The 144,179-nt window shown below is 44.2% G+C and overlaps 2 protein-coding genes across 10 annotated transcripts in view; both read right to left on the minus strand.

Annotated features, from left to right (window-relative positions):
* Positions 1-1,037: 1,037 nt before the first annotated feature.
* Positions 1,038-70,656, minus strand: ZBTB8A (zinc finger and BTB domain containing 8A). Of its 7 annotated transcripts, XM_016958403.4 has the most exons (7): positions 70,600-70,656; positions 70,240-70,340; positions 56,054-56,137; positions 49,251-49,332; positions 14,983-15,806; positions 11,718-11,887; positions 1,038-6,899 (listed from the first exon to the last, which is right to left on the minus strand). In XM_016958403.4, the coding sequence occupies exons 4-7, from the start codon at positions 49,268-49,270 to the stop codon at positions 6,567-6,569; spliced, it is 1,347 nt and encodes a 448-aa protein (XP_016813892.1). In that variant the 5' UTR covers positions 49,271-49,332; positions 56,054-56,137; positions 70,240-70,340; positions 70,600-70,656; the 3' UTR covers positions 1,038-6,566. The 7 variants fall into 7 exon arrangements, with proteins under 7 accessions (XP_016813892.1, XP_016813918.1, XP_016813883.1 ...); XM_016958429.4 differs by lacking the exon at positions 70,600-70,656 and having other exon boundaries at positions 1,038-6,718; positions 70,240-70,592; XM_016958394.3 differs by lacking the exon at positions 70,600-70,656 and having other exon boundaries at positions 70,240-70,592.
* A 53,652-nt stretch (positions 70,657-124,308) lies between these two features.
* ZBTB8B (zinc finger and BTB domain containing 8B) overlaps positions 124,309-144,179 on the minus strand; it is a 20,431-nt gene continuing 560 nt past the window's right edge. Inside the window, exons 2-5 of one of the 3 annotated variants that reach the window (XM_063783389.1) lie at positions 142,523-142,763; positions 138,074-139,105; positions 128,684-128,862; positions 124,309-124,662 (exon numbers count right to left, since the gene is read on the minus strand). In XM_063783389.1, coding sequence (XP_063639459.1) covers positions 124,345-124,662; positions 128,684-128,862; positions 138,074-139,064 — 1,488 coding nt within the window. In that variant the 5' untranslated portion in view covers positions 139,065-139,105; positions 142,523-142,763 and the 3' untranslated portion in view covers positions 124,309-124,344. The remainder of the gene's footprint in view (positions 124,663-128,683; positions 128,863-138,073; positions 139,106-142,522; positions 142,764-144,179) is intronic. The other 2 variants (XM_054665286.2, XM_524650.8) reach the window with 2 other exon arrangements.

A 144,179-nucleotide genomic window follows, 5' to 3' on the forward strand; every position in this document is an offset into this window, starting at 1 on the left:
CCCAGTGAAATCCCCCTTCAAGCCAGGGAATGCCTGAAGCCTGGGGGTTGGTCTGGCAGTTCCTGGTGGAGTCCAGGGCTAGAGTAAGAACTTGTGGTGTTTTCTGGGCTGCCCATGGACACCCACAGACCAAGCAGCATGCACTTCCTCCCTTCTGAGCCCATAAAAACCCCTGGTCTCAGCAGACTCAGCCGCCTGTCAGGACTACCAGCTGCGGGAAGGAGCTACCCGCTTTGAGTCTCCTTAAAAGGACCTGCCTGCAGGTCTCCTCTTGGGTGAGAGCTGGTCATCTGGACACTCATCAGGTCGACCTGCCTGTGGAAAGGAGCTACCCACTTCGGGTCTCCTGAGAGCTGTTCTGTTGCTCAGTGAAGCTCCTTTCGGCCTTGCTCACCCTCCAGTTGTCTGCGTACCTCATTCTTCTCGGATGCAGGAAAAGAACTCGGGATCCACCAAATGGTGGACTGAAAGAGCTGTAACACAAGCAGGGCTGAAACACGCTCCCTGCTCACCACGTTGTGGGCAACGAGGAGAGAAGAGCTGCAGCCCTTCTGGCAGCCCAGACCTCGGGGCTCCCTGAGCTATGGTGTGACATGCTGTAACACCCTCTTTGGGGCTCTGCAGTTCCTGGCATCTCTGAGCTTTCAGGCACCACTGCGTTCCACTTGTCCAAATGCTGATGCCCGCAGCGGAAGCCGCTTTCAGTACGTCTGGTCCTGCTGCAGCCTGGCATGGAGCTGGTGCCTGTGCCAGCGCCTAGAGCTGTCCATCCCGCTGCAGCCAGTGTGCCTGGTTGTGTGCAGTGGCCGGACCCCACGCTAGCTCACTCACACACCCGTCACTCCGTGCCTGGCTCACCCTCGGCAGGCATGAGATCCAGGCTGGTACCACCAGTGGACCACAGCCTGCCAGTCCACATGAGTGGAATGAGCCCAGCAGGCACAAGCAAAACCCAAGCAGAGAAGCCACCGGCCAAGAGGTTTCTGGCTGGTGGCAAAGCAACACCCTAAGGATCCTGTGACATAACTAAAGTCACATCCTTTACATAACATTTATTCCATATAGAATGTATCCACATACAATGACGTCAGCTTTAAAACAATCCACTGTTAACTTATATAAAATCATCTATAAAATAGAGTGATACACAACACACCTCAGTGAATTAGGCTGATGGTCTAGGATTCAGAAAATGTGATCATTCTATTTCCTATTTTTTGCTACCATTTCACTGGGTTGTCTTAGGTTCTTTTTTTTTTTTTTTTTTTTTTGAGATGGAGTCTCGCCCTGTCACCCAGCCTGGAGTGCAGTAGCGTGATCTTGGCTCACTGCAACCTCCGCCTCCTGAGTTCAAGCAATTCTCCTGTCTCAGCCCCCAGAGTAGCTGGGATTACAGGTGCCCACCACCATGCCTGGCTAATTTTTGTATTTTTAGTAGAGAAGGGGTTTCACTATATTGCCCAGGCTGGTCTCCAACTCTTGACCTAAAGTGATCCACCCGCCTTGGCCTCCCAAAGTGCTGGGATTACAGGTGTGAGCCACCACGCCTGACCCTGAGGCTTTTTTTACTGTTCTGTGCCTCAATTTATTTACCTTTCATGTGGGATAACTGTCCTATTTCATATATATGTAAAGAATAACAAAAATTATTAAACACTTTGCAAATATAAAATGCTATATAAATGATAAATAGTAATACTGATACACTCATATAAAATAACATAAAACTTTCTGGTTTATAATCTAAAGTTTGGTCCTCCTGTACCTATTATTCTATTATTATCACCCTTCCCAGTTAAACACATCTTTTTTTTTTTTTTTTTTTTTTTTGATGGAGTCTCGCTCTGTCACCCAGGCTGGAGTGCAGTGGTGCAATCTCAGCCACTGCAACCTCCACCTCCCGGGTTCAAGCGATTCTCCTGCCTCAGCCTCCCGAGTACCTGGGATTACAGGCACCCACCATCATGCCCAGCTATTTTTTGTATTTTTACTAGAGACGGGGTTTCACCATGTTGGCCAGGATGGTCTCGAACTCCTGGCCTTAAGTGATCCGCCCGCCTCGGCCTCCCAAAGTGCTAGGATTACAGGCATGAGCCACCGTGCCCGGCCAGTTAAACACACCTTATCCTACACTGCTTTTAGTGATTTTCCATACTTATTAATTTTAGGACTAAAAAAAATTTTAAAAACCAATGAGTGGAAATTTCAATATATCTTGGCATGACTTGGCAAAATGACTTTAATGAATTGAGTTCTGAGCTCATAAATAATTGAAGCACCAAACTTCTTTCATCCATTAGGCAGTACTTAGCCATACAGAAAACAGTAACTATGCTTATTTTGATTGCATTACTGAAAATATAATATTGAAACATTTGTTCCTAAATTTTAAAAAGTCTTAAGATCTGATACCCATAGAAGGAACATCATGTGCTAAGGATGTGATTTGCTTCACTAAGAGACCACATGGTTATCTGCTTATAAGCACAGTGAGTAACAGGAGTAACGAAATGAGGCTGCAAGGCTCAAAGGAAATTCAGGAAGTTGTCTAATTCCATGGTTTTCAACGTTGTGCACCTGAGTTCTGCAGAGGTGTCTGGGGAAAGGTTTGTGGGGGACTTTAACCACAGCAGCTCTGATTTTAGAGTTTATCCCTTAAATTTGAGCATCTTTAGGAAACAATTCATTTGAAGAGTTTCTCGGGTTAAATTATTTTAAACTGCAGGTCTAGTCCATTTTGTTTCTCCCAGACACTAGGCATGACTGCAGTGGTGCTTTCTTTTTGTAATGCTTCATCCTATACCCAGACACTCTTGAGGGTAATGGAGTTAGAAGGGCATTCAGAAGCTGATAAATGGCATTCCTGCAAGAGCAAACTTTGGTCTAACCAAGTCTTGATATTAAAAAAAAATCCTTGGCATAAATAAAGCTTATTTAAACAGATTATACCCCTATGTAACATTTGCCCACATGTAAAAACCAAAGAATTCAATTTTCTCAAATCATCAATAGACAGTTTCACTCTAGAAAATAACTGGTCTCTAACGTCTTAGATATATATGCTATAACTGGAGTCATTATTTACAACTTACAAACATGTCTTAAATGTTCTTCTATGATGTTAAAATGATACAACAGATTCTTTGTCTAGTTTGGTGAACTTGATCGTTGTTTTGTGGGGATAGTTTGATGCTTGTTATAAACAATTATGAGAAAGCATTATTTCTGAAAAGGCAATTACAAGTGCTGGTGGCACTGTGTTCAGTGAATGTTGGATATTCATGCTGATGTATGTAAAGTTTGCATGCAGAAGATAATAGCATAAAAGGACATTTAGATCATAGACTAAAGTGCATTAGAGTACACACATGCAAGCACTACTTCATTTATATGAAAAAGGTTCAAATCAGCCATTTTTCCTACTGGCTCCAACAACTAAAAAATCAGGTTTTAATTTCAAAAGGTGTCAGTATTAATAGGGTAAGACTAGAGAATGACAAGCATTTCCTTCCTCATTCAGATACACTTTAATTGTTAAGAATCCTGATTTAGGCCAGGCGTGGTGGCTCACGCCTGTAATCCCAGCACTTTGGGAGGCTGAGGCAGGCAGATCACGAGGTCAGGAGTTCGAGACCAGCCTGGCCAACATAGCAAAACCCTGTCTCTACTAAAAATACAAAAATTAGCCAGGCATGGTGGCACATGCCTGTAGTCCTGGCTACTCAGGAGGCTGAGGCAGGAGAATCGCTTGAACCCAGGAGGCAGAGGTTGTGGTGAGCGAGATCACGCCACTGCACTCCAGCTTGGGCAACAGAGCGAGAGTCCGTCTCAAAAAAACCAGAATCCTGATTTAGGAACAGCCATGTTGGGAGAACAGAGAACTCAATGCACATCATCCAGTCTTGAAGCAACTGCAAATGTGCCATCAGGGGAATCTTGAAAAAGTCTCAATTAAGTACCATGAAACAAATGGTTATTCATCTATTTTTAAATTTTTTAAAAGAAAGTAACCAATTTAGCCTAGAAATTGGTATCAAGGACAATAATTAATGAAAGAACAAGAGAAAATAGTAACATAAAAAGGATAATTTTGAGGTATGTCATGGCATTTAAAAATACAGTAAAATTGGCCGGGCGCGGTGGCTCACACCTGTAATCCCAGCACTTTGGGAAGCCGAGGTGGGCGGATCATGAGGTCAGGAGATCGAGACCATCCTGGCTAACATGGTGAAATCCCATCTCTATTAAAAATACAAAAAATTAGCTGGGAGTGGTGGTGGGCGCCTGTAGTCCCAGCTACTCGGGAGGCTGAGGCAGGAGAATGGCGTGAACCTGGGAGGCGGAGCTTGCAGTGAGCCGAGACTGCACCACTGCACTCCAGCCTGGGCGACAGAGCGAGACTCCATCTCAAAAAAAAAAAAAAAAACAAAAAACAAAAAACAGTAAAATAGATGGAGCCTCTCCATATACAGTGAAATTCTATCAAGCTTCACTGTGATAACTTGCAGAAGAGATCTTTATGAAGCTCAGTTCTCTACTTCAGATATTTAGATTTTACCTTTAGAACTAAAACAATGCTTCTCTAATTTAGCTGTAATTTTGGAATGTTTCATAATTTATGCAGGGGAGAAGTTTTTTTTGTTGTTGTTTTTGTTTTTGAGACAGAGTTTCGCTCTTGTTGCCCAGGTTGGAGTGCAATGGCGCAACCTCAGCCCACCGCAGCCTCTGCCTCCTGGGTTCAAGCTATTCTCCTGCCTCAGCCTTCTGAGTAGCTGGGATTACAGGCATGCACCACCACGCCTGGCTAATTTTGTATTTTTAGTAGAGACGGGGTTTCTCCATGTTGGTCAGGCTGGTCTCAAACTCCCGACCTCGGTGATCCACCTGCCTCAGCCTCCCAAAGTGCTGGGATTACAGGCGTGAGCCACTGGGCCCAGCCCAAAGGGGAGAAGTTTAAACTTTGTATACTAGGAGAAAAGTTTGTTTTGAAAATATTATATAAACAAGAGAAGCAAAAATGTTCAACATATTTAAGTGAATAATTTGTTCAAATAGTTTTATACTTTAAATTTACATATAAATAACTTGACATAAAAACATACCAATAGGTACTGTAGGGACATTACTTAGCATTATTTGAAAATCTCTAGATCAAGATATTGTATGTTGTTGAAAATGATTCAATTCCTCCTTTCATACTTTCTAATTCTGATTGGCTTATTTTTATAATTACTGCCAACTGGTGAGGTTTGACTTCTATTCTTTGCCATTTCAGGAGACATACAGGGAGAGAAGGTTGAAAGAGGATTGTTTAAAATCAGACCCTGTCCAATCATCAGTTTTATCTCTCAGACTTTCTGACCTTAATTTCCTCATTTGTAAATCTGAGATAGTATCCACCTCACTGAGAAAATACATGAGAGAGTACTTTATAAATAATATAGCACTACATAAACGTTAGAAATCACTCATATATGGTAAGAACCTCCTAGTTTGTTTTCCTTTTTTTTTTGAGACGGAGTTTCGCTCTTGTTGCCCAGGCTGGAGTGCAACGGTGTGATCTCGGCTCACTGCAACTTCTGCCTTCCAGGTTCAATCGATTCTCCTGCCTCAGCCTCCCGAGTAGCTGGGATTATAGGCACCCGCCACCATGCCCGGCTAATTTTGTATTTTTTAGTAGAGACGAGGTTTCACCATGTTGGCCAGGCTGGTTTCAAACTCCTGACCTTGTGATCCGCCTGCCTTGGCCTCCCAAAGTATTGGGATTATAGGCATGAGCCACAGCGCCCAGCCTGTTTTTCTTTAGAGAGATGGACAACCATATTGACAGATTGTCTTCACAAACTACCTTGACTTTTAGGCAACATTAGTTTCCTGCTTTAAGAAAATATCTGTATATAATCTTTGGTCAGCCTCTACTTTTTTTTTTTTAACAATACTGAGAGTAATTTTTAAGCTAATGATAAAAATTTCAAATATGAATGATTTCAAACATTTTAGTCTTCTTCCATAATCCTTAAACGTTCAGGATATCAGAGTAATGACAGGTTGTTTCAGATCTCAAATTAATAGAAAGACTAATTTGTTTAGTAAGGTGGGTTGCCAGATCCTTAAATGTGCTCTTAACTGGTTCCCTGTGAAATTAAACATTGGTAGTTATGTGTTTTTGAAACACCTTGAAATTGTCTTACATAAAGTTTGGTTGTGGTGAATTTATTTAAAGTATTTTCTTTGAAAAAAGTTTGCTAAGTAGATCCTCCAATATTAAAAGAAAAAGGGTATCTCTGTAATAAAGTAAGAGGATTGTAATGAAAGTAAGAGGATAATTGTTCATCCATCAAGCCAACTCAAGCTAGTTCTTTCTTTCCAGTGCAGCAACACATTTCAGGGCAACAAAGTTCAGAATGGATACAATGGCCTGTTCAGAAAGCATGCAAGTTATATCAGATCATTTCTTTAAAGTCAGTGTGATAAATTTGTTAACTAGACTCCGACCATAGAAAGAGAGAGATACAGGAAGTCAATGTAAATTGCAGACATGCCAGCTCTGTTGGTTCACATTACAGCTACCTAATGTTGGGCTTAATTTCTTTTTCTTCTTCTTCTTCACTATCATCAACCTGTTGGATGACCAGATCAGCAGACCCATCTTCTACAATCTCCACATAGGATCTATTCTCATCTTCACTCAAGTGCCATCTGGAATCCTTATCTCCATCTGATGGGGACATAAGATGTTGTTCAGCTTCCAAGTCAATGGGGAGGCTGTCTATGCCAAATTCTGCAAGACACTCATTACACAGTCTGTAGCGCCTGGTTCCCTCCTGTACCACTTGCCCTGTTAGATCTGTCACATGACGTTTACATTTTCTGCAGATGAGTTTACATGCCTGGTGAATCTGTGTAGAGATTTAAATAGTGATAAAAGTGATTTTTCAAAAGCAGGACAGTTTGATATTTTAGGTACCAGTTCATAAACTTAAGATGTTCAAAGCCATGCATTAAACTCAAATTAACATCTATTATTAGAAAAAGATCAAGGGTTTTAGTGGTGAATTGATGTCACAGAAATATTAAACATCAGCTTTCTCTAAATAGTGGCTATCATGTTTTTTATTATTAATATGACATAATAATTTCACCTATCCCTTAATCCAATAGCATTTGGTATCTGAGGTAACTTCCTATGATAATAATAATTGCAAACACTATGTGCCATGTACTTATTTACTTATTTTTATTATTTATTTATTTATTTATTTATTTATTTTTGAGACAGAGTCTCACTCTGTTGCCCAGGCTGGAGTGCAATGGTGCGATCTCGGCTCACTGCAACCTCCGCCTCCCGGGTTCATGCAATTCTCCTGCCTCAGCCTCCTGAGTAGCTGGTATTACAGGCATGTGCCACCACGCCCAGCTAATTTTTGTATTTTTAGTAGAGACGGGGTTTCACCATGTTGGTCAGGCTGGTCTCAAACTCCTGACCTCGTCATCTGTCTGCCTCAGCCGCCCAAAGTGCTGGGATTATAGGTGTGAGGCACCGCGCCCAGCATACTTTTTATTTTTAAAATAGGGTCTCGCTCTGTCACCCAGCCTACGGTGTAGTGGTGACCATGGCTCACTGCAGCCTCAGCCTCCCAGGCTCAAGCAATCCTCCCATTCCAACCTACCGAGGAGCTGGGACTACAGGTGCATGCCACCACACCTGGCTAATTAAAAAAATTTTTTTTATAGAGAAAGGGTCTCACTGTTTTCCAGGCTGAACATATCTTAATTTGAGGTGGGGGCGGGGGGTGGAATCTCTCTTGTTCTGTGTATTAATTTTTTGTTATTTTACTAGAGAAAGAAAAATATTGCATAAATTTACATTTATTAATATTTTAGATAGAAGGAGAACTTGCCATTTTTATTAATAAAAGATCTGGTGGAAAGAGGACCACAGGGATTGGAAGGGTTGGGGTTCTAGTTATTTACTATCTTCGTCACTTACTAACCATGTATCTTGGAGCAAGTAATTTAAAACATTATATAAACCTGCTTTAGGGTGACAGTTAAAATATTTAACTGGTAAGATATGGGCACCACCCAGACAGATGAGAAGCCTGACTAATTCTACTGGACACTCATCATAAACAACTACTATGGTGCTGCTTCTACATATCAGCCTAGTATTATCTTTGCTTGCTTCCTTTGGCTAATGGAAATATCACTCACAGGGTTAACGTGAGGACCAAATTAGTTAACATGTGTGAAATGCTTTGGTAAACAGTTGTAGTGAGGAATAATTACGTATTATAATTAGTAATAAACAATTTTGTTCAATAGCTGTCAGAACAGTAGATTATGGGTTCTAATCTAAAAATTATAAAAATTAATTGTATAATGTTGAATCAATGTTTATGGAATATTCATTTAAATAAAGTCAGGACAGTGCAGAAGTAGGGCACCAAACACAGTAAAAAAATCCAAGAAGCTGGGCACTGTGGCTCACACCTGTAATCCCAGCACTTTGGAAGGCTGAGGTGAGTGGATCACTTGAGGTCAGCAGTTTGAGATCAGCCTGGCCAACATGGTAAAACTCCATCTTTACTAAAAAAAAAATACAAAACTTAGCTGGGCATGGTGGCACACGCCTGTAATTCCAGCTACACGGGAGGCTGAGGCAGGAGAATCACTTGAGCCCAGGAGGCGGAGGTTTCAGTGAGCTGAGATTGTGCCACTGCACTCCAGCTTAGATGACACAGTGAGACTCCATCTCAAAAAAAAAAAAAAAAAAAAAAAAAAAATCCAAGAAAGCTAATACAGTCTGGTAAAATATGTAGGAAAATGTATGGAATTACCACTAGTACAGTTATTATCCTGTGTGTAACTGTTGACATATTAATCAGTAAACATTAAAAGTACATGATTTGAATGAATTCTGATTTCTCCTGAGATAGTAATATTATGCGTATTAGGCTGGGCGTAGTACCTCACATCTGTAATCCCAGCACTTTGGGAAGTGGAGGTGGGTGGATCACTTGAGGCCAGGAGTTCAAGACCAGCCTGGCCAACATGGTGAAACCGCATCTCTATTAAAAATACAAAAAAAAAAAAAAAAAAAAAATTAGCCGGATATGTGCTTGTAATCCCAGCTACTCAGGAGGCCAAGGCAGGAGAATCACTTGAACCCAGCAGGTGGAGGTTGTGGTAAGCTGAGATCGTGCCACTGCACTCCAGCCTGGATGACAGAGCAAGACTCTGTCTCAAAAAACAAACAAACAAACAAACAAACAAAACTATGGGTATCAAATGTGGTATTGTTTTTGTTACAAGCTCTGATACAGATTCATGTCCATCCCTCCAAAATATGTATCTTCTAACTCTATCCACTGAAATAGTGTAAAAGAAATGACACCTCCATAACAATGACTGCCCAGACTTTGGGCTCTAATTTCACTTTCCACTAAAGGAAATGGATTGAGAAATGGCTGATTCCAGCTCTGTGGTAGGGAAAGTACAAAGTGAGTCTAGGCCTCTTTTGGAGCCAGAGAACAAGGACACTTTCAAAATTTAATGGAGTTGTGACAAAAGGAGACAAGAGCCAGCATCAAGGTAGAGACTGTTCACTGGATAAAACTAAAAATTTGAGTGTCAAAAGGAATAATAATTGTGGATCCAAACATAATAAACCAATACAATTCCTCAAATTCCTGAGACCATATGATATCTAAAAATATAAGACCAGCAGACGTGGTGGCTCACACCTGTAATCCCAGTACTTTGGGAGGCCGAGGTAGATGGATCACTTGAGGTCAGGAATTCAAGACCAGCCTGGCCAACATGGTGAAACCCCATCTCTACCAAAAATACAAAAACTAGGTGGGCACCTATAGTCCCAGCTACTCGGGAGGCTGAGACAGGAGAATTGTTTGAACCTGGGAGGCAGAGGTTGCAGTGGGGCAAGATCATGCCATTACACTCCAGCCTAGGCAACAGAGTGAGACTCTGTCTCAAAAAAAAAAAAAGAAAAAAGAAAGTAGGTGTAGTGGAGACCTCCTTTGGTTGGACAGCCGCAACTAGACTGAGATCCTACCAGACAAGGATTCAGTAATCACTGGTAGATGCTGAGTATCTACAGTAGTGATTCTGACCTAGACACTTAAAGCATTTATACAGTTTATATTATCTTTGGCTCTGAACAGACCAGTATATAAAAACATATTAGACTAAGTGAATTAAAATGGAAATATAAAACTATTTACCATCAAAAGAATATACCCCACTTCAAGGTCTCGAAGGAGATAAAAATCAATATACATAATTACACTTTACGTGCAAAGTAAAAACACTAAGTTGGAAGAATTTTAAATATGGTAGAGTTGTGTGAAAATATTTCCCTCAGCAAATGAGATGATCCTAAAGCCCATAAATGTACATTTTTTTTTGTTTGTTTGTTTGAGACAGGGTCTCACTCTGTTATTCAGGCTGGAGTGCAGTGGCGCGATCTCAGCTCACTGTAACCTCCACTTCCTGGGTTCGGGCAATTCTCGTGCCTCAGCCTCCTGAGTAGCTGGGATTATAGGTGTGCACTACCATGCCAGCTAATTTTTGTATTTTTGGTGGATGGGGTTTCACCATGTTAGCCAGGCTGGTCTTTTTTTTTTTTTTTTTGAGATGGAGTCTCGCTCAGTTGCCCAGGCTGGAGTGCAGTGGCGCAATCTCGGCTCACTGCAAGCTCCACCTCCCAGGTTCACGCCATTCTCCTGCCTCAGCCTCCTGAGTAGCTGGGATTGCAGGCGCCCGCCACCACGCCTGGCTAATTTTTTTGTATTTTTAGTAGAGACGGGGTTTCATCATGTTAGCCAGGATGGTCTCGATCTCCTGACCTCATGATCCGCCCGCCTCGGCCTCCCAAAGTGCTGGGATTACAGGCGTGAGCCACCGCGCCCAGTCAACCAGGCTGGTCTTGAACTGAACTGGCCTCAAGTAATCTGCCCGCCTTGGCCTCCCAAAGTGCTGGGATTAAGTGTGTGAGCCACTGTGCCTGGCCAACTGTACATATTTCTTAAGAAGTAAAATGATGGGCCAGGTACTGTGGCTCACGCCTGTAACCCCAGCATTTTGGGAGGCTGAGGCAGGTGGATCACTTGACCCCAGGAGTTCAAGACCAGCCTGGGCAACATGATGAAACCCCATCTCTACAAAAAATATAAAAATACAAAAATTAGCCTGGCATGTTGGTGCAGGCCTGTAGTCCCAGCCACTCAGGAGGCTGAGGCGGGAGGATAATTTGAGCCTGAGAAGTCACGGCTGCAGTGAGCTGAGATGGCGCCACTGCACTCCAGCTTGGGCAATAGAGAGAGGCCCTGTCTCAAAAAAAAACAAAACAAGGCCGGGCGTGGTGGCTCATGCCTGTAATCCCAGCACTTTTGAGAGGCTGAGGCAGGTGAATCACCTGAGGTTGGGTGTTCGAGACCAGCCAGGCCAATGTGGTAAAACCCCATCTCTACTAAAAATACAAAAATTAGCCAGGCGTGGTGGCACACACCTGTATCCCAACTACTTGGGAGGCTGAGGCAGGAGAATTGCTTGAACCTGGGAGGCAGAGGTTGCAGCGAGCTGAGGTTACACCATTGTACTCCAGCCTGGGCAACAAGAGTGAAACTCCATCTCAAAAAAACAAAAACAAAAACCAAAAAAGAATTAGTAAAACGATGAAAAAAAATCATACATACTGTTCGAAAATGGCTACTTAGATGGTCTAGCCTGCTAAATCTTTTTCCACAAGCTTGACATGGATAGGGCCTTTCTCCTGTATGACAACGAAGGTGGCGCTTTAGGTCTGCCTTCCGCTTCACCACATGTGTGCAGTACGGGCACTTGAATCGCATCCGAGGCAGATCATCTGTCAAGAGACGCTTTGATTAAATCACTGGAAAGTTCATAACAATTCTAGTAACAGAAAGAATCCAATCCAAGCCCAATGGAAACAAGGAAAGAAAAAAATAAACTTAAAATAAAAAAGAATTCACAAGGAGTTGGTTAGCCCAAAAAGTAAGAGATGAAAGAAATTTTATTAAGACTAGATTGTCAATGTAATCCTAAGCATAGAACTTTAAGTTCAGTATTTGATATATTTAGAAAGTTGGGTAAATTCAGACTGCTATGCTTTCTTTTTTTTGAGATAGAGTTTCGCTCTGTTGCCCAGGCTGGAGTGCAATGGCGCAATCTCCACACACTGCAACCTCTGCCTCCTGGGTTCTCCTGAAGTGATTCTCCTGCCTCAGGCTCCTGAGTAGCTGGGATTACAGACACGCGCCAGCACTCCCAGCTAATTTTTGTATTTTTCATAGAGACATGGTTTCACCATGTTGGTCAGGTTGGTCTTGAACTCCTGACCTCGTGATCTGCCCGCCTCAGCTTCCCAAAGTGCTGGGATTACAGGCGTGAGCCACTGTGCCCAGCCCGTCATGTTTTTTTTTTTAATTTAATGCAGTAGGGTCATTAGATTTTAAATGTAAAATAGTACTATATTTTTTAACTGTACACAATTTCAAAGTAAAAGTATTTAATATTTAAGCTTTTTTCTTGGAGGAAAATCACTTGAGGTAAGGGGCTTGAGACCAGCTTGGCCAACATGGTAAAACCCCATCTCTACCAAAAATTAAAAAATTAGCCAGGTGTGGTGGTGCACGCCTGTAGTCCCAGCTATTTGGGAGGCTGAAGTGGGAGAATCGCTTGAACCCGGGAGGTGAAAGTTGCAGTGAGCCAAGATTGCACGACTGCATTCCAGTCTGGGCAACAGTGTGAAACCCTGACTCAAAAAAAAAAAAAAAAATTATTGTTCAATTTAGGTATGATAATAGTATTATATTTTTTCTATAATATTTTAAGGACACATTCTGAACTATTTACAGGTGAAAACATATGATGTCTGAGATTGGTTTAAAAATAATAAAGGGAGTGGGTTAGGGGTAAGGATACAGACATGAGACAGGCCATGAGTTGGAGGTTGTGGGACTAGGTCATGGGTGCATGGAGGTTAATTATACCATTCTCTTTACTTTTGTATATGTTTGAAATTTTTCTAAAATAAAAATCAGGCTGGGCATGGTGGCTCATTCCTGTAATGCCAGCACTTTGGGAGGCTGAGGTGGGAGGATCATTTCAGGCCAGGAGTTCAAGACCAGCCTGGGAAACATAGTGAGAACCCCATCTCTACAAAATAGCAAAATAAAATAAAATAAATATATAATCTATACCTTACAACCTTCAGGAGTTTCATTTTAATATAATTTTCCTTTAAATTTACATGGAAACTATTAAGCAAATTTGTTAACTGATTAATTGGGGGGAAAATTGTGATATGCATTTCTTATCCCTATTCTCTACTTCCAGTGAGGGAGGATTATTCTGAAACTGTCAACTTACATGGTCTTTCTGCATTTTACTATTATCATGAAAATGAGATGTCTCATGTTGCATATTGGTCCATGGTAGATTTACAGTATCAGTGTTATGGGTTGTATGTGAGGTGTTTGTTCTTTTTTGGGTGGGAGATGGGGTCTCACTCTGTTGTCTATGCTGGTCTTTTAACTCCTGGGCTCAAGTGATGCTCTGCCTTAGCCTCCCCAGTAGCTAGGACTACAGGCAATCCTTAAAAAAAAAAAAAAAAAAAAAATTATGTGCTGGGCGTGGTGGCTCACGCCTGTAATCCCAGCACTTTGACAGGCTGAGGCGGCTGGATCACCTGAGGTCAGGAGTTGAAGACCAGCCTGGGAAACATGGATAAACCCCTTCTCTACTAAAAATACAAAAAATTAGCTGGGCGTGGTGGTGGATGCCTATAATCCCAGCTTACTTGGGAGGCTAAGGCAGGAGAATTGCTTGAACCCGGGAGGCGGAGGTTGCAGTGAGCCAAGATTGAGCATTGCACTCCAGCCTGGGCAACAAGAGCAAAACTCTGTCTCAAAAAAAAAATACTTTTTTTTTTTTTTGAGACGGAATCTCCCTCTGTCACCCAGACTGGAGTGTAGTGGTGTGATCTCAGCTCACCACAACCTCAGCCTCCTGGGTTCAAGCAATTTTCCTGCCTCAGCCTCCCGAGTAGCTGGGATTACAGGCGTGTGCCACCACGCCCGGCTAATTTATTTTGTATTTTTAGTAGAGATGGGGTTTCACCATATTGGCCAGGCTGGTCACGAACTCCTGACCTTGTGATCCGCTTGCTTCAGCCTCCCAAAGTGCTGGGATTACAGGCGTGAGCCACTGTGCCCGGCCTGTATTTGTATCTTAATAAGCTAAATACTCCTCTGAGTAAATACACAGGAAAAAAAAAAAACTACTTAAAGTGAAAATATGTGTCTCAGGGATTGAACTATTTAGAAAAGAGCTTTAAACATTTAAGAGTAATCGAACCACCCACAGATACAGGTTTGGAAAATCATGGGTTTTGACCCTTAGTATTCTTATTATTTTGATTGTCATTATATTTATTCAATATTATTTTGAATTAAAAAATTTAAATCCACGTTTTATGAAATGAATTTCTTCTTTTTTTTGAGACAGAGTCTCACTCTATCGCCCAGGATGGAGTGCAGTGGCGTAATCTCAGCTCCCTGCAACCTCCACCTCCCGGGTTCAAGTGATTCTCCTGCCTCAGCCTCCTGAATAGCTGGAATTACAGGCACACATCACAATGCTCGGCTAATTTTTTTGTACTTTTAGTGGAGACGGGGTTTTGCCATGTTGGCCAGGCTGGTCTTGAACTCCTGACCTCAGGTGATCTGCCCGCCTCAGCCTCCCAAACTGCTGGAATCACAGGCGTGAGCCACAACGCCTATCCTTACTAAATAAATTTCATTACAAAAATAGAACTTTTGAAAAAAATCACTTGCTTCAACTGCTTAGAGCACCTGAAACTAAGGGTGTTTTGACAGTAGACTGATTAATATAGCAGTTTGGAACCTGGATGAGGGGACTTATGCTCTTTTTGGGTACCTGGGAAGCTTTTGGATGTGACATCAGATCCTTGACCGTACTGATAGCCAACAGGAGTAGAGTTCATTTCAGCATCAATCTGTGCTTGTTCTTCAGACTGGGAAACATGGCTGGAAGAATCAGATGTTCGTACTTCTCGTTTGCCTGACTTATAATGAGTAACTTCAGAAGGCTGTGACAATCTCAAATGTTTGGTCTTTTTAATGGACTCTTTCCTTGGTTCATGCTTGGCCAAGGGTTGTTGAGTATTCTTCTGGGAGGCTGGATGATAATTATACTTATTCCAAGATTTTCCACTTATTATACCTGTTCCTTGCTCTGGGCTTAGGTGAGAACGTGGAGAACTGCTTCCTTCTTGCCAGCCACCACTATAAAAAGAGGAACGTTCTACACCATTAGAATTGGCATCTTTATCTGAGAGACTGAAATAGCGATCTTTTTCTTTCTCACTAATGTCTAAGGAAGATTTAATAAAAGTCTTACATACACTTATGACATCAGTCATCTGAAGGAAGCTAGCAGCCGACATCACTTCTATGACATTCTGACCAGTAAGAGACAGTTTGCCAGAATACACGAAGTCCAAGATAACTGTAAAAGTGTCAGGGGAGAAAGCCTGAAATGTAGCTGTGGTTGGCTGACTTGTCTCCTTTGAATTCTGAGAAAGAAGCATTTTAAAGTAGCCGCTACTAGCGAATAATACATTTCGATGTGCTTTGAAGACCTTCCCTTCAACTAGAATACTGCAGTCACAAAATACATCTTGCCTGCGCTGCTCGTTCAGTTGCTGCAGGAGGTGAGACTGATGAGAGGAGATCTCCATTCTGAAGAGGAAAAGACACATGTGGTTACCAAAACCTACATTACAATTATTTTATTTTGTTTTGAGACAGGATCTTGCTCTGTTGCCCAGGCTGCAGTGCAGTGGTGTGATCAAAGCTCACTGTGGCTGGGCACAGTGGCTCACTCCTGTAATCCCAGCACTTTGGGAGGCCAATGCGGGGGAGATCACCTGAGGTCAGGAATTCGAGGCCAGCATGGACAACATGGCGAAACCCTGTCTCTACCAAAAATACAAAAATTAGCTGGGCGTGGTGGCGGGTGCCTGTAATCCCAGCTACTCAGGAGGCTGAGGCAGACAAATCGCTTGAACCTGGGAGGTGGAGGTTGCAGTGAGCGAAGATCACACCACTGCACTCCAGCCTGGGCCACAGAGCAAGACTCTATCTCAAAAAACAAACAAACACCCCAAAAACAAACAAACAAAAAAAGCTCACTGCAACCTTGAACTCCTGGTTTCAAGTGATCCTCCTACCTCAGCCTCCCAAGTAGCTGGGACTACAGGTGTGCACCACCATGCCTGTTTTTTTTGTTTTTTTGTTTTTAGTAGAGATAAGGTCTCACCACGTACCCCAGCTGGTCTCTAACTCCTGGGCTCAAGCAATCCTCCTGCCTCAGCCTCCCAAAATGAACAATCCTTTTCTAAGGTGAGTCAACTAAAATAATAATCAGAAGCCCCTTTTATTCCATTAAGAACACTTTCTTGTTGGAGAATATAATCGCCAAGACACAGAAGATAATAGGTTTCAACATATCACTTAATACTAGACTGTTATTGGCCAGGCGTGGTGGCTCACACCTATAATCCCAGCACTTTGGGAGGCCAAGGCGGGCAGACCACAAGGTCAAGAGATGGAGACCATCCTGGCCAACATGGTGAAACCCCGTCTCTACTAAAAATACAAAAATTAGCTGGGCGTGGTGGTGCGTGCCTGTAGTCCCAGCTGCTCGGGAGGCTGAGGCAGGAGAATCGCTTGAACCTGGGAGGTGGAGGCTGCAGTGAGCCGAGGTTGCGCCACTGCACTCCAGCCTGGCGACAGAGCGAGACCCTGTCTGAAAAAACAAACAAACAAACAAACAAAAAACAAAAAAACAACTAGACCGTTATTAGATTTTAGAAAATTACTTGTTTTATTAGCAAAATTTATTGAGCATCTTCTTTCATTTTTTAAATATAGAGATGAGGTCTATGTTGCCCAGGCTGGTCTTGAACTCCTAGGCTCAAGCGATCCTCTGGCCTCAGCCTCCCAAAATGCTAGGATTACAGGCATGAGCCACTGCGTCCAGCCAAGCATCTTCAATAAATCAGGCCTTCTGCTCTATGCTGAACCAACACATTTGATTTTTGCCTTCATGTTGTTTTCAGTCTAAAAGTGTTATCAGACATTAAACAAAGACTCCAGCCCAGGGTGGTAGCTCACGCCTATAATCCCAGCACTTTGGGAGTCAGAGGCAGGAGGACAGCTTGAGCCCAGGAGTGTGAGACCAGCCTGTTGAACACAGCAAGACCCTGTCTCTACAAAAAAAAAATATATATTTTTTTAATTAGCCAGGTGTGATGGAGAACACCTGTAGTCCTAGCTACTTGGGAGGCTGAAGCAGGAGGATCACTTGAGCCCAGCGGGTGAAAGCTGCAGTGAGCCATGATCATGCCACTCACTGTACTCCAGTCTGGGCCACAGAGAGAGACTCTGTCTCTAAAAAAGTTAAATTAGGCCGGGAGTGGTGGCTCACACCTGTAATCCCAGCACTTTGGGAGGCTGAGGCAGGCAGATCACTTGAGGTCAGGAGTTCAAGACCAGCCTGGCCAACATGGCGAAACCCTGTTTCTACTAAAAATACAAAAAAAAAAAAAAAAGTTTAGCTGGGCATCATGGCGCACACCTGTAATCCCAGTTATTTGGGAGGCTGAGGCAGGAGAATTGCTTGAACCCAGGAAGTGGAGGTTGCAGCGAGTTGAGATTGCACCACTGCACTCCAGCCTGGGTGACAAAGTGAGACTCCGTATTAAAAAAAAAAGTTAAATTAAATTCAACAAAGACTTGTATGAAGTTACAATAAGTGCTAAGAAAAAAGAAGGTGCTATGAGTAGCATAAAGGGGCTATGAGTAGTATCCTAGTTTAGACTGAGATGGACAAAGTTAGGGATACCTCTTTAGAAGTAACATTTAAACTGAGACCTCAAAGGTGAGCAGGAATTAGCCAGGTAGAGTGAGGAGAAAAATTTCTGGTTCCAGCAAGATAGGTGAAAACTTTCCTGCCACGAATTCCTAGAGACGCTGGATAAAATACAGCTGAAGTTTTTTAAATGTGTGGCTGGACTTGCAAGAAAGATGTAGAAATCCCTAGATGCCAGCTAAGCGGAGGCAGCACAGCCCAAGCTCTGTGGGCCAGTAATGGCTAACGGACTAGGTCCTTACCAGTACCAAACTCTGATCTATTAGAACTGACAGCTGGGAAGTTAGAAACCTCTGAGGACCACAACCTTAGTGAAAAGGGACTAAAAATTCTGACCGTATGTCCAAGGAGAAGGTAAAAAAGTTTGTCTTTGCAGGGCCCTGGGTAGGGGAAAAAAGGCCTTAGGTGAGATACTGAAGCCCAGTGGTTTGCCTTGTGAGATTCTGGAGACCAGATTTACTTTACCTGCTTGGTGTGGGAAATCTCAACCTGAAAAATTAACATGGGCCGGGCGCAGTGGCTCATGCCTGTAATCCCAGCACTTTGGGAGGCTGAGGTGGGCAGATCGCTTGAGCCCAGGAGTTCGAGACCAGCCTGGGCAACACGGTAAGATCCCCATCTCTATAAAAATAAATAAATAATAAATAAAGTTAAAAAAAAAGAAAAATTAACGTGAAAATTGGTCCTGGGCTGGTGGTGCCTTCAGGGCACCTTGCAGAAGCAAATGCAACATTGCTCAGGAAGGGTGGGTCTCTGAATCCAAGCCAGGCAGAAATAAACTATGCTTAAGCTGAACTCAAAATCATTCCCCTCTGTACATAAAGTGGATAATTACCAATATTGTATAAACATGATATCAAATATCTCCTATCTTAAAAATGAACAGAGGCTGGGCGTGGTGACTCATGCCTGTAATCCCAGCACTTTGAGAGGCCGAGGCTGACGGATCACCTGAGGTCAGGAGTTCAAGACCAGCCTGGCCAGCATGGTGAAACCCCGTCTCTACTAAAAATACCAAAAAATCAGCCAGGCATGGTGGTGCCTACCTGTAATCCCAGCTACTCGGGAGGCTGAGGTAGGAGAATTGCTTGACCCCCGGAGGTGGAGGTTGTAGTGAGCAGAGATTGCGCCACTGCACTGCACTAGAGCCTGGGCAACAGACTGAGACTGCACCTCAAACAAACAAACAAACAGGCTGGGCGCGGTGGCTCACACCTGTAATCCCAGCACTTTGGGAGGCTGGGGCAGGCGGATCACCTGAGGTCAGGAGTTCTAGACCAGCCTGAGCAACATGGCGAACCCCTATCTCTACTAAAAATACAAATATTAGCTTGGTGTGGTGGCAGGTGCCTGTAATCCGAGCTACTCAGGAGGCTGAGGCAGGAGAATCGCTTGAACCTGGGAGGCAGAAGTTGCAGTGAGCCGAGATTGCGCCACTGCACTCCAGCCTAGGCGACAGAGCAAGACTCCAACTCAAAAACAAACAAACACATGTGCCAACAAAAACTTCCCCTTCAGCCTGGGTGACACAACAAGACTCTGTCTCAAAAACAAAAAACAAAAAAATCCTCCCCTTGATTTCACATCTACTTTTGGCCTCTATTCCATTTTTCTTTTCAACTCCCTTTACACAAAATTCATTGGAACAGTTTTGCTTTGTTTTGTTTGTATTTGCTGTCTCCATGTCTCCTCCTGTCTCTCTTGACCAACCCATTCCAATCAGGTTTTCATCACCATCCATCAAAACCACTTTTTTTTTTGAAATAGAGTCTCACTCTGTCACCCAGGCTGGAGTGCAGTGGTGCGATCTTGGCTTACTGCAACCTCTGCCTCCCGGGTTCAAGAGATTCTCCTGCTTCAGCCTCCTGAGTAGCTAGGATTACAGGCGCATGCTACCATACCCAGCTAATTTTTGTATTTTTGGTAGAGAGGGGGTTTCACCACGTTGGCCAGGCTGGTCTCGAACTCTCAACTTCAGGTGATCTGCCTGCCTCAGCCTCCCAAAGTGCTGGGATTATAGGTGTGAGCCATCGGGCCTGGCCAAAACCATTTTTATGGTTATTAGTAACTCACATGTTGTCAAATCCAATGATCATTTCTTTATCTTCATTTTGCCTACACAGTTGATCATTGTCTTCATCCTAAAACACTTTCTTCATTTGACCACCAGGACACTACTCCTTCATGGCTCTCCTACCTCACCGGCTACTCCTTCTCAGTCTCCTTTGCTGGTTCTTCTCCATTTTCCTAATCTCCAAATTTTGGAATGTATTGGGTCTCAGGCCTCAAACATCTTCTCTACCTATATCATTCCCTAGGGAGTATTTAGATCCCATCCAGGCTCATAGTTTCAAGCACCAAGCAAGCAATCAGCTCTGCACCGACACCAGCGAGTTGTCCTGTAACTCAATTCAATTCCAATACTATGTACCTGGAGAGAACATCAGATCCCACAGGTTGAAGGCTCGGTCCCATAAGGCATCCCCCAACTTCTGATGCAGGCCCCAGCTTGTTTTATGTGTGCTTCTGACTAACCAGCTATAAACTGGGGTTTCCATAACGCCCTCCTTAAGTTTGATTAATTTGCTAGAGTAGCTCACAGAACTTAGGAAAACACTTAAGTTTCTTGGTTTGTTATAAAGGATATTACAAAGGATACAGATGAAGAGATGCATAGGGCAAGGCACGTGGGAAGCGCTTGGAGCTTCCACGCCCTCCCCAAGTGCACCACCCTCCAGGAACCTCCACATGTTCAGCTATCTGGAAGCACTCCAAATCCAGTCCTTTTGGGTTTTATGGAAACTTCGTTATGTAGGCATAACTGATTACAGCATTTGCCATTGGTGATCAAATTAACTTTTAGCCTCTCTCTCTTCCCCAGAGGCTGGGGGGTGGGCTGAAAGTCCTACCTCTCTACTCCTGCTTGATCTTTCTGGTGACCAGCCCCAAACCTGAAGCTACCTAGAGGCTGCCAGCCAGCCAGCAGTCAATTCATGAGCATACAAAAAGATATCACTTTGGAGATTCTAAGGATTTTAGTTGTATCCCAGGAAAGAGGGATGAGGACCAAACACATATTTCATAATATCATAGCATCTTTTTAAAAAAATTATTTATTTTAAATAAATAGAGACACAGTCTCACTATGTTGCCCAGCCTGGTCTCAAACTGCTGGGCTCAAACGATCCTCCTGCCTTGGCCTCCCTAAATGCTGGGATTACAGGCATGAGCCACCACGCCCAGCCAATCACAGCATCTTAACATGTGCAAAACCATACTTTTTGTTCACCTCCATCCTAAATCTACCTTTCCTACAGTCTTATCCATCTTAGGAAATGTAATCTCCATTCTACCAGCTGTTTAGATCAAAGACATTGAGTCGTCTTTGACTCCATGTTGTTGGTTTTACCTTCAGAATAGCAAAATCCCACCACTTCTCTCCAAGACTGCTGCTGCCACCTTGATCCAAGTCACCATCACTTATCATCTAGAGGCTATTTATCTGAGATGGAGTTTCGCTCTTGTTGCCCAGGTTGGAGTGCAGTGGTGTGATCTCGGCTCACTGAAACCTCCGCCTCCAGAGTTCAAGCGATTCTCCTACCTCAGCCTCCCGAGTGGCTGGGATTACAGGCGCCTGCCACCACGCCCAGCTAATTTTTGTATTTTTAGTAGAGACGGATTTTGCCATGTTGGCCAGGCTGGTCTCGAACTCCTGACCTCAACCGCCCGCCTTGGCCTCCCAAAGTGCTGGGATTACAGGCGTGAGCCACCGCACCTGACCCTAAATGCTATTTTAATAGCTTCCTTGCAACTTCAGCCTAGTCTGAATACAGCAGCCACAGTGATCCTTCTAAAACGTAAGTGAAATCACATTACTCCTCTGCACAAAACCTTCCAATGGTTTATCATCCAACTCCAAAGTTCTTCTCATAACCTAAAAGGCCCTATATGATCTGCATGCTCCCCATCCCAGTACTTCTCCCACCTCATCTCCACCGCTCTGCTCCTCACTCACTGCATTCTAGCTACCAGGACCTCTGCTTGTTTCTGAACATTCAAGGTATGTTCCTGCCACACAGCCTTTGTACTTGCCAGTCTCTCTACTTGGAACATTCTTCCCCCAGATAAACACAGAGCTCACATTTTCACTTCCTATAGGTTTCAGTTCCAACGTCACCTTATCAGACAGGCTTTCCGTTAACAACCTATAAGCACTCCTTCTCACTCTCTGTACTTTTATGTATTTGTTTATTATCTGTCTTCTCCTACTAAAATGTAAAGTCCCAGAGAGAAGAGACTTTGCCTATTTTGCTTACTTATGTATTCCAGCTCCTTGAACAGCTCTTAGACAACAGATAGTCAATTAATGTTGTTGAATGAATGATTCAAAAATGTTAAAACACATAAGGAAATCATTCTTTTTTTTGAGACGGAGTCTCGCTCTTGCTACCCAGGCTGGAATGCAATGGCGAGATCTCGGTTCACCACAGCCTCTCCCTCCCGGGTTCAAGCAATTCTCCTGCCTCAGCATCCTGAGTAGCTGGGATTACAGGCATGCACCACCACCCCGGTTAATTTTGTATTTTTTTAAGTACAGACGGGGTTTCTCCCTGTTGGTCAGGGTGGTCTCAAACTCCCAAACTCAGGTGATCCACCCACCTCGGCCTCCCAAAGTGCTGACATTACAGGCATGAGCCACCGTGCCCGGCCAGAAATCGTTCTCTTTTTTTGTTTTTGTTTTTGAGATGGAGTTTCACTCCTGTTGCCCAGGCTGGAGTGCAATGGCGCGATCTTGGCTCACCGCAACCTCCACCTCCTGGGTTCAAGCAATTCTCCTGCCTCAGCCTCCTGAGTAGCTGGGACTATAGGAGCCCGCCACCACGCCCGGCTGATTTTTGTATTTTTAGCAGAGACGGGGTTTCACCATGTTTGCCAGTCTGGTCTCGAACTCCTGACTTCAGGTGATCCACCCACCTTGGCCTCCCAAAGTGCTGGGATTACAGGTGTTGAGCCACCAGGCCTGGCTTCAAGTAACATTTTTTTCAAAAATGCTGTCGACCCTTCTACCTCATAAACATTAGCATCAGTTTGACAAGCTTCATTATTGTATTGAACTTATAGATTAATTTAGGGGAGAATTCACATCTTTATAATGTTGAGTCTCACCATCTGTGAACATGGTATAATTCATTTATTCAGGTCTTTCCTACTCTTCAATGTTATTTGATCTGTTAAGATCTTACATATTTTTGTTAGATTTATTCCTACTGCTCATAGATTTTATTGCTATAGTGAATGGGCATTTTTTTTCCTACTGCATTATTACTGGTTTATAGGCATACTATTCATACTTGTATATTAATCAGGTATGTAGCAACCTCTCTTATTAGCTAAAGTCTCTTATTCTAATGGTTTATCCAGAGATTTTCTGAGTCCAGGTGCTATAGCTCACACCTATAATCCCAGCACTTTGGGAGGCCAAGTTGGGAGAATCGCTTGAGCCCAGGAGTTCAAGAGCAGCCTGGGCAACATAGGGAGACTGTCTCTACAAAAATAAGAAAATGGCACATATCTGTGGTCTTGGCTACTTGGGAGGCCGAGGTAGGAGGATTGCTTGAGCCCAGGAGGTTGAGGCTGCAGTAAGTCATGATGGTGCTACTGCACTCCGGCCTGAGCCTCAGAGCAAGACCCTTCTCAAAAAAAAAAAAAAAAAAAGAAATCTGAAACATTCTTCGTAGATAATTATATGTCTGCAAATAAGGAGTTTTATTTCATGTAGTCCCATTTTTCTGTCTCATTTCTTATGTTTGTCCTATTGCATGTGCTAGGATCTCCCATAAAGTGTGGAAAAGAGGCCATGACAGCAGGCATCATTTGCTGAATGGAAACACTGCTAAAATTTAACTATTAATAATGATGTTTAGGCTGGGCATGGTGGCTTACACCTCTAATCACGGCACTTTGGGAGGCCAAGGCGGGAGGATCACTTGAGCCCAGGAGTTTGAGACCAGCCTAGGCAACAAAGTGAGATCCTGTCTCTACAAACAAAACAAAACAAAAAAAATTAGCTGGGCATGGTGGCATGCACCTGTGGTTCCAGCTACATGGGATGCTGAGGTGGCAGGATCCCTCGAGCCCAGGAGCTCAAGGCTGCAGTGATCCTTGTTTGTGCCACTGCACTCCAGCCTGGGCAATAGTGACAGACTCTATCTCAAAAAAAAAAAAAAAAAGAAAGAAAGAAAGAAAGAAAAAAAGAATGATGACGTTTAGTATAGGAGTTTGATTGGTGCCCTTTTGTTTTCAATTTGCTAAAACTTAAAAAATCGTAAATTAGTGCTAAATTATATTAAGTGTTTATTCTGCATTTATACGTTTTCCCGTCTTTGTATATTAGTTTCCTAGGGCTGCCATAACAAAGTACCACAAACTAGGTAACTTAAAAAAATATAATTTTATTGTCTTGCAATCTGGAGGCTAGAAATCCAAAATTAAATTGCAAACAGGACCATGGTTTTTCTGAAACCTGTAAGGGAGGAATCCTTCTTTATTTCATTCTATCTTCTGGTGGCCCTAGGTGTTCCTTGGTTTGAAGCAGCTTATCCCCAATCTCTGCCTCTGTCTTCATATGGCCATCTTCTCCCTGCGTGTGTGTCTCTGTATCTTTACAAAGTATTCTCTCCTCCTTGGTCAGGTGTGGTGGCTTACACCTGTAATCCCAGCACTTTGGGAGGCCGGAGGCAGGTGGATCACTTAAGGTCAAGAGTTCGAGACCAACATGGTCACCACGGTAAGATCAACATGGTAAAACCCTGTCTTTACTAAAAATACGAAAATTAGCCAGGCATGGTGGCGGGCCTCTGTAATTCCAGCTACTCGGGAGGTTGAGGGAGGAGAATCGCTTGAACCTGGGTGGCGGAGGTTGCAGTGAGCTGAGATCCCGCCACTGCACTCTAGCCTGGGTGACAGAGTGAGACTCCATTTCAAAAACAAAAAACCCAAAGTATTCTCTCCTCACATCTTCACACTGTCTTCTCATAAGGACACCAGTGATACTGGATTAAGGGCCCACCCTACCCTAGTGACCATATCTTAATTTAATTACATCTTCAATGGCCTTATTTCCAAATAAAAGACTGCAGATTAGGGCTTAATCATATCATTTTGGGGGAACAAATTTAACCCATAACAATCTATTAAAATGGTATATTACATTAATGGATTTCTTGGATGTTGAATGACTTTTGTATTACTGGAATAATCTAATCCAGTCTTAACCTATGAGTGAGACTATATTAATGCCTCACCATCTGAACTCCCACCCTAGATTCAGTCACTTAACCTGACTTTTTTTTTTTTTTTTTTTGAGACAGGGTCTCACTCTGTCACCCAGGCTGGAGTGCCAGTGGCACAATCTTGGCTCACTATAACCTCTGCTTCCCAGGTTCAAGCAATCCTCCTACCTCAGCCTCTAGAGTAGCTAGGACTACAGGCTTGCACCCCCATGCCTGGCTAATTTTCTGTATTTTTAGTAGAGATGGGGTTTCACTGTTTCCCAGGCTGGTCCCAAACTCCTGGGCTCAAGCAATCCACCTGCCTCGGTCTCCCAAAGTGTTGGGATTACAGGTGTGAGCCACTGCACCTGGCCTAAGCAGTTATTTAAAAAATACATTAACTTCTACTCAGTACTCTATGAAAGTTATAAATATGAACATATATAGAGATGAAGACTCTATAATGAATTAGTTCTCAAGGAGTTTTATCTATAATGACGTTTCTTCCATGTTTAATAAATATATAGGCCAGGTTCTACTGGTAATGGGCTTCGAAATCCCAAATCTCCCAGAAATTATTAAACAAAAAAGACTGAGTCACTTAGCTAGGGATTGGACATTCTCATTATGTGCCCAAAGACCCAGCTTTTGCTGAGTCCTTATATGACCTTGTTTCTGGAGTACAGACAAACCCGGGATACTGTGCTAACAGAGACATAATATATGCATGGTTATGTCAGACAAGTGCGGAACAAGACATCTGGGAATATTGCTATAGAAGCATTAAATCAATGCCTAATCTTTTACAGGTTGAGTGTCCTTTTTTTTTTTTGAGAGAGTTTCACTCCTGTTGCCCAGGCTGGAGTGCAATGGCACGATCTCACTGCAACCTCCGCCTCCCGGGTTCAAGCGATTCTCCTGTCTCAGCCTCCCAAGTAGCTGGGATTACAGGTATGTGCCACCATGTCCAGCTAATTTTTGTATTTTTAGTAGAGACAGGGTTTCTTCATGTTTGTCAGGCTGGTCTCAAACTCCTGACCTCAGGTGATCCGCCCGCCTCGGCCTCCCAAAGTGCTGGGATTACATGGGTAAGCCACTGCACCCAGCCAGGTTGAGTATCCTTTATCCAAAATGCTTGGGACCAGAAGCATTTTGAATTTCATTTTTTTTTTTGGATTTTGGGATATTTCCATTATACTTAGGTTCAGCATCCCTAATTGGAAAATCCAAAATCCAAAATGCTCCAGTGAGCATTTCCTTTGAGCATCAAGTTAGTACTCAAAGTTTTAGATTTTGGAGCATTTCAGATTTTGAATTTTTGGGTTAGGGATACTCAACCTGTACTAGCATATCCTCTCAGTTAAAATATAATAATTCCTCTGTTCTCTTTGAAACAAGGTAGTTGGGTCATGACTACATTTTTTTGATATGATAAATAATGCTTAATATGGTTTGGCTGTGTCCCCACCCAAAATCTCATCTTGAATTGTAATCCTCATGGGTAGGACCAGGTGGAGGTAACTGAATCATAAGAGCAGCTCCCCCCATGCTATTCTCATTACAGTGAGTGAGTCTCACGAGATCTGATGGTGTTGTAAGCATCTGGCATTTCCTCTGCTGGCACTCACTCCATCCTGCCGCCCTGTAAAGAAGATGCCTGCTTCTCCTTCACCTTCTGCCATGATTCTAAGTTTCCTGAGGCCTCCCCAGCAATGCAGAACTGAGTCAATTAAACCTCTTTCTTTTATGAATTACCCAGTCTCAGGTATTTCTTCGTATCAGTGTGAGAACAAACTAATACAATGCTGCAACAAATACTTTTGCAGGCTGGGCACAGTGGCTCACGCCTGTAATCCTAGCACTTTGGGAGGCCGAGGCGGGTGGATCACCTGAGGTCAGGAGTTTGAGACCAGCCTGGCCAACGTGGCGAAACCCCATCTCTACTAAAAATACAAAAATTAGCCAGACATGTTGGCGTGTGCCTGTAATCCCAGCTACTTGGGAGGCTGAGGCAGGAGAATCGCTTGAACCTGGGGGATGGAGGTTGCAGTGAGCCAAGGTCTTGCCATTGCACTTCAGCCTGGGCAACAAGAGGGAAACTCTATCTCAAAAAATATATATATATAATACATATTTTTATATATTATATATATTTATGTATTATATATTATATAATATATAAATATATATTAATATTGTATTATTATATTAATATATATCTATATATTACAATTATATTATTTATAATATTTATAATATATAATATAACATATTATATTATTTATAATATATAATATAACATTATATTTATAATATATTATATTATTTATAATATAATATATTATATTATTTATAATATAATATATTATATTATTTATAATATAATATATTATATTATTTATAATATAATATATTATATTATTTATAATATAATATATTATATTATTTATAATATAATATATTATATTATTTATAATATATAATATAATATATTATATTATTTATAATATATAATATAATATATTATATTATTTATAATATATAATATAATATATTATATTATTTATAATATATAATATAATATATTATATTATTTATAATATATAATATTATTTATAATATAATATATGATATATTTTATATAATTATATATTATATATAATTATATAATACATAATATATATTATATATTATATAATATATATTATATAAATATATATGATATATAATTATATATATTACATATAATATATAAAAATATATTATAGTATACTATATAATATATAAAAATATATATTATATATTACACTATATAATATATACAATATATCATATATTATATATAATATATAATATATATTATATATAATATATAATATATATTATATATAATACATACTATATAACATATATTATATAACATATATTATATTATATAAATTATATAATATACAATATATAATATATATTATATAAATTATATAATATACAATATATAATATATATTATATAATTTATATATTTAATATATTTATAATATATATTTATATATTATAACTATATTATAATATATATTTATATATTATAACTATATTATAATATATATTTATATATTATAACTATATTATAATATATATTTATATATTATAACTATATTATAATATATATTTATATATTATAACTATATTATAATATATATTTATATATTATAACTATATTATAATATATATTTATATATTATAACTATATTATAATATATTTATAATATATTTAATATATATAAATATATATTTATATATATTATATATTATATGTATTTATATATTATCTATATATAATCCTTGAGCATTGCTATGGTTTTAATGTCCCTACAAACTCATGTAACAGTATTAAGAGGTAACAGTATTAAGAGGTAGATTAAAGAAGTTATTAGGTCGTGTGGACACCTCATTCATGCATGGATTAATGCCGTTATCTTGGCAGTGGGTTAGTTAGCATGGGAGTGGGCTCCTGCTAAGAGTTTGGCCCCCTTGTTGTCTCTCTGTGTTGCTCCTGTGCTTCCTTGCCATGGGATGCCTTCCACCATCCGATGATCCTTGCCAGATGCTGGCATGAGATCTGTGAGCCAAATAAACTTCTGTTCTTTATAAATTACCCAGTCTGTGGTATTCTGTTATAGCAACAGAAACGGACTAAGACAAGCATTTAGGACATAATTTGATTCCTAGAAGTCCAGTTGTTAAGTGGGTACTGACAAACGGCCTTCCGAAAACACTATATCAATTTGTATCTCCATCAACACCATAGGACAGTGCCCTTTTCCCCAGTATTGTCATTAACCCTGAAAATTCTCTCTCTTTTTTTTTTTCAGACAGAATCTTACTCTGTTGCCCAGCCTGGAGTACAGTTGTGCGATCTTGGTTCACTGCAACCTCTGCCTCCCAGGTTCAAGCAATTCTCGTGCCTCAAGCTTCCCTAATAGCTGGGACTATAGGCATGTGCCACCAGGCCTGGCTAATTTTTAGTAGAGACAGAGTTTCACCATGTTGGCCAGGCTTGTCTCGAACTCCTGAACTCAAGTGATCTGCCTGCCTCAGCCTCCCAAAGTGCTGGGATTATATACAGGCATGAGCCACTGTGCCCAGTCAATGCTCTCTTTAAAAAAATTTTTTTTGTTTTTGTTTTTTTGAGATGGAGTCTCACTTTGTAGCCCAAGCTAGAATGCAGTGGTGCGATCTTGGCTCACTGCAACGTCCACCACCCAGGCTCAAGTGATTCTTCAATCCACCTGCCTGAGCTTCCCCAAGTTCTGGGATTATAGGTGTGAGCCACCATGCCCTGCCTCCCTTTAAAATGTTGTCCCATCTACCCTTACAGAAAAATACCAGGAAAATATCAATACTATTATTTAACATTGTCCTGGAAGTACTAGCCAATGAATTAGACAAGATAACTAACTACAACGTGTGAATATTAGAAATAATAAGTTATTATTACTGCAGGTGATACTGTATATCTATAAAGTAAAAAATGTAAAATCAGAAAACTATAAAAGTAAAATTCTTTTCACATGTTGGAGTAACTGGTACTAGACTTGGCCTTCTGCTATAAACAATTAGAAAAACTGAACAAAATACATGAAAAAAATTGTTTTCAGACAATGAAATCAGTGAGTATGCGACTGTGATCCCTGAGAGAATGGAACCAAGTGAGGTATGTCCTACTATCACTTTGGCTTTCTGGACTGGAATACAGGAAGAGAAAATCACACTGAATGGAGCAGAGATCAGTGTTCAGGAACATGAGGTGCCTGGAAGTTTGAGGCAAAGTACCAGAGAAGAAGCAACTATGCAAAGAGATCAATAACTCTTCACAGGAGTCCTGAGTTTCTATGAGCAGAAAAATTCCCAGAGCTCACACACACAGAGTTGGAAGATATTTAAGTTGTTTTTTTTTCTTTTCTTTTCTTTTTTTTTTTTTGAGATGGAATCTTGCTCTGTTGCCCAGGCTGGAGTGCAATGGCGTGATCTCAGCTCACTGCAACCTCCGCCTCCCGGGTTGAAGTGATTCTCCTGCTTCAGCCTCCTGAGTAGCTGAGATTACAGGCATCTGCCACCATGCCCCGGCTAATTTTTGTATTTTTTAGCAGAGACGGGGTTTCACCATGTTGGTCAGGCTGGTCTTGAACTCCTGACCTTAGGTGATCCATCCGCCTCAGCCTCCCAAAGTGCTGGTATTTTAGGTGTGAGCCAGTGCGCCTGGCTGATATTTAAGTTTTGACCAGCCAGAGTAAACATTCTTTGCTGAAGCTGAACATCCAGGGCATAAAGTAGAGACCCTGGAAGAGTAATATCTTAGTAGTACGACTAACCTAACACAACAGTAAAGATAACTCTAGAACTGCCCCAAAGCTTAAAAACAAGCCTCCAAATCAAGCTGATCCATTAACAAATTAACAAGTAAACCAAAATTCAATTAAAGACAGACAACAAAATTCAGACACTCAAAAATATATATTTATAGTGTCCACCATTCCATAAAAAAAAGATTAGTGCTGGGCACAATGGCATGAGGCTGTAGTCCCGCCTACTTGAAAAGCTGAGGCAGCAGGATCGCTTGAGTACAGGAGTTAGAGGCTGTAGCGTGCTATGATCACACCTGTAAATAGCCACTGCACTCCAGCCTGGATAACACAGTGAGAGCCTGTCTCCATAAATAAATAAATAATAAATAAATAAATAATTTTTTTAAATCAGAAGGAAAAATTCGTCAATAGAAACAGATCTAGAAATGAAAGAGATGCTAGAGTTAGCAAAGAAGGATGTAAAAGCATTAACTATACATATACTCAAAGATTTTTTAAAAAATGAACATATTGAAAGATATAAAAATAGTCAAATAAAATTTCTAGAAATTAGGGCCGGGCCTGGTGGCTCACGTCTGTAATCTCAGCACTTTGGGAGGCCGAGGCGGGCGGATCACTTGAGGTCAGGAGATGGAGACCAGACTAGCTAACATGGTGAAACCGCGTCTCTACTAAAAATACAAAAATTAGGCTGGATGTGGTGGCTCAGGCCTGTAATCCCAGCACTTTGGGAGGCGGAGGCAGGCAGATCACCTGAGGTCAGGAGTTTGAGACCAGCCTGCCCAACATGGCAAAATCCCATCTCTACAAAAATACAAAAAAAAAAAAAAAATTAGCCAGGAGTGGTGGCATGCTCCTGTAATCCCAGCTACTTGGGAGGCTGAGGCAGAAAAATTGCTTGAACCCGGGAGGTAGAGGTTGCAGTAAGCTAGGGTTGTGCCAGCCTGGGCGACAGAGCAAGACTCCATCTCAAAAAACAAACAAACAAAAAAATTAGCTGGGGATGGTGGCATGCACCTGTAATCCCAGCTGCTGGGGAGGCTGAGGCAGGAGAATCACTTGAACCCAGGAGGTGGAGGTTGCAGTGAGCTGAGATCACACCACTGCATGCCAGACTGGGCAACAGAGCAACACTCCCTTTCAAAAAAAAAATTTATAGAAATTAAAAAATACAATATCTGGGCCAAGTGAAGTGGCTCACACCTGTAATCCCAGTATTTTGGGAGGCTGAAGCAGGCAGATTACTTGAGGCCAGGAGTTTGAGACCAGTCTGGTCAACTTGGTGAAACCCCCTCTCTACTAAAAGTACAAAAATATTAGCAGGGGTGGTGGCAAACACCTGTAATCCCAGCTACTCGGGAGGCTAGGGCATGAGAATCATTTGAACCTGGGAGGTGGAGGCTACAATGAGCTGAGATCATGCCAGCCTGGGTGACAGAGAAAGACTCTGTCTCAAAAAAAAAAAAAAAAAAAGAATACAATATCTGAAATTAAAAATGCGTTAGATGGGCTTAATAAGAGATTATAAACTGCAGAAGACTACTCCATGAATTTGAAGACATGAAGTGGAAATTATCTGAACTAAAGTTAAAAAAAAAAAAAGACTGACGGCAGGGCTCAGTGGCTCACGCCTGTAATCCCAGCACTTTGGAAGGCTGAGGCGGGTGGATTGCCTGAGCTCAGGAGCTCAACACCAGCCTGGGCAACAGAGTGAAACACACCTGTAATCCCAGCTACTGAGGAGGTTGAGGCATGAGAATCGCTTGAACCTGGGAGGTGAAGATTGCAGTGAGCTGAGATCGTGCCACTGCACTCCAGCCTGGGCAACAGAGCAAGACTCTGTCTCAAAAAGAAAACAAAAAAGGACTGACAAAAAATGAACAAAGGCCAGGCATGGTGGCTCACATCTGTAATCCCAGCACTTTGGGAGGCCAAGGCGGGCAGATCACCTGAGGTCCAGAGTCGAGACTAGCCTGGCCAACATGGTGAAACCCTGTCTTTACTAAAAAATACAAAAAATTAGCTTGGTGTCATGGTGCACACCTGTAATCCCAGCTACTAGGGAGGCTTAGCCAGGAGAATCACTTGGACCTGGAAGGAGGAGGTTGCAGTTAGCTGAGATCATGCCACTGCACTCCAGCCTGGATAACAGAGTGAGACTCCATCTCAAAAAAAAAAAAAAAAAAGGAGTCTGTGCATGGTGGCTCACGCCTGTAATCCCAGCACTTTGAGAGGCCAAGGTGGGCAGATCACTTGAGGTCAGGAGATGGAGATCAAACTGGCCAACATGGTGAAACCCTGTGTCTACCAAAAATACAAAAATTAGGCTGGGCATGGTGGCTCAGGCCTGTAATCCCAGCACTTTGGGAGGCTGAGGCAGGCAGATCACCTGAGGTCAGGAGTTTGAGACCACCCTGGCCAACACAGTGAGACCCCGTCTCTACTAAAAACACAAAAATTAGCCAGGCATGGTGGTGGGCACCTGTAGTTCCAGCTACTCAGGAGGCTGAGGCAGAAGAATCGCTTGAACCTGGGAGGTGGAGGTTACAGTGAGCCAACATTGCGCCATTGCACTGCAGCCTGGGCAACAAGAACGAAACTGTCTCAAAGAAAAAAAAATGAACGGAGCTTTAGTGAAATGTGGAACAATATCAAATAGTCTAATATATTTGTAACTGAGGTTCCAGAAACGGTGGGGACAGAAAAAACATTTGAAGAAAAAGGGAAAAACAGAAATATACTGTAAGGTTCTTATAATATACATGAGAAGTTGGCAAACTTTTACTTAAAAGGCCACACAGTAAATACTTTTGGCTTTGCAGGCTATGTAGCCTCCATTGCAACTACTCAACCCTGTCCTTATAGCACAAAATATGTCATATTTATGTAGACATTTTGGACTTGATGAAAAAATATGTAAATGAATGACCATGGCTATGTTCCCATAAAACCTTATTTACAAAAGCAGGTAGGCATTCAGGCTTGGCTTGAAGGCTGTAGTTTGTGAAATCTGCTATATATGAAGCTCTATAATATGTGATGAGTAATAAGTGAAATGCATATTGTGATGAGGGAAAATGCATATTGTAATCCTGAGAGCAACTACTAAAAATAAGACAGAGATTAAGTTAATAAGCCAATAGTGGAGATGAAACAGAATACTAAAAAAGTACTCAATATTCTTTTCGTTTGTTTGTTTCAGGGATAGGGTCTCGGTTTGTTGTCCAGGCTGGAGTTCAGTGGCATGATTATAGCTTTACCGTAACCTTGAACTCCTGGCCTCAAGTGATCCTCCCACCTCAGCCCCCCGAGTAGCTGGGACTACAGGAGACCACCATCATGCCTATTTTTTTTTTTTTAATTTTTTGCAGAGATGGGGTCCTGCTGTGTTGCTCAGGCTGGTCTTGAACTCCTGGCCCTAAGCGATCCTCCCACCATGGACCCTCAAAGTATTGGGATTATAGGCGTGAGCCACCTCAATATTCTTTAACTGAGGCAGGATAAAGAAAAGCAAAAGAACAAAAGATGGGCCGGGCGCGGTGGCTCACGCCTGTAATCTCAGCACTTTGGGAGGCTGAGGCAGGCAGATCATGAAGTCAGGAGTTCGAGACCAGCCTGACCAGCATGGTGAAACCCCATCTCTACTAAAAATACAAAAATTAGCCAGGTGTGGTGGCAAGCAGCTGTAATCCCAGCTACTCAGGAGGCTGGAGCAGGAGAATCGCTTGAAACCTGAAGGCAGAGGTTGCAGTGAGCTGACATTGTGCCACTGCACTCCAGCCTCGGGGAAAGAGCGAAACTGTCTCAAAAAAAAAAAAAAAAAAAAAGGAAAGAAAAGAAAACAAAAAGAACAAAAGACATTAAAAAAAAGTTGGCATAAATAGAAAACAAATAGCAAGACAGTACACTTAAATCCAACTATATTGATAATTACATTAAATGTTAATAGTCTGAACTCCATTTAAAAAGGACATTATCAGGCCAGGCATGGTGGCTCACGCCTGTAATCCCAGCACTTTGAGAGGCCAAAGTGGGCGAACTACTTGGGGGCAGCAGTTCAAGACCAGCCTGGGCAACACAGAGAGACACCCATCTCTACAAAATAAAAATTAGCTTGGCATGGCGGCATGCACCTGTGGTCCCAGCTACTGATGGGGCTGAGTTGTGAGAATCACTTGTGCTTAGGAGGTCAAGTCTGCAGTGAACCATGTCAGCACCACTGCAACTCTAGCCTGGGTGACAGAGTGAGATCCTGTCTCAAAATAATAAAATAAATAAAACACTTGAGCAATACTATCAACCAACTTGGACAAATTTACATTTACAGCACACTCTACACAACAAGAGCAAAATATACATTCTTTTTAAGTACACAGCAAACATTAATCAAGATAGACCATACCCTGAGCCATAAAACATGTTATAATTTTTAAAAAATTTTTTATTTTTTAATTTTAGAGACAGGGTCTTGCTCTGTCTTTCAGTCTGGAGTGCAGGGCTGCAATCATAGCTCACTATAACCTCAAACTTCTGGGCTCAGGCAATCCTCCAGCCTCATCTTCCCAAGTAACTAGGACCACAGGTGCATGCCACCACACCTGGCTAATTTTTAAGTTTTTTGTAGAGTCAGGGGTCTGCCTACATTGCCCAGGCTGGTCTCAAACTCCTGGCCTCAAATTATCCTTCTGCCTCAGCCTCAGGGATTACAGGCGTAAGCCACCGCACCTGGCCTAAGTTTTTAGTATATTTAAAGGATTAAAATCACACAGAGTATGTTCTTTGACCATATAGAATCAAACTAGAAGTCAATAGCACATGAAAATCCTGAAATACTTGGAAATTAAACATTAAACTTCTAAATAAATAGACATTTATAGAACACTCTACACAAATCAAAATGTGTTGTTTGCAGTTCAAGCAGTTTAGAGGAAAACGTATAGTTCATTTATTATTTTATTTATTATTTTTTATTTTTTGAGACAGAGTTTTCGCTCTTGTTGCCCAGGCTGGAATGCAATGGTGCGATCTCAGCTCACTGCAACCTCCTCCTCCCGGGTTCAAGCGATTCTCCTGCCTCAGCCTCCCAAATAGCTGGGATTACAGGCATGCGCTGCCACACCTGGCTAATTTTTTGGATTTTTAGTAGAGATGGGGTTTCACCATGTTGGTCAGGTTAGTCTCGAACTCCCGACCTCAGGTGATCCGCCTGTCTCGGCCTCCCAAAGTGCTGGGATTACAGGCATGAGCCACTGCGCCCGGCCAGGAAAATGTATAGTTTTAAATTCTTATATTTAAAAAAAAAAAAAAAAAAGTTTTAGCTGGGGTGGTGGCTTTTGCCTGTAATCCCAGCACTTTGGGAGGCTGAGATGGGCAGATCACTTGAGCCCAGGAGTTTGAGACCAGCCTGGGCAACATAGTGAAACCCTGTCTCTACAAAAAATACAAAAAATTAGCCAAATGTGGTGGCTTGCGCCTGTAGTCCCAGCTATTTGGGAATCTAAGGTGGGAGAATCACCTGAGCCCAGGAAGTCGAGGCTGCAGTGAGCCATGATCATGCCACCACACATCAGCCTGGGTGATGGGAGTGAGACCTTTCTCAATTAAAAAAAAAAAAAAAGAAGAAGAAAGTTCTGAAAAAATTAATGAGTTAAGTTTCAACTTAAGAATCTAGAGAAGGGCCAGGCGCGGTGGCTCACGCCTGTAATCACAGCACTTTGGGAGGCCGAGGCGGGCAGATCACGAGGTCAGGAGTTCGAGACCAGCCTGACCAACGTGCTGAAACCCCATCTCTACTAAAAAAAAAAAAAAAAATTAGCCGGGCGTGGTGGCACGCACCTGTAATCCCAGCTACTCAGGAGGCTGAGGCAGGAGAATCACTTGAACCCGGGAGGGGGAGGTTGCAGTTAGCTGAGATCATGCCACTGCACTCCAGCCTGGGTGACAGAGGGAGACCCAGTCTCAAAAAAAAAAAAAAAAAAAAAAAAAAAAAAGAATCTAGAGAACTAGAGAAAAGGAGATCAAATTAAACCCAATGTATGTAGAAGGAAGGAAATGAACAAAATAGAAACCAAAGAAATGATAGAGAAAAATCAATGAAACCAAAAGCTGGTTATCTGTATCAGTATCAATAAATTAATCATTATCAATAAAGATTGATTAACCTTTAGCTAGATCAACCAAGAAAAAAAAAAGAAGACATAAATTACCAGTATTAGGAATGAAAGAGGGAAGCATCACTACAGATTCTACAAACATTGAAAGAATAAAAAGAAACTATTATGAACTCTATGCTAATACATTCAACAAATTAAATGAAATAGATGAATTTCCTGAGTGATATAAGTGATCAAAATTAGTATAAGAGGCTGGGCATAGTGGTTCACGCCTGTAATCCCAGCACTTTGGGAGGCCAAGGTGGGTGGATTACCCAAGGTCAGGAGTTTTGAGACTAGCCTGGCCAACATGGCGAAACCCCATCTCTACTAAAAATACAAAAATTAGCCAGGTGTGGTGGTGTGTGCCTATATTCCTAGCTGCTCAGGAGGCTGAGACATGAGAATCACTTGAACCCAGGAGGCGGAGGTTGCAGTAAGGTGAGATCACGCCACTGTACTCCAGCCTGGGTAACAGAGTGAGACTCTGTCTCAAAAAAAGAAAAAAAAAAACTAATACAAGAAAAAAATTAAAAATCTGAATAGCCATATATCAAACTTAAAATTTAAATTATATTAAATCAATTTAAAATATAACTTAAAAACTGCCCACAAAGAAAACTCCAGACCCAAATGGCTTCAGTGTTGAATTCTATCAAACATTTAAGAAAGACATAATACTCATCTATACAAACACTTTCATAAAATAGACAAGGAGAAAAACTTTCAACTCATTTTATGAGGCCAGTATTACTCTGGTACCTAAACCAAAGACATTATAAGAAAATAAAACTACAGACCAATATCCCTTGTAAACATGGACACAAAAATCCTAAATTAGCTGGGCGTGGTGGTGTGCACCTGTAGTCCCAGCTACTCAGGAGGCTGAGACAGGAGAATCACTTGAACCTGGGAGGCAGAGGTTGTAGTGAGCCAAGATTGTTCCACTGCACTCTAGCCCAGGTGACAGAGTGAGATTCCGTCTCAAAAAAAACAAACAAAAAAAACCCCCAACTTAATATTATATTTGTGGCCGGGCGCAGTGGTTCACACCTGTAATTCCAGCACTTTGGGAGGCCGAGGCGGGTGGATCACCTGAAGTCAGGAGTTCGAGACCAACCTGGCCAACATAGCAAAACCCTATCTGTACTAAAAGTACAAAAAAATTAGCTGGGCATGGTGGCGGATGCCTGTAATACCAGCTATTTGGGACGCTGAGGCAGGAGAATTGCTTGAACCCAGGAGGCAGAGGTTGCAGTGAGCCAAGATCGCACCATTGCACTCCAGCCTGGGTGACAGAGCGAGACGTTGTCTCAAAAAAAAAAATTATATTTGTAAATCAAATATATATGAAAGGATAATACCACGTGAGGTTTATCGCTGGAATACAAGATGTTTAACAGTTGAAAATTAATCAGTACAATCCACTACATTAACAGAACAAAAAAAAAATAAGGCTATCTCAACAGACACAGAACAAACATTTGAAAAATCCAACACTTATTCATAATAAAAACTCCAGTGAAACAGAAATAGAAGGAAACTTCCTCAGCTGCTAAAGGCCATCTACAAAAAGCCAACTGCTAATATCTTACTTAACTGTGAAAGATCAAATGCTTTCCCCCTAAGGCAGGGAATAGGGCAAAGATTTGTGCTCTCAACTATTTCTATCCAACACTGTACTAGAGGTGTTGGTCAGTGCAGTAAGAGATGTTAAAGAAATAACAGGCATAGGCCGGGTGTGGTGGCTCACGCCTGTAATCCCAGCACTTTGGGAGACTGGGGTGGGCGGATCACCTGAGGTCAGGACTTTGAGACCAGCCTGACCAACATGGTGAAGCCCCATCTCTGCTAAAATTACACAAATAAGCCGGGCGTGGTGGTGGGCACCCATAATCCCAGCTACTCAGGAGACTGAGGCAGGAGAATTGCCTGAACTTGGGAGGTGGAGGTTGCAGTGAGCCAAGATTGCACCATTGCACTCCAGCCTGGGTGACAGAGCGAGACTCAGTCTTAAAAAAAAAAAAAGAAATAACAAGCATAAAGAGTAACAAGGAAAAAGAAAACTGTTATTGTTTATAGATGACACAATTATGTATACAGAAAATCCTATAAAGAATCTTCTTGAACAAATAACTGAATTTAACAAGGTCACAAGATACAGGATCAACATATGAAAATCAGTTTTATTTCTATATGTTAGCAATGAACAGCTGGAAAATAAAAATTTTAAACAATGCATTCGTAAGAGCACCAAAAATGCTTAGGGGTCAATATAACTAAATTATTTGCAAACTCTATGTATTCAAAACCACAAAATACTTGAGAGAAATATAAACAATCTAAATAAGTGGAAAGATAAGCCATGCAGATGAATTAGAAGAAACAGTTAATATGCCAATTCTATTCAAGTGGACGTACAGGATTAATGTAATCCCAACAAAATCCAAGCAAATTTATCTTTGTAGAAAGTATCAAGCTGCTTCTAAAATTTAAAGGGAATTCAGTGGACCTAAAATAGCCAAAACAATTTTGAAAAAGAAGAGGAAAAGGGAACTTACCCTACGTAATTACAAGACTTACTATAACTATGGTAACCAAGATAGTGTATTATTGGCAGTAAGACAGGCACATAGATCAATGGAATAGAGTCCAGAAATAGACACATGAATATATTATCAATTGATTTTTTAGTCAGGTTTACTTTATCAATTGGCTTTTGACAAAGATATCACAGTCACTGAATGGGGAAAGGTTCATGTTTTCAAACAAATGGTGCCAGAACAACTGGATATACATTAGAGAAGAAAAAACAATCTTGATTCTTACTTTACACAACATACAAATTTTCATTTGACAAGGATCATAGAAAAAGTTCATAGAAAAAGATCATGGTAAAAGCTAAATTTCAGAAGAAAACAAAGGAGAAAGTCTTTGGGACCTTGGGGTGGACAAAGATTTCTTAAGACACAAAAAGTGTGAAGTACACCAAGTGCAGTGGCTCACACCTATAATCCCAGCACTTTGGGAGGCTGACGTGGACAGATTGCTTGAGACCAGGAGTTCAAGAGTAGCCTGGGGAACATAGCAAAACCCTATCTCTATTTTTTACAGAAAAAAAAAAAAAAAAAAGAAATAGCATGAACTATAAGAAAAAGTTGACAAATGGCTTTATCAAAATTCTGCTCTTTTAAAGATACCATTAAGGAAAGGAAAAGCTGGCCGGGAGCGGTGGCTCATGCCTGTAATCCCAGCACTTTGGGAGGCTGAGGCGGGTGGATCACGAAGTCAGGAGATAAGAGACCATCCTGGTTAACACGGTGAAACCACATCTCTACTAAAAATACAAAAATTAGCTGGGTATGGTGACAGGCGCCTGTAGTTCTAGCTACTCGGGAGGCTGAGGCAGGAGAATGGCGTGAATCCGGGAGGCGGAGCTGGCAGTGAGCTGAGATCGCATCACTGCACTCCAGCCTGGGCAACAGAGCAAGACTCTGTCTCAAAAAAAAAAAAAAAAAAAAGGAAAGGAAAACCAGACCACAAACCAGGATAAAATGTTTGCAGTATATATATCTGACAAAAGAGTTGTACCCAGAATACATAAAGAACTCAACACTAGGACAAAAAACCCATGGGCAAATGATTTGAACAGACATTTCATAATAGAAAACAAACAAAATAAGCACATGAAAAGATGTCACTGGTCATCAGGGAAATGCCAATTAAAACCACGAGGAAATGTCATTACACACCCACCATCATGGCTAAAGACAAAATGACTGACAATACCAAATGTTGGCAAGGATGTGGAGAAGTTGGTTCTCTCATGTATTGCTGGTGGAAATGTAAAATGCTACAGTCACTTTGGAAAACTATTTAGCAGTTCTAATAAAGTTATACCTACTCTAAGACCCGGCAGTTCTACTCCTAGGTATTTATGCAAGAGAAATGAAAACACATGACTACAAAAAAATTTATACAAGAATTTTCATAGCAGCTTTGTTCATATTAGCCCCAAATTGGAAATAAAATGTGCATCCGCTGGTGAATAAATAAATTGTAGTATATCCATACCATGGAATACTACTGAACAACAGAGCCAACAAACCTCTGATACAAGCAGTGATGTGAATGACTCTCAAAATCATTAGGCTCAATGAAAGAAGCCAGACACCAAAGAATACCTACTGTGTGAGTCCAGTTATATGAAATCTTAAGAATAGGCAGGGCCGGGCGCAGTGGCTCACGCCTGTAATCCCAGCACTTTGGGAGGCCGAGGCAGGCGGATCACGAGGTTAGGAGATCGAGACCATCCTGGCTAACATGGTGAAACCCCATCTCTACTAAAAACACAAAAAATTAGCCGGGCGTAGTGGCGGGCGCCTGTAGTCCCAGCTACTCAGGAGGCTGAGGCAGGAGAATGGCGTGAACCCGGCAGGCGGAGCTTGCAGTGAGCAGAGATCACGCCACTGCATTCTAGCCTGGGCGACAGAGTGAGACTCCATCTCAATAAAAAAAAAAGAATAGGCAGAACTAATCTATAATCACGTAAGGGAGATTACAGTTGCCTGAAACTGGGAACGAAACAGGAGGCTCTACTACAAAATGGCATAAGAAAAAAAAGGCATGAGGGAAATTGTAGGTAATGAAAATGTTTCATGTATTATTTATGGTGATTATTACATATGAACATATGTCAAACATTAAATTGTACATTTACAATGGGGGCATTTTACTGTATGTAAATTATATCTTAATTTTTTCTCTAGACAGAGTCTTGCTCTGTCGCCCAGGCTGGAGTGCAGTGGCATGATCTCAGCTCACTACAACCTCTGCCTCCCAGCTCCCAGGTTCAATCAATTCTCCTGCCTCAGCCTCCCTAGTAGCTGGGATTACAAGTGTGTGCCACCACACTTGGCTAATTTTTTTGTATTTTTAGTAGAGACGGGGTTTCACCATGTTAGCCAGGCTGGTCTCAAACTCCTGACCTCATGATCTGCCTGCCTCGGCCTCCCAAAGTGCTGGGATTACAGGCGTGAGCCACTGTGCCCAGGCTAAATTATATCTTTTTTTTGTTTTGTTTTGTTTTGTTTTTGTTTGTTTGTTTTTTGAGACAGAGTCTTGCTCTATCGCCCAGGCTGGAGTGTAGTGGCGCAATCTCGGCTCACTGCAAGCTCCGCCTCCCGGGTTCACGCCATTCTCCTGCCTCAGCCTCCCGAGTAGCTGGGACTACAGGCGCCCACCATCACACCAGGATAATATTTCTATTTTAGTAGAGACCGGGTTTCATCGTGTTAGCCAGGATGGTCTCGATCTCCTGACCTTGTGATCTGCCTGCCTCGGCCTCCCAAAGTGCTGGGATTACAGGTGTGAGCCACCATGCCCAGCCTAAATTACATCTTAATAAAGCCAATTAAACCTAGAAACAAAAGAATTTGGTAAAAGAGCCAGTTTATGATAAAATTAATACACAAAAATAGCTAGGTGGCAGATACAAGAGAAGATCCCTGATATGGTTTGGATTTGTGTCCCCCGCCCAAATCTCATGTTGAATTGTAATCCCCAGTGTTAGAGAGAGGACCTGGTGGAAAGTGACTGGATCATGTGGGCGGATTTCCCTCTTGCTATTCTTGTGATAGTGAGTTCTCACGAGATCTGGTTGTTTAAAAGTGTGTAGCACCTCCTCCTTCACTCTCTTCCTCCTGCTCCAGACATGTAGGATGGGCCTGCTTCCCCTGTGCCTTTTGCCATCACTGTAAGTTTCCTGAGGCCTGCCCAGTCATGCTTCCTTTACAGCTTGTGGAACTGTGAGCCAATTAAACCTCTTTTCTGTATAAATTACCCAGTCTTAGGGAGTTCTTTACAGCAATGCGAGAATGGACTAATACAATCCCTTTCACAAAAATAAATGAGTTAAATACTTTGACCTCCAGTGGCTCCCATCTCACTAAGAAAGAAATCCAAAGTCTTTACCCTGGTCTAAAAGTGCTGCCAGATCTCTGAAAGATCTCCCCTACCTGCAGCTCTCATCTTACTGCTTTTGATGCCTCCCAAGGTGCCAAGCTCATTCCTGGCATCCCTTGTGTCTGAAACATTCCTCACCCAGGAGTGAAGGATCTTCACATAACTTGTTCCCCAACTCTACACAAGTCTTTGCTTAAATGTCACTTCATCAGAGGTTTCCTTGACAAGCCCATCTTTAGTATGGGGAGCTTTAGTTAATCACTATGGCTCAATAGCTATTGTCATAGAAACTACACCATATGAGGTATAGATTAAGAAACACGATAGTTGTCTTCCAATACTGAAAGGCAATTACGTGGAAGAACTAGAATTATTTTGTTTTTATTATTATGTATTTTTTATTATTATTTTTGAGACAGAGTCTTGCTCTGTCGCCCAAGCTGGAGTGCAGTGGCACTATCACGGCTCATTGCAGTCTTGACTTCCCAGGCTCAGGTGACCCTCCCACCTTAGCCTCCTGAGTAACTGGGACTAGAGGTATGCGCCACCATGCCCAGCTAATTTTTTCTTTCTTTTTCTTTTTTTTGTAGAGATAGGGTCTCACTATTTTGCCTATGCTGGTCTCAAACCTCTGGGCTCAAGTGATCCACCTACCTTGGCCTCCCAAAGTGCTGGGATTATTGGCATGAGCCACTGCGCCCAGCTGTAGAATTATTATTATTATTTTTTTTTTTTTTGAGATGGAATCTTGCTCTGTCGCCCAGGCTGGAGTGCAGTGGCACGATCTTGGCTCACTGCAAGCTCCACCTCCTGGGTTCACGCCATTCTCCTGCTTCAGCCTCCCAAGTAGCTGGGACTACAGGTGCCCGCCACCAAGCCTGGCTAATTTTTTTGTATTTTTAGTAGAGACTGGGTTTCACCATGTTAGCCAGGATGGTCTCGATCTCCTGACCTCGTGATCTGCCTGCCTCAGCCTCCCAAAGTGCTGAGATTACAGGCGTGAGCCACGGTGCCCGGCCAGAATTATTCTCTTAATAGGTCTAGCAGACTAGGCTTCTAGACTAAGCACTAGAATCTAAGCTCCAAAAGGTATGAGTCTCTGTTTTTTCCACCTCAGCATCCCTAGCACAGTGCATAATGTCCAGCATACAGATGCTCAGTCAGTATTTGTTGAATGAATAAATATTCACTAAAAAGCAAATGGACCAAAATATAGGACTAAAGGGAAATGAATTTGAGCTCATAAAGAACAGCTATTTATTTTTAATTAAAAAAAAATTTGTAAAGACGGTCTCAATCTGTCACCCAGGTTGGACTGCAGTAGGTGATCACAGCTTACTGCAGCCTCAGACTCCTGGGCTCAAGAGGTCCTTTCGCCTCAGCCTCCCGAGTAGCTGGGGTTACAGGGCATGCCACCATGCCCAGCTAATTTTTTAATTATTTTGTAGAGACACAGTCTTGCTATGTTGCTCAGGTTGATCTTTAACTCCCAGCCTCAAGCAATCCTCCAGCCTGGGCCTCCCAAAGTGCAGGGATTATGGGCAGGCATGACCCACTGTGCCCAGCCTTAAAACAGATTTCTTTTTTTCTTTTCTTTTTTTTGGGGGGAGGGGACAGGGTCTTGCCCTGTCGCCCAGCCTGGAGTGCAATGGCATGATCACGGCTCACTGCAGCCTCAATGTCCTGGGCTCAAGCAATCTTTCAACCTCAGTCTCCTGGCTGGGACTCCAGGCACATGCCACCATGCCTGGCTAATTTTTGTGTTTTTTTGTAAAGATGGGGTTTTGCCACCTTACCGAGGCAGTCTCAAACTCCTGAGCTCAAGCAATCAACTCACCTTGGCTTCCCAAAGTGTTGGGATTACAGGCATGAGCCACTGCACCCAGCCAAAATGTATTTCTTACTGTGGGTTTTGGTAAGAAAAATTTGAGAAACACTGGGCCAAACTGATTAACAACAGAATTAGTCACTTTGCAAAGTAACACTTCCTATGCTACCATTGTAGCAGAGGTGGAATGTCATTGATTTTGGGTGACTGCATTTGGTAGGAGGTGGGACTGTATGATCTCTGAGGATTGTTCCAACTTCAACACTTTTAAACTATTTTGCTGCAGTTAAATGATATACTACATATGTTCCTGTTTGTTACAATGAGATCCTGAAATAAATCAAGTTATACTATAAAATGCCAGCCTAAGTTGTTGGGTTTTTTTTTTTAGATACTCTAAAAATGAGAGAAACTATTGGTTCTACTTTGTGTATTAATTGTTTTAGGTATATTTTGCTATTGAACATGTGTGCTTAATTATTTGGTATTTTGGTGAAAGATTAGAGACAGAGAGATGAATCCTTTTTCCTGAAGAGGTTATAGGTCAAAGGCTGAGGGTAGAGAATTTATACCCCTAAATTCTAGAGAGGGAATTTCATTCTGCTTTTAAAGAATAATTCTGTTAAAAACAGGCTATTGGCTTCCATTACCCAGACATCTGTGTCACATTTCCACTTACCTAATAAAGCTCCAGACTTTTTTTCAATGTGAAATCATAAAAGCTCCAGACTTAAAGTGGCCCAAAAGTATTACGGTTTTATCACAGCTTATAACGTAAAAATTCTGATGTATCAATTACACTAGAGAAACACTGAAGCTTGGCACTGGGATGGAGTAAAAATGGTAAAATACCAATCATCTTGAGTTCTTAGGGATGAGTTATTCTGGTGCACTATTTTCTAAGGAATGAGAAATAAAGCAGTAATGTCCTTTGAGACCCTAGGGTAAAGAAGCCATAGAAATCTGGCGTGTCCCTTTCTGAGTGCTGTCACTTCTCACCATTCAAATACTGCAATGTCCTCAGGACCAGTGACAGCATGCAGTCTGCTCACCGTGCCCATGGTTTCAAATTAGCTGTTGCAAAACTGAGATAAAATGACCTTGCTGGCATCTCAGTATCAATTTTGCATAATGTCAAAATACAGCTCTGGTATCAATAACATTATTAAGAAGCAAGATGTACTCCCCATTCTCTTTAATGTTTTGTCTCAGAGGCCATTCCACCTAAGAGATGACCAGGTTCTATGATGGGGCTTCCTCAACCCCTCTGGCTTGAGAGTAAGGTGACTGGGGAAGAAGAGCCTGTCCAAAATAAATTATCCTTAGGAAGAAGGTGGCTGGGCGTGGTGGCTTATGCCTGTGATCCCAGAACTTTGGGAGGCTGAGGTGGGCAGATCACCCGAGGTCAGGAGTTCGAGACCAGCCTGGCCAGGATGATGAAACTCCATCTCTACTAAAAAGACACACACACACAAAAATTAGCTGGGTGTGGTGGCGGGCGCCTGTAATACCAGCTACTTGGGAGGTTGAGGCAAGAGAATTGCTTGAATCCAGGAGGCGGAGGCTGCACTGAGCTGAGATCACACCATTGCACTCCAGCCTGGGTGACAAAGTGAGACCTTGTTTCAAAAAAAAGAAAAAAAAAGAAAGAAAAAGAAAAAGAAGGCGTCAGCCCTAGGGGGGAAAAGGAGAGAAATCCTGTAGGGTGGGGAATCAGGTCTTACAACTTTTCCTCATTAACTCCTTTTCCTTGGCGTGATCATAGCTCACTGCAACCTCAAACTCCTGGGCCCACGGCATCCTCCCGCCTTGGCCTCCCAAACTGCTGGGATTACAGGGTGAGCCATCGTGCCTGGTCTTGCTTCTCTTAACGTCTTCCCACCCCCAACCTCATTCTTACGTGATTCTATCAGGAGCCTCTGGCAGTAGATGATTTGCCTCTGGGGGAAATGCAAACAACTAATAATCCCTGAAAAAGATAACTAATCTTATAAGAAACAGAAAATAAGAGTTAAAACAATAAAGTACCTTGTAAGGATGTGAAATAAAGAATGAGGTACTCAGTATATCTACTTTAAAAATGTACCCTTGTTTGAAATGAAACCTAAATCCCAAATGCAGTATATAACTCTGTGGACATGTCTTATAATATAAATGATTTACATTTTATAATACCAAAATAACAGTTTATACATAAAAACATTTCAGTACTTAAAAATAGCTCAAGGCTGGGAGTGGTGGCTCATGCCTGTAATGCTAGCACTTTGGGAAGCTGAGGTGGGTGGATCACTTGAGGTCAGGAGTCTGAAACCAGCCTGGCTAACATGGTGAAACCCCATCTCTACTAAAGCACAAAAAAATTAGCTGGGTGTGGTGGTGGGCGCCTATAATCTCAGCTACAGGGGAGGCTGAGGCAAGGCAGGAGAATCGCTTGAATCAGCAAGGTGGAGATTGCAGTGAGCTGAGATCACGCCACTGCACTCCAGCCTGGGTGACAGAGCGAAGACTCGTCTCACCAAAAAAAAAAAAAAAAAAAAAAAAAAGCCGGGCGCGGTGGCTCAGGCCTATAATCCCAGCACTTTGGGAGGCCGAGGCAGGCGGATCACCTGAGGTCAGGAGTTCGAGACCAGCCTGACCAACATGGAGAAACTCCATCTCTACTAAAAATACAAAATTAGCCAGGCGTGGTGGCGCATCCTTGTAATCCCAGCTACTCGGGAGGCTGAGGCAGGAGAATTGCTTGAACCCAGGAGGCGGAGGTTGTGGTGAGCTGAGATCGCACCATGGCACTCCAGCCTGGGCAAGGCAACAAGAGCGAAACTCCATCTCAAAAAATAATTAAAAAAAATAGCTCAGGGGCTGGGCAGGGTGGCTCATGCCTATACTCCCAACACTTTAGGAGACTGAGGTAGAAGGATTGTTTGAGCCCAGGAGTTCAAGACCAGCCTGAGCAACATAGTGAGACCCCGTTTTTACAAAAAAAACAAAAACAAAAATTAAAAAATTGGCTGGGTGTGGTGGCCTCCTATAGTTTGGAGGCTGAGGCAGGAGATTCGTGTGAGCCCAGGAGTTCGAGGCTGCAGTGAGCCATGATCACATCACTGCACTCTAGCCTGGATGGCAAACTGAGACTGTGTCTCAAATAAAAATGAATAAAAAATAAAAAAGTATGTACCACCTCCTTCCACTCTCTCTCTTGCTCCTGCTCCTGCATGTGAGACATGGGATTGAGTTGTGCCCCCCAAAATTATATGCTGAAGTCTTAAACCTGGTACCTACACTGGAGACCTTAATTTGCAAATAGGGTCTTTGCAGATATAATCAAGTTAAGATGAGGTCATCCTGGATTAGGGTGGTATCATTATAAGGAGAGATCTGGAGAAAGGAGGACACTGAGAAGACACATACAGCGGCTGGGTGAGGTGGCTCACACCTGTAATCCTAGCACTTTGGGAGGCCAAGGAAGGGCAGACTGCTTGAGGCCAGGAGTTCAAGACCAACCTAGGCAACAGGCTGGTCTCAAAAAAACAGAAACAAAAACAAAACCACAAACACAGAAGGAAGAGCACCACGTGAAGACAGAAGCAGAGGCTGGAATGATGGAGCTACAACAGAAGGAATGCCAAGGATTGCTGGCACCCACCAGAAGCTAGGAAGAGGCAAGGAAGGACTCTGCCCTACAACCTTCAGAGGCAGCATGGCCCTGTCAACATGTTGATTTCAGAGTTTAGCCTCCAGAACTGTGGGAGAAGAATCAACGTACGTTGCTTCGTAGGTGATGTGATGCTAGGGTAGGTGCTTGAAAGGCAAGTAGGTTTTCACTCAGAAAAAAAAAAGAGGAAAAGCATTCTAGGCAGAAGATATAGTTTGAGCCAAGGCACAGACTGGTATAATCACAAAATAGGAAGTAAGTTGTTCAATATGGCTGGAGCACAGGGTGCAAAAGAGATGGTGAGAAATGGGTGGAGCACCTTATTTGCTTCATTAAAGAGTTTGGATTAGACCCTGTAAGCACTGGGGTGGGGGTGGGGGGCATTAAGGGGTTCTATGCAAAGGAGAGAGGCGATTTAGTATTTGATCAAATCAGACAGCAGTAAGAACGTCATTGGCAGTGAGACCAGGCAGGAGGCAGTTGTAATCTAGACAAAATGATAGGGGTAGAAATGGAAGTGGTTGGGCTGGGCATGGTGGCTCATGCCTGTAATCCCTGCACTTTGGGAGGCCAAGGTGGGCAGATCACTTGAGGTCAGGAGTTTGAGACCAGCCTGGACAACATGGTGAAACCCCGTCTCTACTAAAAATAGAAAAATTAGCCAGGCATAGTGGCATGTGCCTCCTGTAATCTTAGCTACTCAGGAGGCTGAGGTGGGAGAATTGCTTGAACTTGGTAGGCAGAGGTTGCAATGAACTGAAGTTGCACCACTGAACTTCTCCCGCCTGGGTGACAGAGACTACATCTCAAAAAAAAAAAAAAAAGAAAGAAAAGAAAAGAAAAAGAATGGAAGTAGTTGTAGGTAGTGGTATGGTGGTATGAGTCTGTTTTCTGTTACTTATAACAACAACAACAAACGCTGAAACTGGGTAATTTATAAAGAAAAGGAAAAAAAGCAGAAAAAAATCAGGAAGAAGAGAAAGGAAAAGAAGACAAATACATGAAATTTATGTATTACAGTTCTGAAGGCTGAGACATCCCAGGTCAAGGGTCCACACTTGGCAAGGGCTTTCTTGCTGGTGGAGACTCTTTGCGGAGTCCTGGAACAGTGCAGAAGGATCGGTAGTGATATGGTTTGAATCTGTGTCCCTGGCCAAATCTCATGTCGAATTGTAATCCCCAGTGTTGGACGTGGGGCCTAATGTGAGGTGATTGGACCATTGGGGCAGAGTTCTCATGAATGGTTTAGCACCATCCCCCCTTGATACTGTATAGTGAGTGAGTTCTCATGAGATCTGGTTGTGTGAAAGTGTGTGGCACCTCTCTTCCGCCTACTCCAGCCATGTGAAGATGCCTGCTCCTCCTATGTCTTCCACCATAACTGGAAGCTGCCTGAGGCCTCCCCAGAAGCAGAAGCTACCATGCTTCCTGTACAGCCTGCAGAACTGTGAGCCAATTAAACCTCTATTCTTTATAAATTACCCAGTCTCAGATATTTCTTTATAGCAATGCAAGAACGGACTAGTACAGGTGGCAAGGGGGCTGAGCGTGCTCATATCTCCCTTCCTCTTCTTATAAAACCACTAGTTCCTCCCATGATAACCCATTAATCCTTCATAACCCAATCACCTCTTAATGGCCCCACCTCTCAGTACTGCCACATTGTGCCACGCATAGTGGCTCATGCTTGTAATCCCAGGACTTTGAGAGGCCAAGGCAGGCAAATCGCTTGAGCCCTGGAGTTGGAGACCAGCCTGGGCAACATGGCGAAACCCCATTACTACAAAAAATACAAAAATTACCCAGGCATGGTGGCATGTACCTGTAGTCCCAGGTACTCAGGAGGGTGAGGTAGGAGGATCACCTGAGCTTGGGGAGGTTGAGGCTGCAGTGAGCAGTGATCATGCCACTGCACTCCAGCCTGGGTGACACAGTAAGACTCTGTCTCAAAAAACAAAAAACAAAAAAAATACTGTCACCTTGAGGATTAAGTTTCAACATGAGTTTTGAAGGGGACCAACATTTAAACCACAGTAGTGGTGATGAAAATAAGCAGACAAGGCCAAGGCAGGTGGCTCACTGGAGGTCAGGAGTTTGAGACCAGCCTGGCCAACTTGGTGAAATCCCATCTCTACTAAAAATAGAAAAATTAGCCAGGTGTGGTGGCGGGTGCCTGTAATTCCAGCTACTAGGGAGGCTGAGGCACGAAAAAGGCTTGAACCCGGGAAGCAGAGGTTGCAGTGAGCTGAGATCACGCCATTGCACTCCAGCCTGGGTGGCAGAGCCAGACACCGTCTCAAAAAAAGAAAGAAGTAGACAGAGATAAGCCAGAGGTAAAATCAGCAGGACTTGGAAGCAGCATAAATAACAGTGGGTAAACACATGGGCTATGCCATCAAAGTGAATCTAAACCCCGGCTCTGCTGTGGTTTACACATCCATTTCCTAACCTATAAATGGGGGTTTATAAGAGTACAGTACCTACTTCACGGAATTGTAGATTCAACGCAACATTGTAAATGTCAAGAACTGTGCAGGCGCCTGGGACATTGTAGCTGCTCAATAATATATGAACCGCTGTTGTAATTCTTATCATCATTGTCATCAATCACCAGTTAGATACAGAAGATAACCTCAAACTTACTGAATTCCAAACTTCTTATTGCAGCCTTTTCTTAACCGCTGAAATGTACTCCTTCATCTGTGTCTCCTTTCTTGGGAATTTGTACCACTATTTTCCTCTAGTGCCTAATCCAGGACCCAGGAACCATCCCAGGCCAAACCTTTCCTTTCTCAGCCTCCATATCTATATCCTTCAGACTTGGAGACTAACAAACGAATAAGTAAATGAATGGCACATGTTGAAAGCTCCCTACATGATTTCTTTTCAATGTGGTCTACTCTCAGGATATCTTCCCACCTCCAGATGTTTGATGAATAATTTACTTCCATTTGTGTGTGTGTGTGTGTGTGTGTTTAATACTTAGCTCTTCTAGAAAGTATTTGGTGTACTGTGTGATGAGAAGATCTAAATTTTTCCCTAAGTAGCTAACTACTGTAGATAAGAAGGAGGGAGGGGTGAGAAAGGAAGAAAAAAAGAGAAAATGGCCAGGTGGCTAGATGCTAAGATAAATGATTGGTAGCATTTACATTGTTACCTCTTGTTTAAGGTTTGATTTTCAGAAACTGATCAGAAACGTAATTTTGTTCCACAAAAAGATGATCTGTTTCTTAGAGGCAAATGCCTTCCTACCTCCCTACTTCCCTCCTTTTCCCCCATCCTCTGTCTTTAATCAAGCTCACAGAGTTTATATATAGGTCTATATATGTTATATATGTGTATGTGATATGTCAGATATACCATATATACAAGAAAAACACAAGGCCATTTTACAAATTATGATGAAATATGTAAACATCAAAGGGACAGATATTTGTTTTCCACTGACCAACATATTCTCCTTTCCTTATGAGGAAGTGATATGGAAAGTCAGTCATCAAAATGTTGCTCACTGAGCATGAAGTCAGTATATTATGGATGTCTGGATATACGCTCAGGAAATCTAGGCTGGAGATAAAGATTTAGAAATCATCAACAGAGGGTGGCATTTGAAAGATTTTAATAACTGATGATAAGAGTTTGGTAAAATGGACCAGGCGCGGTGGCTTACACCTATAATCCCAGCACTTTGGGAGGCTGAAACAGGTAGATGTTTGAGCTCAGGAGTTTGAGACTAGCCTGGGCAACATGGTGAAACCTCATCTCTACAAAAAAAATATAAAAACTAGCTGGGTATGGTGGCACGGGCCTGTAGTCCCAGCTACTTGGGGGCTGAGGTGGGAGGATCACTTGAGCCCAGGAGTTGGAGGCTGCAGCGAGTTCGGATTATGCCACTGCCCTTTAGCCTCAGGGACAGACCAAGCAACATTTTATTTAAATTAAATGTTATTTAATGTTTATTTAAATTAAATGTTAATGAGATGGTTTCTATACATTTACATTTATTATTATTTGCCCTAGAATCCAAGGCAAAACAAAAACAAACAAAAACAAAATCCCAGAGAAACACAAATTATTTATATAGTTCTCACATTATCTTTTTGAGATGGAGTCTGGCTCTGTTGCCCAGGCTGGAGTGCAATGGCATGACCTTGGCTCACTGCAACCTCTGCTTCCCAGGTTCAAGTGATTCTCCTGCCTCAGCTTCCCAAGTAGCTGGGACTACAGGCGCACACCATCACGCCCGGTTATTTTTGTATTTTTAGTAGAGACGGGGTTTCACTATGTTGGCCAGGCTGTTCTCGAACTCCTGACCTCAAGTGATCCACCTGCCTTGGACTCCCAAAGTGATGGGATTACAGGTGTGAGCCACCGCAACTGGTCTTTTCCCCTTCCCTTTCATCCTTGAATGCGTATGATTCAAAAATAAGAAAACACTCTACTGACACGGAAAGTTAAGAAAGTTAAGTTCCCTTGTATTATATATATTGGTCTATACCTTGCTTTTTCTTTTTTGTTTTTTTTGTTGAGACGGAGTCTTGCTCTGTCCCCAGACTGAAGTGCAATGGCACAATCTCGGCTCACTGCAACCTCCACCTCCCAGGTTCAAATGATTCTTCTGCCTCAGCCTCCCGAGTAGCTGGGACTAGAGGTGCCCGCCACCACGCCCGGCTAATTTCTGTATTTTTAGTACAGACAGGGTTTCACTATGTTGGCTGGAACTGTCTTGATATCTTGACCTCATGATCTACCTTGCCTCGGCCTCCCAAAGTGCTGGGATTACAGGCGTGAGCCACTGTGCCTGGCCCTATACCTTGCTTTTTCTTAAATTAAGTTTGAGACCAGGATGGCAGAATAGATTTTTAAAAATTGGCTGGGCATGATGGTGCATGCCTGTGGTCCCAGCTACTTGGGAGGCACAGACAGTGGATTGCTTAGGCCCAGGAGTTGGAGGCTGCAGTGAGCTATGGTAATACCACTGCATGTCAGCCTGGGCAACAGAGCAAGACCCTGTCTCTAAAAAATAAAAAATTGTGGCCGGGCATGGTAGATCACACCTGTCATCCTAGCACTTTGGGAGGCCGAGGTGGGTGGATCACGAGGTCAGGAGTTCGAGACCAGCCTGGCCAACATGGTGAAACCCTGTCTCTACTAAAAATATAACAATTAGCCACAGTGGCGCATGCCTGTAATCCTAGCTACTCAGGAGGCTGAGGCAGGAGAATCGCTTGAACCCGGGAGGTGGAGGTTGCAGTGAGCTGAGACCACGTTACTGCACTCCAGCCTGGGGGACAGAGTGAGACTCTGTCTCAGAAAAAAATAAATAAATAAAAATAAAAAATTGCATGTGCCTGTAGTCCCAGCTACTTGGGAGGCTGAGGTGGGAGCGTCACTTGAGCCCAGGAGGTTGAGGCTGCAGTGAGCAGTGATTGCACCACTGCACTCCAGCCTGGGCACACATACAAGTGTCTCAAAAAATAATAATAAATTAAAATTAAAATTTTTTTTTAAATTTGAAACAAGAAATTGGGAAGTCCAGAGTCCAGAGAAATAACTGGTTTAGAAGAAAAGCAACGACTTTGGTTTTATGTATGTTGGATTTCAGAGGAATGGGAAATCAGGTAGATATGGCCAGGAGGCCACTAGAAATGCTGGTCTGAAGTTCACAGGGACACTCAGAGTTGAAGATAGAGGAGTAAGAGAATCTGCAAATAGCAATTAGGCTGTTAGCAGAAATGAAGGGGCTCAGAGGAAGCATGGGCTGAGAGGGGAATCTGGAGGATTGCCCATGATTGTGCGGCAGGATGGGGAAAAGATGCCAGTGTTACAGACAAGAAATTACAGGGAGAATGAAGAGAGCTTTGTGACACATTAGCCAAGGGTGGAGAATTTCAAGACAGATGCAGTGAAGGGGTTAAAGGACCAACAGGCAGTAATAAAGCAGCTACCTGCATTGTCTCATTTAATCCTCACATGCAACCTATTGGGGAGATGGTATTATTATTATTATTTTTGAGACGGATTGTCGCTCTGTCGCCCAGGCTGGAGTGCAGTGGCACCATCTCGGCTCACTGCAAGCTCCATCTCCTGGGTTCACGCCATTCTCCTGCCTCAGCCTCCCAAGTAGCTGGGACTACAGGCGCCTGCCACCACGCCCGGCTAATTTTTTCTATTTCTACTAGAGACAGGTTTTCACCGTGTTAGCCAGGATGGTCTTGATCTCCTGACCTCGTGATCCGCCCGCCTCGGCCTCCCAAAGTGCTGGGATTACAGGCGTGAGCCACTACACCTAGCTGGGAGATGGTATTATTATCCCCATTTTACAGAAACGGGCTTTAACCCAGACAGTGACGCCAAGGCTGCATGATGCAGCTGTGGGAGGTCAGAATTCTGACACTGGTTCTACCACTAAATTAGTATTATGTCCATGGGCAAGTAACTCATGTTTCTAGGCTTAACATCCTTCTCTGCAAATTAAAAGGACTGATCTAGATAATCTCCAGTTCTTAATAATACGAGTATGTGATTAAGTTAGAATGGGAGAAATACATACACAAGAGAGGCAGTGAATTAAAAAATGTAGTTCCATACAATTGCCTGGATCCCAGTTTAAAAAAAAGATAAAGCCGGGTGCGGTGGCTCAGGCCTGTAATCCCAGCGCTTTGGGAGGCCAAGGTGGGTGGATCACCTGAGGTCAGGAGTTCGAGACCAGCCTGACCAACATGGTGAAACCCAGTCTCTACTAAAAATACATAAATTAGCCAGGCTTGGTGGCAGGTGCCTGTAATCCCAGTTACTCTGGAGGCTGAGGCAGAACTGCTTGAACCTGGCAGGTGGAGGTTGCCTCTGCACTCCAGTCTGGCCGACAGAGCCAGACTACATCTCAAAAATAAATAAATAAATAAATAAATAAAAGATTGAAATGTAGTTCAAATATGTATGCTGGGTGTTAAAAAATTCGGCCCACATTCATAAGGATACACTACACCTCCTTAAGAGAGTATTCAAAATAAAGATGTCATTAAAAAAAATTAGCAATCAGTGAACAGGGAGACCAAAAAAATCAGAACGCTGAACATCTTAGACAGTGAATTTCCAAGAAATAAATCCATTCTCTGATATATAAAATCTGCAACTACAAAATTTTACCCTTTTTTTTTTTTTTTTTTTTTTGGAGACAGTCTTGCTCTGTTGCTCAGGCTGGAGTGCACTGGTGTGATCTTGGCTCACTGCAACGTCCGCTGCCCGGATTCAAGTGATTCTCCTGTCTCAGCCTCACAAGCACCTGGGATTATAGGCGCCCAGCACCACGCCCGGCTAATTTTTGTATTTTTAATAGAGACGGGGTTTTGCCATGTTGGCCAGATTGGTCTCAAACTCCCGACTTCAGGTGATCCTCCTGCCTTGGCCTCCGAAAGTGCTGGGATTACAGGCGTGAGCCACCGTACCCGGCCCAAAATTCTACCTTTTTTTTTTTTTTTTTTGAGACAGAGTTTCGCTCTTGTTGCCCAGGCTGGAGTGCAATGGTGCCATCTCGGTTCACCGCAACCTCCACCTCCCGGGTTCAAGCAATTCTCCTGCCTCAGCCTCCCAAGTAGCTCCCATGTGCCACCATGCCCGGCTAATTTTGTATTTTCAGTAGAGACAGGGTTTCTCCATGTTGGTCAGGTTGGTCTCGAACTCCCGACCTCAGGTGATCTGTCTGCCTCGACCTCCCAAAGTGCTGGGATTATAGGCGTGAGACACCGCGCCCAGCCCCAGAATTCTACTTTTTATCTATGCATTTAAGTGAGGTAGATGAAGAATTAAAATTTGTCATACCTGGAAATTTATGAATGCTGCTCTTGAATGGAGTAAAAAAAAGGGAAGATTCTAAGTCAAACAGTCTGTGTTTGGAGGATTGTCCTGTAGAGAGAGAAAACAGATATTTATAATGTACTTTTGTCATAAGAGGCAGAAAGATCTGCTAAGGTACATAATATTTATTTAAATAAACTATATAAGGGCCAGGCACAGTAGCTCACACCTGTAATCCCAACACTCTGGGAGGCCAAGGCGGGCAGATAACCTGAGGTCAGGAGTTTGAGACCAGCCTGGCCAATATGGTGAAACCCCATCTCTACTAAGTATACAAAAATTAGCTGGGCATGGTGGCAGGTGCCTGTAATCCCAGCTACTCAGGAGGCTGAGGAGGGAGAATTGCTTGAACTCGGGAGGCAGAGGCTGCAGTGAGCTGAGACTGTGCCACTGCATGCCAGCCTGGGTGACAGAGCAAGACTCCATCTCAAAAAAAAAAAAAATTATATAAGAGCCTCTGTCAGATACAATTTTTAACATGTAAAAATAGATGATCTGACACAAATTATTATTAATAATAGTTAATAGAAAATCATTAATAATTAATATTAATATATAATATAGAACAAATATGTAATATATAATGATTTAAAATATAATATACAATATAAATAAATCATTAATATTATTAATAATAGAATGATCATTTGGCTTCAAATTGGCTTGGAACTCTTTTTAAAGAAATATATACATTTTATATACATATTTTTATGTTTTTTATATATAACTTTTTAACCTCAATCTTAACATTAAAGTTTATAAGAGATTTCCAATATTAAAATATATTATGGCAAATCAAAAGCAATCCTTTTTTTCGTTTCGTTTTGGTGTTTTTGAGATGGAGTCTCACTCTGTCGCCCAGGCTGGAGTGAAATGGCGTGATCTCGGCTCACTGCAACCTCCGCCTCCCTGGTTTGAGCAATTCCCCTGCCTCAGCCTCCCGAGGAGCTGGGATTACCGGCACACACCATCACGCCTGGCTAATTTTTTTGTATTTTTAGTAGAGACGGAGTTTTTCCATGTTGGCCAGACTGGTCTCGAAATCCTGACCGACCTCAGGCAATCTTCCTGCCTGGGCCTCCCAAAGTGCTGAGATTACAGGCGTGAGCCACCACGCCTGGCCATTTGGTTTATTTTTTGAGACAGTCTCACTTTGTCACTCAGGCTAGAGTGCAGTGGCACAATCACGACTCACTGCAGCCTTGATCTCCCAGGCTTAAGTGATTCTCCCTCTTCAGTCTACCAAGTAGTTGGGACTACAAGTACCCACCACCAAGCTTGGCTAATTTTTGTATTTTTTAGAAAGATGAGGTTTCGTCATGTTGCCCAGGCTGGTCTCAAACTCCCGGGCTCAAGCGATCCCCCGACTTCGGCCTCCAAAAGTGCTGAAATTATAGGCATGAGCCACTGTCCCTGGCCCAAACATACTTTTTAACTTTGACAAGAAAATAAACTTAAGACAACACTATTCAAAGGCAGGCCAGCAGATGAAACCAAGATAGTAAGTCCTATTGCTCTTTTCCTCCAAATGTCATCAATGTGTTTTGGAAGAAAACTGAACAGAATAGCTTTAAAAATTCAACATATCTTGAAAAAAAAAGAAAGTACAGGTAAGTATAAAGAAGAGGAGCTGGGCCCAGTGGCCCATGCCTGTAATCCCAGCATTTCAGGAGGCAGAAGCAAGAAGGTCACTTGAAGCCAGGAATTCCAGACCAGCGTAGGGAACATAGTGAGACCTATCTCTAAATAAATAAATACGAAAACAAACTGAAATAACTTTTTATTTTTTTTGAGATGGAGTTTCGCTCTTGTTGCCCAGGCTGAAGTGCAATGGTGTGATCTTGGCTCACCACAAACTCTGCCTCCCGGGTTCAAGTGATTCTGCCTCAGCCTCCCGAGTAGCTGGGATTACAGGTATGCACCACCACACCGGGCTCATTTTGTATTTTTAGTAGAGATGGTATTTCTCCATGTTAGTCAGACTGGTCTCAAACTCCCAACCTCAGGTGATCTACCCACCTCAGCCTCCCAAATTGCTGGGATTACAGGCATGAGCCACCATGCCCAGCATTTTTTTTTTTTTTTTTTGAGAGAGTCTCACTCTGTCACTCAGGCTAGAATGCAGTGGTGTGACCATGGCTCATTGTGGCCCTGACCTCTCAGGCTCAAGTGATCCTCCAGCCTTAGCCTTCTGAGTAGCTGAGACTAGAGGTCTACCAGGCTAAATTTTGTATTTTTGTAGAGACAGGGTTTTTCCATGTTGCCCAGGCTGGTCTTGAAATCCTAGGCTCAAGTGATCCTCCCACCTTGTTGGAATAATAGGCATGAGCCACTGTGCCTGGCCCAAAATTAATAGTTTTTGAGAACAACCCGTTGCCACACTAAAAGCTCAGCTGTCACCTAGCCCTAATGAGTTAGAAGGGCATTCAGAGAATGGCATTTACTTGGATTGCTTCACTGCTTCAACACTGCCACTTAAGGGCATATTAACTACTGTCCAGTGTACTGGGTGTGTACAGTGGTAATTTGTGGCTTTTTTTTTTTTTTTTTTTGAGACGGAGTCTCACTCCTGTTGCCCCGGCTGGAGTGCAATGGCGCAATCTTGGCTCACTGCAACCTCCGCCTCCCGGGTTCAAGCGATTCTCCTGCCTCAGCCTCCCGAGTAGCTGGGACTGCAGGAGCCTGCCACCACGCCCGCCTAATTTTTGTATTTTTAGTGGAGGCGGGGTTTCACCATATTGGCTAATCTGGTCTCGAACTGCTGACCTTGTGATCTGCCTGCCTCGGCCTCCCAAAGTGCTGGGATTACAGGCGTGACCCAACACGCCTGGCCTAATGTGTGGCTTTTAAAGAGAACTGATTTCTTTTTTCTTTTTCTTTTTGTTTTTGCTACAGGGTCTCATTCTCACCTAGGCTGGAGTACAGTGGCACGATCTTGGCTCACTGCAACCTCTGCCTCCCAGGTTCAAGGATGCTTGCACATCAGCCTTCCGAGGAGCTGGGACCACAGACGTGTACCACCACACCTGGCTAATTTTTTTGTATTTTTTGTAGAGATGGGGTCTCACCACGTTGCCCAGGGTGGTCTCGAACTCCTGGACTCAAGCAATCCACCCACCACCTTGACCTCCCAAAGTGTTGGGATTACAGGTGTGAGCCACTGCACCTGGCCAAAAGAACTGATTTCTGAGCATGGTCTGTGCCCTAAACAATTTTTACATGTTGATGGAATGCTATTTTTTTCAGATGACCACCAAGTTCCACTCTAGCAGATATTAGAGTTGATCTGTGGATGGACACTCAGGATCCTTTTTTTAAAGGGTCTCGATATATTGCCCAGGCTGGTCTTGAACTCCTGGGCTCAAGAGATCTGCCCACCTCGGCCTCCCAAAGTGCTAAGATTACAGGCATGAGCCACCACGACCGGCATCAACATCCTTTCTAACTTCCTTCTGGAAACTAAAAAGTACATTTCCCAGACTCCTTTACAATTCAGTTTCCCCATGTGAAATGTGGCCTATCAATGAGATGTTCTGTGAGATCCGGAAGGCAGAAATGAGGTGGGAACCATCTTTCTTCTGTTTTGGCTGTTAATGCTGGCAAGCACATTTATGGAAACATTGTATTTTTTTCTCATAGCAGCATTCCAGTGTCAAAAGCTTCATGATTGTCAAGAGACAAACATGGTGAAGACAGGAGTCACTATTTGGTAGGAGTTCAGGGGAAGTTCAGGGGTAGCAGGGTTGTTTCCTTTTATTTATTTTCAGAGGCAGGGTCTCACTCTGTCATCCAGGATGAAGTGCTGAAGTGCAGTGGTGCACTCACAGCTCACCGTAAACTCGAACTCCTAGGCTCAAGGGGATCCTCCCACTTTGGCCTCTCAAAGTGCTGGATTACACTGCACACGGCCTATAGCAGTTAGTCGACCCTTAAATTACACTAGCAATGTCATTGGCAGCCTCCTGATTCCCTCCCTGGGGGGCCTGTTGGGCAGTCTTTTTTTTTTTTTTGAGACGGAGTTTTACTCGTTGCCCAGGCTGGAGTGCAACGGTGTGATCTTGGCTCACCGCAACCTCTACCTCTTGGGTTCAAGCGATTCTCCTGCCTCAGCCCCCCAAGTAGCCGGGATTACAGGAACATCCCACCATGCGTGGCTAATTTTTATATTTTTAGTAGAGACGGGGTTTCACCATGTTGGCCAGGCTGGTCTCGAACTACTGACCTCAGGTGATCCGCCCGCCTCGGCCTCCCAAAGTGCTGGGATTACAGGCATGAGCCACAGCACCTAGCGAGGTGTTTTGTTTTGTTTTGAGACAGAGTCTGACTCTGTCCTCCAGGTTGCAGTGCAGTGACGTGATCTCGGCTCATGGCAACCTCTGCCTCCCGGGTTCAAGCGATTCTGTCTCTGCCTCTGGAGTAGCTAGGACTACAGGTGCGGGCCACCATACCCGGCTAATTTTTGTATTTTCAGTAGAGATGAAGTTTCACCATATTGGCTAGGCTGGTCTCAAACTCCTGACCTCATGATCCGCCTGCCTCAGCCTCCCAAAGTGCTGGGATTACAGGCATGAGCCACAGTGCCTGGCCCCGGCCAGGTATTTCTTTTTATCAATGTGAGCATGGACTAATACAGGGGCAATAATAATACCTATAGCTTATAGAGCTGCGAGATGGAGAATATTAGGAGCTAATCCAAGAAACGTGCTTATAACAGTGCCTGGCTTATAACAAGCCCTTGATAAATGTCAGCTATTATTATTATTATTAATTATCTAAACATTTAAAAACACTGCTTTCAATGAGTACAAAATGTAAACATTTTAGAGTTTTATTGCCACACATTTTCTTGTCTTATACAAATGGGGATACAGAAAGGAGGCTCACGCCTGTAATCCTAGCACTTTGGGAAGCTGAGGCGGGTTTATCACCTGAGGTCAGGAGTTCAAGACCAGCCTGGCCAACATGGCAAAACCCCGTCTCTACTAAAATACAAAAATTAGCCGGGCATGATGGCGGGTGCCTGTAATCCCAGCTACTCAGGAGGCTGAGACGGGAGAATTGCTTGAACCCCGGAGACGGTGGTTGCAGTGAGCCGAGATTGCACCACTCCACTCCAGCCTGGGCGGCTGAGTGAGACTCTGTCTCAAAACAAAAACAAAAACAAAAACAAAAAATGTGGATACAGAAAAAAAAATGTTTTTTTGACTGGTTTCATCATATTCATGTACCTAGAGAGAGTGAGAGCGATCATTTCAAAACTACATGTGTACCTGGGAATAGCAACGCTCGACTCCAACTAGTCAATTGCAGACCTCACCTTAAGGAAGGATTATTCTTTTTTTTTTTTTTTTTTTTTAATTTGAGATGGAATCTAGCTCTGTCGCCCAAGCTGGAGTGCAGTGGTGCAATCTCGGCTCACTGCAACCTCTACCTCCCGGGTTCAAGTGATTCTACTGTCTCAGCCTCCTAAGTAGCTGGGATTACAGGTGCCCGCCACCATGCCCAGCTAAGTTTTGTATTTTTAGTAGAGATGGGGGTTTCACTGTTTTGACCAGGCTGGTCTCGAACTCCTGACCTCATGATCCGCCTGCCTCGGCCTCCCAAAGTGCTGGGATTACAAGTGTGAGCCACTGCGCCTGGTCTTTTTTTTTTTGCTTTGTTTGTTTTTTGTTTTAGACAGAATCTTTCTCTGTTGCTCAGGCTGGAGTGCAGTGGTGAGATCACAGCTCACTGCAGCCTTGACCTCCCCGGGCTCAGGTGATCCTCCCACCTCAGCCTTCTGAATACAAGTGTGTGCCAAATTATTCTTGAGAAACCATTTTTGCCTTTTTTTCTTTCTTTCTTTCTTTTTTTTTTTTTTGAGATACAGACTTGCTCTGTCACTCAGGCTGGAGTGCAGTGGCCTGAGAATGAGATCTATAACCTAAAATAAGATTTGCAACCTAAAAGTTTATGTTTTAATGTTGCTGAGTACAGTGGCTCGAACCTGTAGTCCCAGCTACTCAGGAGGCTAAGGCAGGAGGGAGGATCCCTTGAGCCCAGGAGTTCGAGGCTGCAGTGAGCAATGCTCATGCCACTGCACTCTAGCCTGGGCAACAGGGCAAGACTCCATCTCTACTAAAAAAAAAAAAAAAAAGAAAGAAAAGAAAATTTAAGTGTTTATACTTAGAATACTACTCTAATGTATATATTTAAAAAGTCATGGATAAAATTATGGTTTAGTTTGGTTTGCTGAGGTATCTTCTGGTGATGAAAAATACATTGTAGATTTTGGAATAAAACTTCCCCCAGCCGGGCATGGTAGCTCATATCTATAATCCTAGCACTTTGGAAGGCCCAGGCAGGAGGATCACTTGAGCCCAGGAGTTCGAGACCAGCCTGGGCAACATGGCGAGACCTCATCTCTACAAATAATTAAAAAATTAGCCAGGTGTGTGGTAGTATATGCCTGTGGTCCCAGCTACTCAGTAGGCTGAGGTGGGAGGATCACTTGAGCCTGAGAGGCTGAGGCTGCAGTGAGCTGTGATTGTGCCACTGCACTCCAGCCTGGGCAACAGGGCGAGACCCTGTCTCAAAAACAAAAACAAAAAACTTCCCCCAGATATTCTGGAACTGTAAGAATTTTATGTTGGACCTAGTCCAACAGCGCCAGGGAGACAGAGGGAACTGAAGGTGATATAAGGCATCTGCTATGCCCTCCGTGTTTCACATGCTGCTGAGAGCCACAGGATTCAAAGCAATGGAGGTTTTCTGAAGGGTCAGAAAAACAGCCGAAAGAAAACAACTTCATCTTTTGATACAATCATTAATTTTACATTGTTCTGAACTCCACAGCAGTATATTTTCCTTTTTTAAATTCTTGAGACAAGGTCCCACCAGCCTGGAGTGCAGTGGTACGATCTTGGCTCACTGCAGCCTTGGCCTCCGGGGCTCAAGTGATCCTGCATCAGTCTCCCACATAGGTGGGACTATAACAGTGTACCACCATGTCTGGCTCTTTCTATATTTTAACAGAAAAATCTTTATTTATTTATTTTTTTTTTTTTTTTGAGACAGAGTCTCACTCTGTTACCCAGGCTGGAGTGCAGCGGCATGATCTTGGCTCACTGCAACCTGCCACTCCTGGGTTCAAGTGATTCTCGTGCCTCAGCCTTCTGAGTAGCTGGGATTACAGGCACGCACCACCACACCTGGCTAAATATTATATTTTTAACAGAGACAGGGTTTCGCCATGTTGGCCAGGCTGGTCTCAAACTCCTGGCCTCAAGTGATCTGCCCGCCTTGGCCTCCAAAAGTGCTGGGATTACACGTGTGAGCCACTGTATGTGGCCGTTTTACTCTATTTTTATGAGAAGGGCAGATACTCAAATTGGCAGGTGAAACGCATTTTATTCAAGACATATTTATTGAGCAACTACTCTATACCAGACTATACCTGGTCCTGAGAATATAGAGGTGATGAAATGTCAAAGGTCAGTGCTCACTTTCAAGCAGCTCACTGTCTAGTAGGAGAGAGAGAGAGTCAGAGAAGAGACAGGAAGAGAAGAGACTTCTAGACAAAGTGACAATACAATGAAGAAAATACTCATAGTAGAAGGGAACTGTAAAACAAAGAAAGCAAATGATTGTACCTGGGAGTACTGAGAAACATTTCCAAAAGGCTCAACGTTTAGGTTGGGTCTTGAAGGATGAAAAGAAGTTTATACATGAGAAAGAGGGCAAAAGGCATTCTAGCCAGAGAGAGCACCAAATGGGAAGGCAAAAACAGCGTATTAAACAGCATGGCCTCCTAGGGGATGGTAAGAAGTTTGCTATAGCTAGAGACTGTGGGCCTACAGAAGGATGGCAGAAGATGAAACTAGAAAAGTATGTAAGAGCTAGATCTTGGAAGCCCCTCCAGTTTTGGGGGTTCTGAGGCACTTCTGAAGGATTTTAAAAAGAAGAAACACAGGATTATAGGTCTACCAATCATTAGCTGTGTGACTTTGTCAAGTTACTTAACTCTAAGCATTGGTTTCCTTTTTGTAAAATGAGGTTATTGACTGTTTAGAGGCTCTAAGGAAGTCTGTTAAGAGGATTAAATAAGATAATCGCTAAAATAAATAAGATTAAATAAGACAAATAGAAATAAGCACATGAAGAGATGTTTAGCATCATTAATCATTAGAGAAATGCAAATCAAAATCACAATGAGATACTACCTCACACCCACTAGGATAGTTTGCTACAATAATTTTTAAAAATTTTTTTCTTCTTCTTTTTCTATATTTTCTTTTTTTTCCATGTTTTTCCAGAGATATAATAATTTTTTAAAAAACATGAAAATACTAAGTGTTGGCCAGAGTATAGATAAATAAGAACCTTCACACACTGCTGGTGGAAATATAAAATGGTACAGCAACTTTGGAAAACAGTCTGGGAGTTCCTCAAATGATTAAACATGGAGTTATCATATGACCCAGCAATTTCACTCCTAGGTATATATTCAAGAGTAATGAACACATACGTCTACACAGAAACTGATACACGAATGTTTATAATAGCATTATTTGTAACAGCTAAGAGGTGGAAACAATCCAAATGTCCATCGATGGACAGGTGGGTAAACAAAATGTGGTATACCCATACAATGGAATGTAACTCGGCCATAAGAAGAATGAAGTACTGATATGGTCATGCGCCGCATAACATTTTGGTCAACAACTGACTACATATACAACGGTGGTCCCATAAGATTATAATACCATATTTTTATTGTACCTTTCCTGTGTTTATTTATTTATTTATTTTTGTAGACAAAGTCTTGCTCTATCCCCCAGGCTGGAGTGCAGTAGCACCATCTCAGGTCACTGCAACCTTCGCCTCCTGGGTTAAAGCAGTTCTCCTGCCTCAGCCTCCTGAGTAGCCGGGATTACAGGCACCCACCGCCATGCCTGGCTAATTTTTGTATTTTTAGTGGAGACGGGGTTTTGCCATGTTGGCCAGGCTTGTCTTGAACTCCTGACCTCGGTGATCCACCCACCTTGGGCTCCCAAAGTGCTGGGATTACAGGCGTGAGCCACTGTGCCCAGCTTTCCTGTGTTTAGATATGTTTAGATACACAAATACTTACCATTGTTTTACAAATGCCTATAGTATTATGCTATACAGGATTGTAGCCTAGGAGCTATAGGCTATACCATACAGCCTAGGCGTGTAGTAGGCTATATCAGCCAGGTTTGTGTAAGTACATTCTATGATGTTCACACAACAACAAAAATCACCTAACAACACATTTCTCAGAACATATCCCCATCAAGTGACATATGACTGTATATACTACAACATGGGTGAACCTTAAAAACCTCATGCTGGCTGGGAACAGTGGCGTGAGCCTGTAGTCCCAGCTACTTGGGAGACTGAGGCAGAGGACTGGTTGAGCCCAGGAGGACAAGGATGTAGTGAGCCAGGATTACGCCACCACAATCCAGTATGGGTGACAGTGAGATCCTGTCTCTAAAAAACAAACAAGTCTGGGTGCAGTGGCTCATGCCTGTAATCCCAGCACCTTGGGAGGCCGAGGCGGGCGGATCATGAGGTCAGGAGATCGAGACCATCCTGGCGAACACGGTGAAACCCTGTCTCTACTAAAAATACAAAAAATTAGCCGGGCATGGTGGCAGGTGCCTGTAATCCCAGCTACTCGGGAGGCTGAGGCAGGAGAATGGCGTGAACCCAGGAGGCGGAGCTTGCAGTGAGCCGAGATCGCGCCATTGCACTCCAGCCTGGGTGACAGAGCGAGACTTTGTCTAAAAACAAAAAACCTGATGCTAAGTTACAGAAACTAGTCATAAAAAATACATATTTTATTTATGATTTTATTCACATAAAATGCCCAGAATGGGTAGATCCACATAGGAAGTAGATGAGGGGTTATCAGGAGCTAGGGAGACATGGGAATAGGAGTGACTGTTAACAGGCATGGGGTTTCTTTATGCAAATGATGAAAATGTTCTGGAGTTAAGAGGGTCATGATGGTTGCACAGTTTTGTGACCATACCAAAAAACTGAATTGTACACTTTAAAAGGGGTAAATTTTATGGCGTAAGAGTTATATCTCAGGCCAGGCGCAGTGGCTCACACCTGTAATCCCAGCACTTTGGGAAGCTGAGGCGGGTGGATCACCTGAGGTCAGGAGTTTGAGACCAGCCTGACCAACATGGTGAAACCCCATCTCTACTAAAAATACAAAAAATTAGCCGGGCATGGTGGCAGGCGCCTGTAATCCCAGCTGCTTGAGAGGCTGAGGTAGGAGAATTGCTTGACCCTGGGAGGCGGAGGTTGCAGTGAGCCCAGATCGCACCATCGCACTCCAGCCTGGGCAACGAGAGTGAAACTCCATCTCAAAAAAAAAGAGTTATATCTAAAAAAAAAAAATAGGAATTGTCCTATACACTGGGGTCAGTTACAACCTGATATTCACATTGAAAGGATTTTAACATAACATGCATTCATAGTAGTACTCTTGAGTCATCAAAAAAGGTTTAAGTTATTTTCAGAATTATGTGATTAGGTCATGGAAATCGGTAATGCATTTCAGATTTTCTTCTTTCAGTAGAGTGACTTTATACGTTGAAACAGCAAGTTAGATCAATTTATATGGGACATCCAAAATCCAAATGGAAACATTTTAAATATCTGTAAGAGTTAAATATTATAATAGTCCCAAGAATATAACAGAATTCAAGATTTCCATCAAGTTCAATGATCTTTAAAAAGGTGGTTGGGAAAGACAATTACACATTTTAGGAACCATTAAGTTTGAAAGTCTTTGGAATAGAAGCAAATGACATGTATTTCTATGAGTAGACTGAAGATTTAAGTAGCGAGTGTAACTTGAACTAAGGTTGTCGTTGTGAAGATCAACTCTCTTTTTTTGAGACGGAGTCTTGCTCTGTCGCCCAGGCTAGAGTGCAGTGGCGCAATCTCGGTTTACTGCAACCTCTGCCTCCCAGGTTCAAGTGATTCTCCTGCTTCAGCCTCCCGAGTAGTTGTGATTACAGGTGCCTGCCACTGTGTGCTAATTTTTGTATTTTTAGTAAAGATGGGGTTTCACCTTCTTGTCCAGGCTGGTCTCGAACTCCTAACCTCGTGATCCACACCCCGCCCCCCCGACCCCCGAGGCCTTGGCCTCCCAAAGTGTTGGAATTATAGGTGTGAGCCACCACACCCGGCTGAGAAGATCAACTCTTTTAAGATATATAGTCATTAATCTAAAATTTAATGTGTCCCACCAGGGTCAGCAAAACTAATCTTGTTAGCCTGCTTAGCAAAAGTTCCTGAGTCATAAAGAACTTCAGCTAACTAGAGTGGTAATTGTATTCCTTGATGGATAAATGATCCTTCAGCTTTGGAAGATTTAGAATTAAGTACAGATGCTCTTCAACTGACGATGGGGTTACATTCCAATAAACCTATTTTAAGTTGAAAACATTGTAAGTTTAAAATGCATTTAATACCCCATTAAACCCACTGTAAAGTCAAAAAATCGTAAGTCAAGCCATTGTAAGTCAGTGATCGTCTGTATTAAAAACATTTAAGAGCTATGGTTTGAACATTTGTGTCCCCTCCAAAATTCATGTTGAAACTTCATCCCGATTGCAACGGTATCATCTTTAGGAGGTGACTGGGCCACGAAGACTCTGCCCTCATGGATGGAATTAGTGCCCTTATAAAAGCACCTGAGGGAGTGAGTTTGGCCTCTTTTGCCCTTCCATTCCTTCTGCCACGTGAGGACACAGCAGTCCTCCCATCCAGAGGATGCAGCAACACGGTGCCATCTTGGAAGCAAAGAGCAGCCCTCACTAGACACCAAACTGCCTAAACTTCCCAGCCTCCAGAAGTGTGAGAAATAAATTTGTTCTTTATAATTACCCAGTCCCAAAGTATTTTTATAGCTGCACAAATGGCCTGAGACAGAAAAGATTTAGAATTAATAAAAACACTTAAGAGAATCAAAACTATAGTTGAGGAAAGCCTCATTGAGAAGATGGCATTTGGGTAAAGTCCAAAGGAAGTAAGAGAGTCATGTGGGTGTCTGGGGGAAGAGTATTTCAGGCAAAGGGAACAGCAAGTGCAAAGGCCCTGAGGTGAGCAGGCAAGGAGGCATGGGGGAGGCAATGGGATATGGAGTCAGAAAGGGAAAGCAGATCATGAGAGAAGTAGGACATGGTGAGACCAGGTGCTTGTAAGGCTGCATAGACTATTATGGAGCTTTTGGCTTTTAAACTGCGTAAGATGGGGAGCCACTGACCAATTTTGAGCAGAAAAGTGGCAAAAGCTTCATTCAAGGGAATCAAACACATCAAATCTTTAAATATGATTAACATATCATTGTGTCACTGAGTTAAGTCTATTACACAGTTTTATCTAAAAATTAGATTTAAATGACATACGATGAATCAATATTACTCTATCTTACAAAGTTTTTGATGGCCCCAAATCATTATCAACAGCGAAGCTGGTGATTTCAGGGCTAGGAGATAAGGGTTAGTGGTGTGGCCTCCTTCCTGGAGTCCCTACTCATTATGCCTCCTGCTGACATTTTAGAGCACAATCCACCCAGACACCCATTTGATCAAGGGCCCTAAGCCAGATTCTCACTTCCCAGTTGCCACTTGTGTGGCCAGAGAGGTTCCCAGGAATAAAGACATCTGATCCCTGCTTATCAGTGAGGGGCTCTTGCTCCAGTCTACAAACGCATCCATACCTGAGGCATGGAGGAGATAAGACTGGAGCAGAAGCTTGCTGAGGATTTTGGAGGCTTTCCTGAAAAAGATCAGTTAAGGTTTTTAGAGCAGGGAAGCGCTGTGTAAGACTGGCCCTTCTAAAGACTCCTCTGGAGGTGCCTTAGGAGGGAAGGCAGGGCGGGAACAGGAGGCCCTGGGCGGCTATGGTCACCCTGGCCTAGAGGTGAAACGCCATGCTTCATACGTGTTCCCTCATCTGCAAAGTGGAATTACCGTCAGCCTGACTAGGTGGTTGTTTTATGTGAAATTAAGTGAAATAATTCATATAGGTGAAAGCACTCCATTTAAAGTTGTGCAACTATAAAGGTTTATCAAGCATAGAGGTGATACTGACGTGTGTGGTTAGAAGCCCACCAGGTGTGTGTGAATCTACCGCTTCCAAACGCGTCTTAGAATGATGTGGAGTAGGGCCATTGGAACAATCAGCGATACATAAGCGCATCTGAAGGGGAAGGGAACAAGCCGCTGACTAACTCACAAAAGAGGCGGTCCGCATGGGTAGAGATGAGCATGTAAGGTTCCGTCCAGAAGCCAAATAGTTGGGAGCTCAACATTGGTTAGGCGCGGTGAGTTCGCCCTCGGTTCTAAGCCCAGATGTCGCATCTTGACATAAAACCAAGGATGGAGGCTGCACCGAGAAACTCGGGCTACTGCCCTGGGAGCCAGGTTCCCCGGCAGCGCCCCTGGCCGCACCCGCAGAGACTCCGGCCCCGGCCCTGCCCTGCCCTCCCCGCGCGCCCCCGCGGCGGCCGCCCGTCTTTGCTCCGCGCAGCCCGAGCCCCTCCAGAGTCCGCGGCGCCCGACGGCTCCAGACACGCCCGGCGCCGTCCCCGCCGCCTTCCCGCCGCCGCCGCCAGGAGGCTCCGCGCGCCTTCCCGCCTTTCCCCGGGCCGGGCCGGGCCGGGCGGCGAGGCGGGCGCGGGCGGCGACGGCGCGGCCATTGTCCCGCAGCCCCTCCCGGGCGCGCAGAAAGGGCCGGCCCCGCGGGCTGGGAGGCGCGGCCGGGCGCGGGGAGGGGCGGCCGGGAGCCGGTGCCCACCAACGCCCGCCGCCGCCCCGGGCTGGGCCCGCCGCAGCCGCCCGCGCCTCCTCCGTGGCCGCCCACAGCCCCTCGGAGCCGGCGCCGCCGCCGCCGCCACTGCGCCCCGGGCTGCAAATGGCGCCCGCTCGCCTCGGCGCCTCCCGCCGCGCTCCCGGCCCGGGGACGTCTGGGGAAGGCGCGCCCGGGGCCCGCATCCCAGCACTGCCGCCGCCCGGGCCGTCAGAGCCCGCGGCGCCTCCGCCCGCGGCCAGGCTCGCGATGGGTCCCGGGCAGCCCCGACGCCCGCCCGCCCTCCGCCGGCGCCGCGCGCAGCCACTTACCGCGGGCCGCGGCGCACCGGTTGGTCGCGCGCGCGGGCCGAGGGAAGATTCCTGGTTCTCGGCTGGGGAAGGACCCCCTTTCGAGGCCGTTCCTTTGCGCCCTAAAACAAGTAGCCCCAACGTGAGAGAAACAAAAGGTATTTGCTGACGTGGGCGTTGGACAGAAACGCCCGAGGGCTGGGGACACAATTAAAGGGGCAACGCACAGATTTCAGGCACCAACCAGCAGCTTCGCCCACTCCCCCTGCCCTTGCCCACACCCGCTGCACGCTCCAGAGACACCGGGGTGCCCAGATTCTCTAGCAGTTGACTGCGGATCATGATTTTAGTCAGGAGCTGAAATTTAAAATTGTACTTTACGTTGGGAAAGGCGCCTCCGGAGGGCAGAAGGGCTGGATTTCTAGGATCTGGGGATTTGGTTTAGGAAAGAGGGAGGGACTTAGGCGTGCCCACAATTACTGTATAAGTACATGTGACATTATTGTACTTAAGTTTAGCAACGTCAAATGCAAAAGATTTCCACAGAATTTTCCCTTGTACTGAAGCAGTTATTTTAGTTGAGGATAACCTTTTCTAAACCTGTACAGGTCAGAAGCATTTCATTTGAAGAGGAAAACCCAGAGAGGCCGAGATAAGAGAACATAATTCTTAGTTAAGTCCAGAGAAATATAAAATTAGTAAAAACAGCAAGTTGCGTCTTTTCCAATGCAAGCATTCATCGTACACCAAGATTCCTCTGACAAATTTACGTCTCTAATATTTAGAGTACAGATATCAGGTTATACATTTGCTAAAATAGTAAATCAATGGATTTTCACTGTTACTGTAGAAGCATTACTTCTATAAATTAGTTTTCTAGTTCCTTATGCTGGGGTCAGGTACTGAAAAGTACTGTGTTATAGTAAAACTGGAGGGAAAAGGTTCAAATTATCAAAACTTGCGTTTAGCTTTTAATGGATTCCTCTCCTGTTCAAAATCATTCATATTGGACAGTTTGTAACTTTGATTTCAGGAATAATTAGCTATGCATTTTGAGGATACAAGATATTCACAATTGTCTCTTAATGTCACTTCTGTGTCACTGCAGAGGTGCTTTGCTATTTAGTTGCATTTCCTCACCTTCTGAACAGGTAAGTAGAAACATATTTGAAAACCATTGGGTGTCAGGTGTGTTGGATCAGATTACTCTGCTAGCGCCCCCATTGAGAATTCCCCCAGAAAGACCTGGACATGGTTTTAGCCAAAGGTTTTATTTTAGCCTTAGTTAATTAAAACATGCAAAAGAGTTCCACAAACATATTCCTCAAGAGAGCACATCAGGTTGGTGATAAACTCTTTGTTGAGGCCGGGTGTGGTGGCTCACACCTATAATCTCAGCACTTTGGGAGGCCGAGGTGGGCGGATCACGAGGTCAGGAGTTCGAGACCAACTTGGCCAACATGGTGAAACCCCCGTCTCTACTTAAAATACAAAAATTAGCTGGGCGTGGTGGTGCGCGCCTGTAATCCCAGCTACTGGGGCAGCTGAACCAGGAGAATGGCTTGAACACAGGAGGTGGAGTTTGCAGTGAGCCAAGATTGTGCCACTGCACTCCAGCCTGCGTGACGGAGCAAGACTCCATTTCAAAAACAAAAACAAAAACAACAAACAAAAATAACCTCTTTGTTGCAAGGAAGAGGTAATGAGAGTTTTGTCCCTCACCTTCATTCTCCTAGCTTTGGGAGCACGTTTCTGTATGCTAGAGCTCCACCATTAACCAGTGCTAGTCTCTTAAACTCTGTCTCCCACCCCACCCAACCCCCATCCCTGTTTCCACCTATTCAGTTCAAATCTTGAGGAAGATAATCCATTCCTTTTTTTTTTTTTTTTTTTGGAGACGGAGTCTTGCTCTGTCACCCAGGCTGGAGTGCAGTGATGCGATCTCGGCTCACTGCAACCTCCGCCTCCCAGGTTCAAGCAATTCTCTGCCTCAGCCTCCAGAGTAGCTGGGATTACAGGTGCCCGCCACCACGCCTGGCTAAGTTTTGTATTTTTAGTAGGGACAGGGTTTCACCAGGTTGCCAGGCTGGTCTTGAATCCTGACTTCGTGATCCGCCCTCATTGGCCTCCCAAAGTGCTGGGATTACAGGCATGAGCTACCGCACCTGGTTCCATTCCAATTTTAACAGTGCCTGCTAAGGGTAAAGTTTTTGCTCTAGGCTCTTGGAATGCAGTGGTGAGCAAAAAATTCACCAAGTCCCTGCTTTTATGGGATTTGCAGTCTAGTGGGGGAGACAGATGGTAATCAAATAAATGTATAATTTGAAAATTGGATAAGTCTGAAGGAAAGGTATGTCGTGTGATGAGAATATTGATGAAGTGGGGACCCGTCTCGTGAGGGAGAGGGTTTGTGTAAGGAGGACTTCCTTGAGGAGGTTATCTTGACTGGAAATCTGGAGTAGGAATTAACAGGCAAGCGTGTGAGTGGTCAGGAGCATTCCAGATAGAAGGAGCAAAATGGTGCTTGGTAGATGGGAATATAGCCTGAAAGGCTGATGAGACTGGAGTGCAACGTGAGGGAGAGAGACAAGAGATAAGATGGGAGAGGGAGGCAGGGGTCAGACCATCAGGGCCTTGTGGGGCCAGGTTAAGAACTTTGGGAGCCATTAATGTGTTTTAAGCTGCATGGGGTGTGTGTGCTATGATGGGGTAAGCATTTTGAAAAGATGACTGTGGAAGATAAATTAGAGGGAAGGAAGAGTGGATCACAGTGACCCAGCTAAGAGATGGTAGAATCTTGAACTAGAGTGGAGGTAGATAGAAGTGGGGAGATCAAGTGAGGTGGAGAGTTAAATATTAGAGATAATAGTTTGACTCTGGGAAATGAGGGAGAAGGAAGAGTCAAAGACAACTCCCAGCCTTTTGGAACTGGACAGATGGTGGTTCTGTTCACTGAGAGAGAGAGGACTAGAAGGGCAGGATTTAAAAAATTTTTAAATTAAAAAAAAAATTCCTACTTGAACCCAGGAGGTGGAGGTTGCAGAGAGCTGAGATCATGCCACTGTACTCCAGCCTGGGCAACAGAGTGAGACTCCATCTGAAAAAAAAAAGAAAAAAGAAATTTCATCATCAAAGTCATATAGGTGGGATGGGAATTAAAACCATGGATATGCGAGAGAGAATATCAAATGAGAAGCAAAGAAGGCTTAGGACCAAACCGCACCCATCTAGTGGGTGGTTAGAGGAAGCTGAAATTGCAAATGAGTGTGAGAAGACTGGAGAGGAAGGAAGAGACCTGGGATAATGTGATGGCATAAAAACTGAAAGAAGAGTCCAGACACAGCGGCTCATACCTGTAATGCCAGCACTTTGGGAGGCTGAGGCAGGAGGTTGGCTTAAGGCCAGGAGTTCCAGACTAGCCTGGGCAACATAATGAGACCCGATCTCTACAAAAAAAATAAAATAAATTAGCTGGGCTTGGTTGTTTGTGCCTGTAGTCTTAGCTACTTAGGAGGCTGAGGTGGAAAGATCGCTTGAGTCCAAGAGCTTTAGGCTGCAGTGAGCCATGATGGCATCACTACTACTCCAGCCTGGGTGACAGAGCGAGAACTCAGCTATAAAAATAAGGAAAAAAGGAAGAATTGGGCAGTAGTGCTAAATATTGCTAAGAGAACAAATCTAAAAGAAAATGTCCATTACATTTAACAAGTTGGAGATCATTGACTTTAGAGAACGTGATTAGGCTTAAAAGATGGGGTGGATTTCCAGATTAGAGGAATAAGTGGAGGATGAAGGAATAGAGATGATGAGAACAGGCAATTCCTCTCAGAAACTGGTTTATGAAGGGGATGTTCCAGTTATTTTTACTGTGTAATAAACCAAACCAAACTTACTTAGTAGTAGAAAACTGAAGCTATTTTATTATGCTCCTGGATTCTGTGGGTCAGGTCACAGCAGGGGTGGCTTGTTTTTTTTTTTCCTGTTGTCTGGAGCCTTAGCTGGGAAGACTTAAATGACTGGGGGTAACTTGAACTACTGGGAACTGGAATCATCTGCAGGTTTCTTCGCTCAAAGGTTTGGCACCTGGGCTGGGATCACTTGAAGGTTGGCTCAGCTGAGATTTGTCATCTAGAGCACCTACCCATGACCTCTCTGTGGGGCTGGGGCTTCCTGCAGCATGGCAGCTGGGTTCTGAGAGAGTGTGTCCAAGACAGGTAGGAGGGAGCTACATGACTTTTTCTGCCTATGTGTGGAAGTTGTCCCAGCCTACTAAGATTCAAGCAGAAGGGGGGCATAGTTGCTATCTCTAATGGAAAGAATGTCACAGAATTTGGGGTCATGTTTTAGAATTATTACAGGCAAAGAGAGATGGTGGTAGCTAGAAGGGGATATGTGTAAAAGAATTTTTTGTTTGTTTGTTTGAGATAGCTGTCGCTCAGGCTGGAGTGCAATGGCATGAACAGGGCTCACCGCAGCCTTGACCTCCTAGGCTCAAGCAATCTTCTTGCCTCAGCCTCCCAAGTAGCTGGGACTACAGGTGCACACCACAATGCCTAATTTTTTAATTTTATGTAGAGATGGGGATCTCCCTATATTGCCCAGGCTTGTCCCAAACTCCTGGGCTCAAATGATCCTCCCACCCCAGCCTCCTGAAGTGCTGGGATTACAGGTGTGAGCCACCAAACCGGGCCAGTAATTTATTATACAGCAATAGATCACTTATACAGATTGTGGTACCTAGAAGTGTTGCCATAACAGAAACCTGAAAATGTGACTTTAGAACTAGACAGTGGGTGGAAGGGCTTTGAGGTGTTAGTGAAAGCTTGAAGAATCTTCTAAAAAAATAGACAACTTATACCGGGCGCAGTGGCTCATGCCTGTAATCCCAGCACTTTGGGAGGCCAAGGTGGGTGGATCACTCGAGGTCAGGAGTTCAAGACCGGCCTGGCCAACATGGTGAAACCCCATCTCTACCAAAAATACAAAAATTAGCCGGGCATGGTGGCAGATGCCTGTAATCCCAGTTACTTGGGAGGCTGAGGCCGGAGAATCACTTGAACCCAGGAGGCAGAGGTTGCAGGGAGCTGAGATTGCGCCATTGCACTCCAGCCTTGGTGACAGAGTGAGACTCCGTTTAAAAAAAAAAAAAAAAGACAACTTCTAATGGTCTCTGAGGAAGATGCAAGTGAGGGCTTACAGAAAAATCTACAAATCTTATGGAAATCTGAAGCAAAGGGAGTCCTTGATAGGTATTGGTTGGGAGTTGGGGGGAAGCAACACAGTTGTCTGCAATAAGGTGAAAAGTAGAAAATATTTGAACTTGGTGATCTAGCTAAGGAAGTTGAACTTGGTGATCTAGCTATAAAGCTTCCCCCCAGAGTGTTGAAGGAAACAGGTGGTTTCTCCTTGCTGCTTGTAGTAAAATGTGAGAGGAGAGAGATAAGCTAAAGGAAGGACTGTTAGACAAAAGGAAGCCAAAGTTTTCTGGCTTGGAAAATTCCCAGGCTCTTAAGGTGGCAAATGATGATATGATTAAGAAATGACTTCTGAGCAAAGTTTAAATTTAGAGTAATGTCAGCAAAACAAGTCTAAAGATGAAGTCAAGAATGTGGCTGTAAGATCCTTTGTTAAGTTTTCAGAAAGATCATAGATGGTACTTTAGAATACCATCCAGTTAGACAAAAAGTTCTCTGAAGAATTTAAGAGACTGGGCGCGGTGACTCACACCTGTAATTCCACACTTTGGGAGGCCGAGGCAGGAGGATTGCTTGAGTCTGGGAGTTTGAGACCAGCCTAGGCAACATAGTGAGACCTCGTCTCCACAGAAAAATTTAAAATTTTAAGTAAATAAATAAATAAAAATAAAGATAAAGAATGTAAGCATGTGACTTATAGATCATCTCAATCAAACAGTAGAGCTTCTAAGAAGCTTAAGGGGGCTGGGCACAGTGGCTCACGCCTGCAATCTCAGTACTTTGGGAGGCCAAGGCAGGCAGATTGCTTGAGGCCAGGAGTTCGAGACTAGCCTGAGCAATATAGTGAGGCCCTGTCTCTACAAAAACAAACAAAATTAACGGGACCTGGTGGCTCACGCCTGTAGTCCCAGCTACTCAGGAGGCTTGAGACTTGAGCCCAGGCAAGCTTAAGGGCTGTTCCTCAGCAGAGGCCCAAGGTAGAGAAGAGCTTATCTTGAAGAGATTTTTGGGGGTGTCTTTTGTCTAATGGAGTGAACCCCAAGCAGATTCACAAGACACCTACTGTGTTTCAAAGAGAATGTTCAGAGCTGGGCACGGTGGCTCCTGCCTGTAATCCCAGCACTTTGGGAGGCCAAGGCAGGAGGATCATTTGAGCCCAAGAGGTTGAGACCAGCCTGAGCAACACAGTGAGACCCCATCTCTACAAAAAATAAAAAATAAAGAACAATTAGCCAGGCATGGTAGCATGCACCTGTGGTCCCAGCTACTCCAGAGGCTGAGGCAGGAGGTCAAAGCTGCAGTGAACTGTGATCACACCACTGCATGCCAGCTTGGGTGACAGAGTGAGACCCTGTCTCAAACAAACAAACAAACAAAGAAATAAATGAAATAACAATAAAGAAAGTGTTCAGAGGAGCACTATCATGTTGGACTGAAATGGCCAGAGGCAGTACAAAATGATAGAAAATGGACCCCAAAAATTCTGGCAGGATACAATCTGTGAAAACTGCACAACTGTAAATATGAGCCACCTTTCTTTTTTTTTTTTAATTTGAGACACGGTTTTGCTCTTGTTGCCCAGGCTGGAGTGCAATGGCGCGATCTCGGCTCATCGCAACCTCCGCCTCCTGGGTTCAAGCTATTCTCCTGCCTCAGCCTCCTGAGTAGCTGGGATTACAGACACCCACCACCATGCCCGGTTTTTTTTGTTTTGTTTTTGTATTTTTAGTAGAGACGGAGTTTCTCCATGTTGGTCAGGCTGGTCTCAAACTCCCGCCTCAGGTGATCCAAAATATGGGCCACCTTTCATGCAAAAGGAAGGGTGATTCAGAGGGCAGAAATAAGAGCCCAGAAGGTAGAACCAAAAGTCAGGCATAATTATTCCCGGGCCCTTGTGTTTTTTTGTTTTTGTTTTTGTTTTTGTTTTGAGACAGAGTTTTGCTCTTGTTGCCCAGGCTTGAGTGCAATGGCGCAGGGATTCAAGCGATTGTCCTGCCTCAGCCTCCTGAGTAGCTGGGATTACAGGCATGTGCCACCACGCCCGACTAATTTTGTATTTTTGGTAGAGACGGGGTTTCTCCATGTTGGTCAGGCTGGTCTCCAACTCCCGACCTCAGGTGATCCACCCGCCTCGGCCTCCCAAAGTGCTGGGATTACAGGCGTGAGCCACAGCACCTGGCCCAGGCCCTGGATCTTAATCAAGGATTTCCAACACTTGCCCAGTTGGATTTCAGAATTGCTATGGACCAGTGCTTCTTTTGTGCCTATGTTTCCCCCCATTTTGAGTATTAATGTCTATTTTATTTTACTTTATTTATTCGAGACAGAGTTTCGCTCTTGTTGCCCAGGCTGGAGTGCAATGGCGTGATCTTGGCTCACTGCAACCTCTGCCTCCCAGGTTCAAGTGATTTTCCGGCCTCAGCCTCCCAAGTACCTGGGATTATAGGCACACGCCACCAAGCCCAGCTAATTTTTGTATTTTTAATAGAGACAGGGTTTCACCATGTTGGCCAGGCTGGTCTTGAACTCCTGTCCTCAGTTGTTCCACCCACCTTTGCCTCCCAAAGCACTGGGATTACAGGTTGGAGCCACTGCACCCGGCCTTGTTTTTTTTTTCATATAGAGGGTCTCACTATGATGCCTAGGCTGATCTTGAACTCCTAGCCTCAAGTGATCCTCCTGCCCTGGCCTCCCAAAGTGCTGGGATTACAGGTGTGAACCATTGTGTCTGGCCTGGATTCTTTTTTATATTTACCTGTTATATATTTTTTATCCTTCTGTTTTCATCTTTTCTATTTCTTTTTGTTTTAAATATATCTTTTGATAAATCATATTGTTGGAATTTTAAAAAATCTGTTCTAAGCTGGGCACAGTGGTTCACGCCTGTAATCCCAACACTCTGGGAGGCTGAAGCAGGAGGATTGCTTGAGCCTAGGAGTTCAAGACCCGCCTGGGCAACATAGGGAGACTGTCTCTACAAAAAAATTAAAAAATCAGTTGGGTTTCGTGGTGCATGCCTGTGATCCCAGCTACTTGGAAGGCTGAGGTTGGAGGATTGCTTGAGCCCAGGAAGTCAAGGCCACAGTGAGCCATGACTGCACCACTGCACTTCAGCCTGGGCAACAGAGTTAAAAAAAAAAAATCTGGCCGGTGCAGTAGCTCACACCTATAATCCCAGCACTTTGGGAGGCCGAGGCAGGTGGATCACAAGGTCAGGAGTTCAAGACCAGCCTGGCCAAGATGGTGAAACCCCGTCTCTACTAAAAATACAAAAATTAGTCGGGTGTGGTGGCAGGCGCCTATAATCCCAGCTACTTGGGAGGCTGAGGCAGGAGAATTGCTTGAACCTGGGGCGGCGGAGGTTGCAGTGAGCCAAGATTGTGCCACTGCCTTCTAGCCTGGGTGACAGAGTGAGACTCCGTCTCAAAAAAAAAAAAAAATCTGTTCTGAGAGGCTCTGCTTTTTAGTTTTAAATTTAACCCAATTGTATTATTGTATTTACAATTAATTTTAAATTTACTTCTGACCTGTTCTTTTGTGTTTTTTTTTTTCTTTTTTGAGATGGAGTCTTGCTTTCACCCAGGCCAGAGTGCAGTGGCGCTATCTCAGTTCACTGCAAGCTCCACCTCCCAGGTTCCCGCCATTCTCCTGCCTCAGCCTCCCGAGTAGGTGGGACTACAGGCACCCGCCACCACGCCTGGCTAATTTTTTGTATTTTTAGTAGAGACGGGGTTTCACCATGTTAGCCAGGATGGTCTCGATCTCCTGACCTCGTGATCCACCCGCCTTGGCCTCCCAAAGTGCTGGGATTACAGGTGTGAGCCACCGTGCCTGGCCTCTTTTGTATTTTATATTGGTTAATGTTTTATTGCTTTTATGTTGTTCTTCCTTGTAGTCCACTGGCTAGATTTTCTTCTGCTATACATTTATATTTTGCTCATTGTAGTTGCCTTTATTACTTATACTCATGGTTTTTGCCTTTCTGGATATAAAAAATGCATTGATATTTATTTCTTCCCCTTAATAAGAATATACTTAAGGCTGTGCACAGTGGTTCACACCTGTAATCCCAGCACTTTGGGAGGCCAAGGTGGGTGGATCACCTGAGGTCAGGAGTTCAAGACCAGCCTGGCCAACATGGTAAAACCCTATCTCTACTAGAAATACAAAAATTAGCCAGGTGTGGTGGTGCATGCCTGTAATCTCAGCTACTTGGGAGGCTGAGGCAGGAGAATTGCTTGAATCTGGGAGGTGAAGGTTGCTGTGAGACGAGATCGCGTCATTGCACTCCAGCCTGGGCAACAAGAACGAAACTCCGTCTCAAAAAAAAAAAAAAAGAAATATACTGCATATCTTCATGTCTCTTCTCCATCCCCTCCAATATAGGTATAGGTATTACTTATTATGAATGTATTTTTCCTTTTTTTCTTTTCTTTTTTTTTTTTTTTTTGAGACAGAGTCTTGCTCTGTTACCCAGGCTGGAGTGCAGTGGCACAATCTTGGTGCACTGCAACCTCCATTTCCTGGGTTCAGGCGATTCTCCTGCCTCAGCCTCCCGAGTAGCTGGGATTACAGGTGCCCAGCCTCCATGCCCCGCTAATTTTTGTATGTTTAGTAGAGACGGGGTTTTACTATGTTGGCCAGGATGGTCTCGAACTCCTGACCTCAAGTGATCCGCCCACCTCGGCCTCCGAAAGTGCTGGGATTATAGGCATGAGCCAACACTCCTGGCCCCTTTTATTTTCTTTAATACAAACCTTTTTATTTAACAACAAAGACGGGCTGGGCATGGTGGCTCACTCCTGTAATCCCAGCACTTCGGGAGGCCGAGGTGGGCAGATCACTTGAGGCCAGGAGTTCGAGACCAGCCTGGCCAACATGGTGAAACCCTGCCTCTACCAAAAATACAAAAATTAGCTGGGCGTGGTGTCATGTGCCTGCAATCCCAGCTACTTGGGAGGCTGAGGCACGAGAATTGCATGAACCCGGGAGGCGAAGGTTGCAGTGAGCTGAGATCATGCCACTGCACCCCACCCTGGGGGACAAAGCAAGACTCCGTCTCAAAAAAAAAAAAAAAGAAAGAAAAAAATAGCCAATACGGACAAGGACAAACTTTACCAAAGTATTTGAACACTTATTTTTCCTCCCTTGCAGCATCTCCTGGATGTGTTTCTCATCTTGAGTACTCTCTTCAAGGTTGTTTTCAATGTTTGTCTTTGTGTAACAAAGTTTCCAAGGCATTGTGTGCTGGAGAATATTTTTATTATGCTTTAACATTTGAATAACAATTTGAATGGTTATAAAACTCTAGATTCAAAAACAAAAAAAAATTTCTAGATTCAATGTGCTCTTTGATACTTTAAAACATATTGCTCTACTGTAGAAGTATTCTGCCAAAACCAAAAACAAAACAGAAAAACCATATGGCTCTATTTTTATCTTGCATCCAGTGTTGCTATTGAGTAGTGTGGTATCAATTTGCTATTTCTATATGAGCCTGTAGGTTGTTCTCTTTGTCTTTGACGTTCTTTTTTTTTTTTTTTTCCGAGACGGAGTCTTGCTCTGTCTCCCAGGCTGGAGTGCAATGGCGCAATCTCGGCTCAGTGCAACCTCTGCCTCCCAGGTACAAGCGATTCTCCTGCCTCAGTCTCCTGAGTAGCTGGGATTACAGGCGCCTGCCACCGCGCCCAGCTAATTTTTGTATTTTTTAGTAGAGACAGGGTTTTGCCATGTTGGCCAGGTTGGTCATGAACTCCTGACCTCTGATGATCCACCCGCCTTGGCCTCCCAAAGTGTTGAGATTGCAGGCGTGAGCCACAACGCCTGGCCGTCTTTGACGTTCTTACATTTTGTATTTGCTATTCTTACATTTTATTGTAATGTGCCTACGTGTAGATTTTTTCTTAACTATCCCGTTTGGCAGTCTAAGGGCACTTTTTTGTTTTGTTTTATTTTGAGATGGGGTTTTCCTCTGTTGCCCAGGCCGGAGTGCAGTGGCATGATCATAGCTCACTGCAGCCTCAACCTCCTGGGCTCAAGTGATCCTCCCACCTCAGCCTCCTAAGTAACTAGTACTACAGGCACATGTCATCATGCCCGGCTAATTTTTGTATTTTATTGTAGAAATGGGGTTTCACCATGTTGCCCAGGCTGGTCTCAAACTCCTGGGCTCAAGAGATCTGCCTGCCTTGGCCTCTGAAAGTTCTGGGATTACAGACGTAAGCCACTGCACCCAGCTGGGATTTATTTTTATATTCTCTAGTTCTTTGTCTTTTCCTACTATCTTCTGGGAAAGGTCCTAAATTTAATCTTGAAATTTACTAACTTTTCATTCAACTATATCCATCCTGCCATTATTCTATCTCTTTATTCTTTCTTTCAACTATTCAATTCTAATATTTATTCTTGGTTCTTCTTTACGATTTCTTGTTATTGCCTCAGATTGTCAACATAATCTCTTCTCTAAGTATATCTCTTTTTTTTTTTTGAGACAGTGTCTTCGCTCTGTCGCCCAGGCTGGAGTGCAATGGTTTGATCTCAGTTCACTGCAACCTCCGCTTCCTGGGTTCAAGCGATTCTCCTGCCTCATCCTCCCAGGTAGCTGGGATTACAGGTGCCCGCCACCACACACGGCTAATTTTTGTATTTTTAGTAGAGATGAGGTTTCACCATATTGGCCAGGCTAGTCTGAAACTCCTGACCTCAGGTGATCTGCTCGCCTCAGCATCCTAAAGTGCTGGAATTACAGGTGTGAGCCATCGCACCTGGCTAAGTATATCATTCTTATTTTAAATTTTTGATCCCTCTATTCTAATAATTCTTAGATTATATATCTGTGTATATAATAATAATATACTACACTATATACTGTGTGTATATGTACATGTAATTTAGCTTACCCTTTTTTTTTTTTTTTTTTGAGACAGGGTCTAGCTCTGTCATCTGGGCTGGAGTGCAGTAGCATGATTATGGCTCACTGCAGCCTTGACCTCCCAGGCTCAAGCGATCCTACTGCCTCAGCCCCCTGTGTAGCTGGGACCACAGGCATGCACCACCACTCCTGGATAATTTTTTTTTTGAGATGGAGTCTCGCTCTGTCACCCCAGCTGGAGTGCAGTGGCGCTATCTCGGCTCACTGTCAGCTCCGCCTCCCAGGTTCACGCCATTCTCCTGCCTCAGCCTCCTGAGTAGCTGGGACTACAGGCGCCCACCAAGACGCCCGGCTAACTTTTGTATTTTTAGTAGAGACGGGTTTCACCATGTTAGCCAGGATGGTCTCGATCTCCTGACCTCATGATCTGCCCACTTCGACCTCCCAAAGTGCTGGGATTACAGGCGTGAGCCACCACGCCTAGCTTTTTTTTTTTTTTTTTTTTTTTAAATAGAGACAAGGTCTCATGTTGTTGCCCAGGCTGCTGTCTAACTCCTGAGCTCAAGCCATCCTCCCGCCTCAGCCTCCCAAAGTGCTGGGATTATAGGCATGAGACACATTACCTGGCCTATTTTTATTTTTTGTAGAGACAGGGTCTTGTTTTGTTACCCAGGCTGGTCTTGTACTCCTGGCCTCAAGTGATCCTCCCACCTTGGCCTCCCAAAATGTTGGGTTTACAAGCGTGAGCCACCGTGCCTGGCCAGCTTACCCTTTTTCTCATGGTGGTTGTATTTTGTCCTGTAAAGTCATGTTCTCTGGAGTATTGGCTACTCTCTCTGCTAATGCGGCGTTTCTGTGGTAAAGAACCAGATTATTTTTGTTCCCAATCTCTTGTGGGCCTATTTATTGCAGCAATATCAAATTGCTGTAAAACTTTTAAAATGCTTGCTCTCGCTTTCTGTACTCACCGTAGACTAGGTACATCATTCCTTGGACCACATTTTGACTAGTATTGTCCTAATGTGTGTTGGGAGAAGGTGTTATTCATGATGGTATACTGTATTAGTCTTATTAGTCTTTCCAAATGTTCCCTCCTTCATCCCAAGAGGATTATACATTTCCACCCATTGCTATGTGACTTTCAGTGACTCTCTGTAGGCAGAGTGCAGTTCCCTGCCCCAGTGTCTGGCTTGGCCTTGGGACCTGCTTGGGCCAATGGAATGTAAGCAGTGACAGCGTGCCAGCTCTGAACAGGAGCTTTAAGAGGCATGATGCATTTTCACCAGCAATCTTGTTCTTCCTCTCTGCTGCAAAAACAGTATGACCCAAGTAGGGGCTGCTCTTGCAGCTCAGCCTGGGTCATGGGGTGAGCACGGAAGCTGCCCTGTAGTCACCAACATGTAACGTGAGCAAGAAATAGATGGTTTTTGTAAAGCAAGGGTTGCCAAATTACAGTCCATGGGCTGAACTGAGTCTACTCTCTGTTTTTGTAAGATCTGTAAGCTAAGAATTTTTTTTTGTATGTTTGTTTGCTTTTTGTGTGTGTGTTAGACAGGGTCTCGCTCCACTGCCCAGGCTGGAGTGCAGTCGTGCAATCACTGCTCACTGCAGCCTCGACCTGCTGGGCTCAAGCGGTCTTCCCACGTCAGCCTCTCAAGTAGCTGAGAATATAGGTGCATGCCACCATGCCCAGCTAATTTTTTAAATTTTTTTGTAGACATGGGGTTTTGCCATGTTGCCCAGACTAGTCTCAAAGTCCTGAGCTCAAGCGATCCTCCAGTCTAGGCCTCCCAAAATTTTGGATTACAGGCATGAGCCACCACACCTGGCTTTTTTTTTTTTTTTTTTTTTCATTTTCGAAGGGTGGAAAAGTAATCAAAAGAAGAAGAATATCTTGAGATATTAAAACTATATGAAATTCAAATTGTTAGTATTCATAAATAAAGTTTTATTGGAACACAGCCATTCTCATTCATTTATATATTGTCTGTGGCTGCTTTCACGCTGTAACTGCAGAGCTGAGTAGTTGCAGCAGAGACGATATGTCCATCCCACAGAGCCCAAGATATTTACTGTTTCACCTTTTACAGAAAACATTTGCTGGCCTCTGTTGTAAGCTAAAGAGATTTTGAGGTTGGTTGTTACCTCAGCAAAGATGACTAATGTAGTCAAGATGAATTTAAGGAGAGAGAGGGAGTAGCCCCAGAGCAGGGAGCACCAGGCACCACAAAACCACTCTGGCTCACTCCTGTTTGCCCTCACTGTGGTCAGGTGGCCCTTCTGAGCTTTCACCTTTAAACTCCTCAGAGGAAGTAGCATTGGGATGAGGCAGTCTCTTGGCTTGTAATTCCTTAGCCTTGGGTATTTGGAAGAGAGGCTGACAGTGAATGCGCACCTGCTCACACTTTCCCCATTCTTCCAGCAGGACTCGGTGCTGCCCTGACTTTACTCTGTCAGTGCTGGCAGCCTGGACTTTACTCCCTCTCCCTCTCTAAGTTTAATTGGAGCCTCTTCTTGGCTCTGTTTTTTTCCCTTTTTTTTTTTTATTGATACGTAATAGATGTACATATTTTTGGGGTGCGTATGATAATCTGATATATTCATGTAATATGTAAAGATTGAATCAGAATAATTGGGATGTCCATCCCCTTAAATATTTATCTTTATTTATTTTATTTTATTTTTTAGACGGAGTTTCACTCTTGTCACCCAGGCTGGAGTGCAATGGCACTATCTTGGCTCACTGCAACCTCCGCCTCCTGGGTTCAAGTGATTCTTCTGCCTCAGCCTGCTAAGTAGCTGGGATTACAGGTGCCTGCCACCACACCTGGCCCTAGTATGTCTTTTTGTTTTGTTTTTTAAAGAGACAGAGTTGGCTGGGCACGGTAGCTCACGCCTGTAATCCCAACACTTTGGGAGGCTGAGGCAGGCGGATCACCTGAGGTCAGGAATTCGAGACCAGACTGGCCAACCTGTCTCTACTAAAAATACAAAAAAATTAGCTGGGTGTGGTGGTGCATGCCTGTAATCCCGGCTACTCAGGAGGCTGAGGCAGGAGAATCGCTTGAACCTGGGAGGCAGAGGTTGTAGTGAGCCGAGATCGCACCACTGCACTCCAGCCTGGGCAACAGAGCGAGACTGTCCCCCCCACCAAAAAAAAAAAAAAAAAAACCGCATGCGGTAGCTCACACCTGTAATCCTAGCACTTTGGGAGGTTGAGGCGTGTGGGTCACCTGAGGTCAGGAGTTTGAGACCAGCCTGGCCAACATGGCAAAACCCCACCTCTACTAAAAATACAAAAATTAGGTGCACATGGTGGCACGCACCTGTAATCCCAGCTACTCAGGAGGCTGAGGCAGGAGAATTGCTTGAACCTGGGAGGCAGAGGTTGCAGTGACCTAAGATCGTGCCACTGCACTCCAGCCTGGGTGACAGAGCGAGACTCCATCTCAAAACAACAACAACAACAAAAACAAAAAACATACTAGGTCTTATTTTTTCTAACTGTATATTTGTATGCTTTTTTTTTTTCTTTTTCTTTTTTTTTTTTTTTTTTGAGATGGAGTCTCGCTCTGTTGCCCAGGCTGGAGTGCAGTGGCGCGATCTCGGCTCACAGCAACCTTTGCCTCCCAGGTTCAAGCAAGTCTTGTGCCTCGGCCTCCTGAGTAGCTGGGATTACAGGCATGTGCCACCACACCTGGCTAATTTTTGTATTTTTAGTAGAGACAGGGTTTACCATGTTGGCCAGGCTGGTCTGGAACTCTGGACCTCAGGTGATCCACCTGCCTCAGAAGCCCAAAGTGCTGGGATTACAGGCATGAGCCACCGAGCCTGGCCAGGAAAACTCCTATTTTTCCTTCAATATTCAGTTCAGACATCAACTCTCCTGGGAAGCCTTATGGCATCCCTCCGCTCTGCTTCTGGAGGGCCCTAAACAAACATCTCCATTACTGTTCTTATGAAAAATGTTCTTGACTTTTCCTCTGTCCATTTCTTCAACTATGGAGGACAGCCATTTCCTGTTAGTTTGCTGAAGTCACTTACATGTATGTGCCCTGTGTCAGGTCCACTGCTGATGTCAGTAGTGTACAGCCCAGAGACATAAACCAGGCCACGAATTTGAACATAGAAACTTTAATATAAAGAATTATACTAAATTATCCAGGTGTGGTGGTGGACACCTGTAATCCCAACTACTCGGGAGGCTGAGGTGGGATTATCAATTAAACCCAGGAGGTGGCAGTTGCAGTGAGCCAAGATCATGCCACTGCACTCCAGCCTGGGCAACAAGACTCTGTCTCAATAAAAAAGAAAAAAAGAAGCCAGGTGTGGTCGCTCACGCCTGTAATCCCAGCACTTTGGGAGGCTGAGGTAGGTGGATCACCTGAGAGGTCAGGAGTTCGAGACCAGCCTGGCCAACATGGTGAAACCCTGTCTCTACCAAAGATACAAAAATTAGCCAGGCATGGTGGCACATGGCTATAGTCCCAGCTACTTGGGAGGCTGAGACAGAGAATTGCTTGAACCCAGGAAGCGGAGGTTGCAGTGAGCCAAGATCATGCCACTACACTCCAGCCTGGGCGACAAAGTGAGACTCTGTCTCGGGGCAGGGTGGGTGGGGGGAAGAAAAAAAGAATTATTATTTTCATTTTTATTTTTTTCAGACGGCATCTCGCTCAGTCACCAGGCTGGAGTGCAGCGACGCGATCTCAGCTCACTGCAACCTCCGCCTCCGGGGTTCAAGCGATTCTCCTGCCTCAGCCTCCCGAGTAGCTGGGACTACAGGTGCACACCACCAAGCCCAGCTAATTTTTGTATTTTTAGTAGAGACAGAGTTTCACCATGTTGGATGGTCTCGATCTCTTGACCTCGTGATCTGCCTGCTTCAGCCTCCCAAAGTGCTGGGATTACAGGCGTGAGCCACTGTGCCCAGCCTAGAAAAAAAGAATTATTAACTAGTAAAAGGTGGGGAGATGTTTTTTGTTTTGTTTTGTTTTGTTTGTTTTTTGAGACGGAGTTTCACTCTTGTCACCCAGGTTGGAGTGCAATGGTGCAGTCTTGGCTCACTGCAACCTCCACCTCCCAGGTTCAAGTGATTCTCCTGCCTCAGCCTCCCAAGTAGCTGGGATTACAGGCGCCTACCACCATGCCCAGCTAATTTTTGTATTTTTAGTAGAGACAGGGTTTCACATGTTGGCCAGGCTGGTCTCGAATTCCTGACCTCAGGTGATCTGCCCACCTCTACCTCCCAAAGTGCTGGGATTACAGGCATGAGCCACCACACCTAGCCAAGAGAGATTTCTTATAAGGAATTGGCTCATGGGATTATGGAGGCTCACAAATCCAAATCTGCAGTGTGGGCAGGCTGGAGACATAGGAGAGCTGACAGTGCAGTTCCAGTCCACAGAGTCTGCTGGAGAATCCCCTCAGGAAGGTTGCTCTTTGTGTTCTATTTGGGACTTGAGCTGATTGGATGAATCCCACCCATGTTATGGAAGGCAATCTGCTTTACCCAAAGCTCACAGATTTAAATGTTAATCTCATCAAAACACCCTCCAAGTTGACACACAAAATTGACTAGCACAGGTAATTATCTACTAAAATGGAAACAGGGCTCCAAAGAAAACAGGAATACAGCCAGGCATGGTGGCTCATGCCTGTAATCCCAGCACTTTGGGAGGCCGATGTGGGAGGATCACTTGAGCCCAGGAGTTTGAGACCAGCCTGGCCAACAAATTAGCCAGGCATGGTGGTGCATGCCTATCATCCCAGCTACTCAGGAGGCTGAGGCAGGAGGATCACCTGAGCCTGGGAGGTTGAGGCTGCCATGAGCCATGATTGCACTACTGCACTCCAGCCTGGGGGACAGAGTGAGACCCTCTCTTAAATACATAAATAAACAAACAGGAATAGCAAATGTAGCAAATGGCGAAGACAACAGGACCAGCTATTACCTTTAAGGTTGAAGGAGAGTACTCAAGGAAAGAAGAAACTTGCAAGAGGACTTCCTTTCCCATGCCCCACCAAGACTGGGATTTAGACCTCTTCAGAGAGGATATGTCTGCCGCCTGCTGGATGGTGAAGTTCATTGAGGTGCCACAGGTGTGGGCTGGAAGATCTGTGGCCACCCACCAGGGTGCCAGCAAACTCACTGCAGGGTGGGCACCATTCCCCATGGAGCTGTACTGTAGGATGAAGAAGAAAGTTGCACTGAAGCCGGGCACGGTGACTCAAGCCTGTAATCCTCGCACTTTGGGAGGCTGAGGCGGGTGGATTGCCTGAGGTCAGGAGTTCGAGACCAGCCTGGCCAACGTGGTGAAACCCCGCCTGTACTAAAAATACAAAAATTAGCCAGGCATGGTGGCGGGCTGAGACAGAAGAATTGCTTGAACCCCGGAGGCAGAGGTTGCAGTGAGCTGAGACCACGCTATTGCACTCCAGCCTAGGCAACGAGAGTGAAACTCTGTCTCAAAAAAAAAAAAAAAAAAACCTGGCCTGGCGCAGTGGCTCACGCCTGTAATCCCAGCACTTTGGGAGGCCGAGGTGGGCGGATCACATGTCAGGAAATCGAGACCATCCTGGCTAACACGGTGAAACCCCGTCTCTACTAAAAAATACAAAAAATTAGCCTGGCATGTTGGCGTGAGAGCTGTAGTCCCAGCTACTCGAGAGGTTGAGGCAGGAGAATGGCGTGAACCCGGGAGGCGGAGCTTGCAGTGAGCCGAGATCGCGCCACTGCGCTCCAGCCTAGGCGACAGAGCGAGACTCCGTCTTTAAAAAAAAAAAAAAAATTACACTGAAATCACTAAGCCCCTGCCTCTGCTATTGCAGTGTCCCTCTGGCGCCCTCTATTGACAGGGCCTAACATTGCTCTAGCTGGGAAAGAAGAAATGTTTTATAGAGTCCAGCTGGTTGCACAAAGCAGGGCAAAAAAGCTTAAGTTTGAAGTTAAGTGATGATAAATTGATAATTTGCATACATTTGAGGAATAAATGAATGTCTTCATCACCAAAACTGTAACTAACTAGGAGGATCATCGGTTATCTGAGATATTCAAGTGAGAAAAATATTTAAATTTAATAAAGAAAGATGTGGGACTCTTCATTGGAAGAAAAGGGGGAAAATAGGCAGTTGGACAAACCGCTGGTGACCAGGGAGATAAAAGACTAATAGAAAGCAAAGAGGAGGGGCCTGGTGCGATGGCTTGCGCTTGTAATCCCAGCCCTTTGGGAGGCCAAGGCAGGAGATCGCTTGAGCTCAGGAGTTTGAAACCAGCCTGACCAACATGGCAAAACCCTATCTCTACAAAAAATACAAAAAATTAACCGGGCGTGGTGGTACGCACCTGTGGTCCCAGCTACTCGGGAGTACTACTTGAGCCTGGGAGACAGAGGTTGCAGTGAGCCAAGATCATGGCATTGCACTCCAGCCTGGGCGACAGAGTGAGACCCTCTCAAAAAAAAAAAAAAAAAAAAAAGCAAAGAGGAAACAAGAAGCTGGAACAGATACCTGTGAATTTGTACCAGCTCTTTAACAAATGTAATGATCTTACCCTCATCTTACTCATCTCAGAATTAGAAACTTATACTTTATATGTTTATTATTCCAGTGACCATAGTTCCCATACCACAATTCAAAACACATCATCTAACAATAACTGCAGTCATGCACCACATTTTGGTCAACAATAGACTGCATATACAACAGTGGTCACCTAAGAATATAATGGAGCCAAAAGCTTCCTATTGCTTAGTGATGTCGTAGCTGCGGTAGCATCCTAGCACTGCGGTGACACTGGTGTAAACAAATCTGTGCTGCCAGTCATACAAAATTCTAGAACACATAATTATGTACAGTGCAGAATACTTGATAATAAATGACTATGGGCTGGGCACAGTGGCTCACCCCTGTAATCCCAACACTTTGGGAGGCTGAGGTGGAAGGATCACGAGGTCAGGAGTTCAAGACCATCCTGGCCGACATGGTGAAACCCCATCTCTACAAAAAATACAAAATTAGCTGGGCATGGTGGCGCGCGCCTATAATCCCAGCTACTCGGGAGGCTGAGGCAGGAGAATCACTTTAACCTGGGAGACAGAAGCTGCAGTGAGCTGAGATCATGCCACTGCACTCTAGCCTGGGCAGCAGAGCGAGACTCCATCTCAAAAAAAAAAAAAGTTACTGGTTTGTGTGTTTAAATACTATACTTTTCATCATTATTTTGGAATGTACTCCTTCTAGTTATATTTTTTAAAGTTTTCTGTAAAACAGCCTCAGGCAGGTCCTTCAGGCGGTATTCCAGAAGAAGATACCATGATCATAGGAGATGACAGCTCCACGCGTGTTATTGCCCCTGAAGACCTTCCAGTGGGACAAGATATATAGATAGAAAACAGTGATATTGGTAATCCTGACCTTGTGTAGGCCTAGTCTAGTCTAGTGTGTGTGTGTGTTGGTGTGTGTGTGTCTTAGTTTTTCACAAAAAAAGTTTAAAAAGTAAAATTAGCCGGGTGAGGTGGCTCACGCCTGTAATCCCAGCGACTTTGAGAGGATGAGGTGGGCAAATTGCTTCAGCTCAGGAGTTCAAGACCAGCCTGGGCAACATGGCAAAACCCTGTCTCTACAAAAAGCCCCAAAATTAGCCAGTCATGGTGTTTCAAAAAAATTTTTTAAATAGGAAAATGCTTATAGAATAAGGATATAAAGAAAGAAAATATTTTTGTACCACTGTAGAATGTGTGTTTTAAGCTAAGTGTTATTACAAAAGAGTCAAGTGGGTTTTTTTGGTTTTTGTTTTTTATTTTGAGACAAGGTCTCCCTCTGTCACTCAGGCTGGAATGCAGTAGCTTGATCATGGCTCACTGCAGCCTCAAACTCCCAGGCCTAAGTGATCCTCCCCACTCAGCCTCCAGAGTAGCTGGGACTATGGGCGCTACCACGCCCAGCTTATTTTTTATTTTTTGTAGAGATGGGATCTCACTAAGTTGTTTAGGCTGGTCTTAACTTCCAGGCTCATGCAATTCTCCGGCCTCAGCCTCCCAAAGTGTTGGAATTACGGGCTTGAGTCACCACACCTGGCCTAAGAAGTTTTTTGTTTTTTGTTTTTTGTTTTGAGACGGAGTCTCACTCTGTCGCCCAGGCTGGAGTGCAGTGGCGCGATCTCGGCTCACTGCAAGCTCCGCCGCCCGGGTTCCTGCCATCTCCTGCCTCGCCTCCCGAGTAGCTGGAACTACAGGCGCCCGCCACTACGTCTGGCTAATTTTTTGTATTTTTGGTAGAGACAGGGGTTCACTGTGTTAGGATAGTCTCGATCTCCTGACCTCGTGATCCACCCGCCTCGGCCTCCCAAAGGGCTGGGTTTACAGGCATGAGCCACCGCGCCCGGCCGTAAAAGTTTTTTAAAAATTAAAAAGTGTATAAAGTAAAAATGTTAGAGCAAGCTAAAGTTAATTCACTATTGAAGAAAGAAATTTTTAAAAATAAATTTAGCCAGCTGGGCGCAGTGGCTCAGGCCTGTAATCTTAGCACTTTGGGAGGCCGAGGTGGGCAGATCACCTGAGGTCAGGAGTTTGAGACCAGCCTGGCCAACATGGTGAAACCCTGTCTCTACTAAAAATACAAAAATTAGCTGGGCATGGTAGCGCGTGCCTGTAATCCCAGCCACCCAGGAGGCTGAGGCAGAATTGTTGGAAGCCAGAGGCGGAGGTTGCAGTGAGCTGAGATCGTGCCACTGTACTCCGTCCTGGGTGACAGAATGAGACTCTGTCTCAAAATAAATAAATACATTTAGCCTAAGTGCACTGTGTTTATAAAGTCTACAGTAATGTCCTAGGCCTTCACATTCAGTTACCACTCACTCACTGGCCCTTCTAGAGCAACTTCCAGTTCTGCAAGCTCCATTTATATAGTAAGTGCCATTAGGTGGACCATTATAGGTGTACCTTTTGTTAATTTTTGATACTTTTTTTTGGGGGGGGGTGGGGGGATGGAGTTTCTGTCTTGTTTCCCAGGCTGGAGTGCAATGGCACAGTCTCTGCTCACTGCAACCTCTGCCCCGCTGGGTCCAAGCCATTCTCCTGCCTCAGCCTCCCGAGTAGCAGGCTCACACCACCACACCCGGCTAATTTTTGTATTTTTAGTAGAGATTGGGTTTCACCATGTTAGCCAGGCTGGTCTCAAACTCCTGACCTCAGGTGATCCACGTACCTCAGCCTCCCAAAGTTCTGGGATTACAGGCGTGAACCACCACGCCCAGCCAATACTACATTTTTACTGTACCTTTTCTATGTTTCAATATAGAAATACCATTGTGTTGGCCGGGTGCGGTGGTTCACGCCTGTAATCCCAGCACTTTGGGAGGCTGAGGCGGGCAGATCACCTGAGGTCCAGAGTTCAAGACCAGCCTGGCCAAGATGGTGAAACCCCATCTCTGCTAAAAATAAAAAAATTAACCAGGCATGGTGGCAGGTGCCTGTAATCCCAGGTACTTGGGAGGCTTGAGACAGAAAACTGCTTGAACCGGGGAGATGGAGGTTGCAGTGAGCCAGGATAGCACCACTGCACTCCAGTCTGAGCAGAGCAAGACTCCGTCAAATAAATACATACATACATACATGTCATTGTGTTACAGTTGCCTACAGTTTTCAATACAGTAACACACTGCACAAGTTTGTAGTCTAGGAGCAACAGGCTATAGCAGCGGTCCCCAACCTTTTTGGCACCAGGGACCAGTTTTGTGGAAGACAATTTTTCCATTGAAGGCAGGGATGGAAATGGTTTTGGGATGAAACTGTTCCACCTCAGATAATTGGGCATTAGATTCTCATAAGGAGCACACAACCTAGATCCCTCGCATGCGCAGTTCACAGTAGGGTTCCCACTCCTATGAGAATCTAATGCCACCGCTAATCTGACGGGAGGTAGAGCTCAGGCAGGAATGCTTGCTCGCCAGCCACTTACCTCCTGCTGTGCAGCCCTAATAGACTAGGGACTGGTACCAGTCTGTGCCCCAGGGGTTGGGGACCCCTGGGCTATACCATATAGCCTAGTTGTATAATAGGCTATACTATCTAGGTTTGTGTAAGTACATTCTATGATGTTCATGCAAATATGAAATTACCTAATGATGCATTTCTCAGAATGTATCCCATTGTTAAATGATAAAAGACTGTATTTTCCTTTTTTTTTTTTTGGACAGGTTCTTGCTCTATCACCCAGGTTGGAGTGCAGTGGCATGATCATGGCTCACTGAAGCCTCAACCACCTGGGCTCAAGTGATCTTCCCACCTCAGCCTGCAGAGTAGCTGGGGCTACAGGTGCGTGCCACCATGCCTGGCTGTTTTTTATTTTTTGAGACAGAGTCTCGTTCTATCACCCAGGCTGGAGTACAATGGCATGATCTCAGCTCACCCAGGAGCCTCCACCTCATGGGTTCAAGCAATTCTCCTGCCTCAGCCTCCCAAGTAGTTATTTTGTGTATTTTTAGTAGAGATGAGGTTTCACCATGTTGGCCAGGCTGGTCTTGAACTCCTGACCTCAAGTGATCTGCCTGCCTCGGCCTCCCAAAGTGCTGGGATTACAGATGTGAGCCACTGTGTCTGGCCTTAAACATTTTTTTTTGTAGAGATAGGGTCTTACTATGTTGCCAGGGTGGCAGTGAGGTCTGTGCTGCCTATAGACTCTTCAGAGAGTCGCCTCCAACAAGAACTCCTGGGCGCAAGTGATCCTCCCACCTTGGCCTCCCAAAGTGCTGGGATTACAAGTGTGAGCTACCGTGCCCAGCCTATATTTATTTTCATGAAAACTTTTACAAGGGGAATCACATTAAATGTCAGTTTCATCTAATGTTGTTTTACCTGAAATATCTTGCCAAAAATTATTGGTAATGTAATATTAGGCTAGTGTTTCCACAATTCATTTTATTTATTTGTCTACTATATTGGCTACACAACAACTATCATGTTTCTGTTTTATTGTTTTTTCTTTTTTCTTTTTTTTTCTTTGAGATGCGGTCTTGCTTTGTCACCCAGGCTGGAGTACAGTGGCTCAATCGCAGCTCACTGCAACTTCCACCTCCCAGGTTCAAGTGATTCTCCTGCCTCAGCCTCCCAAGTAGCTGGGATTACAGGTGCCCACCACCACACCTGGCTAATTTTTGTATTTTTAGTAGAGACAGGGTTTCACTAAGTTGGCCAGGCTGGTCTCTAACTCCTGACCTTAGGTGATCTGCCCATCTCAACCTCCCAAAGTGCTGGGATTACAGGCGTAAGCTTACTAGACTTGCTTTATCTCATATCTGTCTATCACTCTGTCCATTCATCCATTCATTTTCCTTTTTGATACATTCCAAACCAAATTGCAGGCATCAGTATACTTCCCCCTTAAAAAGGCACATATATAATTAATTAAAGTTCAATGTTTATACATATTTTTTTCTTTCAAGGTAAAATTTACATAAAATGACATGTACAAATCTTAAGTCAACTTTTGCTGAGTTTTTAAAAATCCATACACCTGTGTAACCAAAACCTCTATAAAGACACAGAACCTTTTACTGATTGATTGAGACAGAGTCTTGCTCTGTTGCCCAGGCTGGAGTGCATGGCACAGTCATGGCTCACTGCAGCCTTGACCTCCTGGGTTCAACAGACTCTCGTGTCTCAGCCTCCCAAGTAGCTGGGATTACAGGCATGTGCCACCATGCCTGGCTCTTAGTTATTATTATTATTTTTTTTGTAGAGACAGAGTTTTGCCATGTTGGCCAGGATGGTCTTGAACTCCTGGCTTTAAGCAGTCCTCCTGCCTTGGCCTCCCAAAGTGCTGGGATTACAGATGTGAGCCACTACACCCAGCCCAGAACCTTATCATCACCCCAACAAATTCCCTCATGCCCCACCAGGTCAATTTCTTTCCTTAACTTCCTATAGGCAAACCTTCAACTTTGATTCCACAAAGTTTAGTTTTACCTGTTCTAGAACTTCATATAAATGGAACTATAAAACATGTGATTTTTTTTTCTTTTTTTTTTTTTTGAGACAGAGTCTCACTGTGTTACCCAGGCTGGAGTGCAGTGGTGCGATCTCGGCTCACTGCAACTTCCACCTCCTGGGTTCAAGCAATTCTCCTACCTCAGTCTCCCTGGGATTACAGGCACTCACCACCATGCCCGGCTTTTTGTATTTTTAGTAGCAATGGGGTTTCATTATGTTGGCCAGGCCGGTCTTGAACTCCTGACTTCAAGTGATCTGCCCGCCTCAGCCTCCCAAAGTGCTGGGATTGCAGGTGTGAGCCACCGCACCTGGCCAAACATGTGTTCTTTTGTGTAAAAATTATTTTACTCAGCATAATGTTTTTAAGAGTCATCCCTGTTGTTGCATGTAGCTGTAGTCCATTCATTTACATTGTTGAGTATGCCACTGTACGAATATACAAGATTATATATATTCTCCTATTGATGGACACCTGATCTGCTTCCAGGTTTTAGCTATTGTGAAGAGAGCTGCTATGCACATTTCTGTACAAGTGTTTTTATGCATGTACATTTTCATTTTTCTTGAGTAAATAACCTAAGAGCGGAATTGCTGGTTCATAGAGTAGGCATATGTTTAGTTTTATAAGAAACTGCCACATTAAAAAAAGAAAAAGACAAAAAAAAAAAAGAAAAGAAACTGCCACATTTTTTCCCCAAAGTGGCTGTACCATTTTACACTTAAAAAAAAAAAAAAAGTGAGCACCAGTTACTATACATTCTTTCCAAATTTGGCATTGTTAGTTTTATTCATTTTAGCCATTGTGGTAGGTGTGTAGTCATGTTCATTTTAAAGGCTGATGTAGGCTGAGCATGGTGGCTCATGTCTGTAATCCCAGCACTTTGGGAGGCCAAGGTGGGTGGATCATTTGACGTCAGGAGTTTGAGACCAGCCTGGCCAACATGGTGAAACCTCGTCTCTACTAAAAATACAAAAAATTATCTGGGCGTGGTGGCGGGTGGCTGTAGTCCTAGCTACTTGGGAGGCTGAGGCAGGAGAATCGCTTGAACCCAGGAGGCAGAGGTTGCTGTGAGCCGAGATTGCACCATTGCACTCAAACCTGGGTGATAGAGTGAGGCTCTGTCTCAAAAAAACAAACAAGCAAACAAAAACAAAAACCTCTTCCTAGTACCTTATCAACTGGATATTATGAATCATTTTAATTGTTGCTAATTTGATTGGTTAAAAAATAGCAACTATCTATTGTTTTGACTTGCATCCTCCCCTCACCAGTGAGGCTGAACATCTTCTCATCTGTTATTGAGTATTGGGTGTTCATTTCTTCTCCTGTAAATTCCTGTCCATAGCCTTTGTCTTTTTTGTTGTTGTTGTTGTTGTTATTTGGGTTTTTTCTTTTCTTTTTTTAGACAGAGACTCGCTCTGTTACTCAGGCTGGTGTGCAATGGCGCGATCTCTGCTCACTGCAACCTCCGCCTCCCGGGCTCAAGCAATTCTCCTGCCTCAGCCTCCCAAGTAGCTGGGACTACAGGTGTGTGCCACCATGCCCGACTAATTTTTGTTTATTTAGTAGAGACAGGGTTTCACCATGTTGGCCAGGCTGGTCTCAAACTCCGCACCTCAAATGATCTACCCACCTCAGCCTCCCAAAGTGCTGGGATTACAGGCGTGAGCCACTGCGACCGGCCTTTTTCTTAAGGAGCTCTTTGTGTATTATCAATATCAATTCTTTTTCCATTATATGTTTGACAAATATATGACTCCAATCTTTTTCATCTTTTAACTTTGTTTATAATGTCTTTTATGTTACAAAACGTTTTATTTTGACCTAGTAAACCTTACTTTGGACTACACAGTAGTTCATTCTTTTCTTCTGTGGTCTCTGGGTTTTATGTTTTTTCTTAGGAAATATTTTCTCACATCAAGTTTATATTATCTGTTATTTTCTTTAAATATTTTAATGACTTTTTTATGTTTAGAACTCTTACCTATCTAAATGTTATTTCGCTGTATATGATCTAATTTTTTTCCAATATAGCTATCCAATTGTCCCAATAATGTTTATTTAATAAGGCATCCTTTCCTTCAGATTTAAAAAGCCACTTTTTTCAGATATTAAATTTACATATAAGCCAGGTGTGGAGGCTGACACCTGTAGTCCTAGCTACTTGGGATACTGAAGCAGGAGGATCACTTGAGGCCAGGAGTTCAGGGATGTAGCACATTATGATTGTGCCTGTAAGTAGCCACTGCACTCCAGCCTGGGCAACAGAGTGAGACCCTGCCTCTTAAAAAAAAAACTTACATATATTCAAGAGTCTTTTTCTACATATGATATTGTTTTCCATTCATCATCCCCTGATGTCTTAGTTGGTTTTCTGTTGCTATAACAATACCAGAGACTGGGTAATTTATAAAGAAAAGAGGTTTATTTGTTACAGTTCTGGGGGCTGGGAAATCTAAGACTGGGGCATGCATCTTGTTGGCTTTTGGTGAGAAGGCATAAGAGGGTGAGGGAGCACACTGAGAGCCAAGTGGCTTTTATAACAAATCCACTCTGTGATAACTAACCTGCTCCCACAATAAATCTTTAATCCATTAACCCATAATCCATGAATGGATTAATCCATTTATGAGGGCAGAACACTCATGACTCAATCACCTCTTAAAGGCTCCACCTCTTAATACTGTTACATTGTGTATTAAGTTTCAACATGAACTTCAGAGAAGACAAACATTCACACAATAGCACTTGATGTGCTAGTACCATACTGCTTTTAATACTGTAGCTTTGTATTATATTTTACATTTATTTTATTTATTTAATTTTGAAATAGAGTCTTGCTCTGTTGCCCAGGCTGGAGTGCAGTGGCATGATCTCGGCTCACTGCAACCTCTGCCTCCTGGGTTCAAACAATTCTCTTGCCTCAGCCTCCTGAGTAGCTGGGACTACAGATGCATGCCACTACACCCAGCTAATTTTTGTATTTTTAGTAGAGACAAGGTTTTGCCAATGGCCAGGCAGGCTAGTCTTGAACTCCTGACTTCAGGTGATTCACCCACCTTGGCCTCCCAAAGTGCTGGGATTATAGGTTTGAGCCACTGCACCTGGCCTACATTTTACATAGAATAACCTTTTTATCAAGGCCTAATAAGATATACTTCCTTTTCTGCCCATTTTAGTATTTTTAAAAAGAGACAGATCTTGTTACGTTGCTTAGGCTGGTCTCAAACTCCTGGGCTCAAGTGCTCCTCCTGCCTCAGCCTCCTGAGTAGAGAAGGGACTACAGGCATGTGCCAGTGCACCTGGCTCATTTTAGTATGCATTTTTACATTAAAATTAAAATGTATCGGCTGGGCGCAGTGGCTCACACCTGTAATCGCAGCACTTTGGGAGGCCGAGGTGGGCAGATCACGAGGTCAGGAGGTCGAGACCATCCTGGCTAACATGGTGAAACCCCGTCTCTACCAAAAATACAAAAATAAATAAATAAATAAATAATATAAAATAAAATTAAAATTTATCATTTAGCAACATGACCTCATAAAAAGCATCAAGAAAGCCAGGCACAGTGGCTCACGCCTGTAATCCCAGCACTTTGGGAGGCTGAGGCGGGTGGATCATGACGTCAGGAGATCAAGACCATCCTGGCTAACATGGTGAAACCCCGTCTCTACTAAAAATACAAAAAAATTAGCCAGGTGTGGTGGCGGGCACCTGTAGTCCCAGCTACTTGGGAGGCTGAGGCAGGAGAATGGCGTGAACCTGGGAGGTGGAGCTTGCAGTGAGCTGAGATCACGCCACTGCACTCTAGCCTGGGCAACAGAGCGAGACTCCATCTCAAAAAAAAAAAAAAGCATCAAGAAAACATTTACTATTATTATTACCTCTTGTGCATTCAATCAGTTTTCGTTTATTGCCACAATTATATGGCCTTTCATACAAGTCTATGGTGAATGAGTTTAAGACTAAAGTCCCTTGTCGCAGGTTGGTTTTTCTAAAGCAGATGCTGAGATAGAGTCAGGAGTGTAAAAGTATTGATGGGAGTGATACCTTTGACAGAAAGGGGGAGGAAGCAGGATTGAGGAAAGAGATCAAATTGTGACAAAGTCTCTGCCAGCCCAGTGGGAAACTCAGAAGCAAACACTGGCAGGTAGCAGAGTCCTGTATTTGGGCCAGGCTTCTAGAAAGCTAATGCAGCTGCAGACACTAACAGCTGGAGGCCATTAGCAAGTTCTTTCATCAAGGGGAACCTCAGTGGCACATCTGTCCATGTCTGCCACATCACTCTTCTCAGCTCTGTGGTGGACATAGGGAGGTCTTTTAGTCATTCAACAAACATTTTCAAGCACCTCTTATCTACAAGATACTAATGCTACAAAGATGACTGGAGTATTTTCAATGAGCTTCTTTTCTCAAATAAGGCTCAGTCTCTGCAGAGGTGGGATAGGAGCTCACCACTCAGTGAGAGAAAAGCCAGCACTACTTGTGGGGTGTCTTTCAAATCTATGAATTCCTACCTATCTGTGTTATAAAGTGAAATATGCTAAGTGCAAAGCATACAAAAGTGCAACACCTGGTGCAGAGTCTGGCAAATAATAAGCGTTGAATAAGTACTGCAGATTGAAAGGCTTGGAGAATTCAGAGAAGAGAAAAATAATTTTGTTCTAGGGAGCAGCTTTGTCTGTCACCTACCAATTGGTCAACAACAAAAACTTTATAAAAATCAGTTATGGCTGGGCACAGTGGCTCACGCCTGTAATCCCAGCACTTTGGGAGGCCGAGGCGGGTGGATCGCCCGAGGTCAGGAGTTTGAGACCAGCCTGGCCAATATGGTAAAACCCCATCTATACTAAAAATACAAAAAATTAGTCGGGTGTGGTGGTGCATGCCTGTAATCCCAGCTACTTGGGAGGCTGAGGTTAGTCGGGTGTGGTAGTGCATGCCTGTAATCCCAGCTACTTGGGAGGCTGAGGTAGGAGAATCATTTGAACCCAGGAGGTGGAGGTTGCAGTGAGCCGAGATTGTGCCATTGTACTCCAGCCTGGGCAACAAGAGTATAATGTCACCTAAAAAAAAAAAAAAACTAAAAAAAAAACTTTCATTCCCTAACTCTATTGGGTGTCCAACTGATTATTCACTACAATTCTTCACACCAACTTAAGAATGACTTTTAACTCTGCAAATTTATTTGCAGTTTTAAAAGAGGAGGTGTTTAAAACAAATAATTCTGTTGTTAGAGGAGGTATTTTTGAGGAGCAGGATCAATACTCCTGTCAGCCACCAGTTCTATCACTTTCTCTCCTCTTCAGAAACACCCTTTTCCCTTAAAAGTTAGAAATAAAGCATGTGTGATTAGCCTTACAGCCTCACCTTATTGCTCCTTCCTGGTTTTGAAAACAAAATTCAGAAGAATATTAGAAGCTCCAAATCTGGAGCCCCTGGGGCTCGCAGCAGCTGACCTCTGTGTGCGTTGTTAGGTGACTCAGGCCTCGAGGAGACTGAAAGATGAGGCTGCTCACCCAGGGCCATGCCCCCCAGGACTGCTGTTGTAAGAGACTCATTTCTTTGGAGTGGTACAGGCATGAGTTTCCAAAGGAGGAACCTATTGGGGAGCGTTCACTAAGGGACATGACTGACGGGGACACAACTCACAGCACAATATTAGCATAGAGGAAAGGGAGAAAGAGAGGGTGTCTAACATCTGTGATGGTTCTGCTAGTGACCTCTTTTTAAGTACACCCCAAATAAAACTGTCGGTCAACGCTGGCTTTGGCTGAGTGGGCGCACGGACTCACAGTCAGGCCCACCCTAGGCTGACTTCACAGTGACCCTTTTTTTTTTTTTTTTTTCTGAGATGGAATCTCGCTCTGTCACCAGGCTGGAGTGCAGTGGTGCAATCTCGGCTCACTGCAACCTCTGCCTCCTGGGTTCAAGCGATTCTCCTGCCTCAGCCTCCCAAGTAGCTGGGGCTACAGGCGCCTGCCACCATGCCCAGCTAATTTTTGTATTTTTAGTAGAGACAGGGTTTCACCATGTTGGCCAGGATGGTCTCAATCTCTTGACCTTGTGATCCACCCTCCTCAGCCTCCCAAAGTGCTGGGATTACAGGCATGAGCCACCATGCCTGGCCCACAGTGACCCTTTAAAGGAAAATGGGAGGGACCTACCTCGGAGGTTGTGCAGAAAATGTTGGCTTCCCCAGCACTAGGTTTGGTTCCCTCCTAGGTCCTCCCACAGCTGTGCTTTGACACTTAGCAGTCTCTATTAAAGTGCCTCTTTAATTTGTCTGTCATTGCCACCAGACCACAAGATACTTTGGGGCAGGGCTGTATTTCATTCATCCAGGTATCCCTAGCACCTGCAGCTACTCTGTAAACAGAAGAAAGAACAGTAGGCTGGGCACAGTAGCTCATGCCTGCAATCCTAGCACTATGGGGAGGCCAAGGCAGGTGGATTGCCTGAACTCAGGAGTTTGATACCACCCTGGGCAGCATGGCGAAACCCTGTCTCTACTAAAAATAAAAAACTAGCTGGGCGTGGTGGTGTGCACCTGTAGTCCCAGCTACTCAGGAAGCTGAGGCAGGAGAATCGCTTGAACCCAGGAGGCAGAGGTTGCAGTGAGCTGAGATTGTGTCACTGCACTCCAGCCTGGGCAACAGAGCGAGACTCCATCTCAAAAAAAAAAAAAGAAGAAGAAGAAGAAAACAGCGTTGCGGGCCCACTGTGCAAAGAGTAAGACCTAGTTCTTGCCCTACGAAGCAGGGATTTCAGGAAAAGGAAGCCTATTGGGACTTGGACTCAAAGAAGAAGTAAGTTTTCACCAGGGTAAAGTATGGAGTGAGGAAGAGATAACAGGGCAGAAGACAGCTGGGTGCAGTGGCTTACGCCTGTAATCTCAACACTTTGGGAGGCTGAGGTGGATCATCTGAGATCAGGAGTTTGAGACCAGCCTGGCCAACATGGTAAAACCCCATCTCTACTAAAAATACAAAAATTAGCCAGGCGTGGTGGCGGGCGCTTGTAATTACAGCTACTTGGGAGGTTGAGGCAGAGGAATCGCTTGAACTCGGGAGATGGAGGTTGCAGTGAGCCAAGATCATGCCATTCCACTCCAGCCTGGGCAACAAGAGTGAAACTCCGTCTAAAAAAAAAAAAAAAAAAAAGAAGGCAGAAGAAAACAAGAGCAAATGCAACATGAAAGGGAATGGCATTTGCAGGGAGTATTCCAGAAGACGCAAGCAAGAGAGTGAGGCTGCCTTTGAAGGTTATGCCAGTTTTGGATGCATTGGCAAGAATATGACTCACTTGAATTAATATTTTTATAACTTTTCCTTATGATTGTTTACAGATTTTTTTTTTAAGTCTGATAATTTTAAGTAGTATATTCTTGCTTTTTTGTTTGTTTTTTGAGATGGAGTCTTGCTCTTGTCACCCAGGCTGGAGTGCAGTGGCGAGATCTCGGCTCACTGCAACCTCCACCTCCTGGGTTCAAGTGATTCTCCTGACTCAGCCTCCCGAGTAGCTGGGATTACAGGCGCCTGCCACCATGCCCAGCTAATTTTTGTATTTTTGGTAGAGATAGGGTTTTCATCATGTTGACCAGGCTGGTCTCAAACTCTTGACCTCAGGTGATCCGCCTGCCTTGGCCTCCCAAAGTGCTGGGATTACAGGTATAAGCCACCGTACCCGGCTTAAGTAGTATATTCTACTTGGTGGAAAAATTTTACTCTGTATTTGATAATTGTTGCTCAAGACTGGAAACACTTTACTTTTTTTCCAATCATGATCTAGACGTGTACTGTCCCATATGGTAGTCTCTAGTCACATGTGGCTACCGAGCACTTGAAATGTAGCTAGCGCAAATTAAGATGTCCTATAAGCATAAAATACACACCAAGTTCTCAAGACTTAGTACAAAGAAAAGAATGTAAAATAGCTCATGAGTAATTTCTTATATTGATTACAGTTGAAATGACCACATTTCAAATACATTAAGTAAAATATACTAAACTATTACATTAATTTTAATATCAACATAGTCTTTTATTTCTTTTCAAATGTAGCCATGATAAATTTTTATTTTTTATTAGTTATATACAGTAAAATCCACTTTTTGGTGTACAGTTCTGTGAATTTTGACAAAGGCATAGAGTTGTGTAACCAATACCACAATCAAGATACAGAACAATTCTCTTGCCCACCCCCCAGAAAAAACCTCCCTTGTGCTGAACCTTAGTAGTTAGCCTCCTTTACACTCTCCCATCCCGTGGCAACCATTTTGACCACCAGTAGATAGTCTTTTGAGTCTGGTTTCTCTCAGTTAACATAATGCACTAAAGATTCGTACTGTTGTTGCATGTAACAATATTTTTTCCTTTTGTATTGCTGAGTAATATTCCATTGTGTGGATGTTTATTTGCCAGTTGAACATTTTGATTGCTTCTTTTGGGGAATTTATGCAAAAAGCTACTGTAAACATTCATATCTAGGTTTTTGTGTAAATGTAAGTTTTCATTTCTCTTGGGTAAATAGGAGTGGGATGTGTGGGTCATATGCTAAGTATGCATTTAAATTTGTAAGAAATGGCCAGGTGGTGGCTTAGATCTGTAATCCCACCACTTTGGGAGGCTGAGGCAGGAGGATCAGTTGAGCGCAGCGGTTTGAGACCAGCCCGGGCAACATAGGGCGACCCAACCTCTACAAAAAATAAAAAATTAGCTGGGTGTGGTTGTGCATGCGTATAGTCATAGGTGCTCGGGAGGCTGAAGCGGGAGGATCACTTGAATCCCTGGGAGGTCAAAGCTATAGTGAGCCGTGTTCACACCACTGCTCTCCAGCCTGGGTGGCAGAGTAAGACCTTGTCATTCATTCATGCATTCATTGATTCATTCATAAATAAATAAGAAATTGCCAAACTGTTTCCCAAAGTAACTGTATAATTTTGCATTCCTATCAGCAATTTGTGAGAGTTCCATTGTTTTGAATCCCTGCCAGTGCTTGCTACTGTTGGTTTTTGTTTTGTTTTGTTTTTGTTTTTTAGCCTTTCTAGTAGGTATGGTGGTTTTATTTTGCTCTGCTGTTTCAGTTTGCATTTTCCTAATCATTAGTGCTATCTTTGTCATCCATATATCTTCTCTGGTGAAGTTCAAATCTTTTGCTCTTTTTTTTTTTTTTTTTTTTTTTGAGACAGGATATCACTCTGTTGCCCATGCATGCTGTATTATTAGTCTGTTCTCACGCTGCTAATAAAGACATACCTGAGACTGGGTAATTTAAAAAGGAAAGAGGTTTAATTGACACACATTTCAGCATGGCTGGGGAGGCCTCAGGAAACTTACAATCATGGCAGAAGGGGGAGCTAACACATCCTTCTTCACATGACGGCAGGGAGAATAAGAAGTGCCCAGCAAAGGGAGAAGCTCCTTATAAAACCATCAGATCTTGTGAGAACTAACTCACTATCACGAGAACAGGATGGAAGAAACTGGCCCCAAGATTCAGTTATCTCCATCTGGTCCCTCCCACGACACATGGGACTACATGACACGACAACGGGAACTACAATTAAAGACAAGATTTGGGTGAGGACACAGCCAAACCATATCACATGCCCAGCTAATTTTTTTTTTTTTTTTTTTTTGAGACGGAGTCTTGCTGTCACCCAGGCTGGAGTGCAGTGGCATGATCTTGGCTCACTGCAAGCTCTGCCTCCCGGGTTCACGCCATTCTCCTGCCTCAGCCTCCCAAGTAGCTGGGACCACAGGCGCCCGCCACTGTGCCCGGCTAATTTTTTGTAGTTTTAGTAGAGACGGGGTTTCACCGTGTTAGCCAGGATGGTCTCGACCTCCGGACCTTGTGATCCACCCACCTCGGCCTCCCAAAGTGCTGGGATTACAGGCGTGAGCCACCGCGCCCGGCCATGCCCAGCTAATTAAAAAAAAATTTTTTTTTAGAGACTAAGTCTCACTATGTTCCTCAGGCTGATCTGGAACTCCTGAGCTCAAGCGATCTGCCTGCCTTGGCCTCCCAAAGTGCTGGAATTACAGGCGTGAGCTACTGTGCCCAGCATCCTCTTGATTTTAAAGCTCCAGCCCTGAATCAGTTTAGATTACCTAAAAGCTACAAACTTAGACACTTAGACAATATGTTTATGATTTAGTGTTGTATACTTGGATTTTACTGATGGCCCATGTTAGAAACACCTCTTGTGAATTCTATAAAAATGCTGATAAAGGAATTGTCACCAGGCGACAAAGTAAGACCCTGTCTCAAAAAAAAAAAAAAAAAAGGAATTGTCTATTTTCCAACATCCCTGATAGAGGGATACATTCCTCTTAGAGTTTAGTGTCAGAAAAACTTCCTTTCTCCTGACAGACATCTTTCCTATAATTATACAATGAGAACTATTACATTTAACAATCTTTTTGCTAGAAAAGTCAGAACTATGTTTAATGTTTAATTATACTATCTTTTTTTTTTTTTTTGAGACGGAGTCTCACTCTGTCCCCCAGGCTGGAGTGCAGTGGCGCAATCTCGGCTCACTGCAAGCTCCACCTCCCGGGTTCTCGCCATTCTCCTGCCTCAGCCTCCCAAGTAGCTGGGACTACAGGTACCCGCCACCACGCCCAGCTAATTTTTTGTGTTTTTAGTAGAGGCGGGGTTTCACCATGTTAACCAGGATGGTCTCGATCTCCTGATCTCGTGATCCACCCGTCTCGGCCTCCCAAAGTGTTGGGATTACAGGCGTGAGCCACCGTGCCTGGCCTAATTATATTATCTTTAGCCTTAATTATCCTTCCACTTTCCATGGCTTTTTACTGTTGATATTTATTTTAGGGTCTTTTTTTGTGGGGGAGATTACAGACCCCTGGCTAATGTTTGTATTTTTAGTAGAGACGGGGTTTTGCCATGTTGGCCAGGCTGGTTTTGAACCCCTGACCTCAAGTGATCTGCCCACCTTGGCTTCCCAAAGTGCTGGGATTACAGGTGTGGCAGGATCTTACATGAGGCCCTTTATTGAGCGGTTATTGTTCCAGTTACGACTGCTGCTCAGCACCCATCTGAAACACAGTGGCAGAAACCACCGCCACCGTATAACACTGATTCTGTGGGTCAGGAAATCTGAAAGTGCACAGAGTGTTGGATTTTCTCTGCTCCACCGTGTCTGGGGCCTCATGTGGTGACTAACATCTAGGAGCTAGAACTGCTGGGGCTGGAGGAGCCACTCCAAGGTGGTTTCTTCACTCACAGGTTGAGCCTGGGCTAGGCTTCACTGGGACTGTATTCAGAGCACCTCTACATGGCCTCTCCTTGTGGCTGGGTGCCATTGGAGAGCAAACCCAGAGGGAAAGTCCTAAGATCCATAGACTGTATTCCAATAAAACTTAACATAAATGGACACAAATCTGAAATTTCATGTAATTTTCACGTCACAAAATATTATTGCTGTTTAGATTTTGTTTTAGCCATTTACAATTTAAAAACCAATTTTAGTTCGCAGGGATACAAAAATAGGCAGTGAGCCAAGTTTGGCCTGTGGGCTACTGCAAAATTGAATGAAAAAAACAGGGTACAAAATTGTATTTACAGTATGATGTCATATAACTCAAAGAAAGAGAACTATATGTAAAGAAAAAGCTGAATGTAAATCTACCAAAATACTATGTATTTATTTATTTATAGAGATGGAGTCTCACTCTGTCGCCCAGGCTGGAGTGCAGTGGCGTGATCTCAGCTCACTGCAACCTCCGCCTCCCAGGTTCACGCCATTCTCCTGCCTCAGCCTCCTGAGTAGCTGGGACTACAGGCGCCCGCCACGACGCCTGGCTAATTTTTTGTGTTTTTAGTAGAGATGGGGTTTCACTGTGTTAGCCAGGATGGTCTCGATCTCCTGACTTTGTGATCCGTGCGCCTCGGCCTCCCAAAGTGCTGGGATTACAGGTGTGAGCCACCGCACCCGGCCCCAAAATGTTATTTTTATACTGAGATTATGGTTGATTTTTATTCCTTTTTGTTTCAATTTTACTGAAATATTTTACTGTAAGGATGGGAATAAACTGTTTTTGAAAGAATAAATGTGGTAGTGTTCACCTTCACAGTAGAATAGACCAAACATCATGGAGAGGAAGAAAAGAAAGTGAATTCTATGGTGTTGGATTGGAATTGGAGTTTCACTCTCTCTCAGAAAATGTCCAGTGTGAAGGCCTGAAAGCAGCACCACTTCAAACACAATGAAAACACCCAGTATCTGGATCTTGGTTTGTAAATAACTGCTCTCCAGTAAACAGAACCAGGAGTCCCTGGAGAAGTATCTGATTCCAGGGCTGGGGCAGGGAGAAAGTACAAGATGAGCCTGGAACATCTTGTGCCGGAAGGAAGGAAGTATTCAAAGAACAATAGGGACATGTCAAATGAACACACAAGCTGGCTTGAACAGGCTTTCACTGGCCAAACCTGGGACAATTTGAACATTAAAATAAATGACAGCGGCCGGGCGCCGTGGCTCACACCTGTAATTCCAGCACTTTGAGAGGCCAAGGAGGATGGATAACCTGAGGTCGGGAGTTCGAGACAAGCCTGGCCAACATGGTGAAACTCCGTCTCTATTAGAAATACAAAAATTAGCTGGGCATGGTGACGCACGTCTGTAACCCCAGCTACTCAGAAGGCTGAGGCAGGAGAACCCCTTGAACCCAGGAGGTGGAGGTTGGAGTGAGCTGAGATCGTGCCACTGCACTCCAGCCTGGGCAACAAAGTGAGACTCCATCTCAAAAAATAAAAATAAAATAAAATAAATGACAGCAACAGATTATAACCTAACAGCCAGGCCCAGTGGTGCGCCTACAATGCCAATTTATGCCAGAGGCTAAGGCAGCAGCCCAGGAGTTCGAGACCAGCCTGGGCAATATAGTGAGAACTCCCCATCAGCTAAAAAAGAAAAAAAAAAAAAAGGAAACCATGTGTCCATATGTATGAAAAAAAAATAAATGGGCCGGGTACGGTGGCTCACACCAGTAATCCCAGCCCTTTGGGAGGCCAAAGCCGGCGGCACACACCTGTAGTCCCAGCTACTCGGGGGACAGAAGTGGGAGGACTGGTTGAATCCAGGAGGTTGAGGCTGCAGTGAACGGTGATCGCACCACTACACTCCAGCCTAGGTGCCAGAGCGAGACTTTATCCCAAAAATAAAAATAAGGTTTAAAAGGTTTGATGAGAAATGGTGATTCATGAAAATTCAAAGTACCACCCTACAAAATACTGTTATTATAACTGCCAAGTGAGTGTGACCTTACAGCGGAGAAGCCTACAGACAGCATCTTAAAGATAAAAGTGAGCATCATCAGTGATGAGACAAATTGACAAGCTGAAATTGTGTGCCACTAGACGTGCTGCGTTGAGAAGACCGCAGCAGCCCTTCTGTGACAGTCCTGTCTAGGATAAAGAACCTGAATCCAGTCGAGATGAGACAGACAAAGCCCAATTGAGGGAAGTTCTGCAAATTCGCTGGCTCGCGCCCCGCCCCCGGCGGCTGCTGTCTCTGCGCGGCGCAGACCAAGCCTCCCCGGAGTCCGCCGCGCCGGACGGCTCCAGACACGCCCGACGCCGTCCCCGCCGCCTTCCCGCCGCCGCCGCCGCCGCCGCCAGGAGGCTCCGCGCGCCTTCCCGGCTTTCCCCGGGCCGGGCCGGGCCGGGCGGCGACAGCGGCGCGGCCATTGTTCCGCAGCCCCTTCCGGGCGCGCAGGAGAGGCCGGCCGGCCGGGCGCGGGGAGGGACGGCCGGGAGCCGGTGCCCGCCAACGCCCACCGCCGCCGCCCGCGCCTCCTCCTTGGCCGTTCCCAACCCCTCGGAGACGGCGCTGCAGCTGCTGCGCCCCAGGCTGCAAATGGCGCCCGCTCGGCTTGGCGCCTCCCGCCTCGGCGCCTCCCGCCTCGCTCTCGGCCGGGAGACGGCTGAGGGCCGCACGCCCGTGGCCCGCATCCCAACGCCGCCGCCGCCGCCCGCTACCAGGCTGGTTGCGGGTCCGGGGCAGCCCCGACGCCCTCTCGCCCTCTCGCCCTCTGCCCGCGCTGCGCGCAGCCGCAATCATTCCCCCTCCACCCCTCCTGCCAAGGGGACCTACGGGCGTCCCAAGAACAATAATTAGATTATTTTAAAATTGTAAAATACATAACAATATCATTTAAAAATGCAACTTAGGGACATTAAAGATATTCATGGCGTGCAACCATCAGTACTATCTAGTTCCAAAACTTTCTCATCGCCCCAAAGGCACCGGCACCATGAGCACTCAAGTCATTCCCCATTCCCTCCTTCCCTCAGCCTCCACCAACCGCCACTGGACTTTTTGTCTCCACGGATTTGCCTATTCAGGATCTTTTTCTCTCCCTTCCTCCCTTCCGTTCCTTCCTTCCTTTTTTTTTTTTTTTTTTTTTTTTTTTGACGGAGTCTCTCTCTGTTTCCCAGGCTGGAGTGCAATGGCGCAATCTCGGCTCACTGCAAGCTCCGCCTCCCGGGTTCAAGTGATTCTCCTGCCTCAGCCTCCGGAGTAGCTGGGATTACAGGCGCCTGCCACCAGGCCCGGCTAATTTTTTGGGGTTTCACTATTGCTGGCCAGGCTGGTCTCGAACTCCTGACCTTGTGATCCGCCCGCTTCGGCCTCCCAAAGTGTTGGGATTACAGGCGTGAGCCACCGCGCCCGGCCAGGATATTTCGTATAAATGGAATCAAACAATATGTGGTCCTTTGTGACTGGCTTCTCTCACCTGAAGCAATGTTTCAAAGGTTCCTCCATGTTGTAGCAGGCATCAGAACTTCCTTTTAATGGATGAATAATATTCCACCTGTGTGTGTGCGCGCATGTGTGTGTGTGACATTTTTGTTCATTCATTAGTTGATGAACATTTGGGTATTTCCACCTTTAGGCTATTGTGAACAGAGCTGCTATGAACCTTTGTGTACAAGTTTCTGTTTGAACACCTGTTTTCAAATAACTAAATACACTTTACTCTCCTTCTAATGGAAAACTCTACAGCCACCTGCAGTTTTTTTCCCCCATTAATTCTGGGAGCTCCTGGAAGTATATCATGTGCATTCCTCTCAAATTTCCTGCCAGCCATGATTTTATTTATTTAGGAGACATGTAGGTCAACTTTCCTGCCCCTCTCCAGGGCCCCTTCTCAGGGGACCTGTCCCCATGACCACCACTCATCCTTAGTCAGAGCCTCATGCTTCCTGACCCAAGGGGTGCCATGTGATCTGAGGGAACCGATCTTTTGCTGGGCAGAAACTGAGGTGTTTTCCTTTGGAAGATTTGGACTGAAGGACAGGACAGTGGTTAGGTCAGGGCTGGGCAGCACTTTTGAGCTGAGAAATGGGCAGGAGAAAGGTGGTCTTCTGAGAGTAGCCGGGGACCCCACACAGGCACAAAGAGAAGTGTACAGGAAACATGGGCAAGGCATATGACTGACCAGGAGCAGCCTCAGCCCTGCTTTCCAATTCCAGGTGATCTGCTGATTTCCTCTCCCAGAGTGATCGTAAAGTCACTCACTTTAATTAGAAACAAATCCTCTTAAAACTATTCTCGGTTGGGCGTGGTGGCTCATGCCTGTAATCCCAGCAGTTTGTATGGCCAAAGCAGGTGGATTGCTTGAGGCCAGGAGTTCGAAACCATCCTGGCCAACTTGGCAAAACCCTGTCTCTACTAAAAATACAAAAATCAGCCGGGCATGGTGGCAGGCGCCTGTAATCCCAGCTATGCAGGAGGCTGAGGCAGGAGAATCACTTGAACCCAGGAGGCAGAGGTTGCAGTGAGCCAAGATCATGCCACTGCACTCCAGCCTGGGTGACAGAGCGAGATCCTGTCTCAAAAAAATAAAAAGTATTCTCAAAACTTTTTAATTTTATTTTTATTTATTTTTTGTGAGACTGAGTCTCGCTCTGTTGTCCAGGCTGGAGTACAATGGCGCAATCCCGGCTCACTGCAACCTCTGCCTCCTGGGTTCAAGTGATTCTCCTGCCTCAGCCTCCCAAGTACCTGGGATTACAGGCACCCGCCACCACGCTCAGCTAATTTTTTTGTATTTTTAATAGAGACGAGGTTTCACCAGGTTAGCCAGGCTGGTCTGGAACTCCTGATCTCAGGTGATCCACCTGCCTCGGCCTCCCAAAGTGCTGGGATTACAGGCGTGAGCCACCATGCCCGGCCTTATTTTTAGTTTTTGAGACAGGGTCTCACTTTGTTGTCCAGGCTAGAGTGTGGTGGTGCAATCATGGCTCACTGCAGCCTCGATTTCTTGGGCTCAAGTGAGCCTCCCACCTCAGCCTCCAGAGTAGCTGTGACTACAGGCACGTGCCACCACACCCAGCTAATTTTTGTATTTTTTGTAGAGGCGGGGTTTCACCATGTTGTCCAGGCTGGTCTTGAACTGGTGAGCTCATGTGATCAGCCTGCCTCGGCCTTCCCAAAGTGCTGGGATTCAGGCGTGAGCCACTGTGTCCAGCCTATTCTCAAACTTGAGTTTGCATCAGAATCTCCCTAGATGATGCCGATCCTGCTGGTTCCGAGACCACACTTTACGAATCATTGCTTTAAGCTTGTTTGAGTGTCTGTTCTTTGAAGCCAAATGTGCCCTAACCAAGACAGGTTATCTGGATTCCCTCTGTGAGGTTTGGTGCTGAATTGTAGGTGTCAGGAAAACTGAAATCCCAGCTGCCTCTAGTGTTAACCCTTAGAGCCCATCCAGCAGGGACTCAACCTCTCTTGCTCCTGCCTGGGCCACACCTGTACTGAGAACACCCTGAGGACATGCAGTATTGCGGAAGTGCAGGGCAATGCCCCTGCCCTCCAGCTGGCATCAGGTGTTTAAAGCATTGCAGCAGTATTTAAATTAAAAAAAAAAAAAGCAGTACAGTTTGAACTCCTAGCATCTCACCAAGATTATAGATCATGCTCAGTTTCTGCATGTAGCTCTCAAATGGAAGGCTTAGGCATACTTCCTTGGAGCTGAGCCAAGTGACCATCTTTCTCCTGGCCAGATCCTTCTGGTGACTTCTCTAAAAAAACTTCATACAGATCAGCGGTGCCCACTCCACTGACCTTCATACATACCAGACATGTTTAAATCCTAGTGATGCTCACAGATTGGTCCAAAGTAGGGACTTATTCTACCTCCATCATCCCTACATAAGGAATAAAAGATCTCCTGTCCCACCCAACATCATAGGTAGGCAATTCTCTGTGAAGGGCCAGATAGTAAATATGTTAGGCTTTGTGGATAAAGGTGTCTGTAGCAACCACTCACCTTTGTCATCGATGGCATAAACAATGACAAAAAGGAATGGATGTGCCTGTCTTCCAATATAACTTTATTTACCAAAAAAACAGGCAGCAAGCAGGATTTAGCCTAACCCCTGTTCTACCTAGTAGCTTTTTTTCCTATTACTAAATGAAGTTAATGAGTCTTTAAACAGATGGAAACATATTTAGTGTTAGCAGTTCTATATTATTATGGGAATCCTTTAAAAATTTATAGGCTATACATGTTTTTCTTAAGAGCAGGCAGCGAGCCCAGCTAATCTTAAACCCAGCCTCAACATTTAAAAAAATGTAAAATTATATCAATACATTGCTGAAACTAAACCAATTTTGTCTTCAAAAGAGAAATATTTGAAACTGTTGTTTAAGCAGAAATAATTTTTAAAATAAAAATATGCACATGTGTCTTAAAGATTTATATAAAAAATGGAATGCCAAACAACTGAAAGGAGAAATCAGATTTAGATTATATCCACGAATTTATTCTCTCGTAATTTTAGTTCTTTATATATAAAAAAGTAAAAACAGCAAAACAATACAACCTGGGCAACACTGACCTATATAAACAGACCTGGTACATTACCACTTAAAAACCAATTCAATTCCAAAAAGCAGAAACTGTCTTACTTGTTAAACAAGGTATCAGTTGCTATTTTTTTAATGGTCAAGATGATTTCCAACTCTGGCTCCTCTTTTTAATAAATATGTTTTGACAAGTGCCTTTGTAATGAACTAATCCATTTGCAAACTTGGCAGGCAAAGATAAAGTCAGTTTCTGTTTTTCTTCCGAGAGCTGTTGGACAGTGTGTAACTGTAGAGCTCGGCACATAGAATGGCTGCACTTCCTGTGATTTTTGAGTTGTCTGCCTTACTTTTTTCATACATTGCATCATCAATTACCCATTCATCAGACAGTAGTCAGTCTTCTTTCACAGAATCTAAAATGTCCCAGCTTGGGATAGTCTGCCAGAAATTGTCTCGTATTACTAAATTGTTGGTCCTAAGACCGTGGGACAAAAAAGTGGGAAAAACGGTTTGATGGAAGCTTCTTCTGTTTAGAGCTCTAATAGTTCTCTTTATTTTGTGGGGTTATTTTTTTCCTTAACTAAAATCTTGTCCATAAAATTCTCCATTAGAATTTTATGTAAAATAATTGCCCTGAGAAAAACAGTTAACTAAAATTATGAAGGGTTATTAACTCATTAATGTGAGACGATCCTCAATTCCTTATTGCATTCATTCAATTAAAAAAAAACCTTTTTTTTTGAGACAGGGTCTCATTCTGTTGCCCACGCTGGAGTGTGGTGACATGATCCTAGTTCACTGCAGCTTTGAACTTCTGGGCTCAAGCAATCCTCCTGCCTCAGCCTTTGGAGTAGCTGGGACTACAGGTGTACACTACCACACCCAGCTAACACACTCATTCTAAACAAACTGTTTTAACTATTTTAACCTTAGCCATTTTAAATTTACAGGTACCAAATTCAGGTCAGCTTCAAATTTGGGACGGTACAGAAAATAGTTAAATTGTATTTGTTTCCGAGGACAAAATGAGCAACAGAGGAACAAAGGACTTTTTCTTGAACCTAGCTGAGGCCACTCCTATTCTAAACTTGTAACTAGGGTGTTTCAATCTGACTGTATATAAATCAAAACAAAAATTTAGCTTGAGATTATTTCCATTTACTCCCAGGTTGATTTAACCAAATTAAAGATAATTTGCATTTTTGATGGCCCTAAGTTAATTTTAATCCCAAACTAGATAAATATTTCATTAAAAACCAGGAATACTGCATCTAGGTATTTTTAGATTAAGTGGCTAATCTGTTTTGCTAATAATTCTTATATATAATTGCAGCCCTTTAAATAAAACTAGCTTTTGTAGTAGACTGATTAAAATCCACTGAGTCAAGAAATACCTAAGAATACATTTTTACTCAATACCATCTTATCATGTGGGCTGCTGACTTAAAAATATGTGGTTTTCTGTTTCAAATAAGATTGTTCTTGTTACATTCCCTGAATCACACCCAATTTATATTTCAAAAATCAGTTAGAGGCCGGACATGGTGGCTCTCACCTGTAATCTCAGCGCTTTGGAAGGCTGAGGCGGGCATATCACCTGAGGTTAGGAGTTCGAGACCAGCCTGACCAAAATGGTGAAACCCCATCTCTTCTAAACATACAAAAATTAGCCGGGCATGGTGGCATACCTCTGTAATCCCAGCTACTCAGGAGGCTGAGGCATGAGAACTCTTTGAACTCTGGAGGCGGAGATTGCAGTGGGCCGAGATTGCACCACTGCACTCCAGCCTGGGTGACAGAGTGGAACTCTGTCTCAAAAAAGAAAGAAGGAAAAAGAATCAGCGAGGTTGGAAAAAATCACTTCAAGTTAATAATATATATATTTTTACTTTTGAAACTTTTTATAAGTAAAATGAATACATTACAATCAAACACAGAACACATATTAAGTGGACAATAAATATTTTAATTTGCCTTTTGTGTGTATGTGAGTGTGAGTGTGTTCCATGGTGGTTTATGTTTTAGATATGTGTGGTATTACAGGACAAAGAAATTAACTCCCCCATGCTCAAAATGTGATTTCCCCCTCCCTGTCTAAGCATTGCAAGAATGCAGACCATAATCACACAATGCATACTTTATCATATGAGGCCAAAACAGCATTTTCCTCTCCTGTGCCTCTGGTCTGATGGATACTCAGGGAAACAAATGTTATCTATGAATGGTCTTTTCTGCCTGCCCAAACATGTCTGTCTATTATCAGGACTGGCCTGGCAGGACCTGGTTTCTGATCCTAACCAGCTGTGTGAGAACTAGAAACGTCATTTCATCTGTCACATGGAGTTGGACTAGACTATCTCTCCTGTCCCTTCTAACTTTCAAATCTCTTGATTTAATGGTTCTGTCCTATATGTATCCTGATTTCTTTTTTTCTTTTTTTTTTTTTTTTTGAGATGGAGTTTTGCTCTCGTTGCCCAGGCTGAAGTGCAGTGGTGTGATCTCAGCTCACTGCAACCTCCGCCTCCTGGGCTCAAGCAATTCTCCTTCCTCAGCTTCCCAAGTAGCTGGAATTACAGGCTAATTTTGTATATTTTTAGTAGAGATGGGGTTTCACCATGTTGGTCAGGCTGGTCTCAAACTCCTGACCTCAAGGGATCCACCCGCCTTAGCCTCCCAAAATGCTGGGATTACAGGCGTAAGCCCCCATGCCTGGCATGTATCCTGATTTCTGGGGTATTAATTAGTTCACATGGCCAGCCAAGACCCACTCCAGATGCAGTGGGGCTCCTCCCCATCTGTCACAGTACACTGGATCAACATAATGGGAAGTTATCTGTTGTTGTCATTTCATTTTTACTTGAAAAATAATTTACATACTATATTATTTTTTAAATAAGAAAACCATATTATTATTATTTTTTATTTTTTTGAGATGGAGTCTCACTCCGTCGCCCAGGCTGGAGTGCAGTGGCACTATCTCAGCTCACTGCAACCTCTACCTCCCGAGTTCAAGCGATTCTCCTGTTTTGTATTTTTAGTAGAGACGGAGTTTCACCATGTTGGCCAGGCTGGTCTTTAACTCCTGACCTTAGGTGATCCACCCCCGTTGACCTCCCAAAGTGCTGGGATTACAGGCGTGAGCCACTGCTCCCGGCCAGAAAACCATATTATTTTTTAAAAAAGAAAACCACCCAGTCAGGCACAGTGGCTCACGCCTGTAATCCCAGCACTTTGGGAGGCTGAGGCAGGCAGATCACGAGGTCAGGAGATCAAGACCATCCTGGTCAACATGGTGACACGCCATCTCTTATAAAATACAAAAAATTAGCTGGGCATGGTGGCACACGCCTGTAGTGCCAGCTACTCGGGAGGCTGAGGCAGGGGAATCACTTGAACCTGGGATACGGAGGTTGCAGTGAGCCAAGATCGCGCCACTGCACTCCAGCCTGGCGACAGAGAGTCCGTCAAAAAAACAAAAAAAAACAAACCTGATGCATATTTCCTAAAGACTACAACATTCTGATATTCTATGTATAGTATATATTTTTGCATAACTGAATAAAACACATAATTTAAACACTGTTAGTGACCAAAGCCACCATGTTTGAGAAAAGGCAATAAATTTCAGCAACTGTTTAAACTGCTTATAAATATAGTATGCCAAAGCTGGAAGTTTACTGGATAGGAAGAGTAGCTTAGACAGAAAGCGTCTCTGAGGCTCTATGACTGGCTAGGTACCCGACCCACGCGTTCTCAGAGTACCCTGTGCTTGTCCCTATTGTCACAGCCAACATGCCATGTTATAACTGCCAGTCTCTGTGATTACACACTGCAGGCTCCTTGAGGGCAGGGATGGTGCTGGTTCACTGAAGTACCCTTCGTGCTTGACATACAGTAAAGACTCCATAAATAATTGTTTGATAACTACTGAATGAGTAACCAGCCATCTTCACTCATTGATCTGCTGGGAGCAACAGAAGCAGGCAAGAGTAGCACCACATGACACAGGAATAAGAGGCACGGTTTCCAAGAGCAGGCCGGACGCAGTGACTCACGCCTGTAATCCCAGCACTTTGGGAGGCAGAGGCGGATTGCCTGAGGTCAGGCCGAGATCAGCCTGACCAACATGGTGAAACCCTATCTCTACTAAAAATACAAAAATTAGCCGGGTGTGGTGGCGGGCGCCTGTAATCCCAGCTACTCAGGAGGCTGAGACAGGAGAATCGCTTCAATCCAGGAGGTGGAGGTTGTGGTGAGCCAAGATTGCGCCACTGCACTCCAGCCTGGCAACAAGAGCGAAACTCCATCTTTTAAAAAAAAAAAAAAAAAAAAGGCACGGTTACCAAGAGCCTGTGTTTGGTGTTTGCCAGATGGCCAAAGGCTCCCATCAAAATATGACTGATGGAATACTCAGACATGTCCATTCAATAATGTCCCTACAGTACAACATACTATACTCACCTATTATGAGTGACACCAAAGGATACATGATATTTTGGCTAGGATCATTTTGACTGTTAAGCCAACTCTTACACACACCTTACCAAAATTTGCAAACTGTCTATTAATCACAAGCAACTAAGCACCAACAACACTATTCAAGAAAGGAAAAATGAGTTAGGGTGGGTTATATTTTACTAGGAAATTCCTCTGGCTATATTCTATAGGAATTAGGTGTAATATCTGTTATGCAATTGCTTAGCATAGTGTTTGGCAAAGTATTAACAAAGCCTCTTTCCCTTCTGCATGAGAATTTTACCTTTGTTAACTTTCTAGCTCTGTTCCCCTGGCAACCTAATAAAAATTCATATGTCAACTGCTAGGCAATGTTACATATGGTAGACATGATGCCCAATTGGTAAACTGCATCTGGACTGGGAGAACTATAAATGCCTGATAGGAAGCCTCAGCTCTGGGCATCCCTAAGTACAGTGACGCTTGGAACAGGCATGTCTTTTATAGGGACACTGGAGGCCATGTCTATGAAGCTGTTATAAGAGATACTTGTTCCTGTGGGACAAGGGGCTCTTAAGCCGGGGAAGCTTCCATACTTGCCCCATGTAGATCTGTCTCCTTGCACCTGCACTATGCCACACAGACAGCTGCAGAGACTTTCAGAGAAGAGCAACTGGTTCTGCCTTGCTAGTAAGCAGTGCTTCCCATTCTATATCCTTTTAAGTGAATCTGATGCCAAGTGTGGCAGTTTATAAATTTGAATGTTTCTAAACCTTCAGTTGGGCCTAAGACCCTTGGAGGGCACTGCAGTACTATTTGCATGTTTTTCTGATGGCAGTAGATGCTCCTCAGGGGCTATGGATGGTAAAAGATGTGAAACTGTTTGGTATGTTTTTCTACTTCCAAAAAAATCCTGACCATACCCTTCACTGTATGCATGACAGATAATCCATATCCATTACATGTCACCAAGACCTGTATATGAAATTGATGCCTTCCTTCAAAATCCCCAAGCTTGTTACTACTAAATCTTCCTCATCAAAGCACATAATCCCTGCCCTAAGCTCCACTGATTAACTGACAAAGGTCCAGAAATCAAATGATGGATATAAAAATTGCCCCCCCCCAAAACCACAATTGTCAATGAAGAATTGGCAGTAGTAAAATAATCTACCTGGAGGGTCAAGACGGATGCTAAATGTTCTCCTTCGGTTATGAAGTTTCCATGTCATCCAATCATGCAGTCGTGTGAGTTACTGTCACCTTTTAAAACTAGGATATATTTAGGCCGGGCGCGGTGGCTCACGCCTGTAATCCTAGCACTTTGGGAGGCCGAGGCGGGTGGATCACAAGGTCAGGATATTGAGACTATCCTGGCTAACAGGGTGAAACCCCGTCTCTACTAAAAATACAAAAAATTAGCTGGGCATGGTGGCAGGTGCCTGTAGTCCCAGCTACTCAGGAGGCTGAGGCAGGAGAATGGCGTGAACCCAGGAGGCGGAGCTTGCAGTGAGCCGAGATTGTGCCACTGCACTCCAGCCTGGGCAACAGAGCGAGACTCCGTCTCAAAAAAAAAAAAAAAAAAAGAAAAACAACAACAACAACAAAAACTAGGACATGTTTAGGAACCAACCAAACTACTCTGACCCCAAAACACTTTTCATTTTTCTCTACAGAAACATCATTTGAAGAAAAGAATTCAAATTTCCAGCACTACAATGAAAGGTTTGTGGAACACAGTACTGTTGAGTGGAGAGAACTACAAAACCAACAGAAATCAATGAAAACAGTGCCCATGATATGCACCTGAATAAAGTGTCCCTTTATCAGGTTAGAAGATAGTGTGATCACATCAAAACACAAGGCAAGCTGCAAGAGACCAGCAACAACAGGAAGCACAGTGGGAATGCTCAAAACAGAGCATAATAGGAACTTCTCACCCATCCCAACCCTTTGCCCCTCCCTACCCCATTACACTAGACTTCACAGAGATCATTCTCTTAATGCACAAGGGACACACACAAGAAAAATCTAGAGTTCCAAATAAAACAGTCTGAGTTCAGTTAACCAAAAGCCACTCCACTCTTTCCTACGGCTCCCAGAATCAGTGCATGCAGCCCTACCTGTTGTCTTTCTCTCCCTGGGGTTTGTCACGACATCAATGAACAATAACAAAAAAACCCATCTCAGTATTCCAAACCACCAGAATACTAAATTCCATAACATGTTGCAGAACACTAGGTCAGCAGCTTCCTTAAGGAATATTCAAATTCTGGTGGCCACCAAAATACTTACATCAGAATGGCATCTTTCTGCCAAATGATCAGAATCATGATGCACTATGTCATTTCTTAATTATTATAGGTAAGGCCCTATTTACATTCCTTCTCAACTTTTGAGAAGGGGGTCCTCATCCCCCAAGAGAAATAACTTCCCAAGAATGCCATTTTGGAATTCCATTACAAGTAAGAGTCCTGTTCCCATTCATGCAATACATCTAATATGAGACAAAAATATCCCTTTGTGAACTTGGGTGGAATGTGCCAGAATAGAAACTAAACCACTAACGGTCTGTGTTGGGCTCAACTGTAAATTTACTTAGTATAAAAATATCACCAACCCCACAAATTAAACCTCAAAGACACTGTGATTATAAATACTGACCACCTAATGTGAATATAAATTTAAAAGAGGACCAATTTATGATCTGATAGTCTAGACAGAGGAAGTATCTCCTTTAAAAGTGATAGAACTCAATGATCCAGTTATTGCCAGTGCCTATATACAAACTCCAAATAGTCCACCAGAAATGCAACAATCTGAGATATTACAAAAGAAAGAGAATCATTTAAACATTAGGTGTCACATTCTGTTTTCTTCCCAGTGATTCTGCTACTTTAAAAATTAACAAAATGATCAGAACCTAGTAATGATTCTGGGTGTATGAATGAGTCAGAATTTTCTAAGTTTCCACATTATAAACCTAAATCAGATCTTGGGCAAGCTATGAACCATCTGGCCTCAGCGCTTCATTTTACTAATCCACTATTTTCTAAAATTTGCGAGAGTATAAGGGGCTACTAAATATTATGAAGGTCAGCCAGGCACGGTGGCTCACGCCTGTAATCCCAGCACTTTGGGAGGCTGAGGCAGGCGGATCACTTGAGGTCAGGAGTTCAAGACCAGCCTGGCCAACATGGTGAAACCCCATTTCTACTAAAAATACAAAAATTGGCCAGGCGTGGTGGCGCGTGCCTATAATCCCAACTACTCAAGAGGCTGAGACAGAAGAATCTCTTGAACCTGGGAGGTGGAGGTTGCAGTGAGCCGAGATCACGCCATTGCACTCCAGCCTGGGTGACAAAGATGAAACTCCATCTCAAAATAAATAAATAAATACATAAAATAAAATTAAAAATAAATAAATATTATGCAGGTAAAAGGTAGCTTAAAATAGAACACAAAATTAAGTCCACTCATTAAAGATCCTTTAAAAAATCCTACTTTATCTTACAGCAGAGTTTCTCAACATTGGTATTACCGACATTTTGAATTGGAGAATTCATTGTTGTGGGGACTGTCCTGTGCATTTCAGGATGTTTGGCAGCTTCCCTGGCCTCTACCCACTAGATGCCAGTAGCCACCTGCAAGGCACGAAATCACCCCCAACTGAGAATCACTGTCCTACAGTGAAATCTCTAATGTAAAATGTTTTACCCAGGGATATGAAGAGGTCACGGAATCACTGAAGAGGATCATAGCTCCACTGGAGAAAGCAGGCAAAGAGGCTGAACTATGAGGTAGAAAAGTCATTAAAACATCAGAGATAATTTAAACAGAGAAAGCAAAAATATCAAACACTGTTCCTGGCCAAGTAAATCTTCTACACAGCCATTTAGGTTTCCTTTTTGCTGAGATCCCTCTTTTAAAATAACAGCAAATATATGTATACATTTTTGGAGACAGTTTCGCTCTTGTTGCCCAGGCTGGAGTGCAGTGGTGTGATGTCGGCTCACCGCAACCTCCGCCTCCTGGGTTCAAGCGATTCTCCTGCCTCAGCCTCCTGAGTAGCTGGAATTACAGGCATGCGCCACCATGCCTGGCTAATTTTGTATTTTTAGTAGAGACGGGGTTTCTCCATGTTGGCCAGGCTGGTCTTGAACTCCCGACCTCAGGTGATCCACCTGCCTTGGCCTCCCAAAGTGTTGGGATTACAGGCGTGAGCCACTGCGCCTGGCCACAGCTAGTATTTTTATTTCAGATAAGACAAATATCTCTGGTCCCTGATAATTTTCAATGAGTAACTCTTGATCTAGAATATTTTTCTTTTATTTATTTATTTTATTATTATTTTTTTGAGACAAGGTCTCACACTGTTGCCCAGGCTGGAGTGGAGTGGCACGATTCCAGCTCACTGCAACCTTTTCCAGGCTCAAGTGTTCCTCTCGCCACAGCCTCCTGAGTAGCTGGGATTACAGGCACATGCCACCACTCCTGACTAATTTTTGTATTTTTGCTAGAGACGGGGTTTCGCCATGTTGGTCAGGCTGGTATCGAACTCCTGACCTCAAGTGTTCCATCTGCCTTGGCCTCCCAAAGTGCTAGGATTATAGGCATGAGCCACCGCACACAGCCAAGAATGATATTTATCGAACTACCTGTGATAAGAGAAGTTTTAAATTTTCCATTCTACTGCAGACCAATACGTGGTCCTGCTGTACAGGCTGGTATCCAACCTCTGCACCATGTGGCCCTCTAGCTGACCAGAACTGAACTGGTCCATACCTCACTCAAGAAGACAAAGCCATGAGTCACAGCAATGTCAAAGTGTTATCAACATTTCTATATGTGTATTCTTAATTTCTGACTTTCCTTGCAGCAGACTGGTAGAAAACAGTTTACAGAACAGGGCCTCTCTGTGGGCCAGAGTTTGAGTTGCACTGTTCCAGTTTTAACTACTATTGAGAAGTACGACTTAAACACCTGTCTAATGCTTTGGCTAACATTTACAAGCCAATTTATAATGTTTTTGACTTTTTTGTTGTTCAAGAGGTAGAAATAAAAGTGACTTTTACCACCTTTTGAAAGACAACTACACTTAAAGGAAGACAAGAAGATTTCTTTTAAAATCCATTTTGGATATTTTAACATAAGACAAAATTATGGAAATTGCCTTCAATTACATTCCGAATTCCTAACACTGCCTGCCCTTTAGCCCTTTAAAGAGTTCAGCCTCTTTTGTTACAATAATTGTGTGGCTGGAAAGTGGGTGAAAGGTAGACGGCTTTTAAAAACCTGTTCTGCTACTAACCTTCCCTTTCCCTCATGAAGATCTTTTAAAAGATGAACATTTTAGAAATGTTACTTGGCATTATGGGCTTATACTTTCCCTCCAATTAAAGTTCTAGGCAAGGAGGTAGAAGGCAGGACTCAACTCCAAAGGCCGGACTCGGACACGGACCAAATTGAGGACTAGCTAAAACAGGGCGGTGGTGGGAGGGTGGTGCAGGAAGCAGATTTCCATAAGAAACACTTATCACTGTGCCATGTCAATTACCATTGCCATGGCAACACCTGGAAGTCACTGCCCCTTATCATGGCAACCACCCAGCGGCTTGGAAGTTACCACCATTTTCCTAAATATTGCTGCATAATCTGCCCCTTAATTTGCATGTAACTAAAAGTGGGTATAAATATAAGTGCCGACCTGCCTCTGAGCTGCTACTCTGGGCACACTGCCTATGGTGTAGCCCTGCTGCACGAGGAGCGGCCCCTTAGCTGCTGTTGGGCACTGCTGCTTCAATGCAAGCTACTGTCTAACACCACTGGCTTGCCCTTGAATTCTTTCCTGGGTGAAGCCAAGAACTCCTCTGGGCTAAGCCCCAATTTTTGGGCTCACCTGCCCTACATCAGCATAAACTAAGTAAAAGAATGCCAGAGGCAGCTACATTTCCAAGTTACACAGCTCCAGCTTTTGGAAATTGCTGGAAAAAGTAGGGGAGCATTTTGAGTTTTGCCCAAATGAGTTGTTTTATGATAACAGAACAGGTTGTATGTGTAGAATCGTCAAATGCCAAACCAGACAGGGAAACCATCCAGACCTGGGGTCATAGCCTCCCTTCTCAGGGCTAACTTAAAATTTAATTCAACTGGGCAAGTCAGGATGCCATAATGAGCCTTTCAGATCATTCCCATGTTCGTCTGCCCATAAGTATTCCAAGCCTTTAAAATTGTTCTAGATTTAGGGAGTACCTTTTATGATCATGTAGCCAGACCGCCCTGCCTGCTTTATATCAATGAAGGTTTCTCTTTAATACTTTGCCAGAAAATTTAATGTGGAATTCATTAGGAAAGACTTGGCAAAGGTAAACTTGATCCCAAAACTTAATGGTTTTTAGAGAAAGAGGATGATAACAAAGGAATGCAGAGGACTGAATCAATATAAAAACAAGCCTGGAGATTTTCTTATCTTTCTCCTAACCAGAGTTTGGACACACAGCAAGAAAAACAGGAGACCTCAGGGCCTGCCTTGACTCACTCAGAATTAAGGAGTGGCCAGCAAAGCCCTCAGAAACCAAGGGCACCACACAAAAAGGTTATCTGTCCTTTGAGTCACAAAATCCAACCTCTATCAGATAGTCTAATAAAAATGCACATATAATAACAGTGAAAAAATGTTCCTCTCAGGGTTCCACAAAATTGGACAAATGGTATCTTTCAACAACAGAACGAGCACTAACAAGTTTTAAAACCTCCTCTTCCTCACCAATTTATTGCTACGTAAGTGTCTCTCGGTCTGATAAGTTAGGCTGAATTTGTGGTTTGTCATCAGAATCATCTCCAGCAGGGTCATTTTCCTCACCCGACTCCACATAGATTGGCCAGTCATTGTCTGTGTCGCTCTTTTCTTGGCTTTCAGATGAAGCCTCCACCAAGCTAAGGTTGATGGGCATCAAATCATCATCATCATCGGGTGTGTCTGTAACGCAGGTGCAGCTGTCACACAGCCCGAAGCGCCGCAGCCCCTGGGACAGGTGACTCGTGAATGTTCTCCTGCAGCCCTTGCAGATGATTGGACGGTTGGATCTGTGGACCTGTAATCACAAGCAGACACAGTAGATGTCACAGAAAAGGAGATGAGTGTTTTCCACAAGGCCCCATGTGATCTGGCCCCTGCCTGATCCTCCCGATTCCTTTTTCAGCACTCCACCTGCATTCTCTGCCACAGTCTTTGTATTAGTCTGTTCTTGCACTGCTATAAACAAATACCTGAGACTGGGTAATTTATAAAGAAAAGAGGTTTAATTGGCTCACAGTTCCACAGGCTGTACAGGAAGCATGATGCTGGCATCTGCTTGGCTTCTAGGGAGGCCTCAGGAAACTTACAATTGTGGCAGAAGACAAAGGGGGAGCCAGCACTTCACATGGCCAGAGCAGGGGGAAGAGAAAGAAGGGGGAGGTACCACATATTTTCAAACCACCAGATCTCATGAAAACTCACTATCACGATGACAGCACCAAGGAGGGATGGCGTTAAACCATGAGAAACTGCCCCCATGATGCAACCACCTCCCACCAGGCCCCACTTCCAGCATTAGGGATTACATTTCAACATGAGATTTGAGTGGGGACAGAGATCCAAACCATATGAGTCTTCATCTTACCAAGGTTCTTTCTACCCCGGAGCCACCGGACACATGTGGGACATTCCCTTCTGCCCATCATCAACCCTTCACCCCTTATGAACACCTTAGAAGGAGGTCTTTCCTGATGCTCTAGGCCAGTTAGGGCCCCCACCTAGCGATTCTCACCCATACTTCTTCCTTTGTTGTACTTCTCACAAATTGTTCATAAAATTCACTAGAGTGGAAGCTCTAAGAGGGCAGGGACAGAGTCTGTCCCATTCCTTACTATATCCCTAGTGCTTGGCATACAAAAAGCACTCAAATGAAAGTGAACTGATTGGGATTTTTTTTTTTTTTTCCAGAGACAGGGTCTTGCTCTGTCACCCAGGCTGGAGTGCAGTGACATGATAATAGCTCACTAAAGCCCTGAACTCCTGGGCTCAAGCAATCCTCCCCCTCCAGCCTCCCAAGCAGCTGGGACCACAGGCGCCCACACATCATCATGCCTGGCTAATTTTTTATTTCTTGTAGAGGTGGAGTCTCACTATGTTGCCCAGACTGGTCTTGAACTCCTGGCCTAAAGTGATCCTTCCACCTTGGCCTTGTAAGGTGTTGAGATTTCGAGCGTGAGCCACCATAGTTGGCCAGGATTTTCTTTTTTAGAGATGGGGTCTTGCTATCTTGCTATGTTGCCCAGGCTGGACTTGAACTCCTGGGCTCGAGTGATCCCCCTGCCTCAGTCTCCCAAGTAGCTGGGAATATAGGTGTGTGCCACTGCATCTGACTCTCATTAGGATTTTTGACATGGTTTTTTTTTCCCCTCTCATTGGACACCTTTGGTAATTGACATTTTATTTATTTTTATTTTTATTTTTATTAAAGTATACTTTAAGTTCTAGGGTACATGTGCACAACATGCAGGTTTGTTACATATGTATACACATGCCATGTTGGTGTGCTGCACCCATTAACTCGTCATTTACATTAGGTATTTCTCCTAATGCTGTCCTTCCCCCATCCCTCCACCCCTTGGATTGTTTAATTATTAGGAAGGCAGATTTGCTAGGGTAGACAGCTACATTCCTCAGATGTGCCAGCAGCTGCTTTGGGAACTATGTTTTTTGGTTGTTTTTTTTTTTTTTTTTTTTTTTTTTTTGAGACGCCGTCTTGCTCTGTCGCCCAAGCTGGAGAGCAGTGGCCCGATCTCGGCTCACTGCAACCTCTGCCTCCCAGGTTCAAGCAATTCTCCTGCCTCAGTCTCCTGAGGAGCTGGGACTACAGGCGCGTGCCACCAAGCCTGGCTCTTTTTTTTTTTTTTGTATTTTTAGTAGATAAGGGGTTTCGCCACACTGGCCAGGCTGACCTCAAACTCCTGACCTCGGATGATCCGATGATCCATCCACCCCAGCCTCCCAAAGTGCTGGAATTACAGGTGTGAGCCACCGTGCTGGGCCTAGGAACTATCTTTTTAATGTGTACACTTTTCAGGAACTCCAGCCGATAGGGGCTCTGTGAACCAATCACAGCCTCTCTTCTAGAGAGCTCTGAGTGCAAGCAAGAGGCAGAGACGGGGAGAGGCTGATGCAGGAGAGCCACCCACAATTAGCGCAGTCCTAGTGGGTGGGAAGTGGCATCTCACTTTGATTTGCATTTACCCTATGAGTAATGATGTTGAGCATCTTTTCATGTGCTTATTGGCCATTTGTCTATCTTTTCCTGAGAAATATCTATTCAAATCCTTTGCCCAGGTTTAAATGAGTTATTCATCCTTTTACTATTGCATTATAAAAGTTCTTTATTCTGCATACTAGACACTTATCAGATATATCCCTTGCAAATATTTTCTCCCATTCTGAGGGTTTTCGTATTCTTTTTTTTTTTTTTTTTGACACGGAGTCTCACTCTGTTACCAGGCTGGAGTGCAGTGGTGTGATCTTGGCTCACTGCAACCTCCACCTCCCGGGTTCAAGCAGTTCTCCTGCCTGAGCCTCCTGAGTAGCTGGGACTACAGATGCACACCACCACAGCTGGCTAATTTTTGTATTTTTAGTACAGACAGGGTTTCACCATGTTGGCCAGGATGGTCTCCATCTCTTGATCTTGTGATCTGCCCACCTCAGCCTCCCAAAGTGCTGGGATTACAGGTGTGAGCCCCTGGGCCCGGCCAGTTTTTGTATTCTTAAGAGCGTCCATTGAAGGTCAAACTATTTGTATGTTAGATTTCCCAAACACTGATTGTCTTGCTCAAAGACGATCATAACTGCACATGGTGGCTCATGCCTATAATCCCAGCACTTTGGGAGGCTGAGGCAGGCAGATCGCTTGAGCCCAGGAGTTCAAGACCAGCCTGGGCAACCTGGAAAAACCCTGTCTCGAAAAAAAACAAAAAACAACAACAACAAAAAAACACGTTAGCTGGGCATGGTGGTGTGTGCCTGTAGTTCCAGCTACCTGCGTAGGGGCTCAGGTGAGAGAATCACCTGTGCCTTGGGAGGTCAAGGCTGCAGTGAGCTGTGATCTCTGCAGCCTGGGTGACAGAGTGAGACTCTGTCTCAAACAAAACAAAACAAAAAAAGATGATCATAAAATGCAACATCTGCAGCCATTAAAAAGAATGAGATCATGTGTTTTGTGGGAACATGGATAGAGCTGGAGGCTATTATCCTCAGCAAACTAACATGGGAACAGAAAACCAAATACAACATGTTCTCACTTATAAGTGGGAGCTAAATGATGAGAACTTATGAACACAAAGAAGGAAATGGCAGACACTGGGGTCTCCCGGAGGGTGGGAGGTGGGAGAGGAGCAAAGAGAACTAATTCCTGGGTGATGAAATAATCTGTACAACAAACCCCTGTGACATGAGTTTACCCATGTAACAAACCTTCTCGTTTACCCCTGAACCTAAAAGTTTAAATAAATAAATAAATAAATATAACATCTTTCTAAGTGGCCTGAATGGTTTTCAGCGGGTTGGAATCACCAGCTCACATGGAGACAATGCTAGGGGGCAGCTTGTTAGAGGGGAGGGTCTCCTTGGGCTGGAGCCCTTTTTGTCTGCTGCCCACAGGTAGCTCTATACATGGCAGTATACCCTTCCCTTACCCCCAGGTGCTGGGGCTCGGTGGGAAACTGAGGATGCAGCTTACCTTTGGTATCACACTGGTAGGAAGAGATCCACAATCCTGTCTGAGCCCTGTTGTTCTCTACATTACAATAATCACCTCTTATCAGGATCTAAACTTTCTTGGCTCTTCCCCTTAGAAAACTAGTCTAACTTGAAGGTAAAACTTAACTCTAACATATAAAGTTTTAACTTTCTGTAAGTGCCACCACCTGAGCTTTAATTTAGTAGTAAAAACATACATGGAAATTATCTGAAAATACCCCAGTAGACAGAGAAATGAAAGACAGGCTGGCTTCACCCTTCCATTAGATGATATCATGAATAGCTCTTGCCACAAGGGCATGGCCAGCTCAAACACTTACACTCAGTGCGTGGCTCCGCAGGTGCTCTTGTCGAGTGAACCTCTTGCCGCAGGTCTCACAGGGGTAGGGCCGCTCGCCTGTGTGTGAACGGATGTGCCGCTTGAGGATGCCCTTCTGTTTGGCAGTGTAAGGGCAGAAAGGACACTTGTGGAGCTTGATGGGGACCACCAGCACATCACCTGGGGAACCAAATGCTTTCATTTAGCTGTGCTGTATGCAGTGACCAACCCTGGCTACCCGCCGGTGGATGGGATCCAGAGCCGGGGAATTCCACCAGCCCAGATAGAGGAGGAGGACACCAACTCCGCCACCAGCCAACAGCAAGACATCGTCTGCAATTCCAACTCAGTCTGGCTCCCAGTCAGCCCCAGGATAAAGTAAAGTGGACTTCTTATAATGTCGGGAATGCTATAAGGCACCAGCTTCCACACTTCTGTGTGACTGACAGAAACTCAGCTTGCATTGCAACCTCAGAACACACGTGCCTTATGTGGATAACTGGAAAAGTTTCCCAAAACAATACTCACCCTGATAGTGTTTATTCTGTTTGGTTTCATTTTAAGACTGCTGGGTGAGACTCTGTTATGGACTTAATTGTGTCCCCCTAAAACTCATACCTTGAAGTCTGTATTTGGAGATAAAGCCCTTAAGAAGGTAATTAAGGTTAAATGAGTTTATAAGGTGGGGCCCTAATGATAGGACTGGTTTCCTTATAAGAAGAGGAAGAGACACCAGAGATCGACTGATCTCTCTCTCCTTCTCCCTGCATACCCCCCACCATTCCTCTCACCCCCACCCCCAGCACACACAGAGGAAAGGCTATGTGAGGACACAGTGGGAAGGCTGCTATCTGCAAATCAGGAAGAGGCTTCACCAGAACCCAACTCTGCTGGAGCCTCTAGAACTATGAGGATACATTTCTGTTGTTTAAGCTTCCCAGTCTGGGGCACTCTGTTGTGGCAGCCTGAGCTGACTAATACAACCCTCTGAATTGATCTCACTACCTTCAGAACTTGGAAAACGCTGTTATGATGGATCAGATTTCTAGACCAGAATTCATGCTTTCTTGGACAGTAGTTCCTAAGAATATTTTTTAAGTATACATAGAAGAGGCTTGCTTTGATGAAGACCCTAAATTGTTTGGAATTTATATTAACTCTATATATCTGAAATCATCAAATATCCAGGAATTCACTTAAATCTTTTTCCAATTTATTCCCTCACCTTGCTCATATAACCATTAAGGTGACAATGTGATTATCGTTCACATGTATAGAAACTGTTCCATTCAAGTTCTGTGAGTTACACTTACTGCTATAGTCATCCCTTGGTACCCACTGGGAACTGGTTCCAGGATACTCCTTGGATACCAAAATCCAAGGATGCTCAAGTCCCAAAGTCAGCCCTGTGGATCCTGTGAATACTGTATTTTCCATATGTGGTTGGTTGAATCCACAGAACCACGGATGCAGAAGCTATGGACACAGAGGGTCAACTATATTCCGAGATTTCTTCTTCATTTTTATTTTTTTATTTTTTTATTTTTTGAGATGGAGTCTCACTCTATAACCCAGGCTGGAGTGCAGTGACACGATCTTGGCTCACTGCAACCTCCACCTCCTGGGTGCAAGTGATTCTCCTGCCTCAGCCTTCGGAGTAGCTGGGATTACAGGCACCCACCACCATGCCCAGTTAATTTTTGTATTTTTGTAAAGGCGGGGTTTCACCATGTTGGCCAGGCAGGTCTCAACTCCTGACCTCAGGTGATCCACCTGCCTCAGCCTCCCAAAGTGCTGGGATTACAGGCATGAGCCACCATGCCCGGCCCGAGATTTGTTCTCTCTATCCATGCCCTTCAATATTTATAGACTTTGGTCATATCATATCATATCATATCACCTATGAAGGCACTAGTGACTCAAGCTTTCTAGGTACAGAAACCTGGTTCAAGTCCTGGCTCTAGCACTGACCAGCCGTGTGGCCCTGGACATCTCACTTAGCTTCTCTGTGCCTCACTTTCCTCATCTGTAAAACAGGTATGATAACAGTTCCCACCTCACAGGATTGTGGTAAGAATGAAATAAAGTAACACATAAAGCATAGCACGTGGCACATAGTAAGAACTTGCAAATGTCAGCCATGTTTGTCATCATCGTAATCTCTTCAGAATTTTTTTTTACCAGGTAAGCAGTCCAGGCTCTTGTGGTCTCTGTCAACACTGGAGTAACTCTTTTCTCTGGGGCTGGCTTGGGATACCTAACTGGCTCTGTCTTTCCTGAGGTGCTATGAAAAGTATGGCACACTAAACTGAATGTGAAAGTCCAACATCCTTTATGTAAGGGTGGAAACTCTTTGGTATCAAGTTCCCATCCTAATAATGCCTAACATTTTGCATAATCTATAGTGACTCCGATATCTGTTTCCCAGGATAAAAGCAGCAGCTCAAAAGCTCATCACTGCTCACATATGTGAGATTATTAAATCTCTGACTGCTCACACTGGTACTGATACAAGTAAAATAGGAATTATTATTATTATTTTTTTTTTTTCCTGAGATGGAGTCTCACTCTGTCACCCAGGCTGGAGTACAGTGGCACGATCTTGGCTCACTGCAACCTCCGCCTCCTGGGTTCAGGTGATTATCCTGCCTCAGCTTCCAGAGCAGCTGGGATTACAGGTGCACACCACCATGTCTGGCTAATTTTTGTATTTTTAGTAGAGACAGGATTTCACCACGTTGGCCAGGATGATCTTGAACTCCTGACCTCAAGTGATCCACCCGCTTCAGCCTCCCAAAGTGCTGGGATTATAGGCGTGAGCCACTGTGCCTGGCCTGTTTTTTGTTTTTGACACAGGGTCTCTGTCACCCAGGCAGGAGTGCAGTGGCATGATCATGGCTCACTGCAGCCTCTACCTCCCAGGCTCAGGTGATCCTCCCACCTCAGCTCCCCAAGTAGCTGGGACTACAGGCGTGTGCCACCATGTGCAGCTATTTTTTTTTTTTTTGAGATGGAGTTTTGCTTTTGTTGTGCAGGCTGGAGTGCAATGGCACAGTCTCGGCTCACTGCAACCTCCATCTCCCAGGTTCAAGTGAATCTCCTGTCTCAGCCTCCCAAGTAGCTGGGATTACAGGCGAGTACCACCATGCCTGGCTAATTTTATATTTTTAGTAGAGACCGAGGTTTCACCATGTTGGTCAGGCTGATCTCAAACTCCTGACCCCAGGTGATCCACCCACCTTGGCCTCCCACAGTGCTGGGATCACAGGTGTGAGCCACCATGCCCGGCCATGGGCAGCTAATTTAACATTTTTTTTTTTTTTTTTTTGTAGAGACAGAGTCTCACTATGTTGTCCAGGCTGGTATTGAACTCCTAGGCTTAAGGGATCCTCCATGCCTCACGGTCCCAAAGTGCCAGGATTACAGGTGTGAGCCACAGCACCCAGCCAGGAATGATGACCTGTTTCCTAGGATCAAAGTAGCAGCTCATAACTCATCACCCTGCTCACTCCTCTGGCACTGTGGAACTTCCTTGTTATTTATCTCCATCACCTTAGCTTTGTACCACACACTTCTTCCTGATTATCTACAAAAACATAAAATAAAATAGGCCCAGCATAAGTCCTTGGGAAAAATAACTGTTAACTGTTTCTCCATCAGAAAAGTATGGATTGTCTCAACACTTTCTTCCCCTTTCCTGATCTCACTCCCCCAATACAACAGTTCACCTGAATCCTATTACATGACAGGCCATTGTAAGACACCTGTTTCCTCCCTCAAGAAGTTAAGTCTAGCAGGAAAGATATGTAAACATATTCATACAATATGATGCCCACATGCAAAGTTCAAAGTGATGAAGAAATATAAATAAAAAGTGATGATTTTCCCTAGGAGTTCAGAGAAGATTTCACAGAAAGGTTAACTTCGAGCAAGGTTTTAAAAGATGAACAGGAGTTCACCAGGAGTTCAAGACAGAGAAAGGTATCTTGGGCAGAGGAAGAACACGTGCTTAGACATAGAGGTAAATGAGAATATGAAGTATGAAGTGGGGGTTAGGAATGAGGGCAAGGAAGGGACAAGAACTAGATTGTGATGGTCACATTCATTCATTCATTCAGCAAATTTATACTGAGCACTCACTATGTGTCAGGCTCTGTTCTAGGGTCCTGGGGATACAACAGTGAACAGAATAGACCAAAGTCCCTGCCCCTCATGGAGCTAACATGCTGAGAAACTTGGACTTTACCTGTAAGCAGCTTGGATTTTTTTTTTTTTTTTTTTTTGAGACAGAGTCTCGCTCTGTTGCCCAGGCTGGAGTGCAGTGGTGTGACCTCGGCTCACTGCAACCTCCAACTCCAGGGTTCAAGTGATTCTTCTGCCTCAGCCTCCCGAGTAGCTGGGACTACAGGCCTGAGCCACCACTCCCAGCCAGCTAGGATTTTAAGCAAGGAAGTTACGTGGTCAAACTTTCATGGCCAGATTTAAAAGATCCCTCTGGGCACAATTCAGGGAAAAGACTTAAGAGAGTCAATATTAAAGGCAGGAAGTTCAGGTGGGAGGGGACCATGAGTCTGGATGAGAGATGACAGGAGCTAAGGCAGTAGTTGTGGAGGTGGAGAGGAGACACACTGAGGAGGAGTGAAATTAACAGAAGGAAAAGCTGGCACATGAGGAAAGGGGAGTTCAGTTCGGATTTTACAGGGATTGAGGCTTGTGCAGAGCATCCAGGTGGGAATAAAAATTTAAAAGAAACTACCAAAAACCCCCCTATGACCAGGCATGGTGGCTCATGCCTATAATCCCAACACTTTGAGAGGCTGAGGCAGGAGGACCACTTGAGCCCAGGAGGTCGAGGCTGCAGTGAGCTGTGATGGTGCCACTGCACTCCAGCCTGGGTGACAGCGTGAGACCCTGTCTCAAAACAAAACAAAACAAAACAAACCTGGCCAGGCACAGCAGCTCACACCTGTAATCCCAGCACTTTAGGAGGCTGAGGCGGGTGGATCACTTAAGGTCAGGAGTTTGAGACCAGCCTGACCAACATAGTGAAACCCTGTTGCTATGAAAAATACAAAAATTAGCTAGGCATGGTGATGCCCGCCGGTAATTCCAGCTACTTGGGAGGCTGAGGCAGGAAAATCACTTGAACCTGGGAGGCGGAGGTTGCAGTCAGCCGAGATGGCACCACCGTACTCCAGCCTGGGCAACAGAGTGAGACTCTGTCTAAAAAAAAAAAAAAAAAACCTCCCCTCTTTGCATTTAAGGTTTTCCATGATCTGACTCCAGTCAATTTTTCCCTGTCCCCTCTTCTTACCTTCAGATGGCACTTTCAGGATGCCTCCCTGATCTCCCAGTAGGAAGCCAGTTCTCCTTCTGGACTACCATGAACTCATACCTCTGAGTGTCTTTCAACCCTAGTACCTTTTTAGCATGTGACGTCATTTACATTTGTGTCTTTTGTTTTGTTTTGTTTTTTGAGACAGTCTCGCTTTGTTGCCCAGGCTGGAGTGCAGTGGTGTGATCTTGGCTCACTGCAAACTCCGCCTTCCGGGTTCAAGCAATTCTCCTGCCTCAGCCTCCCGAGTAGCTGGGATCACAGGCACTCGCCACCACGCCTGGCTAATTTGTTTCTGTATTTTTAGTAGAGACGGGGTTTCACCATGTTGGCCAGGCTGGTCTTGAACTCCTGACCTCAAGTGATCCACCTGCCTCGGCCTCCCAAAGTGCTGTGATTATTGGCATGAGCGACTGAGCCCGGCCCACATTTGTGTCTTATCTCCTATACAACACCATCAGTTCTTTGAGGGCTGCATCCATGTCTGACTTATCTTTATGTCTTCACACAAAAGGTACTCAAATATTTGAACAAATAAATGAATAACCAAACAAATCAATCCTACTCTGTGCCTTAGCACTTGGAAAAACTATACCCTGGAGCCGTATGAATGAAATAAAAACATGGTAGACAACAGGGCATGGCCAGGGGCCAGGGCAGCTGCCTTGCCACACCACAACACCTTATAGCAAGAACTCTGACTTTCCAGACCAATAAGGACAGGATCTGAATATATTATAAGTGGCACAGAGCCAAATGCCTATTTCCTGATATTTCTTGTGCTTACATGCAGAGGGGCTCAAAGAAAAAAATCATTGCACTGAAATCCGCTACCTACTTGGGTTGCTTTCACTGTTTGTTCAATGAATGAAAGAAGCCACTCCAGGTTTCTGGTTTTAGCTGGGCCACTTACTACTTGCATTCTTACGAAACTCACTAAACCCTTCTAGGTCACAGTTTCTCCATATTTCCTCTGCCAAAGGCATGGGACTCCATGAGAGACTTGTGGATGTGAAAGGGTGAGCAGTCTGTGAAATGCCATTATACACACAGCAATGAGAATTTCAACAAGTTCCCACGGTGTGTTCATGGAAGCAGCCACTATCTTCCCAATGCTGGTGAAGCCAGTGTCTCTGAGAACCAGAAACAGCATTTTCAAGTGTTTCTTTTTTTTTCTTTTTCTTTTTTTTGAGACAAGGTCTCACTCTGTCATCGAGGCTGGAAGCATGATCACAGCTCACCGCAGCCTCGACCTCCCAGGCTCAGGTGATCCTCCCACCTCAGCCTCCTGAGTAGCTGGGACTATGGGTACATGCAACGACGCCTGGCTAATTTTTCAATTTTTTTTTTTTTTTTTTTTTTTTTTTTGTAGAGATGGGGTTTTGCCATCTTGCCCGGGCTGGTCTCAAACTCCTGGGCTCAAGCAATCCTCCCACCTTGGCCTCTCAAAATGCTGGGATTATAGGTGTGAGCCACTGCACCTGGCCATTTTCAAGTTTTTCAAGTCTTGTTTTAATCAGACATACTGAGTGCTCTTGCTTTTTAAAAAAATGAAATTTGAAGCCAGGCATAGTGGCTCATCCTTGTAATCCTAGCACTTTGAGAGGCCGAGGCAGGGGGATCACCTGAGGTCAGTAGTTCGAGTCCAGCCTGGCCAACATGGTGAAACCTCATCTCTACTAAAACTACAAAAACTAGCCAGGCATGGTGGCGTGTGCCTGTAATCCCAGCTACTCGGGAGGCTGAGGCAGGAGACCCGCTTGAACCCAGGTGGCAGAGGTTGCAGTGAGCTGAGATCGCACCACTGCACTCCAGCCTGGGCAACAGAGTGAGACTCTGCCTCAAAAAAATAAAAATAAAATAAACCCAGAAATTAGAAAGTTTCAAGACAGGCCAGGCACAATGGCTCACACCTGTAATCCTGGCACTTTGAGAGGCTGAGGTGAGAGGATTGCTTGATCCCAGGAGTTTGAGACCAAACTGAGCAACACAGGGAGACCTCGTCTCTATTATAAATCAAACATACAAAAAATTAGCTGGGTGTGGTGGTGTATGCCCGTAATCACAGCTACTTGGGACGCTGAAGTGGGAGGATCACTTGAGCTCGGGAGATCGAGGCTGCAGTGAGCTGTGATTATGCCACTGCACTCTAGTCTGGGCAACAGAATAAGACCCTGTCTCAAAAAAAAAAAAAAAAAAAAGTCTCAAGACAGCCATTTAGTAATGAATAAAAATAGCTGATCTCCCTTTATTTAAAAGACTTTCACTTCAGAGAATCAGAAGCTAAAAAAGGGAAAAGACTTTCACTACTCAATATTTCACTACTAGACTGCAATTCATGAATTTCTTGGCTTGAGGTGCTGGTGTTTTTTTCCTTTTCTTTTCTTTTCTTTCTTTCTTTCTTTCTTTCTTTTTTTTTTTTTTTGAGAAGTAGTCTCGCTCTGTCACCCAGGCTGGAGTGTGGTGGCACGATCTCGGCTCACTGCAAGCTCCGCCTCCTAGGTTCAAGCTATTCTCCTGCCTCAGTCTCCTGAGTAACTGGGATTACAGGCGCGTGCCGTCGCGCCCAGCCTTGGCTTAAGGTTCTGGAAGCCACGTTTCATCAGTAAGTTGGCAGCCAAGTTTATTTTTGTCTCCTACAAGACACCTTACAACACAATTACCTCACCTGTTAAGAGGAGTTAACCATATTAACTCAACTCTCATAACTGTTCAAAGAAACAACCAGGTTCTCTTAAAACGCAAAAGCCCACCAAAGGATGTAAAAAATTAGCTCACATGATGTCAAATACTGGCTCTAAAATAGTCTCAAGTCAGCCGGGCGCAGTGGCTCACGCCTATAATCCCAGCACTTTGGGAGGCCAAGGCAGGAGGATCACTTGAGGTCAGGAGTTTGAGACTAGCGTGGCCAACATGGTGAAACCCTGTCTCTACTGAAAATACAAAAACTAGCTGGGTGTGGTGGTATGCGCCTACGGTAATCCCAGCTACTCGGGAGGCTGAGGCAGAAGAATCACTTGAACCTGGGAGGCAGAGGTTGCAGTGAGCCGAGATCATATCATTGCACTCCAGCCTGGGTGACAGAGCGAGACCCTGTCTCAATCAATCAATCAATCAAATAGTCTCAAGTAGATGGCATCATCAAGCATGCCAGGCTGGGTGCCTAGTCTCTGACAAGCACCTTGGCTGACACAGAGAAGTATAAATCTCTGGAGCATATATCTCTGGACATCACTTCAATCTCATTCTCCCCACACAAAACTGACCTCCCAGCATAGAGGAAATCTAAGATGATATGTGAGAAAAAGTTCTGAAAACTCTCTCATTTGGTCCCCACAACAAACCTGTGAGAGAGGCAGGGCAGGGATGATTATTCCCGTTTTACAGATGACAAAACAGATTCAAAGAGATTCAATGATTTAACCAAGGTCCCTCTGCCGGTTAGTGGAAGAGAGTGGGTTCCTCCCATGTCTCCAAACTGCCCCCAACACACTTACATTCCAGTTGTAGAGATAAAACACAAACATACATGAAGAAATAATGCCCTGCATATAGCAGGTGCTCAATTAATGCATATTGGTGGTGGTGGTGGTGGCAATAATGGTGACTGATGATCATAATGAGATGGTGATACTGGTGATGATGGTACTGATGATGATGGTACTGGTGATGATGGTAGTGATGATGATGGTACTGATGATGATGGTAATGATGATGGTGATACTGGAGATGATGGTAATGATGATGATGGTACTGGTGATGATGGTAATGATGATAGTACTGGTGATGATGATAGTGATGATGATGGTACTGATGATGGTGATACTGGAGATGATGGTAATGATGATGATGGTACTGGTGATGATGGTAGTGATGATGGTAATGATGACGATACTGGTGATGATGGTAATGATGATGGCACTGGTGATGATGGTACCGATAATGTTGGTAGTGACAATGATGATGGTGATAATGATCATGATGATGGGAGAACACAAGGCACAGACAGTGTGTACTAAATCACTGGCAGGGCTGATGAATGCTAAGGGAGCTCACCTGAGTCCTCTCCATACCAGTCAGCCTGGACATCCATCATGGAACTCATGGCTACTCCTGCACCTTCTGGTCTTCCCTCCAAACTCCGAGAAAAGTGATGGTCTGCATCATCCTTGCTCGGGGCAGCGCTGTTGCGCAAGAGCGCCTCCAGGAACTGCTTCACGTGGTAGTTGCTGTAAGCCAAGTCAACCGCCTGGCCGCTTGGCAAGGCCTCCTCCACGTGGGCCAGGTTCAGCGGGGCAGCATACTGCTGCAGCTGTTCACCAACGTCCACCTCCACTTCATCAGCATCAAATTCTACCTTGGGCTCTATCCGTTTGGGTGGAGTAGAGAGGTCGCTGTCAGCCGAGCCACCGCCAAGGCTGTCTCTCACCACCAGTTCCAAGGGGTGGCAGTCTCCGCAGTCACCGCAAGGGGACTCTCTCAGGCAGTCCACGCTCTTTTCTCCCTCGGCTGGAGAGGAGACCAAGCTCTTGGTACCACACGAGGTCCCCTCCCGGCCTGAACTGGGGCTTTCACTGTCAACCTGATGAGCCGCCGCTGCTGCCGCCGCTGCCGCCGCCGCCGCTGCCGCCGCCACTGCTGCAGCCACAGCAGCCTCCTTCTCCATCTTTCGGCAAATGTCGAGGGATGACCTAATGTATGTCTTGCAGAAGTTCACCACGTCATTCATCTGCAGGTAGCTGGCAGCCGACATCACTTCAATCACATTCTCCCCACACAAATCCAACTTCCCAGAATAGAGGAAATCTAAGATGATGGAGAAGGCATCAGAGGTGACAATGTCCAAGGAGGCGGTGCTATGCCGCCCGCTGTCCTGGATATAGTGAATGAGCAGGGCTCGGAAGTAGCCGCTGTTAGCAAACAAAATGTTCCTGTGGGCCTTGAAGATCCGCCCTTCCACAATGATGCTGCAGTCACAGAAAAAGTCCCTCTTTCTCTGTTCATTCAGCTCCCCCAAAAGCTTGGCATAATAGGATTGCATCTCCATTGCTCCGCCAGCTGCTGCTGCTCCAGAGTAAACCTGTATCTCTGCCAAGATTTTTCTTAAGTTAATTCACAAATCCCAACCTTTACAAACAAGATTTCTTTTTTTTTTTTTTTGAGTCAGCGTCTCGCTCTGTTGCCCAGGCTGGAGTGAAGTGGCGCAATCTCGGCTCACTGAAAGCTCCACCTCCTGGGTTCACGCCATCCTCCTGCCTCAGCCTCCCGAGTAGCTGGGACTACAGGTGCCCGCCACCACGCCCGGCAAACTTTTTGTATATTTAGTAGAGGCGGGGTTTCACCGTGTTAGCCAGGATGGTCTGGATCTTCCGACCTCGTGATCCGCCCGCCTCGGCCTCCCAAAGCGCTGGGATTACAGGCGTGAGCCACCACGCCCGGCCAATAAGATTTCTTTAAAAAATTTTAAACAACTTTTCCAAAACCAGTGGTGCAATAGTGTCTTTAGGATATGGGCTTCCCAGCACTTTGGGAGGACAAGGCAGGCAGATTACTTGAAATCAGGAGTTTGAGACCAGCCTGCCCAACATGGTGAAACCCCTTCTCTGCTAAAAATACAAAACTTAGCCGGGCCTGTAATCCCAGCTACTAGAGAAGCTGAGGTGGGAGAATTGCTTGAACCCAGGAGGTGTAAGCTGCAGTGAAACAAGATTGTGCCACTGCACTCCAACCTGGGTGACAGAGCAAGATTCTGTCTCAAAATAATAATAATAATATGGTCTGCTTTGGATCTAATAAAAATAAGAGGTTATCCAACTGGGTTAATTTATGGAAAAAAATAACTATAGCTAATTGCATGTGAGCACAGTGCTTACTGTTTTACATGAATTCTTTCAATGAATTTTTATAAAAACCTTGTAAGTAAATATTAATATTGTCTCCCTTGTTCTGATAAGGAAATTGAGGGTAGGAGATGACCCAGTTGTAACAGATCTGGGACTCAAAATCAGGTCTATTGGCCTCCAGAGCCAATGCTCTAATGTACTACATTCTACTTTCTTCAAGGCTCAAACTATAGAAAATATCCACATCTAAGAATTATACTTGAGGCCAGGCACGGTGGCTCACACCTGTAATCCTAGCACTTTGGGAGGCTGAGGCGGGCAGATCAGCTGAGGTCTGGAGTTTGAGACCAGCCTGGCCAACATGGCAAAACCCCATCTCTACTAAAACTACCATCTCTACTAAAAATTAGCCAGGCGTGGTGGCGGGTACCTGAGTCCCAGCTACTCGGGAGGCTGAGGCAGGAGAACTGCTTGAACCCAGGAGGCGGAGGTTGCAGTGAGCTGAGACTGCGCCACTACACTCCAGCCTGGGCGACAGAGTGAGATTCTGTCTCAAAAAAAAAAAAATTGTACTTGAGTGTTTAGTGTATCAATCTGAAACTGGTTTTCTTTTTTAGAGGAAGGGTCTTGGGTCTGTCGCCCAAGCCAGAGTGCAAATGGTGTGATCATAGCTCACTACACCCTCAAACTCCTGGGCTCAAGCAACCCTCCTGCTTCAGCCTCCCAAGACCTAGGACTACAGGTGCATACCACTGCGCCTGGCCAATTAAAAAAAAATTTTTTTTTGTAGAGATGGCAGTCTTGCTATGTTTCCTAGGCTGGTCTCAAGCTCTTTGCCTCAAGCGATCCTCCTGCCTCCACCCCTCAAAGTCCTGAGATTACAAGCATAAGCCACCACACCCAGCCTCCAGTGTCCCAATTCAAAACTTTGAGACTGGTCTTTTTTTTTTTTTTTTGAGACAGATTCTCACTCTCTCGCCCAGGCTGGACTGCAACCTCCGCCTTCCATATTCAAGCGATTCTCCTGCCTCAGCCTCCCAAGTAGCTGGGATTACAGGTGTATGCCACCACACCCAGCTAATTTTTTGTATTTTAGTAGAGACGGGGTTTCACTGTGTTACCCAGGCTGGTCACGAACGAGACTGGTCTCCTTTTATCATCATTATACTGAAGTATTTGGTGGATTCTTGGGCTAGCCAGCATGCATTCCCCATTCTTTTGGTTCTAGTGCCTTTTTTCGGCTTTGATGGAAGCATCCTTCCCCCATTCTTGGCCAACATGCTTTGCATAAAGCTGGTGCCATCCTCAAGCACCAGGTGTGTAAGCTATAATGTAGGCTAATAAAATTAAGGCATCCCACCCTGTGACCACAGTGATTGGCTCGGAGATGGCCATGTAGTTTTCAGAGCCAATGAAAAGCAATGAAACATTTGCTGGAATTTCAAAAAAGAGCACTCTTTGCTCTGTGGGATGCAGGATGTGAGGGATGTTGCTGCCATACCACCAGGGAAGTCAGCCTAACAAAGATGACAGCCCAGCTCAGGCTGATGGAGCCTGGGGACAACATTGGAGCCCCAACTCAAGCAGTGCCAGAAGCCAATTAAGTTCCTTTTTGGTTTAGCTGGTCTGAGTTGGGTTTTCTTTTTTAAATATTATTATTATTATTTTTTGAGATGGGGGATGGGGTCTCACTCTGTCACCCAGGCTGGAGTGCAGTGGTGTGATCTCGGCCCACTCTGAACTCTGCCTCCCTGGCTAAAGTAATCATCCTACCTCAGCCTCCCGAGTAGCTGGGACTACAGGTACCCACCCCCACGCCAGGCTAATTTTTTTTGTACTTTTGGTAGAGACAGGGTTTTGCCATGTTGCCCAGGCTGGTCTCGAACTCCTGGCCTCAAGTGATCTGCCCCCCTCGGCCTCCTAAAGTGCTGGGGTTACAGGTGTGAGACACCACACCTGGCCTCTGAGTTGAGTTTTCTATTTCATGCAACTGGGAGACTCCTAACTGACTGATTCCACTACCCTTGGTTAACTCCTGTTTATTATTTATGTCCTGGCCCTTCTCTGTCAATGAACTACAAGCCCTTTGAAAGCATGAGCCATGTCTTATTCAATTTTATATCCCTTACAGTATCTGGCAGAGTGCTTTGGACAAAATAGATTTGTTAAGCAAAAAAGGAATATTCATTTCTTAACTGCTTAGTAGATAAACTATAAACCAAGTTTAAAATCCACTTGGGGCCGGGTGTGGTGGCTCACACTTGTAATCCCAGCACTTTGGGAGGCCAAGGTGAGTAGATCACCTGGGGTCAGGAGTTCGAGACCAGCCTGGCCAACGTAGTGAAACCCCGTCTCTACTAAAAATACAAAAAAATTAGCTGGGCATGGTGGCGGGCACCTGTAATCCCAGCTACTCGGGAGGCTGAGGCAGGAGAATCACTTGAACCCAGAAGGCGGTGGAGGCGGAGGTTGCAGTGAGCAGAGATTGTGCCACTGCACTCCAGCCTGGGCGATAGTGTGAGACTCCATCTCAAAAAAAAAAAAAACACAAGAAGTGTGTGGAGGGACTTTCACCTTTCATTTTAAACCTTTCTGATAGAATGTTTTACTATGTGCATGTATTGCTTTTCTTTTCTTTTGAGACGGGGTCTCACTTTGTTACCCAGGTTGGAGTGCAGTCCATGATCACAGTTCACTGCCGCCTCGACCTCCCAGGCTCAAGCAATCCTCCTACCTCAGCCTCCCGAGTAGCTGTGACTACAGGCATGCAGCACCACACTCAGCTAATTCTGAAAACATTTTTTTGTAGAGATGGGGTCTCACTATGTTGCCCTGGCTGGTCTCAATGGTCTCGAACTCCTGGACTCAAGTGATCCTTCTGCCTTGGCTTTTTTCTTTGTTAACTAAGAAAAAAAGGAGGCAGGGCAGAGGGGTAAGGAGTTGGTAAGCCAGGTAGATAAATATGTAAGTACGCACAACACTTCTTAACTTGTAGTATGGTCTGATCTATAGGGGCTCTTCCCAGGGCACTTCCGTCTTTCACTGGAAAAGCCTCATTTCCAGAAATAGCACCTAAAACCAATTTCTTTTGGCTTTCTTACTGAAATTATTTTTTATTCTATTGCAATTATTTTTATTCTACTTCCTGACGTTGCAAAAGTCTATCCGTATAGTATTTTCTTCAAAATTTTCCCCAATCCTGTACTTGGTATATATTGTGTAAATATTTATTTATATCACCCCCATTTGCCTGAAGTGCTCTGCTGCCCCGGGAAGTGCTGAGGATCACCACTCATCCCAGAAGAGCAGCTCTTAGGGCAGACTGCTCTCAGAAGCACATTTATCCGCACTCTGGCAGGGAACCTCCCAACCATCCCACGGTTCCAACTCAATTCAACGGTTACCGGCTACATACAATGCCTGACACAAGGAAGATGCCAGGAATAGAAAAATGAACCAAGTATAGTGCCTGTCCTCCAGGAGACAGCAGATGCCAACACAACTACCTGCAATACAAACTCTCATATACCCTTGACGGAGTCCTAGACAGATCACACAACTGTCTCTGTTCAGAGGCCAAAAGCAGCCTTGAATTCCACCCCCGACCCTTTCTGACAAGACTCCTCCAGTCCCACCAACCTGAGAATAACAAAAACCTGCTCCTCAATTTTAGTAAATATTAAGCACTATTCCTTATAAAACACTGTACAAAGTACAAGCATATTCATTTTACTTTTTAAATTAAAATTTTTAAAAGGCACGGTCTTGCTCGGTTGCCCAGGCTGGAGTGCACGATCCTACCTCAATGCAGCCTGGAACTCCTGGGCTCAAGAGATCCTCCCGACCTTAGCTTCCCGAGTAGCAGGGACTACAGGTGCACGCCACCATGCCTGGCTTTTACAAGCACATTAGTTTTCACCTCACAATAATCCAGTGCGACAGATACTCTTAACTACATCCTCTTTTTCAGAGGAGGAACTGAGATTCAAAGATGCAGATAACATCACCAAGTTAGTAATAGAACAGAGATCCGACTGACTCCCGGGTTGACATCCTTAACCACTATGCTAACCGGCCTCCTCAAACCCTCCAGGACACGATGCGACAGGTTGGGGAAGTCACTCCTTTCTTTTAGGCATGGATCGGAGGAGAAGGACACTGGAGAAGTTTCCATTTCCATGCGAAGAATTTCAGGGTCAACTGCATCTAAACTGCTTGCAAGACAGACCCTCCCCCGTCCAGCATCAGACGACCTGCAGAGAGGCCACCAGAACCAGCTACAGGGCACGGCCCCCGAGGGTGGGGCCCCAAGGCCTAGC

This window comes from Pan troglodytes, chromosome 1 (genome assembly GCF_028858775.2).
Source record: "Pan troglodytes isolate AG18354 chromosome 1, NHGRI_mPanTro3-v2.0_pri, whole genome shotgun sequence".
NCBI classification, from domain to species: domain Eukaryota; kingdom Metazoa; phylum Chordata; class Mammalia; order Primates; family Hominidae; genus Pan; species Pan troglodytes.

Coding starts and splice junctions, on each gene's coding strand:
- ZBTB8A (XM_016958403.4), bottom strand. CDS start 49,270: ATGTCTCAGCCTTCAGAACT. Junction 15,807..49,250: donor ATGTCTCAGCCTTCAGAACT/GTAATACATAAA, acceptor TTTCCTCTTCAG/AATGGAGATCTCCTCTCATC. Junction 11,888..14,982: donor CACATCCAAAAGCTTCCCAG/GTACCCAAAAAG, acceptor GTCTCTTGACAG/ATGATCTGCCTCGGATGCGA.